Genomic DNA, 121,896 nt, shown 5'->3' on the forward strand with positions numbered 1-121,896 from the left:
CCCAACCATTATCTCTCATTTCATACATATGGCCGGCGGGGAATAGTTTGAATGATTACTATTACCTTGGGATTTGGCAGTTGGCGGGCTGCCACCGGAACTTAAGGTAGTCGGTGTCGGGTCTGCCGTACATCTGACAGTTGAATTCGGAGTCGATTACCGGACAAGAGTATTGGTAGAGTGGGTAAGTGTCGTCCCGAACCCAACTGCCCATGAAGAGAGCGCAGGAAGTCTGGTTGGTGTGCAGCATTGGGTTTCTGTGCTGCGCATTGTGGCTGTGGTGGTTCCTCAGCCCCACCAGCACCACCGACGACACTCTCTGTTCTAACCAAACAATGCATAAAGCTACGACTGTAAAGTGAAATGGAGATGGAGAAGATGACTTTGGAGAAGCCATGGAGAGAAAGGGAATACTACTACGAATACTACTAAATTATTTTGATGAGGTTCAAAAGGAAGAGAGAGAGAGAGAGAGAGAGAGAGAGAGAGATGTATGTCTGTATGTTGTGTATGGTATATATGGCATATAATGGGCAAAAGGTTTTTTGGTTTTTGGGAAGTTGTTTGTAGTTTTTGTTGCGGTGTGTGCATGTGATGAGATGGTTCACGTGTGTATCAATCCATTCTCATCTTTTGCTCTTTCTGCAAGGGACCATTTGCGTTTAGGTTTCCGAATAGATTAAAAAAGGTCCCTTTTATTCACCGTCAGAATAGGATTCTTCTATTATATAATCATCTTCTTTTCTCCCCAAAACCATACTATATACTAAACCTTCCTATTTTCTATTACACTTTATATTAATCCATCTCACATTTATATACTCAAAGCAAGGATTAATAGTCCAGAGTTACAGAAAGTGATATTTCATTGTCAAGTATATATATGTTTATACACATACATAGTAATAGAAAAGATGGTTTTAGAGGAGTGGGTATGAATGATATATAGTGCAATTCTTGGGACATATTGGGCAGCAACAACCAATGTTTGTATAGTGGTTGGGTGGGTACTACGTAGGGTCGGAAGCAATGCCATTACTGCCTTATTTGTGGATGGCTGTCTGAGATTAACATGTCCATAAACCAAGTGGGAGGACACATTGTGCAACTCCTACCTCAGCCTTTCAATACAATTGAAGTTGACATGTTTTCATTATAATATATTAGTTTTTGCTTGTACACGGTTCTCGTGAGCATATAAAGAAGAATTTTAGTGTAAAATAAGATGAAAAAAAAATTATAATAAATATGAAAAAATAAGATGAGAACAACGTGGAGTAGTGGGTGATTAAAAGAAAAAGAATATAATGTGAAATTATTAAAAAATATTAAAATTACTAATTTGACTAATTTTTTTTTAAAAAAATAAAATAAAGGATCAAATTGGGTATTCAAAAATTGGTAAGACAAAAAGTTATCTTTTATAATAATATAGATATATATACACTAAATTTATTATTATTATTTAAAAAATTCAATCTCTTTTTCTAATTAATTAAATTATTGGTCATTGGAGAAATGTGTGGCTACAAGCTAAGAAGTGGGCAGCGCATCAATCAAATAGTATAGAAAAAGAGAAGGTTAATGACAGAAAAATGAAAGTACTAATTTTTAATTATAATAATTATTTTATAAAACTTATCATTAACAAGAATAGCCACAAAAAAAAGGTTAGACGTTGTGACTAAACATATATAGTAATTATTTATATATTACTGTTCATCAAAATTAATAATTTAAAGTTAGTAATGTCACAAAAAATTAATGAGAGAAAGAATATTTTTAAAAAAAATTATAATATTCTGATTTTTACAGCAAAAAAAAAGAAAAAAAAGGAAATGGCGTGAAGAATAAAAAAATATTGTTTTGAGCACTAAAAACCAAAGTCAATGGTGGATTTGGTATTACTGACATCACATGTCTGCAACCGAACATTGTATTGGTGGTATTATGCAGATTGAGGATGTTCTCATTTTGATGGGAGTTGTGTCATATTTATTATTTCCTTGTAATAAATTAGTAGTATCTCATAATGGTTCTGCTAATTGAAACTCAAAACATCACATGCAAACTACACTCAGAGAGTGGGTAGCCCCACTCCCATCCCATGTCAGCTAATCTATAGTCTATGTCACAAGAAAGATTGCACAAGAATTACAAAAATGCCTTTCAGTGAGGCCTCATTTGTATTAAAGATCACGAGTTTCAATTTCACCTTATGTATTGAAATATTGTGTCTATTAAATAATATATATATTATTTTTATTGAATAGTAAGTATTGATTTATTGCTCTTGCTTCATAAAAATAATTACAAAAATGCCTAAGAATTAATAGTGGAGAAATTCACTACAACAAAGAAATATAATATTAATGATAGAAATTAAATGCTAGTTTTAAAAAAAAAACACTATATATATATTCAGTAACAATAATTTTATTTGTTACTATAAATATCATATTATTTTGTCAGGGGTGTCTGCGTTACCTTCTTTCATAATTTAGGGATATAAATGAGACAAAATGCATAGTATCAGGGTGCAAAGTGTATTTAACCCTTTACTTTATATAGTATAATTATGTTTCTTAATTTTCTTATTTTAAATATATTAGTTTAAAAATATGAATGTATTAAATTGGGTATATGGCTAAATAATATAACCGGCGACATACTATAAAAATATAACAGAAAATAAACATCAGTTAATGAGAGCATTCAGAAACTGCGAGCGAGTGGAGACAAATTGCTTCCTTGTTGACACAACATTCTATTTTGTGCCATAGTCGTTGGTGGTGGCTGTAGCTTGGGGGTATGGGCTGCAAGGCCCATAGTACACGACCCCAACGGGAATCCCATCTTCTGCAGGGCCATTTTTACATGAACAAGAGATTCTCGAAAATGAATACGAGGGACTAAAGTGATTATAAATTAACTTTCATTGAAAAATAGTTAGAAAAATTAAACCGAGACAAAAATTATAAATTAAAGATGTTAAAGTCAAAAAATAAATTTGAGAGACTAAAGTGATTATAAACGAAGACTTAAGGGACCAAATATAGTATTTACCCTAATAAAAATATTCAGAAACTTTGTGACGGTCAGATTGTGGATACATCTGTGGTTTAACTAAGCAATCGAAAAAGCATTAGTCACAGATATTTGGACAGCAGGCTTCGAAAAACATCCCTTTACAAAAGCAACGGGGAATTTGGGACAAGTTCCGTCAGAAAATACCATCGAAATCATCCTACCAAAATTTTACCTCCTTAACAACTACGCCTAGAAAATTCCTTACAAAAGTGGCTTGAAATCCCCAATCTCATGATTCCTGGGGACAATCTGATTTCCCACGGAATTGTCTTCTGTACTAAACTCTTGCAACTGTTTGTTCTTTCCATTGCAGTACATCAATTATTTTCTATTTTCTGTCATAAAAAAATTTAATTTCTGACGAATTTCTCCATGGAAATAGAGCATTTTTTGTAGTGAAATCCTTGCATGCAAATGTAGTTTTAATTACTTTCCGGACTCGGAGCTCAATTATAGTTGTACAATTGTTGTTATAACATACAGAAAATTGCACTTGAATTGAATAGCCTTCAAACTTGTTAAACTCATCTAAGTTAATCTTATAGCCGGAACTAAGGACACAAATTATAATTAATTTTATAATTCTAAACAAGATAATCTTATGAAATATTTGCTATTTCTAATAACCCCTCGCGAGTTCTCTCTAATTTTTCAGAAAAAAATAACCCAAATAATTGATGAGATTGAGCAATACTTGTTAAAGCCCAGTTACAGAAAAAGAAACCTCAAAAAATTGGCCCAAATAAATCTCCATGCACCCATGAATTTAATGCTCACAATTAATCAATATTATCTTAATATATATACGTAATGTTGATCGATTATTAAGGCCCAATCCCATTCACAACATCTCAGTCTGCGTCAATGATCAATGCAATGTTGTATAGAAAAAAATATTTTCAATATCTTGGTCAATGAAATGAAACTTATTACAAGATACTATTTTACCCTTCTGAAATGAAGAAATTAATTTGCTATTTTCTTCTTTTTTTTTTCTTTTGGCATATAATCGTTTTATTATTGTTACACTAATTTTGATTATTTTAAATTTCATATATATGGATTCAATTCTGGTGAATAGATTGGGAATATTGTTGGGACAGTTGTCCAAGAAAACTCCGAGCTTTTGAACAATGGTTTCCATACGCAGGTATCCAAAGCATCACATTTCCCCACCTTTTCAACTATTTGATGGAATCCAATGGCCATCGTCAACTTTGATTTTTATGATGAACAATTTGTAGAATCCTATGTCAACAAAATTGCAGATGCTACTATTCACAAATTAAACAAATGAGAAATATCACATATTTGTAGGAATTAATCAGTGTTATGTGACGACTATTATATAACTGTTGTTTTTAAAGACATAATCAAGAATTATGGTGAATGTTTTGACCATAACTATTTTCATGACAGATTTTGATTGACTATGATCAAAATCTAAGTTGGTATTAATTTTGTTTGATCGAGATAAAAAAATATTGATTTTTTGTAATTTTTAAGGTATAATTATTTGTAATGTGGGGAACAATTTATTATTTTTCGTGTTGGGGTTTGGTGGGCTGAGTCTATAGATTTCTATAAATATGTTTGGAATGTTTTATAAAAAGATAACATTTAATATATATTAAAAACACTGAAAATATGTTTTGATTGTTGTTTAACTTTAGAAGAGTGGCATTGGGATTCCTTTTGATTCTTGGTGCTGACAGCTTTAGACTTCTTCTACTCACTCTGTTTGTGGAACAGATGAAGATAAGTTGCAAAGTTACAGTGTTTGCAGATTTTATGCTGTGTAAATTGGGTGATTGCTACTTTTGTCCTCTACCATTCTTTGTTGGTATTATTCTATTGTTTCATGTTGCTTCCAAACCCCTTGAATGCAAAAAGTGATTGAGAGAGGAATTGATGGAATACAAATGAAAACCAATCCATCTCCATTTAATTATAGAGCTATATATAATATAATTAGAGATACACAATTACACACTCCTTAGACAAATCACATACTACTTTATAAGAGTAGTTAAAAACTTAAAATAAGCTGCGGGCTACAGTATTTGGTGCAGCCGCCTCAGCTTTTTCTCCTCATCTACGTACCCCCCACCCCCACCGCTTTGCTCCAATAAGTCAAAAAAGCGAAACCACCACCCCTTCATTCTCCTCTGCAAATCCCCACAAACATACAATTATACCCCCACTAACACAACAACTAGTCTCAAAAATTAAGGTGCGGTAAAATCGCTGAATGACGCGGCAAATTTTTGTTTCAAACCCTGAAGTTCTTTCCCACAAATGTTTGGCCGAATTGCCAGTTGGAGGGGGCGATGTTCCATGAGGTGGAGGTGCGGCGGTCACTGCCTGTCACCCTGAAGGAGAGTGACTGACCAACCAACACGGCGTTTGATTGCCAGTTCTGGCCCCAGTTCCGGCTCATGCTCATCCATCCAGTCCTCGAACCCTTGATGCTCACCCTCACGATGTCCCCCGCGCCCGCGACGTTGGTGATCAGAACCAGGTTGAAGTAGCGGAATCCGTTGATTGTGAACCTTATGCCTCCCTTCTTCCTGCATGGAACCCTGCACCAAAAAGCAAAATCCCACCTCAATTGTCAAAAGTCCATTTAGGCCTTGGGAATTCTCACATTCTCGAGTAACGCGGAGCGGGAATAAAGGATAAGGAGGCAGTACGGCGAGGTCTTTTCACATCTAACAATAACATACGTTGGAGACTGTGGTTACCAACACCTACGGTCTGATGTTTGACTTGTGCCTGGATGAGCGGTGCAGATGTGGCGTAATCATAGTGGCTGAAGTGAACAGGTGACTAAGTGGGCCCTGGTACTAACGAACTCTCACGTGGTATGTTTTGGTCCCAGACATCTTAAATACCCTTGGCACGACGTCGTCTGCCCGGACTTAAATAGCGTTTTGACCGTGCTGCGCTTAACCATGTGCAAGTGCAACTATAACTAATGCGGGCAGTTTTTTGGAATCGCAGTTGCGAAATGTTCACACCCCCAACTACATCTTCCTTTAAAACCCTTGAGAGGTTGAGATGAACTACTTTGACTTGTATCATATTTGAATGCATTCATATATAATTAACGCAGTTTTTCCTCTTTTATAATATAATAAAAATTAAATTATAATTTAAAAGTAAAGCTATGTACCATTTATAAATGATGGAAATTATCTATCAGACTTTAGTAACTAACTAATCTATAAATGACGTAACTATACAATATAATAATATTACACATAATGTTGCACAAGTAGTTGGCTATTTTAAGGAAAAATTCATACTCCAACCAGATTTGGGCAAATGTGTTATACTTTCTATGTAATTTCTCATTTTTTCAAATGGTATATTAATCACACAATAAGTGTATTACACTTGACATATAATTGATTCAAATTTGACCGAGTCGGATTTGGGCTAAAATTTTCGGAATTTGTATGCATTTTTCAAAGTAGAATGTGGGGGAGATATATCACAAACATTTGTGTTTCTACCACCTCAAAGATAAGGTTTCTCAACCAAGAGGACCATGCTGCTTACCAAATGTCCAAATTGTTAAGTAGTGACCACTAACTATTCTAATCAATTTTGTTAAAGACAACCTTAAAATTCTGTAAGTAGTACAAAAGAATAAACAGAGTAGTTAACTTCTTTACATCATCGCTTGTACTATTTGCAGACCTTAAATACTAGGTCCCATATTCTATACTACGAGGTTAATTTATTAATATAAGATGGGTATGGCTTCATGAATATTTTTACTACCAATTGGGTGTAATGAAATAACATAGTCTATAAGGGACAATCTAGTTTTCATAATTCAAGTTCTGTGTTTGAAAGTTTTGAGTTCGAATTGTAGGTGTGCGAGATGAGTGCTTATGTGCAAAAGAAAAACAAAGACAGAAATATAATAACATTTGTCCTATAATGAATTGTATATGATTTCAATGTGGTATGTAAGAGAAGTTTCCTACTGCATGAAGCTACGCTTAATCCTCAAAAAAGAGACGAAAATCGAGAGAAAAGCGCAATAAAGAGAGTAACAAAGCGCCTGACTCGGAGCACAGTGAGGAGAGAAGCACAAAAAAAACAGAGCAAGCGAAGGAAAAACAGAGCACATAGAATGAGGAGAGAAGCTTCACCTGCGGTAAGTAACAGGCACAATGCCAGCGCGGTACTCTGCGATCTTGAGGAACATAGGCATGGCGAGGTCGAAGTGCGGCCTGGGAGGGTTGCACCACCCACCATTGTCGTTGGGCAGAGCGTAGTTCGGCGGGCAGAAGTTGGTGGCCGTGACGAAGATGGAGGGGCTGCCGGCATGGCACCATTGCTTCTCCATAGCACATTTTATCTCAAAGCACGCGCCGCAGCTGAACCCATTGTTGAACAGAGCAGTGCTCAGCGCCGCCGTGTTGACTCCGTAGCCCTGGCTGTACAGGTTCCCGTACCCACAAGCCCCACCTGTAACCACAATGCACTTAAGATTTTCATCATTTATGTTGATTTTGTCTAGTTAATCTGAAGCTAGAGCTTTAACTGGCTACGTACCCATGGTGCCGGAGGCGTCGCTGCCACCGTAGAAGGTGGCGTGGGCGGTCTGCCAACCTCCGCCCGTGTAGACACCGGGAATCCTGGCTTCAGCCGGTGGTTGCAAAACTGAAATAAGGGAAGCAATGCAGACTATTACAGCTAAGAGAGCCATTTTTTCTCACTAGAAACAGGGGAATGGGAGTGGGTGGTGCGAGAGAGAGAGAGAGAAAGGGATGGAATGAGGAAGAATGGAGGGAAGAGGCGTACTTAAGGAGGGGGGAGTCTCAGTGGCAGCTTCCGTAATTTGAGCAGAACTCCTGTCCTCTTTCGGAAATACGCAAAAGCTTTTGGGTACATGAAGCTCTTTTTGGGAGCGTGGAGTTTACGCTCCAATGCTAGGGCAGTTTTGCAAGCGGGATACTCTGGGTTCCACATGTTGAGTAAAACTTAAATTTTCTATTGCCAGTTGGGTTGACAAAGAATTCCTATTATCTAATTTTATTTTTTCTTTTGGCAAATTTATCATCAATTTCTCCTCTTTTCCAATTTTTTTATTAAAAAAAAAAACCCTCAACAGCATACTTCAACTAAATGATTTGCATGCATAATTGCATATTAGTTTTTCAAACATCAACAAATAATTGAAGCCTCTAAGACCTCTGTTGTTCAGCAGGGAATCAGAATGACATATACTTTTGGAATTTAATTAAATAATATATTTGTTTATTTAATTATATTCAATAAATGAAATATATTCTGAAAAATTCTGAATTCTCATGGCATTTCTAATTTTCTGATCAAATTTAGATCCAATTTCCACGAAAAGGCTGCAACGGACATAAACTAAAATAATAAGGGATTTAAATTGCAACCTTCGTAATTCTAGAATTTGGGCACTACCCCTAACATGCAAGACTAAAATTTGTATACTTTATATTTTTCTTATGTATCGAATTTAAAAATATTTAGGCATTTACTTATATTGGAAAAATTATGAAAAATATATAAATTTTATACTCTGAAGTTGTTTCACAATTTTCTTCATCATAGTATTAAAAAAAAATTCCTTTTTAGATGGTTCTAGAAAAAAGGAAAAAAAAATTATACTGAAACAAGGTCTTGTCCTTATTGGAATATATTAATTGGTTATAAATCAAAATTCCAAAACCCCACATCTCTTATATATGGTGTATTACATGCAAGATACATCATTTATGTTTAGTACACTTACTAACTAATCATACTTTCCTTGTAGTGCAATACAAAAAATGTTTGATTATTTCAAAAATATCCTTCTCTTTGTTATAGTGTAAACTCAAACTATTATTATTATTATTTTTTGTTAACTAAAGTCATCTTATTGGATTTCTTGATAATTTTAGAATTACTAAAATATAAAACTTGATGATTGTTATATGTTTATATGATTATTATTTCAATAAATTGAAGAATCGATAAAAACTTAGTCTTCCAATAAGACATGCAAGTGATGGGTAATTTATAAATATTTTTTTAAACGATCCTTTTAAGTGAATTATGTTTTAGGGTATGTCTTGTCTGTTAACGGTGATTAGGGTTGAAACTATTCAAATTCTTTTTCTACCACTGTAAAATAAATTATAATATCTTAATGCTACATAGTCTCGAAACATGTATCTTTAAATTTTTAACCATCATTAGAATTAAGAGGATGCATGGGTGCGTTTATAAACTCTTGTATATATTTTATAAGATGATTGAGAGCTTATAAAATAAAAAAAGTGTCTGGTAAATTTTTTAGAAAAAAATACTTATAAAATCTAAAAATTAGATGTTATGAGTTTACGAGTTTCTTTAAACGAAGTAAAAGAGTTTCCAACTTATTCATAGCATATAATGAATTTTCTCAATTTTGAACATTGCTATTATTAACATCTTCTAAATTTTATAATTTATTTTATTCAAACACTTCAACTGCTTATATCAAAATAAAATCAAACATCTTAGAAATTCTAAAAATATATGAATTTATAAGATATTTTAAATAAATTTGATAAAAGAATCTTCTAAATCTCGTTAAATAAGAAAAGAGAATAAATTAAGGGAAGAAAGAGAGATGAGGTTAGATTGTTGTTGCTTGTGGAATCATCATTACAATTTTTTTCTTATCTTATATGTTTTACTTATCACATTAATTATAAAAACAAAAGAAAAATATTATTTCAATCAAAATTCATTTAATTTAATTTTCTCCAATTTAGAAGAGATGAAATGGGAAACAATTGGAAGGGGATGAGTAGAAGAAACAAGTTTACTTGAAACGAAAGTCTAGCCGTAACAAGCGGCTATCATTCTCTCTCACCCATTTTTTTCTTAAAAAAAGAAAAAGGGGAAAGTGGACCCGAAATGAGGGTATATTTGTTGGTGTTGTGTGGGTTATGAGAAGGATACAAACGCAACCCCACTCGGATACAAGGGGACAAATACCATAATGCACCACTCCAACCCACATCAGGTTAAGAGCCCCGACCCGGTATCCAAAGCTATATGGGCCCCATTTCATTTCCGCAATTAAAGGATACAACCGAATCAGCTTTAACTGCTGCTGGGCTCCACACCTGCACGCATTTCTCGAGCTACACGCGCTCCCCCCCCCCCCCCCATCATCTCTTTAAACCCCTACCCAATTATTGCAACTTTCCGACCCGCCTTCTTTTTCTTTCCCCAACTAATGTCTCATTTTCATTTGATGCCACGTTACATGTTAGCTTTGTTCCACTGTTTCTATAATTTTATTCAATTAAATGATTTTATCACTTTAAGTTTAAGAACAAAATTACTTAATAAAATGAACTAAGTATGGATTGACCTCAAAGAGTCACCATAGCCAACCTCACGTAGAGCACATCCAACTTGCTATTTGGGCCTGTCTTCACCATCTAAAATTCTTTTAATATTTAAATCAATTCAAACATTATATACTTAACAAGGCACAATAAACCGAAAAGTTATATATCAAAATTGTTAACGTCTATGCTAATGAACCAAACATTAACCATGCGTCGGAGCATGTATGAAATCACATGTTAGAACTGAAAATGAACTAGATATATCAGGTCGTACCTCAACTTGCTGATACTAATCATAGTTGGTTATAATATTTTGAAGGGGCAGACTTGTTATTTTGAGTTTTTTTTTTTAATGAACAACCCCCACCATATAATTTATTTAAATTAAAACAACTATATATATATATATTTAAGATATAATTATAGTTTGAGATATATTGTAGAGGGGGAGTCACGTCGTGAACGAGTCTTTGGTATTTTCAACTCTTGCATGTGCATCCCACTTCTCCTTCTCCATAAAGGAATTTAATTTCAGTTTTCTTCTTTTGCGTGGGGGGTAAAAAGGGCAATTAATTACAAGTGGTGGTTTAAATTAAAACAAGTAATTATAAAACAAAGTAGCATGTAATTATGAGATGGAGCATGTGGTTTGTTCATTGTTGTAGTCCCCCTCTTCATAATTAGGGCCTGATTTTTTTTGTTTTAACTTCTAATCATTCATTCCCCTCCCATTGCTTCCTCTTTATTTTGGATTTACTTTTTTTGTCTCTTTTCTTCTTAGAATTATTCAAAAACAAAATTTGTCTCCATCTTCAATTCACGTGCCAATCAAGTCTAGCTTATTCAATTGATCAAATTCACCGATCCATCAATGTCTGAGTATTAATATACTGTAATAATAGTTATTAAAATTTATGATATAATTGTAATCGATTCACTTCAGAAAAAAAAAAGATTTAGGTACTTTGATTACATAATTGTATAATTAATTGTATGATAATCAAATTTCAGAGAATTGATTTTAGGAAAAGTAATTATGGTATTTGGATATATAATTTCATAATTAATTATATTAGAAAGTATAGATTATAATTAAATTCCAAAACCAACCTCATTTTAAAGAAATATTATTTATTGGATGTAACGGGTATCAAATAAAAAAATATTACGGTGGATTAAAAGGAAAAGAATGTAGGTTTTTATTGAAACATGATTTATTATAAAATTTAAAACTATACGTGATTATTGAAAAATAGGTCAAACGACGCAAATATTTGCATTTGCATTCAGAATGCATATTTGATCAACTCAATTGTAGGACTAAACCATCACTCAAAATATTTCATAAAGTGAGACAAACATACTCTGTTATTTCACATATTGGTTCCATTTTTCAAATTAATATTTTTTCGCCCAATATAAAAAACAGTCCTAAGTTTTGCTTTACATAAAATTATTGTATACTTGTTATATATACATTAATTAATAATAAATGCCGACATTACCAAAATATTCAATTTAGAATAGACTTACATACGTATCATATTATTATCCTAAACACACACATTAAAAAAATAAAATAAAACAAAGAAATCAACTTCAACGCGACGTACATATATTATTCCCATCAAATGAGGAAAAAAACACAAGGAAAAGATCAGGAAAAATACAAAGACGATTAATAATCATAGACGACAAACCGTTGACATCTACCTTGTAATTAAAAAATAATAATTTTACAATAAGGTTTTCGAGATACTTAAAATATGTATATATATGGAATTAATTATTTGCTCTTTATTTATTTATTTTTCATATTTAAAAGGGTTTTGATGTACCCATTTAACTGTATATTTGGGGCGTATTCCTTTGTGGGTTTGTTCTATGGTAATTTGTACTGTGTCTTGGATTTCATTTGGCTCTTCATTTTAACTTTTGTGATATGGTATCGTTGTGGGATGGTATCTTTAGTTTCTCTAATCTTTTTTTTTTTTACCGACATTTGAAACCCATGATTTGGCATCATTTTGTCTTTAAATGCAGGAATATTCAAAACTGCATGATTTTTCTTTTATTTTTTTAGATGTGATAATTACATAATTATTTTAATATTTTAATGAATTGAACAATATATTAATTTGATTAATACCTAAATATAATAATTATTTTTTAAAAATAAAAAATAAAAAATTCAAACTCGCATAAAGTAAGATAAATACCTACACATCTGATGAGATTCGAACCCGTAGCCTTAAATTTGTTCATGAGACCTCACTCGTAACAAAGGACCATAAAATGAATGAGAATAAACTCAAATTCACATGAAGTGAAATAAATATCCATACATTTTATGAAACATTAACTCGTGACTTCGAACTAAACTATTACATTGACACGGCATCGATTTGGTTTTGTGGGATTTGATTTTGTTTGATATTCTTGTACTTCTTAATTTACTATATATTTTTATTTCATTTAATTAACTTTTATTTGTCATCTTCCAGGTTGGACATTGTGATTCTGGTACCAAATGATTAGAAACGTTTGGCCTTTAAATTTAGGGTAGTTTACATGAATCCCTTTTAAATTTAAGTTAAAATTACATAAATATCTCATATCATTTGAAAATTTACAAGCACTCCAACTAAAAGGGTGTTGATGCAAATTAACTCAATGGTGTATTTGTGAAATTTGCCGTCTCATTTACAGGAAATGTACTTGTAATTACAACTACAACATAAAAAAATATTTTTATAATTTTTAAATAATAATAATATTTGTATAACTAAATCTAATTTTAGGATATATCAATATAATTTATCTTAAACTTTATATCGAAGATTACTAACGTCGATCATGCACTAAATAAATAAAACATTCATAGTTTAGTACATATAAAATATAAAATTTCGCTGGACCTTCCAAATAATTGACTTTCCATATTCACTTAAGCAATATTTGCATGTCCTAGGGGAAAATATTTAAATTGTTATTATTATTATTATTTAATTTTTAAATAAATTACATTTACATCTTAATTTGAGGTTAACGAGGTCCAAGTATATAGACCTTCGATGCTCTTTGTAAAATTACAAATAGTCAAATACATTCATTGAAATTATAGTTGTAATTACAAGTACATATCCTATTCACTAGCAAAAGTTTACAAAATACCTCCTACGATTATTTACACTAATACCCCTCAATGGGTGTACATGTAATTTTGTAAAGGATAGGGGTTGTTTGTTTATTTTGAACATAATCTCTTGAGGTGTCAATATAATATTTTTGTATAAGTAATTAATTATCTCCGTAAATCAACTACATCGATATATTACACCCAATAGTAAAGTTATGGTTTCCTAACGCAACGCATCCTAACGGGACGAGTTAGGACCATGTTCGAGCTTAATACGAGCCCATGAACATTAATCCCGACACTTCAGTAAATCAAATTTTAAAAATGAATAATTTCAAGTAATTTAAACACCTTTTCTTCTACTATATACCAATAGCAAATTACAAAAGTAAAAAGAAAATGTAGACTATGACATGCATTCACTTTGTTTGAGTTCAAAAACAGCGACAAGTCGCCTTTATCGGCATGAAATAACGAATTTTCAGGTAGGAACACTTTCCTCTTATTATTGACTTTGAAATACAAAGAATGTAATCATACATATATGGTTTCGTGCAGCATATGACTTTGGGTACTTATAATGACTCAACTAATCATACTTTGCCCAAATTTTTGACCATACTTTTATACTTATTTCCCACCATTTACTGCTTAATCTCCGGACGTCGCAGGTTGACAACATCAGCATGCATGCACCAATTGTTGTAATGGGAATGGATTACTTTAAGGAATGTACGTAGGTACAAGTACGGATCACGCTTGTACGTCCTGCAATTATAGTTGCACCAATTTATGTTTATATCTGAACCAGCCGATTGCAGGCACATGGGGGTTCTTAATTTGTTCCCTAAAAATTAACTTTTTCATTCATTCAAAAATATTTACAGTGTACTCCAGGTATAACCGGGAAAATACAAAAAGCCCACTCTGTAGATTAAGGTACAATCAGACAGCGTGAGAAAAATGTCAAAAGGAGCTTATACATTGTGATATAAATAGATATTAGAAGACCCTTAGGACAAGGTGCTACGCCCTAAAAAATGACTTCATTACGGTGCCTCCAAAGGCTGTAGACCGTGCATGCCAAAGTGAGGAGTCGCGCTTTGCTCTGCACAGAGGAGCCAGTCTTCTCCTTTTTTAGCCATTTGACCGCACCAAGGAGGGTGGAAATACTTCGGCTGATGCCAAGCCATTACCGGATGTGAGACCAATCGTAGTCGTTGAAGGGACATTCAAAGAAAATGTGCTTGTGAGATGAAACATCTATGTGTGATATTTCTTGCTAAGAGTGCTTCATATAAAAAAAAAAAAAAATATGGAGTAAATGGTTGGTACCCTTGTCTCCATTCATGAAGAGTTTCACACACAATTACTCCACATATATATATATATATACATATCATGAGGTCAAGCAAGCAGATATAACCAGTTGAATTTGGTAAGTTTGTCAGGAACAGGAGATTGCAAGGATTGAAGCACATGTGCTGCGGCTCCACCGAACCCATTCCATATTTGTGTCCAGACCATGTGCTTCCGCTTGACTTCTTATGTGAACTGAAACTTTCCATCTCTGCAACACTCCAGATTTTTAAATTATTCTCTTGCAACAAAGTATCACAGCTAGCTAGAGCATATCTCTGCAATATCATAAATCACTTATATAAATACTTATAAATTATCTGTCAATATAATTCTAGTACCAACAAAAAAAATTGAACATACAACCATCTAAAAATTGTCCGTTCTTATTGATTGAACCAACAAACATTAACATTTCTCATCTGGTGGACTCAACCACAATATCATTGTCAATTGATGGGGATCAATAATCAAAAAATAACACTTCAAATCCACCAATATGGCCAAGTTCAATTAAATTGTTCTACCACTTCATTATTAATTATGAGTTTACCTTGATAGTAGTCGTTGATTATTTATTGACTTATGATGTTTATAGTCAATATATTGATTATTATAATTGTAAGTGACTCAAATCCCAAAATACTTATAAATCTTACTTAATTAAAAAAGAAAAAAGAAAACTATTTCAAATCCTTAATATTTACCAAGAAATAAATGTGTTGGCTTTATTGAGTGAACTTCAGAAAACGCTTTAACAACTTTAAGTTATCCAGAGTACTACTAAAGTAGTCATGTAGGTATGAACAATTGACCAAAATTTTAGTTTGACAATTGATTGATATATATGGTACAGATAAACACTGCATTTTTGTTTATGTATTTGGTTGCAAATGTGGTGTGACTGAGTGAGCAACAGTGTGTCGCTTTTGAATAAATAGAGAGCGACATAGACATGGACATGGCCCCTCTAAACACGACTTTTGACTGACATGTACTGCTTGGTTCTCACATTTATTCAAAGCTCTGTTTGTGGAAAAATTTAATATGGCCTGTGCCAGAGGAAACAGGTAAGCCCCCTCCCTATATGCCATTAATTTCCCTAAATTCATACTGTTTCCGGCAACATTTACGAAAATTATTTATTGGCAAAAGTAGTGGAGAATTTAGTGGGACCAAAATAAAACCAATTTTTTTTTTTTTTTGAGGTCTACAATGAAAAATTTTCTTATAGAATGATTCCACCAATCATACTATAAGTATTATGTTATTTATGATGTTAGTATACATCTCATATAGATTTTAGATGAGCAACTTGACTAGTTCATAAATTTTGAGGTTTTCTATTACCACTGAGACGTATTGCGGACAAAATTACGGAACTCTTAAAATTAAAATAGATAATAGCTTGCGCCATAGGCACCACTTTGAGAATTTGAGGGACTAATGATGCCGGACATGTCTAAAATTGGTTACAAACGAGGAGTGTCTTTTTCAGGATAAAATTGTTAGGCTTATGAAGCTAGAATGAGCAACCGCCCCCCCCCCCCCCAAAAAAAAAAAAACCCCCTCTGATATTGGCAAGCACCTATTTCAACCCCTAAACTTTTTCCATAATATGCCTGTTTAGGTTAAAATAGTGAAGTTTATGAAATCTGAATGGACAACGACCTCGCGGTATAGACACTAATCGCATTGCATGCCGCATCAATTAATTATCATATGACTTGATATTTTTTTCAAATTATTTATCAACCACGTAAATGTATTTTTTGGTTGTTGTATAATTGATTTTGATTTCATGCTAGAATTTTTAAACTAAAACGATATTGATTAAAGTGTTAATTACACTTAAATTTTCTCTAAACTTGTCAAATTATACTTTCCCCCAAAAAAATTAAAATTACACTTGCACCCCCTCTGCGGATTCTCCATTGACAAGTTTGGATGGAAAAAATACCAACCTCAACCAAAACAAATATATAAGTAATTTTATGCGTCATTCGACATTTCATATAAATTATTTATTGTATGGCTAATTTTTTCATTCATCAATAACTAATTTTTTTAATCAAATAATAGTAACTCCATGATAATATTTTATTATCATTATTACACTATTTTCACTTTATGTATATTATATTTACTCTTTACAAGTATAAAATTTTGAGATTCAGAGTTTATAGTATAGGCGTGTTCAAATTATAGATCTGATTTGTTTGAGTTGTCGTTCACGATTCTTGCGCATAGGTTGACAGCGTACTCAAAATAACTCACTAGAAGTAAAAGCAAAATTGTGGCACTAATATTAGTGATAACATATTAAGTGATAATTTTAAAGTTGATATTTAAAATATAAATTAAGTGATAATAATTTTATGTCTATCACTATATAATTATTAGTGTTAGATACTGTACACAAAGTTGTCACCGTAGATACTTAGAACATGTTTTTAGTGAAAGCACAATATAATGACAATAATAATTATTGTCATTAAGTTGTTGCTAAATATGTGTCACTAATTGTCTTTAGTAACAACTTATGTCAGTAGTTTTTGCTAATTACAACAATTTTTACAAAATAATAATCAATATTAAAATTATAAAATTTTGTAATTTTATAAAAGACAGAATATTTGTATATTTGAACTTAACCTCAATTGATGTTAATATAATTTACCTAAATAAAAACTAAAATCCATTATTGTGATAAAAAAAATTAACTTACTACAACAAATAATTATTTATAAGCCCCTAAGCAATAAAAACAAATTCAATAAACAAATATAAAATTATGGATTCAAAGCTCTATCTGATGTATGGATATTTCACTTTATGTAAATTTATTATAATTTATTATGTTAATGTACTAATCAACTTGATATATTATTTAACTTATTAAATTATTGATCTCATATAATTCCCATTTCTATATTTATACTATATAAAAAGAAAAAGTCTTTTTATTTCATAAACGACGGTTATAATACCGCAACACTAATTTTATTATTATGCTAATAGTATCCCTAAGTTAATTTTTTTTTCCTTCTTTGTTGCTTTCTTTCTTTCTTCTTTTTGTCTTTTCAAAAATATCATATATTAATTATATATATTTTTTATTCATAATATATTTTAAAATATAAAATATTATTTATTATATGCTCACAGGAATTACATACGACATGACTAAGATATGTAAAAAGAGTGCACAAACAACTCATAATTATGCCGCTTCTTTGGAGGTGAGGAATTTGGGAAGGGGACCATAAATTTGTTGTTGCGGGCATGCTCATGCATCTTCCACTTTAAGCAATCCATGTAACTATAAAGTTTCTACCTTTTCTTTTTCCTTTTTAATTTATTATTTAGGAATTTTTGTAATATACTAAATAAATATTTATTAATTTATTGCTAAAAACAAATTAAAAAAAAAGAATATTTTTAATTTATAGTTCTTGATTTGAATTACTTAAAATTAAATTAATTTAAATAAAAACTTATAAGCAGTCCCCATTAACTTCGGTAGTTTATGATAAATTATAAATGTTGAGTTGTTTATCCAAGCATTCTAACTTCAACTTCTTCTTTTTTTTCCTCGCTTTTTATTTTTGAATATTTCCAATTTTTGCTATTACGATATATTGAAGTGGTTAAAGTGGTGGGGTGGGGCACTCTTGTTTATCCAGATGATAATGGAAGAAACCAACTACCGCAACCACTTTAACCGACTTCCATATGTGATACAGAGACATGTATACCTCGTCTTCCTCCCCCTCCCTCCATATCTACAGTAAACATAAGGAACGAAGAATCAGAAATAGGAAGTTCTTTCCAAGAGAATGTAGGTGAAAAGAAACCAGGTACCTCACTTCTACATCACATTCTTCTTACTTGAGAATGGCTTATCCCTCACTATGACACCAACCTGTTTGGATCACACATTTACCCAAGTAAATATTTACCACATTAGTGAGTGTCAATTCCACAAGCACTACAATTATGGCTACACCAGCAATAAGTTGAAATACAAGGGAAATTAAGCTAAACTAGGAAAGTTGGAAAAAGATAGATACACTAAAATCTGCAGCAATACAAGCCCCATTACACATTATTGGTAATTGAGGGGAATGGGGTTCTGAAGAAACCAGTTCAAGACGGGCTATGGGGCTTTCGATGAACAAAGAGAACACGGTAAGACACAAATGGACCGGAAACACAAGTTCTTCGGCAACAAAGATTCCGAATTGAACCTAACCATAAATAACATTGCCAAGAGCAATAGATACCTGATCGATCAAAACAGCTGGAGACCCTCTCATGATACAGCCTCTCCTTAACCATACCATGCCTTTTTATTATCAATAGCAGGTTCTGCATCCAATGGTTCTCAGGCTGTGGACCCCCCAAGATGATCAGTCAACAACCTAGAGCCGGTACTCCCGTGCCAAGCCTGCCCGATAAGGGTATTCTGCAGAATAGATAGGTTCAGTATACAATGGGCGCTCTCGATATGAAACATATGAATCTCGGCTACCAATGTCATGGCGATCCCTTGTCTCCAAACTTAATGCATGCGAGCGGCGTTCCAATGGTTCTTCCTCCCTATAATAATCACTGTTCTCAACCCGTCTTTCCTCTCTATAAACACCACGACCGTCAGAGATTGGATCCCTCAAATCCCTTCTATAAGTGCTGTAAGGATCAGAATGTATTCCATCTCTGTATGGACCACGACGCTCCACAAACATATCCCGCGCATCTCTGTAGGAATCACGACTTTCAATATATGGATCAAGACGCTCTAAATATGAATCCCCTCGATCTTTGTAAGAATCACGACGCTCTAAATATGAATCCCTCCGATCTTTGTAAGGATCACGACGCTCTGGATATGTATCTCGGCCATCTCTATAAGGATCATAACGCTCTATATATGGATCTCGACCATCTCTGTACCGATAGTGACGGTCCAGATATGGATCACGCCCATCTCTGTAATGATCATGACGTTCTGTAGGTGGATCTCGCCCATCTCTGTAGAGATCACGACGATCTAAAAGAGGATCACGTCTATCTCTATAAGGACTGCGCCTCTCTAAATATGGATCTCTTCTATAAACATCCAAGTCAGAAGTCCTCTCATATGCATATGCATGAACATTAGATGGTGGCGGTTGACGTAGCGGTGGCACTGGGCTAATTACCTTCCTCGGGCGCTTACGAGGGCTTTCATCGTACCGGAGGAGCTCATCCCTCAATGCAAGGCGTCTACCGTCACCAGCTTTTCGCCTTCTAGTTCTCTCTCTGAGTACAGGGTGGTGCTTTTCTGCTTTGCATCTCCTGCCTAACTTTTTAGACCGCTGCCCCTTGCTTGAGGCAATAAACAGCTTACACAATTTCCTTACCTGTGGATGAATTATAGAATGTGGTCAAGATATTATGTAAGGTGCAGATATCAGCAGCATTTTTTTGGATTGAATACTATAGATTGATCCCTAAAAGTCACTATGAAGGAAAGGATCGACATACTACCTGTTCAGAATTTAGTTGGCAATCAAATTTGGTATTTGTAAAGTAGTTGTCCTTGATAACCTTCTTGAACTTCTCCTCAGCTAATGGCAAGCAATCGTCCAGAACAGTGAATCGAACCTAAAAACAGTCCCAAGTTTTCAAACATAAATACCTAGCTAATTTTTTAAATAGCTTATCCAGTTGTCCACAAACCACAGCAAATCACCTAACATCACAAATAAATTTAGCTATTCAAACATAATCATCAGACGTGGATAACAAATGTTAATTTTCATCAAATATTAACATTCAGAATCTCATTCGAAGGAAATTGTTATGAGAACAAGCACTAAATAGAGCTATGTGAAATCATTCATTAACCATGAAAGCTACTAAACCACCTTAATTCTCATTGGACAGAGTAGATGCTTTGCTACGTTGCAGCAAATTTTAGTAGCAAAGAGAATAAAACCATACAGCCAGTGAACTTAAAAATATATTATAAAGACCACCTTAAATGAAGTGATAAAAGACCTGAAAACTCATTATTCATAACATTAGAAGCACAGCTAGTTCCAATGTTAAGGCAATGAATAAAGACGTCATGATAAAAGAAGCTTGTTCAATACAAAACAAATTATATGAAACACCTTCTCTAGTGCAACAATAGAAATCACTTATCGCTTTTTTCTTATGGTAGCAGAATAAAGTATACCACAAGTCTTGCTCCATTTGTCTTGCATTGAAAAAGAAAACTCAGCCATTCAGAATTCCACCTGTTTTTGTTGACCTCATTCTCCCTCTATTGTTTCCCAAAATTTTTGCAAAGTACATAAATCCCAACTGTAAATATGCTCCTTCTGGTATTCATATAGTAAGCTCTCACATCACTTTATCCATAAGAAGAGAAAAATTGATAGGTATCAGAAAAACCTATCATCAGTATTCCACTAAGAACGACAGGAAAAAGAGAACAAAAGAAAAGCATCTATCCTGAGAGATTATAGATGGGACGTTAAATGGATAAAAGCCTCATAAAAGTGAAAGTACTAAGTGAATGTGCTTTCTTTCCCGTATACTGAAAACACCACTTTTGAATCCGATCAATCTTTTAATTCCCATTTATAAACAAAAGAACTGCAGTGTATGTACATAACAATTAGAGAACGTATAAACTGAGTTATAGTACATTAACTGATACAGAAACTATAAGCTCCACTTATGAAAGAATCGAAGAATAGTTTCATTTATTAACAGAACTTGCACGTGGAAAAACGAAGACCAGAAAAATCATGTACAAGAAACAATAGTCCCCCTATCCAGACAATGCTTTCTTTGCATCCATTGCACCGCAACACCCCATTCTCACCCAAAATACATTTAAACCATCCTTCCCTCCGGAATCCCTGCCTCCAGGATGACAGAAAATGAGGACAAAAGTTGAAACCAAAGCATAATCCCCCCCAAAAAAAAGTAATAAAAATAAGAAACAATATTTAAAAGAAAACTTAGACATACTAGACTTCTATAAAGGAAAGAAAATCACTATATAAATCCTCCCCTCATAGTGTAATTACTAACTATAACCACCCTCTTTTTAAAATTATTAAAACATTGTCCAAGTTTACAACATTGACATGCCACCCTTTCTTTTTTGGACTAGTTAATGTTCTGTTTACAGAAACATAAGTGTTTTTTAATCCAGAAGGGAGGTAATCATAAGTGTTTTTTAACAAGGAAGCTTCAGATGGAAGGTTTTTACAATCTCAAAAGGGGAAGCACTCCCAAGCGAGATCTATGTAGTTAAACCTAAATTTTAGGGTTAATGACACTTTGCCCCCCTCCAAAAATGCTAAATTACACTTTCTCCAAAACAAAACCTTTCAAAATTACGCTTAGACCCCTTCGAGAATTTTCCATTTACAACTGAACCCTTTCATTTAGTGTTTGGACGGAAAATGCTGACATCAACAAAAAAAAATTTCCTAAACAGTCAACTTTACCACTCATTCAGCATCCCTAGTAATATTTTTAAACTTGCAAGGGATAACAGTAATATATAAAATCAAAAGGGTGTAATTATAATAAATATTGTTCCCAAGTTATAGCCATTGGATGAAAAGAAGCCGTTGATGAATGAAAAAACTAGTCACTTGTTTGTGTTTGTTTTACTTCCTATATATGGTGTGAGGTTAATACCATTGTTCCATCTATTTCTTGCCAATGACTTATTCAAGTACTTTATGTAGTGTTGTAGGATTGAAATATAGAAAATGTCAACATTTTGTCACTAGTGTATTCAATATAAATTATCATATATTACTTTTTCAACATTTTAACAACTAGACATAATTTGGTAATAATATTTTATAATAATTACACCCTTTTGACTTTATATATATTACGGTTACCAACTTAAGTATAAAAATATTATTGGGGAATATTGAATGAGCGGTAAAATTGAAAGTTAAATGTAACTTTTTTTTTTTTTTGCTAACATCATAATTTCGTCCAAATCCCAACGGAATGGGTTCGGTTGTGAGAATTCTCGAAGGGAGTATGAGTGTGATATTTGAAAGTTTTTTTTGGAGAAAAGTGTAATTCCACATTTTCAGAGTGGGTCTAAATGTAGTTAACCCTAAATTTTATGAAGATATATAAATCGTCGAGAATTAACATTGCAAATGCAATTAAGTTGTTGATAATGTTAATTATTCAATCAACTAACAAATTTTTTACGCCTCCATTCTTTCCAAATACAGTCCTTTTCATTTCACCTATCTTTGCTAAGCTCAAATGGACAACATATCGTGCACCAAAACTCTTCATCAACTTGTCAAGCATATTAGTCAATAAAATCATGGAAGTGTTTGAAACATACCTGTCATTTAATTCTCTATTAACTAATATGTTGCAGTAGCTTGTTCATAAATTTCAACTTCATCTTAATTTCTAAAGATAATATAGGTGCGTCTCTTCGTTTATTGATTTATTCTAATTGAAGCTTATTTGCTAGACTTACTAAGACTCGTTTATCATTAATAATCATATCGTCCTGTCTCATGAAACTGTATCAACTGCCTTTAGTAAGTATGTCCATTCCATCCTAGCAATTCCCTTATCTTTATTTCAAGGTTCCATTAACCTACTTGGTTGCACAATTTTTATTTGACAAACCTTAAAAACAAGTTCCTGTCTGGTATTCCATAAATAATGAATAAGTAGGATATGCTTAACCTTAGTCCTCTTCTAGTGAGATATCAAACATTAATATCCATTCTGCTGAATCATTCTCAACCTTTTCTTCCTTATATACCAGTTGCTACTTAAAAGATGTGGCACTAACATAGTTGTTAAAGGCGCACACCGTATGCACGAACGATGCACGATGCACGACGTGGCGCGCGTCTTTTTAAAGCACAATGCATGTTACATAATAAATTATATATTATACATCAATATCTTTTAACATCAATAATGCACATACAATTAAATGTTGTCAGAAGATTGAGTAGGGATTTGTGAACATCTGTCTTATTTGGCAGATAAATCAATCTTATCCATAAATACTGTTAGAAAATTGATTAGGAGATTTGTGTCTATTTGTCTCATTCTTAGTTCATATTTTCACTAGATAGATCAATCATATGCATATCATATTTGTAATTTACTCTAGTACTAACACAATATATTATATATATTTATTTGTTTTAAAAAAAAAAAGGCTTGAGAAACCCTAACTCGCACCTGCTGCCTTACCCACCCAACCGTAAACAGTAAACCTGAGTAGCCATCACCCATCTCTGTCCACCGACTTCCGCCACTTTGTGCCGCTACCCTCCGCCACCTGCTGCCCGACTGTGCACGCCCAAACCTCATCATCTCTCCATGCGCCACAGTAGCATGCAGCACCAAGAGACCAATATTCTTTACACCCCCAGACACGTTTGAGCACTCTTCTCAGAGGTGCAAGCATCATTCCCAAACATTTGTCCGGAACTTGTATAAATCATGTCCAATTACATAGCAGTAAGTAAAACCTATGATTTTGTTCCAGTATGAGATTCTGGCTCATGAACATTGGTCCTTCTACCCATGACATCTTCACAATTTTTCCAATTACAATATGCAGACAGGTCAAGTTTCTTAGTACGTTGATAAGGATTCTTTATAATCCAATAAAATTTTCAGATGCCACCAAGTAAATTTGGTTAGCCAAACTTGTCCCTGGATACTCCATTGATTCGAGTTCTAATTTGGAAGTATTCATATTTAGGACATACTTCTGCAGTTTGGAAAGATCATTCAATGTCATGTTGAGGTCCCGTAGATTATTATGAGAATCATGACCATCTACTTTTCTCTTGCCAATTTTTACCTTCAGAATCATTTACACTGGCACAGGTGTAAGTGAAACAAGCTTTAAGTCGGATATGTTCTCAAGATTGTAACAGTTCTCCGGGACTAAACTTTGAAACTCACTTGGGAACAACCAGTATTTGGCAAGATGCCAAGAGCTGGAGAATTTGTAAACAGGAATGCCAAGAAAGATCCCTATGTAAAAGCAACTTTCTTGATTTGGTGAATGCTGTAGAGTTAAAGCATATTCCTTCATGACAAGGCAATATATGGCTGTGAAGGAAAAATTGCTCGAGGATTTAATCACATGCCAGCAATCTAGCTTTTTGGGAGTTGCAGTTTACATGGTTATATGAGTTGCTGTGACTAGATGTTGACCACCGAACCATTAGAATTTGAGTTTTTTTTTTCTATGTTAACTTGGGAGTTCCATACTAAAAAAGGTGTAAGTTTGTCAGTGGAAAGGTGGTGCTGTCAACACAAGTAACAAGTAGTGGTCTTAACTGAAATTTTCAGATGTAATTCTCAACGCCATTGTTATAGTGATACAAAGACTCATATTCACTTCATGCACACATCAAAGATATACAGTACTAGGAAAACTACCTATTAGCATGTCTTTTGCAGGTGTATAAGTATCAGGGAGCTGATTAGAGAAAGGGAATTCCAATGACTGAAAGGGAGCTATATTATTTACTTACTTTGCATAGAACTGCTATGAAGTTCTAGCCCATCATAAATCCTTGTGTTTGAAAACAAAATAATTACAAAGGGATTTCCAACTATGTCAAGTGCTTTTGCATTGTGTTTAAATCTCATTCAAACATCAGTCTCAACCAAAAAACACTTCCTCAGTTACTCTGAAAAACTAAACATTGAACTCAGATTTCTTAACATCAAGTCCTGTGCTATATTTGGGTTTCCTTTTCCAATAAGATTCAGATTTTTGTCATGTGCATGACGGATGGAATGCACATGAATACTCAATTATACTCTTAATCTAAAAATATAGAAATCATTGGGGTTCAGCTTATGAGGAGAGAATAACTAATGCACGGAAGTGAATCCAACTTGGTTCCACGTACTTGTGCTGCAAATTATGTCATTCAAATCTTTTCATTACTGACTATGGACATATAGTATGCATCTGTGGGTAAATCTAGCCTTCGGTCTCCAGAGCTTCTACAATGCACCAGCAATTCTGATGATATTTTATTGGATGCCTTTTCTTCATATTTACTCAAATCCTAGACCTGGACCTCAGCATCATCAACTAAATTAAAGTATAATTTGATACTGGACCTGTCTAAATCATCTCTAAGCAATATGCTATGGCTTTCATGATGGTTTGTGACTTTATAATAGGCCATGATAACAATAATACATTCATCATATGCTTTATGGTACCACCAATTCTATTCATTCCATCTCCCTGAACCAGAGACTCAACTAAACAATAATGTCTTTCAGATTACACTCATGATATCTAATCCTAAAGCAATCCCCTGACAGTACTGTTTCTTCAAGTTTGCATCAAATAACAGTACCTTCTTAAATGACTGGAAGAAGACTGCAGTTGTGACCTAAAGTAAAAACGGAGTCCGGCATCTTTTTCAAGTGCCAAACAAGCAGTTCTGATAAACGATAATAACCCTAGAAACAAAGGATGACAAGTTATCAATGAGGCCACAAGTAACCGACTAGCTCAACCTTATCATAGACAATCTATTGACAAATAAAAATTCCATTTTCACATATGAGTTCTCATATGGTAGCAAAAATTAGTGACAATGACTACAGGATGTGACTTTTCGTAGAGCAGGCAAAAGACTTGACCATTTTTCACTATGAAAATCATATTGCAGATTATAAGAAAAACTCACCGAACTCCCTGAATTAATTTTTTACCCACTCCTTATCATTGTTATCACAACAATTCAACATCTTATGTCCAATGAAAATGGTAATACTCGGAAAGGAAAACTTTTAATATCACCCTATAGTAGCCATTAAAAAGAATGGAATGCAATGATCAAGCACCTAATAGGAAAGAGAAGACAAGTTACTGGTTTAACAACAATTGTAAGGAGTTTTCTTTCCAAAAAGCAATCGTTTAGAATCTACAGGAGTACTAAATGAAGGCCTTAAAGAAGGCATGAAGACATAATTTATAAAAATAAATCCTGCCACCAAAAGATCAGAATCTCATCTCTAGTAAAGAAGAGCAGAGGATCCTGATTCATGGAAATATCACAGAATCAACAAATCAAGGTTTTTATCAGGGTCATGTTTCCAATATAGGTTAGATATGTATCATGCTGCCCAGGCAAAACTAACTCAGCTTCTCATTCCTTACTAATATATATATTTTTTTTTGGATATAATGGTACATATTTTACCAACTTGCCAGGTATTTGACTCTTCTCTCAAGAAATTTGTCTACCATTCAAAAATATGGCTAAGGATAGAAAAAGGTTATAACACATCATCCAAAAATGTTGACGAACCTGAGATGGGAACTGTGATTTGAAGGCCTTGGGTTCGATGTTGTAACCTCCCGGTCCCGCTGCTTTATAGATCCCGTACATCAATTTTCGATCAACATCATATAAAAACAGTCGCATCCCAGTATAAATTTTTTCCACAATATCTTTCTTGCTTTCTGGCAGGCCAAGAACCCTATACTGGTAGCAGTCATCCTTCGTCTTAGAACTGCACATGAAAATCATACCCATGCTGTCCACTCTCTTCTTCACCTTTCTCTTGCGTGATGATTCTGGTTTATCTCTTAATTCCACTTTCTTCAACCTCCCTGCTCTCACCTTTCTGCTTTTTTCACTGGATTTCTTGATATGCTTACTTCCTTCCACTTTCCCTGTCTTATGGCGATCAGCTTCATTTCCATTTTCTTTTGATTTGGCTTCCCTTCCATCTCCTTTTGCAATTTCTTTTTGTTCTTGAGTATTTTGTTCATTAACTTCTTGTTCTTTTGCTGCTTCTGCACTAATCTCATCCTCATCATTGTCTTCTTCTGTTGCTTCTTCTTCGCTGATGTCATCCTCACCGTCTTCTTCTTCTGTTGCTTCTTCTTCACTAACTTCATAGTCGTCAGCAACATTTTCTTCATTCTCCTCTTCAAAGTCTTCTTCATGATCTTCCCAAATTACATCTTCATCATCATCTACTTCATCATCTTCAGTAGCAATTTTTTCTAGTTCTGCCACATCATAACTATTCATTTCTGTCCATATCGTATTGTCATCATCATTGTCTACTTTCGCCACTTTTTCACTTTCTTTTCCGCCATCCATTTCTTCATCTTTTTCATTTATTGCCTCCTCAACTGTTAGTTCTACTTTATCTTCTAATTGAGCATCCATCTTGGGTTCTTCCACATCAACTGTCAGTGGACCAGCTATACCATTTTCAGCTGCGTCATTTTCCTCGAGAATTTTATTTGAGCTAGCAGTCTTTTTCTTGCCTCGCGTACTGACCATTTGCAGCCTTATAATTCCAAAGGCATGTTAGATGCATCCTCCCCTCACATATGAAGATGGAAAAAAATGAAAGACAAAATATATACATGCATGTTGGGTGCATGCACAACATACATTAATCAAATGTGGATTTTCCTTCATTCAGGACTCAATTCTACCTACGCTCAAAATACCGATCAAGTACTCCGTGTTTAGCATTTGGATCCATGGAACCAATCAGAACGATAGTATATTTAAACAAATGTTGGAACAGTCAAACTTAATTTGGATTATAAACTTGCACATAGTTAGTGGTATAAATTAGAATACATGTGCCAATCAACTACTTGCACGTGCTGCTCAAATTTTAGTAAAGACCACTCAGTTCTTCAGGTCCTCATTGATAACATAATGCAGAAACGTAAAAAAAGTTGATGAGTGTATAAATTGCATTTTTTAGCTAATGCCATTATAGAATTTCATCAGGAAAATACCAATTGCCAGGACTGGTTTCGGACGTGGATTGAAGACTTTACTTCTGGATATGCTACTTTCGACAGTAAAAAGTAATCAGATATATGTACAACAAGAATGCTCTAGAGCGAATCTCAATGACTTCAATCGACACAAGGAAGCATTAGTTTGCATGCTGAACATTCTAATATATGTCCAGGTATCCAATTGTAAATACATGTTTACATATGCCAATTGTTTAAAAGCAACACCAAAGTGTTAAAGAGCTAATATCGAATCACCTAATGCTGATCTCGAGAAAAACTCTCAAAGAAAAATTTTAAATTCAAATCACAACTTCAAAGCTAGTAAGGGAAGGTGCCTGCACTTATTTCAATTGAAATCACAAATAAATTACTAACTCCTATCCCTTCTTTCCAGGAGTTTCAACTAAATGACACTGCAGTAGAACTAAAGACCAAACTATAAAAACCTTCATTCGAACTGAATTAATCTTTTTAATTCCAGAGCCCCACCCAAGCCCATGTATTTCCTCAATTTCAGAATTACATAGAAAAAGAAACAACAGCAAAGCTTAATCAGCTCTATTCTTGTCCACAGATTAGGAGGACAGTGAATTTTTCAGTCTGATGCTCTCAAATTCCAAATAAACAATGTAATTACACCACAACTGTACAGGAAAATTGACAGAAAGACAGAAACTCAAATTCAGATTTCCCAAATACACAGTCAAATATGTGATTCCACAAGTCATGATTCGTTCAAATTAATTTTCAAAACTTTACACCAATTTCGGCCAACCCAAAACCTGAATTCCAGTTGAAAAATAAATCATAAACTTAATCGCAGTTTGAAATTGAATTGAATACGAAACCCCGAACCGTAGACCGAAAGAGGCCAACAAGGAAAGAACTTCGCCAATCCCAATCCAGAGAAACTCTTCTAAACCTCAAAACCTGATTCTCCGCAAACCCAATGCCTTCCAAATTGACATCAGATGAGGAAAAGAAGAAAAAGAAAATCTAATTAATTCCTATTTTTTATTCTTATACATCAATTAAAAGATATTTTTCTTCTCTAATTCTTGAAATCAACGAGATTCACTTACAAACCCCCAACCCCAACACCCCACCAAAAAAGGAAATGATATTTCACCTTTGATTGTGATGCCCGATTGAACGAGGCAGAAGATTCCTCCCCTCTCGCAGCAACGAAGAGCTAGAAGAATGCTAGAACCCTTGACTATTATATATTATTATCATCTAACATATCACAAATTAGAGTGAGAGACAGAACTAGAATCAAATGACATTACAAAGCAAGCACCCTGAATTTATGTAAGGACCCACAGTTGGAAACACAAAACAAATATGGAAATGCTACCCAATATTACGAAACTCCTTTGGGTTTTCCTTTTCTTTTTTTCCTTTCGATCAGAAGTTTTCAGAATTTTTACACAACAAATGGAATATGTTACAGGCAGAAAAATGAGGTTGACGACCACGTCCACGTCACAAGAGGTTCTAAGGTTGTGTTTGATGTTTTATTTGTTTCCCTCATTTTCCAAAAATATTATTTGAAGGTGATAATTATACATCTCTTTTTTTAGATTTTGTTTAATTACACCTCGATCTCATGTGATTTAAGAAATTATATCTATTACTCTTAATATTTGCTTTCAATAATAAATAGATTACTTTATTGGTCAAAATTCGTTGAATTTGTTGATATTAGTAAAAAAAATGAATGAGAATTCATATTTATTCTCAATTGATTTATTACTATTTTACTGTAAGCCAAATTAATCTTTGTTTATCCTTTTACTTATTGGCATGCTAATTCATGTGAGAGGTATATTTTATAAGAGTAGTTTGGTAAGAAAATATTCGTTTGGTCTTTAATAAATTTTTAATAAGTCAATTTGAATTAGATATGAACTTTTATCCAATTATTTTGCTAATATCAACAAATTTGATAAATTTTAATTAATATAATAATTTATTTATTAGACGAGAATAAGCATCATGAGTACCAAATATAATTTTTCAAATTATAAAATATTTAAGTTAATTATCCTTAGCCTCAGAGGGAAAACAATGTAATTCTCCCTTTAAAATAATAATTTTGGTTTTAAAACGTCTTATTAAAATCTGTTGTGTATATAAAAACTTGGGCAAAGAAAATGTGTAGAAACTCTTTACAATAGCATATGTCATTATTTTTAACATATAACAATAACACGAACAAAGTAAATTGATTTATATTTTAATGGTTTATTTTTCTAACCTTAAGATAAATTCCACTTAATTTTATTTATATAAATCTTTCGATATTCTAATCGCAAAAACTGATCATCGTGATGAAATAAATTAACACCTCTCATTTGCATAGATTATTCAACTAGTTACCCTTTGGTTGAGCAAAATTGTCCCTCGTGCAATGATAATTATATTATTCTTAATATATTTTAGTATTTATACATTCAATTCTCACCAAATTGCTTTTTAATTAATTTTTTTAATAAGAGATCAATTTAAATTAAAAGTGGAGTACAAATTAATATATATATAGTAGATACACAACAAATATGATATAATTAATAATTCATATATGCTTTTTAAATGAAATGGACAAATATATGTGCTTAATAACCAAAAGTTAAATATTTATAAAAATGAATCGATATAAATATATTATCATGTTTAAAAACAAATACTCGCAAAACCATTAAATTACTCATTTTTATCTAAAAGAATAAATAGTTAATAACTTAATTTTATTACCAAATTAACAAAATATTGAAAATGAATTTTTTTTGTGCATCTTTTATACTTATTTATTACTTAACTTTGAGTCAATAAAATATAATAAATTCAAACTATTTAATTCACAAATTACATGTTACTTTATTATAATTAAAAGATAGTTTGCTAATTAAGAAAAAATCAATTAACTTAAAATGCAAAATTAATTGACAAAGAAATTATTTGAATTATATATAATATAAGAGCAATTTTGTCCAAAATTTTAAATATATGGAGTAAGTGTTATATTTATTAGGTTAGAAAATAAATATTACATCAATAATAATTTAGGGGCTAAGGGGGGGAAACTTGACCTTTAATTCTTAAGTTTTTAAAGTCTATTTTACCCTTACAAAAATATTTTGTTAAAATATAAGTAAAATAATTTCTAAAATGTCAAAATCATCATTTGTCAAAATTTTATCTAATTCTAGTATCACTTGTCCATTGAACTTTTTTTTATTTTTATAATCCTAAAGTACTTGAGGACATTTTATTTTAGTTTCACTTGTTTATCAAACTAGGTTATAAAATAAATTTATACAGACACATAATTACCATAAATATATATGCATGTATAAATTTATTTTTAATTTAGTTCGATAATTAAGTGAAACTAAAAAGTTGTGAGTTCCAAGTACTTTAGAATTACGATAATAAAAAGAGTTTGATCAATAAGTAAAACTAGAATTAGAAAATTCTTTGACAAAGGATGATTTGGCATTTCAGAAATCCCTTTAATTTTTTTTAAAAAATAATTTTTATAAGGGTAAAATGAACTTTGAAACTGTGGATACTTTAAGGTTATTAATTGTATTTAATCCAAAATTTAACAAAAAGAATTTGTGTCACCTATGGCAAACAATAACTTATGAAACCCTCTCAACCTGTATAATCTATCACTTTATGATATATGAAACAAAAAATGGAGGTCTTGCCATTTACAATAATAAAGGGTCAATGTACTTTTTGTCTAATTAGTTATAAAATTTATATTAATAGTCTCATAAATTATAAATTTTGAGAAAAGGTCACGTGGCAGCTAACTGTTCAGCCTTTTGGATAACAACCATATGGAATTTTCTGTCAAAATACTAGTGGAATCCGCCGAAAGTTCTAAAATTAAGAATTTTTGTAAGTTATAGAATCATAACTATGAGTATCTTGTAACTAATTGAATGAAAAATATACTGAACTTAAGATACGGAATGTTACAATTTCTCTATATTTGTCACGCAAACTTGCTATACTAAAAATGTGATCATTATCATGACTTTATTGCAATTTCACTAATTGCAACTTAAGAATATAAATTAACAATGTAGCTAGTTTTGGAAATATCGTAGAAAAATTACATGAAGCCGTATATGCATGAAGGATATAGTATTAGTAAGGGACAATAACACTGCCCTCTCCGGAGGTTTTATACGTAAAATTCTCTAAGTTGAAAAAAAATTATATATAGTACCTCTAACGTTTGCTTTTGTCTAACAAATAGATCTTTTTGTTAGATAAAATTCACAAAGTTTGCTAATATTAGCAAAAAGATTGAATAAAAATTCATATTTAATCTCGACTGATTTATTATTGATCAAACAAATCTTTTCTGATCAAACTTATACACCTTCACGCACGTTAATACATGTGAGAAAGTACATTTTCACTCTTAGTTTGATTAGAAAAAATTTGTTTGACCTACAATTAATGAATTTATTTTTAGGATGCAAACAAACGTCAGAGATAATTACTAAATGTAATTTTTCAAAATAAAAAAAAATTTAGTGTAATTATACAAAATCTCACAAGAGAGTGAGATAGTTATCCCATAAGTTTATGGTAGAAATACAATTTCACCCTCATCTAGTGTTCCAGTTAACATTTAAGAAAAGGTTATGCAACTATTTCTAGAACCTCGTGCGTAAGTCCAAGCATTTTAAGTCGTTGAAAACTAATTAAGCTACAACGAAACCAGAAATAAAAAATAACTATGCATGCTATCATCATATTTGAAAGCACAAAAATAATATCTTTCCTGTTGAGTTTTCATTAAATATAGAATAATATCCAGTAATAAATTTAAAAAAAGAAATAAATAAATTCTTTTTTTTTTTTGAAATAGAATTATGATCTAAAAAACTATTCGAGACAAAGATCAGCACATAGCTTTTGAATCATCGTGGAGTTGTTGCTATTCTCCAATATGTAGGACCTGGTTTTTTGGTTTGTCAAGCACTTCAAATTTAATTGATTCTCATATTGGTGCGACTGCAGATACAAATAATATTAAAGCGTTAGGAAATCATACATCAACTTCTATGAAAAGATTATCGCTCCATTAAACTTGAAGAAATAATGTGGAAAATTTGAAATTAAGAAGGCAAAATTTGTTCACCATGGATTTCGACTTTCATTTTTTGTATAAAAGTTTAAAATAGTGGGAACACTAATAGAAAGTAGGAAAATTATGATATTAGTCATGTAAGTAATGAGACATGGCAATTTTAGTCACATACAAATTTATTTGGCAATTTTAGTCACATCCAAATAAAACAAATTTATTTGGCAATTTTAGTCACATACAAATTTATTTGGCAATTTTGTATAATAATTTGAAAATTATCGCACATTGGAGGACAAGAATGGCACAGTACACCCAATTAAGTTAGTTTATTACGTGCATATCACGTGCACTTTTCTGGCCACTTTAGCAAATTTCACACATTTATGTGTTTCAATGTGCGAATTCTTTAAAATTATAGAATAAAATTATCAAAATGAATTTGTACAAAACTAAAATTGCCACCCCACATACGTACAGTAGGACTAAAATTGCAAAAAAAATTTTAATAGAAAGTTGGTTTCATTGTTTAAAATATTTATATACCATGAAGCCAATAACATAAATTGCATGAAGTAACAAAAATAAGATAAACAATAAGAAAGCAAACATATATAGAGTGGGAAATTCTCTTACAGAGCATTTGGCATCGCAAGTCCATAGTGGTGTAGGGACACATTTGAGGTAGTGACACCAATGACAATATTTGTTTCCGTCAATCCCACTCATCAGTAAAACCAGTCCAATTGTAAATCTGCATCGAACGATATTGATCATTACATTTATGTAATACTCCACTTTTCAAATAATTAGATAACAATTTATTTGGCAGTGAAATGTTATAATTTTCTATAAAAATGCAAGAATCTTGCTAGATATTGAAACATTTTAATTGTATTACATGATTATCTAAATAATTGAGTAGGCCTGGAGTTATTTGACACTTTAGTTCTAATTTATCATGATTGCAAAATAGTCATTTATATTTTTTAATTTTCATAATTTTAGGACAAAATTGCCCGTAATTTTTAAAGTTGACCAAAACTTTTAAAATTCTGGCCAAAATTGTGAGACTATAAAAAGGTGAAGAAATATTTTACAATCATAACATGTTATATGACTACAGTGCTAAAAGAATATAATTACAGGACTAAAAATACAAATAAACCTACACAAAAGATTACAAAGACATAAATTTTCTGCAAGTGTTGCATAAAGTGCAGAAAAACTATAACTTACCCGGTTACCAAAATGATCATAGAAATAATCAACAAGATACACTGATATGCTTTGTACTTGGGTTTGGGCTTTGTGACGTAACCAGGAGGAGAATTTCGAGCATTGAACCATGCAAATTGAGGGCGAAGCAAAAGCACAAACCCTAGTAGGAATCCGGTGAAAAATCCTCCGAGATGAGCAAAGTTGTCCACATGAGGAAGGATTCCAAGGGCCATATTAATTAGAATGATGATGAGAAGACTCAACAATGATTCACACTGATCAATATACATCAATCCAAAAAAAAAAAAAAAAAAAATCTTAAAAAATATATAATATTCATGTAAAAAACATGTCGAATATAATATTAATATACGGCTTTTTATTATGCATACCTTATTCTCATATATTGTCCAATTAGCAAAGAGTTCGGAAAGCATAGCACCAAGCAAACCAAATAATGCACCAGAGGCACCGACAGAAATGGTGTCGCGTACAAACAAAGACGATATCAAACTCCCGCCAACTCCAGATATAAGATAGAGCAAACCTATCCGCACTGTATGCATATGAATAAATATGAGAAGAATATTTAAATTAATCAGAATGGTACATATTTCAAAATTATTTTGTATGCATAATACATATAAAAAAGGTAGAGGGAGTAAAGAATAGAATTGTAGAAGACATACAGAATCCAAACTCCTGCTCAAGTCGAATGCCAACAAATAGAAGACTAAACATATTGGCGAAAACATGAAATGCTCCGGCATGTAACCACATACAAGATACCAGTCGCCAGATCTCGTGCTGTTGCACCACTTTTTGTACATCCATAGCCCCAAGTGAAAGAAGCCTAAAAATTTCACACACATAATTACTTACTAACATCGCATAATTAATTATTCTTCTTAAGTATCATATAATAGCTAGAAAGATTAATTATTAGTAGAAATTCACAATTTTAAACTAAAATAGACATGTATACTAGCTAGGAAATAATCATGCATAACCTTGTCTCAACTAATATGGAGACACTATTCGAAAATCTTCGTTTCGTTTACTATCCACACCCCCATAGTTAACAGTTTGAACGGAAAAAAATATGTTCTAACAAAATATTCTGGCGTTTAATGTATAACTAAAAATATCTTAGTCAAAAATATTATCTCTGATAATCATCCAAAGAAAGCACAAGGAGGTTTAATTAATAATTTTAAATTTTAAAGAATAAGAATAGAAAATAAGCATTTTTTATTTTAAAATGATCAATTTTCTTGTGTGTAAAGCTATATATAAGACTGAGGGTTGTAGAGTACTGTCTCGGTGTACATTATGTGCATGAACTAAATTAACTTTATATAAAAAAAAGAATTAATGTTTTGCTTTTTTTTCCCTCTTTATATTGCACTGAATTTCACAATATTATTTGTAAATACATTGCTTTGAGTATAACTATCATGTTTATTTATTTAATTTTGATAGAAAATTATAATACGCATTAATGATTACACCTTGTGATATTATATACTTATAAAGTATTAAGTGAACTTTTATCAAATTTTTATGCATATACGAGATATATATGTGTAAACTCACGTGGAAGCAGAGGGGCCAAGCAGCGGATTCTCGTGGGTGCTCTGGAACGCAAACCGGCCGAGGACGGAGGTGCCGGTGCAGTTGCGGAAGCGAGCGGGGCAGTCATTGATGTACATTGAGATGACAAAGATGACAATGTTGGCGACAATGAAGGTGGGCATCAGCCACGGGAACCATCTCTTGGGGGCGTAGTAACGCGGCGGGGGGAGGTGCTGCGGCGGCAGAGGCGGAGGATAGCCATGGTACTGGCCGTGAGGGTGGGGCACAGGATAGGGACTCTCGCGGGGTTGGACTTTGATCGGAAGTGCGGACTCCGGTGGAGAGTTGTACGGAGTCCTGCCCATCGGAACCAAAAGGCTGCGCGGGGAGAGAGGGAGAGGGATGAGAGAGGAGAATCAATAATGATGGGGGGGGGAGAGAGAGAGAGAATGAATATGAGATTGAGTGGTCGATGTTGGGCGCAGCGCAAGGAATGGAGAATACTTTGAGAATGAAGCTCATGGATGGTTTATTTTTAATGCGGTTGTTTTGCATGAGGACAATGATTGTATTTCTTGTAAAACTTCCAATTCATGTTTCCCATGTTAAACTTAATTTATACAATATAATTGCCTACAACTTATAAGGATAATGCATTTTGCCCCATAATTAAGCTTTTCATTTACGCCAATCACATTCCAATTTTTGTAAAATGTCCACTGATTTTGTGTTTAGTGGAATTTTTTGTTGGAGATTATGAGATAGTTTAAATTATATATACGTTGCCTCTTCAACTTGAGAAATATATGCATTTTATTAAAATGTTATGCTTTATTCTTGAATTTTTGCCGGAGTTCAATCCCACCAGCGAGAAGGGTGAACTCCAATGAGAAAAGAACTGAAATGTGAAATTTAAAAAGATGTAGGATAAAAAATATTATCTTATAAAGTTAAAGAATAAAATATTCACAAAAATTGGTCAATAGGAACAAAAGCCCAAATTTTAAAATATCATGTGAGAGTCACATACATTTACAACAAGAATGATGAACTCCGACAAAAAATAAATAAATTCCTGAAAATTAAAAAATAAAATTAGGATCAAAATATTATTTTAAAAAGCTAAAGGACGAAAACGCCAAATAATTTCAATTATAGAATCAGAAATGCATTAATGGAATATCTCACCAAAATATTACCATGTGCTACTTTGTTACTTAATATACAAACATATTAATTATTTCACAATAATAAACTATTTTTTATAGTAATATTATTTAGTTTATGTATGTATGTTAAAAAAATTTAAGAATTGCTCCCAAATTTACTTATATTCAATAACTGTTATGATATACGAGTATATGTTTATATTTTTGTTTAGTAAATAATATATGTATATTTTGTTAAAATTCGCTTACACTATAATCTACGAATAATAAGAAATAATATACAAGTAGCATTTTTCTCAAGATTTAAATTTTACTTGCATGATATATTCCGTTAATAAAAATAATTAATACTTCTTGATATAAATAACTTTGCCATTTCAGCTACCACCACTGAATATCAACTGTCTAACTTCCAACCATTCACCCACCGTTTTTCCTCTAACAGTCTCACTCCCATCTCTATCAATCCTTACGATCGAATTCACGTTCACTGCATTATTGCAATCCAAATTTTCCTTTCGGAGCAAAGCACAAACACATCAAGTGCTGATTTTGTTCTCACTGGACCGAATACATTTCTTCCTCCCCCGTGATGAAAAATGCTGCAAGAATTTGATGAGACGGCTCCACAGAAGAATTGACATCACTCGATCATGGAAAACCATGTTCTTGCAAGGTTTCGGAACAAATTTTGGTTCCTCATCTGTGTTTTGTTCGTTCTCTGGTATTTCTTGCTCTATGGATTTGATTGGTCTTCTCTCTCCGTCGTCTCTTTCGTTTCTCAAAATGAACAAGAGAACTCCCTCCAAGCCCTGGCTTCAAATTCCATTTCCAGGTCTGGTGACACAAAGAAGCAGGAAGATTTCGATGAATCCTTGGATTCAGATCCCATTCCCGAGAGCCAAGAAAATCCCGTTTCGAATTCCTTTCCCGAGTCTAATGTTACTGTGTTTTCTGATGTGAATCATAAGCAAGAGAATGTGACAGTAACGGATCACGAGCGAAGAGCCACAGAGCATGATGGAATTGAGGATCTTGCGGCTCTGGAGAAGGAACTGGAACCGTTGTTACCAAAAGAAGAAGGAGAAGAACGAAATGTTGTTGAGAAACCAAGAGCAGCACAGAAATCATGCGACGGTAGATACATCTACGTTCACGACATCCCGAGTCGATTCAACGATGATTATATAAAGCAATGCGGGTTGATGAACAAGTGGCATGATATGTGCCAATATTTCGTCGATGGAGGATTGGGGCAACGCCTGGGGAATCCTCGAAGGCTCTTCCAGCCTACGGGTTGGTATGTGACTCACCAGTTCTCTCTGGATGTCATATTCCACAGTATTATGAAGCAGTATGAATGCCTGACGAGTGATTCATCGATGGCTAATGCGATCTACGTACCGTACTATGCGGGTCTAGACGTTTCACGATATTTATGGGATTCTTACAGCTATTCGGTGAAGGATAGTGATGCCCATGAGTTGTTCAAGTGGCTGAGAGGAAAGCCGGAGTGGAATGTGATGGGAGGAAGGGATCATTTCTTGGTTGCTGGTCGAATAACATGGGATTTCCGGAGGGCTATCAATGATGACTCGGGGTGGGGCAACAACCTCATGCTGCTGCCAGAGTCTCAGAACGTGACGATGGTCACAATTGAGTCGAGCCCTTGGGACCAGAACGACTTTGCAATTCCTTACCCGACTTATTTCCACCCATCAAGCGATGAACAAGTTTTTGCATGGCAGAATAAGATGAGGAAACAGAAACGGAAGACTCTGTTTAGCTTTGCTGGTGCTCCTCGTCCCAACATGGAGGACTCAATCCGAGGAGAGATCATGGCCCAATGCACTGCTGTGAGGCGAAAATGCCGGATGATAGAATGCAAGGACGAGAAGCATAACTGCTTAAAACCGGTTAATTTGATGAGACTCTTTGAGAACTCGGTTTTCTGCTTGCAGCCTCCGGGGGATTCGTTTACAAGGCGATCAACGTTTGATGCTATTGTAGCTGGTTGTATTCCGGTTTTCTTCAACCCTGGTTCTGCTTTTGTGCAATACCTGTGGCATCTGCCTAAGGATTACGACTCATATTCCGTTCTCATATCAGAGGAGGATGTGAAACAGAAAAAGGTGAACATCGAAGGGGTGCTGTCTCGTATCCCAAAATCCAAAGTGTCATCAATGAGAGAAGAGGTGATAAAGCTGATCCCAAGTGTGATCTACGCTGATCCAAAGTCGAGACTGAAGAAACTAGAAGACGCGTTTGATTTAGCAATAAGAGGAATTATTGGGAGGATAGAGTCATTGAAAAAAGAAATGAGAGAGGGAAGAAACTCGAGTGCTGAATTTGATCCAGAGAGCAGTTGGAAGTATTATACATTTGGAACAACAGAAGCGCATGAGTGGGATCATTACTTCAAGAGACCCAGAGGTATCCACTATTAGCATCAAAGACTTGATGTCCATGGAAACTGATTGAAAGCCAAAAGATGTAAAGGAAGCACATTTGTATAATGTATGAATGTCAAACAGAGCAACTACTTGTTGAAGTTAGAGTAATCCCGTAGATCGGCTGTTTTTACAGTTTTTTTAATCTTGTTTTGGTGGTTCAGTTAGAGTAGTGCTTTCTTTTCTTTTTTTTTGTTGGGTTTAGTTAGAGTAGAGCTCAACGAGCTAACTAGATTGACTGCCTTTACACTTTTGTAAAATGTCCCCATCAATAAATTGGACATTTTTTCATATTCCTTTTGCATTAATAGGGTGTTTCGCTAAGTTTTTTAAAATATGTTTTTATAAGATGTTAGGGTGTTAATTAGGCGAAATAAGATCTTTAATTGTAAAATGATTAAAATTGGCATAATACTATTATAATTAAATAAGTCGTTATTTCTTTCTATATTTTGCTTTAAAAAAAATTAAAATACTTTTATAAATAGTACATATTAGTTTAATTCCAAATAAAAATTTATTAGATAATCTTTTTATAATAAAAAATAATGAATTATGACCTAAATTTTGAACAAATATATATATATACATTCGTACTAGTTGAATATTAATATAGATATATAATTGATATTTTCTTTGTTCAATCAATGATTATTTCTAAATGTATAAAATATTTTGAAAAACTTATAAACTTAGCTAATACCCTCTAAATACAATTTTGATCAAGTGTTTTATACATATATCATGCATATTTATGGGGTATGGTCCAAATTAGAATTTTCCATATCTTAAATTGTCAAAGTCCAGAGGTTCTTGCACATATGATGCGATTTCACAAAGAAAATATCTTTACTTCATAAACGTTGGTGCACATGAAAACATTATTAATGCACTTGTTCATTGAATAAATACAGTTATAAGCCCCAACTGGAATTTTTTGCTCCAAAAATGTATTTCAATCCGCTATTGCAATCTATATATGAAATCTTTTAATGCCTAAGTTAAAGTTCATCAACATAATAACAAGATTCTATAACTAGATCTCAAATTAATTAATGAAACAGCTAATGCTCATAACCTATGATGCATGCATATACACGTGTCTCGAATATGATACAACATAAACACGGCGATACGAAAAATTTAAAAAAAGACGATAAGATAGAGTACTCATACAACTATATATAATATATTTTCTTATTAAATATTCTCAATTTCTCATAAAATGAAAATATGTAATAAAAAAATATTAAGATAAAACATAAAATAAGCTTGTGTACATTTAAATCTTTAACCGAATGTTGCTTAAAAACATACATAATTAGTTTAGTTTGAGAAGAATGCAATGGAAACTTTTTAGTCATCCAAAGTAGTTAATTATAATGACTATCTTCTAAATTTTTAGTAATTTCATCCTAAAATTTTCAATTTGACGAAAATAAATTAATATTTTTCTTTTTCATTGAACTTTAAGCTCTCTTTTAAAAAAAACAACTGAAAATATTTTAAAATTATTTAAAATGTCTTCAAAACATATCAAATATACAAATAGACGTGTCCAATTATCATTTTTTTAATTATTTTCGAATATATAAATTTCATATTTATGATGCATCTTATTTTATACTAAATAATTTTTTAAAGTATTCGCACGTTATAAAAATAACATCACCGGTCAATCCCAGGGCATAAGATTGTTTAAAGCTCAGGAGTCCCGACGGCATCGAATGTCGTTTTACATTCTCATACATTCAAATGATTGGCACAAAATGTGGGCCACTAACAGTCTAGCAGATATTTGAGCGGGAAATCAAAGCCCAACCTCAAAATGAGGGGCATTTCCGTCAATTCCTTGTCTCTCTCTCTTTCATCTTGTGGCCACAAACAATTCTCCCTTTCCACTCCACAAAAACGGAAACGCCAAACAGATCTTTATATCCCAACTTAAGACAGAATCGCTTGCCTAACCAGTTTTGGTAGTTCATGGCAGGCACGTGCCCCCGCGGGACGCCTCACGTGATAGGCTCCTCTGTCGGCGAGCTCGCCAGAACCGGTTGCCGAGCTGGAGCCTCGCTCTCCGTCCGTATTTCCTCAAGGAGCTACGCGGTCGCTGCCGCAGCCGCCGCTGCGCGCAACGGCTGTCGTCGTGTGGAAGGACCGTCGTGTATCTTCATCGGCCCAGTGGAAACCGCCAGTCAAGAAAACCTAGAAGCTCTTTATCGTCAAGTGAGTGTCGCCTTCGCGAATTTGGAATCAGTTTTAATCAGTTTGATCATTAACATTTCTTTCTTTGTTCTTTTGTTTCTTTTTTCTTTTAAGGCTCGGGACGCTTATTATAGCGGAGAACCGTTGATAGTTGATGACATGTTTGATAGAGTTGAGGTAAATTCTGCTTAAGCTTTAGTTGTATTTGTATTAGTTGTTAAATTTGGTCGTTGCCGATGGAGAAGATTTTATTTTTACAGTTAAAACTGCGGTGGTATGGGTCCAAATCTGTTGTGAAGTATCCGCGCTGCAGTCTCAGGCAGCAGTCCACTTATGCGGATGCTGAGGTAATTTTGCTATTAATTTGCGTCCTTTGATGTTAGCTATCTATAGTTTCGCGATGTTATTTTGTATGAAATTGTAATCCGTATTGAATAACTTGGTACTGATGGCATAGTTTAGTTCCCTGTATATACTATGGCTGTTTCAGGGTAAATTGAGTATTTCATGACAACCTAGCGCAGCTATTGCTGGTTGCATTTTCAATACTACTCTTAGAACTATGTATTTTTATATTGTGAGCATGTTGAACGGAATTTCTTCTCCTACCTGTACACTGTTCAAATTTAAAATTGACTGTTAAATACGAGGATGGATGCACCCAAAGGAAATTTAGTTGTGATATATAGGACACAAGCATGATAGCAGTGCGGTACCGCAAAGTGAAAGAATCCAGACTCTGTAGCTTTCAACAAATTATGGCATAAAACATAATTTGGAAGTGAAAGCATCACCGAAGTTATGAAAGAATATAAATTGCAGCCAGCTGGAGTGCATGGAACTTTGAAGTTAGTTGGGGGATACTTCTAGTTGGGGGAAGGGTTGAGGATGTGCAACGTTTAGGGCTAGAAATAAGAAATTAGTGCCCTTTTGCTGCTGATGACGTTATTCAGCTGTGGTGATTAAAGCAAAGTTGCAGTATGGTGCTAGGGATTTCGGAACATTGATTAGCATGACAATTTTGGATGTTGGAGATCTACTGAAATATGCTGAATGTTTAATCATCAGTGTTTAGTGGTAAAAATAAGACGAAGCTGAAAAAGAAAGAGAATTCCTAGCATCATATACCAGAAATCTATATATCATTTCAAGAATGTGATTACATAAGAAAATTAGAAGAAATGCTTTAAAGATCCTTCAACTCTACCTAATCATTTATAAAATCCGTTGCATCAAATTTCTGCTTAATCACAGTTTGGCTCATATGAATGTAATTGGACTAATATCCTTGAGGATATATTACTGGTCAACTGAGAAGAGAGAAGTTATTTGACACATTTAAATTAATTAGTAATTTTTTAGCCTTTTTCTGCATGGAGCCAAAGCAAAGTTGCAACCATCTCTTTATGGGTTACATCAAATAGAAATGTTAACCTGACCTAAGAGAAATACTTTCTGATCTTGTCATTATTTAAGCTAGATACCATTATCCATTGAAAAAGTTTAACTGTTCACCAACCCTCCTGAATTTCTCTACTTTTCTAAGTTTAAAGCACTGCAAGTATCTATATAGACTTTTCCAGAATTTTAAAGTTGTTTAACATTGAGCAAGGCTGCAAAAAGGTCCCCAAAGTCAATGAAGTTGAACAAAAATGAAGCTGTTTTATATTTTTATTGTCAGAATGTTTTATATTTTCATATTTTTATTTTCAGAATGTATAGGCTGGAAGCTTAAAAGAACTATATTTTCTATGTCTTTCTCCTAGCTCTTCGGTCCTCTGGGATACAATACAAATTTATAGGTTTAAGTTAAAATGAAATCCATTGCTGGACCCCATTTTGGATGCAACCTAAATCTGTCGTACCTGGAAATGCTTAGACTTGTATCATCAAATACTAGCTTTGCTTGTATGCTTTAACATATTGCATAGGGAAACACTTCATCCAAGAAGTCCTTGTCTGAATTTGTTTTCCACCAATTAGATTAAAGATAAAGAAACAATCAAAAGTTATTTTTCTATTACATCATTTTGCTGTTTTTCCTCTACTTTGCCAATATGAAAATTTTAAAGTTTTTTTGCTGCTTATAACAGGGAAGGAAAATAAGAAATCCGTTGGATTGTTTCTTTGTTTTTGGTTCCATATTTGATGGTTAGGATCAGGAAGGAAACAGAATAAAAAAACTCATGGGAAACAGTACATTCTGCAGTGATTAATCGTCTTCCAAAATTTAGCTCATCTGGGCAACTAATCCCATTAACAAAAGATAATTCTCAAGTACCTGATCTGTTTCTGTTTGACTTGACCTGCTGGAGAATGCGTGGATCCTACCTTTCTCATTACTTCTAAGATCAAATAGTGCATAATTATGAATTAGAATATATTAGATGTTCTATATAATGTAAATATTGTTACAGAAGTAGCGCCTTGATCCGGTAATATACTGGGCGTGAGATGTACTAACTGCAGGATAGATGTGCACTAGTTCCAAATTTGGCAATCTAGTTTTTAATGTTATATCAAGTTTAGTGGAAGAGGACTCTTAATCATGCACTGGCTTCTATGTGCAGTAAAGTAAATTTTTTATAGATTCATGTTACTTTATCTAATATAATAGTGGGTCAATCTTCTCTTTCTCTGCACTTGAATATTGAATAACATGCATGTAGGGCAGGAAGATCCTTCACAGGTGTTTGCATTGGCAAGCGTATGGCTCTTGATTCTTGGTTTTGGATCTTCAGCTTGTCTTCTGCCTGTAGCATACACTGTTTTTCAAGCTTATAAAGACGCATTCGATTCAGGAATTTCTTACACTAATCAAGCCTCTACACTAGAGTTCTTTGCTACACTTAATGGCATGCTCTTGATGTTGTTCGGGTCCATGGTTGGCTATCCAATTGCATCAGCCTCCGGTAATGAATATTAAATCTTCACCAATGTTCTCACACTTCTATTTTGGTAAAGCATTGAGTTTTTCCCTCCTGTTACAGATGGTGGTAATGAGTTGAAACTTGAAACATTTACTTCTAGCTATAGTCCTTTCATGAAGGAAGTAGCTGTGTTTCACCCCACCTAAGCTGTCTTCTCTTTGTTGGTTTATTTTCATCTGTACCCTTTGTTTCGCTTATCTGATACCTGTATGATGTAACCTGAAACAAAATCTAATTGGCCCCTATTTGGGTTTAAAGTTTGTTGGTAATTTATTCATCTGAACAATCTTTGATCTGCAAATCATTTCAGTAGCCAAAAGCTGCAGTTCATAAATATTCCATAAAATTGACCATACACATCAATTGTGTTCAGTTGCGAGCCTCATTATAATAATGTGTCTTATAATTGATTTGCAGGAACTAATAATGGAAAATTTTCAAAAAACATGTATCTGGCATTTACCATTACTGTGTTATCAGCTATTTAATTTACAGAAAATCTTAAGTTTAGTTTACTTCTAGTAATCCCGTGATGTATCTTTCTATCCAAAGATTATATCACGTTTTCATTACAAAAAATCAAATGTTCGTCATTTAGGACCAAGTTACCTTGCTTATGGGAGTTGTCAAGGATAGGTTTGGATCACTTAGTACATCAAGAAGGCAACATGAGAGTCTGAAAGTGATGCAAAATCATGAGCTCCTAATATTGGATTCACTTGGATCCCAATTTTTAGATAATTGTTCCAGTATTTGTTTCTATTTTACTTAATTGCACACTTTTCTATTACTGTGTGTTGAAAGAACAACAGGCTAAATGACTATTTCATGAAAATATTGTTAGATGTATTAATTTTAGAAATTAATAGGGACAGTTTGCGGGAATTAGGATTGTTTGGCCATATTTGAGTTATATTTAAGTTATTTGCCATTAAGTCCATTTAGGGTGAGTATAATCCACTGAGGTCTATATTTTAGTTGATGTTGCTCTTTCTCACATAGGGAACATAAAATGTGTGAATTAGGTTCAGTTTGTTTGGTCATGCATAAGACACAAAAAAGAATATTGAATCTGTCAGTCTTGTCTCTTCAATTGCTCTCTGACTGGGGACTTGCTTGTAGTTGGAGCACTTCAAGGACTCTGGAAAAATGATTTGGTGGCATTGAAAGGGGTATGCCCTAATTGTGGTGAAGAGGTAGTGTCTCCTTGAATTGTCTGCATTACTTTTATATCTAACAATGTGATTGTCTAACCTGTGCTGATTGATCCTTCTAACTTGAAAATTACATTTCCTTGCAGGTGTTTGCATTTGTTAGATCAGATCGGTCGATTCACTCCCCACATAGAGTGGAGTGTCATGTATGTGAGAGCTCCTTGGAGTTCCGCACAAAAATTGAGGTACTTGACTTGCTCCAGTTTTAATCTTAATTCGTTACTACTTGTGGTTTAGATTAAGGAACTTACCTGTTACTAATACTTGTCACAGTAGCTCATCAAAAGAATTTGCATATTTCTAGAAGCTTTTTGAGAATTTTTGTTACTTTGAGATTGTTGCATCTAAAGGTAATGTAGAACCGAGTAAGTATTCTTCAACATGGGCATTACAAGTTACTATTAAGATCTGGGAATCAAATATTTTGTACCTGAGACTTAATCAGATAATGGACAAAGTCTGTCTCGACCAATGTTTATATCCCAACTGCTGCTGGTTGTGTGAGGCAAGGGGATAGGTTTAGATGCTGTTAATAATCAAATTCCCTTTTTACCACCTGTTTTTTGCCCAAATATTCGTGATGGATACGAGGGGAAAGGGTGTCAATATGATGGAAACAGGGTGTTGATGATGACCACTATACATCCATTTTGATGAGTGTTGAACTTACTCCGCTCTTCTTCTTCTTCTTGAGCGTTTCTAATGAGTGTGCTGACGTTTAGATCATTTCAGTTGTCAAGATCAAGACACACATCGCTGTCTGCTTTATTCTTATAAAGTGCTGGTTGGAATTGGGATTTTGTACTTGATACTGAAGAAACAAAAATCATGACAAATTATTCTTGTGTTTGCTGCTATGTTCATGTGGCAAGACTGAGGAGAACGCATGTTATCCACTTATAATGTTGTTCAACCCTAAATAAATACCTCTTATTTCACCATTTAGCAGCTTCGGAAAGTTTATTCCGGAACTATTCTGCACAAGCCTTGCAATCCTATTGTATTGATATTTGATTTTGTCTGTTTGGTGATTGCAGCAATCCATCTCAAGACCAGGTAGACGATGGGTGTATGGTCGCATCTATTTAATTCGATCTAGGGGTAGATGTCAAAGATGGGCATAAGATAGAAATTCTCAGCCTTGTGCTTCATTAACTGGATTGGATCCTCTTGTATAGGAACACATTCAAGCTATTGCTTTATTCTCTGTTGGTAAGTTGTGGCAGTACTGGTGGAAGTATTTGCTACAGCATACAAACTGCAGCATGTTTTTGTTTGAAGTTTCATGCCAGGGAGAACACTGAAGAGTCTGTTTATCTGAAAAATCGTGTAGGATTTTGCAACACTTGATTTATATTTGTTGGCGCGTGGCTAATATATTTTTGCAATTGGAGTCTCGCTATTCTGCAGTCTATCGTATTATCAGATGACTTCTGAAGTTCTACTACATTAAGATCAGAATATGCATTGCTGGTGATGCAAATGGACGTTGTACTAAATCAGAAATCTATACATCAGTATCAAAATATGCATTTGCCCCCAATGCAAATGGAGATGTTGCAGGGACTAAAATATTGATTTTCATTTATGAGTAATACTCTTTTGGTACATAATGGGTCTGGCTTCGAAGATAAGTAGATGTATGTAGGAGGGAGCCTTCGAATATATATACTCAAAATAAAAAATCTCATGGTTGAATTGTAATTCACGTTTAGGGCATAACTTCAGTCAGAATATTGCCAAATGACTTCATCTGTAATCGCGTGCTGTTCGGCTGATTTTCTCTTCTTTTGACATGCGTGATGGTGTATTTGTTTTGAAGTCGAACACAGATAGAACTTGAGGTGAGACACAGAAGTGTGAAAAATATACAGAAAATCGGTTAATTAACACAACCTTCCCAAATGAATACACATGATAATTGATTCCCCATGTTTGCTAGAAGAAAAGCAGCAAACAGCTGGATCTTGGTTTTCCATGTTCATGCTAATTACGTTATAAGTCCATTAAAAATCGGACAAACGAATGAAAAGAGAGTAGAAAACTTACCAGAATATCAGCAGCATCACAGTATATCTAATCCAAATTATGATTAACAGAGGCTGATAAGTTCAATTTCCCGAGCTTTTGCAAGATAAAGCATTTACCCCTAGATTGCTAAATTAACAAAATTTTTAAATTTATATGAGTAACTCTAAATTCAATATATTTCAAATCCTTCATATCTAATTTTAAACTATATTTTGTAACATAGATAGATTTCAAATTCTAAAATAAATTCTTTTAATTTGAAATAATTTGAGATCAAACTTTCAAATCCTTAAATCCAGTCATCTAGGTAGCAACTACCCATTTTTGGCTCAAGATCTCTTGGATTCAAATATTGGATGTATGAGTGAGTGGGGATGTCTAAAAGAAAAGAATCCTTGAAACCAAATGCAACGTAAAGCATCTATGACCTTCCAAATCAACTAGTAAAGAAACAGATCTTCTAGATAACCATGACAAGTATGGAAAGGCAAAGATACCGCACACCAGAGGGAGAAAGGTTTAAATAATACAGCTAGAAAAGCCAAATCTGACTGGTTACAAGATATATACATAAAAACCAAATTCTTAACAGTGTACCCATATCAACCTTCAGCTTCCTTTTACTTGCAGAGATGATATAGAGAACTCCCAAGCTACAACATCAATGTGCAAAATTTAGGAAGACAAGGCAACAGGAAAACAATAGATAACAAAGATGACCTAATATTCAGTCATGCATACACTTCTAACAAATTAAAGATATCTTTGAAAAAGTCATCACTGTATCTCATCTTTCTGACTAGCAACATGAATATCAGCTGCAGGGGGCTTACAGTAGTTGCTTTCAAGCTCATCAACACGTGTCCGCAATTCTTGAATTGTGTTACTCAAGTTAGCAATAAGCAGGCCAGTTTTGCGCTTCTCATCAACCACCAAATCACTAATAGTTTTCAGGTCTCCGTTCTTCTGAAGATACTCACCTAAGGAACCCTTCAAATTGTAATCATCATCTCGGGCAACCCAACCGTATAATTCATCTGCCAAGTGAGGAGATGCACAATAATCCTTCTTCCCACGACGATCAACCTCAAATTCCTTCTCAAACATTATTGCCCTATAAAACCCAGACCAGTCTCTCTTAAATTCCACTACTGCATATCCGCCAGTTGACAGTAGTCGAACTCTGACTGGATCAAATCCTCTCTCAGCCAGATCATTCTTCAGTCTAGAGCTTTTCTCAGCATCAACATTTGCTAGAATTCCCATCCATGGCCACACAAACAACTCAGACACACCATTTCCAGTGGGCACCTCAAGAGCTAACCCAGCTAGTTCAGAAGATAGGTCTTCCTGCGCAAGATCATCTTTAATGTACCTGACAAGACCTAAATGCTTCCCTTTGTGCTTGATATCCCTGTTTTGAGAGCCCTTCCCAACGTCAGAGGCATGTTGTAGAAGGTCCTTAAGTGCATAGACCAACTTTTTTTTCCCAGGGCAGTATGGGCACCTATACACCTCGTCTGAAAACTTCACCTTCCGACTGCCATCCTTCAACTGTTCATAGCACCGATCAACATACTCGTCCAACTCTGAATCACTTATATCAGTTTCCTCTTCAGATGAATAAGACATCTTTCACAGAATCTGAAATCAAAATCAAACGTACAGGTTGGAGTCATTAAGTATCAGACAGTAGGAGAGAGCAGTAACTCCCCTTCTATTCTTTGTTCGGTGTGTGAAAATCATACATAGAGAAAAATAAATTAAAACATCACATTTATCTTTCCTGTATACTCGAAATGAAATAAATACTGACAACTTGCAGAACATATAAAATGAGAAAATCTTACAATACTTTAGGCCTAATAAAAATGAAATTCTTGGCATTGTGCTTTCATATATCTAGCCCTGTCAAACATAAATGTCTTTCATCCAATACATTTTTGAAAAAGCTTCATTCCTCTGATTTTCGTTTTTGTCCAGGTAATTTCCTAACCCGTATAAAATGCAAAGTACATGAATGAGCCTCAAATTTACTCAAAAGAAAAACCAACTATCTCTTCACTTCTTCTCAGAAACCTCCTATGCAATAATGTCTAAGAACTCAACTCAAATGAACAAGGAAACATCAAATGCAGAAACAACCATGCTTTCTCTGAAAAATATTGAATCAGAGAAGAATGTAGAACTTACATTAGAAGAAGACGGAAGAAACTTCCACCTCCAACTCCATGCAAGTACTAATTCTTTTAGCTGCTTAAGAATATCTTACCCATCTCAACTTTCCCAGAAAAATAACATATCCTCAGAATGTACTAAAACTTAGATTTTTTTTCAATATCTTTGTAAAACTAAAAGAAAGTAGTTGCATACGTATACATTAAGGGAAAGATTAAGAATAACTAAAGGGAACTTATATGAGAAAAAGGAGAAAGAAAAATACAGAAACCCCAACTAAACCCAAAGAAGAAGATTTCTCAGAGTTGGTGAGAAACCCATAGCGTTCACTTTCTAGAGCAGTATATCAGTTAAGGGAGAACAATAATAATTATAAAAAAAAAAAAGGAAGCAACACTACACTACCCAGACAATGAAGAAAAAAGTATAACTTCTCCTTCGTGAGAAATTCAAACACGAGAGAGAGAACATTTACCTTTGAAAGTTGAACACAGTTCTTGTGATAGATTAAGTGAAAGAAATCAGTAGCGGCCCTACATGCAGTCAGATTTAGGGTTTGTAAAATCCTTAGCAAACAGACGGAGTATTCTTTTGTACAAGAACCCTCCACCCAACGCTATTTATATATATATATTATAGAGAGAGAGAGAGGCGCACACTATTGAAGATTTCGAGAGACGGTACAAAATTGATAAAAGAAATTGTAAAAATTCAAGAAATATAAACCAACCTGGATTTGAAGTTGGCTTTTCAGTTTCATATACTACAATTCATATTATTGGCGGAAAAAATGATCTGTTAAATATGCTAAACGAAAACTTGGAAAGAATGCATTCTTCTTAGTTAAATCTTTTTTTTTTAGTTAAATCGAGCACATATTAATTGACAAAATTGCAGGTTTAACAAGGAATCTTTTCAAGATTAATTGCAATTTACGCCAAATAATGGGCAACTGAATTGCTCAATCATAAGAAACGGACACCAATTGAGCCGCCAATGATACAGTGTAAAAAATAATGTACCAACAAAAGAACAAGGGAGATTTTAGAAAGAAGTGTAGCATAGTCCCCTTCAATTATCACTTTTTGTCAGAATTTTCAACAAGCCAAAATTATTACGTCTCTTGCTGCAAATGTTTTTTGTTAGAATTGTTGATCCTCGACACTCCAAATGGAGTGAGTGCCATGCCAACAAACCCCGCCCGAGTTTCGTGCCACCATCATGAGTCCCAAAAAGATTTTCCCTTCAAGAAGTGCACCATCAAAATTGATTTGATACAATCTTTCCCTGGAGCCTGCCAACAAGGCAGATGAACTAGGCGAGGAGGTGAAAGAGCAAAGCTTTGCACTAAAGCGTTCGTGCCTTCGGCAGCTCACTCCATTTAGCTCGGTAGTTAAATACGGATTCGGCCAGTCGGCCGGACCCCGCTGCGCTCTGCCCGCTCCTCTCTTTGGGGGCTTCTCCTTCCCCTCAGCTATGCCAGCTCCCCTCACGCTTTTTGGGCTTCCGGGTAGCTGGCTAGGAGTCGGGAAAGAAGTTGCCCCCTTGTTGTATTCCGTTCCTGCCTTCCAACTAGGAAGTCAGTCACTGCCTTGGTAGCTTGAGTCTGTCGTTCGTGCCTTCGGCAGCTCTCTCGATTTTCACAAAAACAAGCATCCCGGAGGTGAATCAAAAGACATCAAGATAACTCCTAGCAAAATCCACAATGTGATGTGGGAAGAGAAACCCTTGTTAAGCATTTTTTAAATTGTGAGACCACCACAACATCCAACAGACCATGAGAGCGCAATCGATATCTCACAACGACAACTTATCTAAAATTATAAAAAACCATCCTTAATAGACGAGCCCAGAACACTCAAAATGTGCCATAGTAAATAGTAAAATGTGTTAGTCAATCCCTAAATATGTTTTTAAAATATAAAAAAAAGTATTAAAGAAAACTCTATTAATTTGGAATCGATATTCCAGCTATAGCTGCTTTAAAAGTTATCATGGTATTGCTCGTTGTTCATATTTAATTGTATCAACAATTAGAAATTGTGAATCAAAATACCCTTAGCTCGATAATTTTACAAATGAATTGTATTTAAGTATATAATCATTTAAGGTAATTTGAATTTAATTGTGACTGCAAAATATATATATATATATATATATAAACGGTAAAAATAATATAAATTTTAATTTCAAAATACTCAAAATGATTTCATCTTATTTATTAAAATATATACGAAATAATACTAAACTTAAATTTATAAAAAAAATGACAAAAAAAGATGCATACTTTTATCTGATATAATATTATTTGACATTACATTTTATTATAATATAATTTTATTAGTTTAAGTCTATTTATACTTTAAAATTAAAAAAAATATGTATATATTAATTCAATTCAGCATCGCCGGTATTATACTGGAATAATAAGTTCTTTGTTTACAGTTTACGAATTGTGTTAGATTTTATTAATCTCAAGAATTCTAACATCGAAAGCAACTTATTTTTAATGGGAATCACTTCAAATTCACTCGGACACATCGCCTGATTGATCAAAATTAGGGTTCCAAATTTTGATAGTACTGATACTTTTCTACTCTTGATTTTTGGGAGTTTAGGAAATTGGATTTGTGATTCTCTATAATTGGATTTATACTCGGCTTTTGTCCGATTTGTTTAAGCTGAATTTCCATTCTATTTTCTTGGAAGAATATGGCAAGTCCGGAGAGGATTCAAAGCAAAGGGCGTTTCTTCGCGGCCATGACGTCGGGACTGTCGTTGTTCAGCAACGCTATGCATAGATCTGTCAACGGGTGTGTATATATAACTGTGGTTCAAGTTTTTTACTGGAAAAATGAGGTCTTTTTGTGATTGGTAGTTGCCGATTTGAATTGGTAACTCTTACTAGCGGGAGTTGTTTTTTTTAGTTTGTGTTCGAACTGCTTATTGTTATTTGTTCTGGTTTTCATGATGTGATATTGAATTTGCAAAATTGCTGCTGTAACATCTGGGACTTGGAGTTCGTGATATTAGTTGACTGGATTGATTAATGTAGAGTATTCTGCAAAAAGTTGCGTTCTTCTGTGTTTAGTATCTCAAATTGTTTTTGCATACAAATCTTTGAAGGAAATATGGAATTTTGGCCTTTTCTAAGAGTAATAGATATTTAACTCAAGTGTATGTGCATAAGAGTCTAGGATGCGCATAAGCTTTCAGCAGTTTACATATTCTTTTGTTTCTAATAATAAATGATCCCGCCCTTACTCAGTTCTTCCTTTGTCGAAAATATAAGGGATGTAGAAGGAGGGTTTCCCTTGTATGTTTGTTCAGGCTTTGAGGATTTCTTGTCCTTTGTTCCTTTAGGAATCAATGTCCAGTGATGGGACTTGATGGTTATCCAGATATCAACACTAAGTAGCATATGAGATGAGGTCTTCTCTTATTTTGGTCAGATGAAGCATAACATGAGAAAATAATTTTGTATGTGGTGATCTTTTTTGTATAGGACTTGACTTAGCTCAAATCCTCATGCTCAGAATTCATTTAATTCAGTTGATCGCCTTAAACTATGAGGTAAATCATAAAAATACAGATAAATTTGGAAAAAAGGGCCAGATTTAGTTGTTTCTTTTAACCATGTGTACAAAAGCATAATTGAAAAACTGTATTCAGTAAATTACCTGTTAAAATTTGAAAGCCAAAGGTCGGTCTTGTGCTTTTCTTCTGCTTAATGAAAGATCAGAAAATTCTGTGGACTCTTGACTCCCTCTGAGAAGAGATGTTCTAATGCCAGGTTTGTCACCCTTGCTGTTTATGAGTGGCTATGTTAATTTCTGATGTAGAGATGTTATATTGACACCATAAAAGTACAAACTCCTGGCTGTGCATTATAGAGGTTTATCATACAAGTTATAGAATCTCTGTCCTAGTTATAGAGTTAGATTTTGTGAACAGCACCCGCTTTCTCTTTTATGCATTAAGAAGATACATTCAAATTATGTATCCAAGTTTCTTCATTAGTTATCTTCTCTAATATATTGGCTTTTGATGTAAGTGATTATTACCACTGAGTACACAATCAAAGAACAGAATTCTTTTGGCTTATCATATAGGAAATTCCTTGGTGATTGTGTTTTTTCTTTGAAACTCTGGGGAGATTTTCTAATTTGTACTAATAAGCAACCTGCTGATGCTCTTCTATGAGGTTCACTTAGATTGTTTAGTTTCTGTTGTTTAATTGCTTCTTTTCTCTTGATGTCACAATTTGATACATGAATTATATACTTCTTACCCTGTTTTTAGATTACTTCGCTATGAAGGGGTGGAAGTTATAAATCCAGAAGGAGAAAAAGAAAATGCCGAAGAGGAAGAGCAGAGAGCGAGATGGAAGCAGGAGGTAGGCTGTCTTTGTGATTTTATGCTCTTTTTTGGGGATTCTGATGCCATTTCTCAAATCGTGCTCTTTCCAAGTACATGAAGGGATAAAATTAAGGAATTTTCATTATGCAGCTTGAAAAAAGGCTTTATGATGTTTTTGATGAGATCTGAAACTGAGACAAGCACTGACCTCTGACTCTGAGAACTGCTTGCTTTCTCATGTATTAGGGCCGAAGAGTCTAAGTAATGTTCACATATGAAAATTGAATTTCTGACTATAGTAAACAATCACCAAATGGAGACATTATCTAGTTTGGTACTGAATTCATATTCAGGACATCAATGAAATTGTGTGTGGCTATAGAAACCAAAACAAAACTTCAGCAGAAATATCTACCCAAGTTAGTGGGGGCTTACCGGCTCAGTTAGAGTTTTGGTGTAAGAGAAATTTAAAGATAAGGCAGCAGATGCTCTATCAAAGTTAGCAAGAAATAATGGTACGGAAGAAATTGGTGATACAGTTGTAATGCAATTAAAACCATGCAACCAATTTGCTACAAATACAAAAAAAGAGGCTATTGCTCAGAGTACGCAGCAAACTATTGATGTTTCATTTTACTCTTACATGGGGGAATTTCGAGAGATATTGGCAAACTATATGCTGGTGACAACCTTAAAGAGCAATCATGAAACTAATGCATGATTCACCAGAACATTTTGGTATTTTAGGTACTCTACAATCTACTTAGCTGAACCTGACCTTTACTTGGCAAAGATTAGTATGTCAATAGCTCATTAGTTGACACATGCTAGGTCTACCAACACTGAAAAGCTTAACATGTATGGATTCCCAGATTGTTTCAACCTTTAGCTATTTCTGAGCAATCCTGGGCAACCATTGGTCAGGATCTTATCAAACAATTCTTTAGTTTCCCCCACGAAGGACACTATCTCGGTAGTTATTGACCGATTAACCAATTACAATTTCTTTGCTTTTGATGATCCATGCCAGCCTCTTAAGTAGCGCAAACCTTCTTAGATAGAGTTTGCAGATTGCGACATTTTTAGGACCAACAAGGTTTTTCTCAGTAGATTTTATAAAAATCCATGCAACAGTTTAGGGTTAAGCATACCAATAGACTACTTACCATCAGCCATATTACTTGAGACTGGTAGTTTAAATACTGTGCAAGTACTTTAGCACAACTGTACAAGTTACTATCAGCAATTTGTATCGGGACTGGAAATTTGAATAATGGAATTGTTCATAATTTTAATTGAGACTGGGAGTATATATAATATATACTGAAATTAACCATTCTTCAACGGTGACTGCTTATCTGGTTCTCATGACATATGCGATGTTTTCAAATTGAAGCTTATTTCCTATGGAGAAGCTTCTGGAGAACAAATCAAGGATCTTCTCAGGAAAAAAAGCTTCAAGGAAGCCATCACCTTAGTTGATGAGCTTGCGAATGAAGGTGCTATGACAAAGGAGATGCTATCTTTCATCCATGCCCAGGTCGGATTCCTCTTGCTCTTTGACTTGCAGTTCAAGGAAGCAGTAGATCACTTCTTGCTTTCAGAAAACATGCAGCCTTCTGAACTTTTTCCATTCATCATGCGGGACCCAAATCGCTGGACCCTGCTGGTATGTGCTAAATGCAAGCGACATATTTTTTCTGTTTAGTGCTTTTTATAGAGTGTACATGGTTTCCTTTTGTTCCTTGGCATGTGTAATCATATCAACTTGTTTAACAAATATCTTGATGCTTCTCTGTTGTGTTCCAACATGCTATGAATTCTCCTACCTCAAGCTTAGGTGCCAAACGCATTTTTTTTTTCACTTTCAGTTAGTTACTGGTGGGCCTCATAAAATGGTATTTATCCTGCAAGATTAACCACCTAATAGCATCTTTTGAGAAGTCTTATTGTTATAGTAATATTATCATATACAGTGTCTTTTGAGATGTAAATTCGGGGAGGTTTCCAGTGACGACTAGGTAAGTTTGGTTTTAGCTTCTGGAGTTTTAATGTGTGTGTTTTTGCTCGTATGGGCAACTTATGGGTCTGGGGTTTTGACATTGCAATACTTGAATAACATATCACCTCTCCACTCAGATATCTATGTAAGTATGTGTGCTTTTCATTGTGTGTAACATAGATTTAACTACAGTTCGTAATATAATGTTCGGATATTTTTGAGAAATTACAGGCACCAAGGAAACGGTATTGGGGCTTGCATCCTCCTCCAACACATCTCGAGAATGTAATAGATGATGGATTGGCAGCTATTCAAAGAGCTGTCTTTCTTAAGAAAGCAGGTGTGGACACTGCTGTCAGTGAGGAGTTTCTTCTAAATCCACCTAGTAGAGCTGATCTGTTAGAGTCCGCCATAGAAAATATGATAAGGTGTTTCTGATTTTTTCTTTTTTGGTAGTTAGCTGATATTTGTTATGTTCAACTTTTTGTTTCCAGATGAAAAAGAGAGTGGATATCTTTATGTGTACTTAAATTATTTTTAAGTAGACTATCTCAAGTATGTTGCATGACCTCCTACTCAAGTTCTAATAAAGTTCCATTTTGCAACTGTCACTAATTTGCTATAGATATTTGCAAGCATGTCGTGAAAGAGATCTGGCTGTCTCAGTGAGGGAGGGAGTTGACACCCTTCTGATGTACCTGTATAGAGCTCTCAATCGTGTTGAAGACATGGAAAGACTTGCATCTTCTGAGAATAACTGTATAGTGGTATGGATTACTTTAACTTTTCCCTAACTATGCGTGAAGGACCTGTTTATGTTGGTTGGTCTCTCTCTTTTGATTGTTCACATTTCATAGTGATGCAATTCTGTACTTCAGGAACTTGAGTTTCTTGGATGAAAATTTGTTCTCTTTAATTATAAAATAGTTAAAAAATGCACACCTGAGGGGGATGTTCCCTAGAGGGAGTGAGGGAGCAATGACCATGGAAATCTGAGTGGAAATGTTATTGGTAAAATGGAGCTTGTATGGGTGTTAATAATAGCATAGTGTGTAGTCAAGGTGACATCACCAAGCCTCTTAAACATTGACCATGGGTATTTACTGGGCAGTGCAGGAGGAGCTAGAAGCACTACTCACTGATTCTGGGCATTTACGCACACTTGCTTTGTTGTATGCTGGTAAGGGGATGAGTGCCCAGGCTCTTTCTATTTGGCGGATATTGGCGATGAATTATTTATCAAGCAGCTCTCATAAAGATCAATTTGAGGAAACTGATTTACAAGATTCCTCTAGAAAGTTTAGTTTTGGTCAAGAGACTGCTGCAATAGAGGCAACTAAAATTCTTGAAGAGTCTTCTGACCAAGAACTGGTACTTCAACACCTTGGATGGGTATGTAATAAAATCTTCTATATCTTTTTCATTTAATTATTTATTTGGGATAGCTCAAGGACCTACCTTGAGGGTTATGATTATCCACTATACAGGCATTTTCCTTGTGGTACATGCAATTACATTTACTCCTTCAGGCTGATGTCTATATAAAACCCTAATGTTTTAGATAACCTGACAAATGTATCCTCTGTCAAGAAACATACGCACCTCCGCCAACGTTTGTCCAAGACTCCAACGTATAGAACCTACCATGGAACTTGGAATATATAAATAATCCCCTTGTAGTTCATCCAGAAAAAAACAAAAGGAAAAGCGTACCTTCATTGTTCAAGACTTTTATCCTTCAATTGCTCATATCACATATAAATCTGTTTGTTTAGACTTATTTTAGGGCAGTGATGGATGCTCGAATCGAAACTCATTGAATTAATTACTCTTCTATTTTCTTTTCATTTTCACCCATGAAGGTATTATTTTTTGTTTTTTTGTTCATGAATGCAAATATTTTGTTGTTTTCTTCATTCATGGAAGAAAAATGAGAAATTAAAAGTAAAAAATTACATATATATCATGATAGAAAAAATATGTATGTGTAATTAACTTTAGATAACATAACTTGATAAGATTTTAGTAATAATATGTATTTAGAAAAACGTGAGGCTTTTACTATACTTTTGAATTATTAAAGTAAAAGTTATAAAATTAAGTGCTTTTACTAGACAATGGAGGACAGTTAATAGTTTATGATATCTACAAATATTAAACCTCAAGGAAAGATTTTATAATTTGGAAAACTTTACAAGATAGTCTGTAAATCGGATTTTCACTAATTATGTTTGTTGATGTCATCTTTATTTCATGGTGACATAACAGAAGTAGGAAATCCTAAACTAATATCAAACCTTATGGTTAGTAAATGTAATTGGACATACCACAGGGAAGGTGCTTGTATATTGGAAGAACCTCAAGAGAGGTCCTTGTAGTTGTTCCTATGTGTTTGACTTTGTATTCCCCAAGGTCCATTCATATCCATGCCAAATGATTGGGCCCTGTGAGTTTCAGCCCTTGTGTTTGCTATATCTGATTTGTGATGGTCATTCTTTTCTTTTTTCAGATTGCAGATATCAACCAGGTGCTTGCGGTCCAAATTCTGATATCAGAGAAAAGAACCAATTTACTATCACCAGGTAAGAGTTATCACATTTGTAGCATGTGTGTGCTCTTTTTATATGAGATTTCAATCCCAAAAAAACTTCTCCTGTTCTGGTATTCTATATAGTTATTATTTTCAGACAGAAGAGAAATCTTTAACCATGCCTTTTTACATGTAACTTACTAAGATAACCTATTAAAATGATTCGTTTTCAAGTTCTAGGGACAACTACACATAGCCCATTCTAGGGCCCAAGGTATTGCTCGTGGAGGATTACAAAATGATGCCTTTTTAAGTTCATCATTCTTCCTCATCTTTTCTATGTATCCTTTCACATGCATCACAAGACAAGCAAATCTTCCTGTTGCAATTTAAACTCTTTTCTGCTGAAGCTGTTGTTGCAGTTATCTTTTCAACGAAGGATATTGTTTAATAGCCCTGTGATGTTTGTTGTGTATTTTAGAAGTATGCTTGTTCGTTAAGCCTAATTATGCATACGACTTTTCCAAGGATAAAAATTGTATTTTAGCGGGTTGGCTTTGATTGAATGGAGTATTGGTACAGGTGCTAGCTGACTTGTTACATTAGCCTCCTGCCTCAAGATGTTAGGTGGTGGTCATCTTTTTTTAATAGGATGGATAGTCTGGGTCTCTGTCATCTTTTGTCTGTCTGTCGCGCATCCGTTTGCTTGATTGTATGAGAATTGTTTCAGAGGTGGTATGAGAGGAATTCTTATCTAAACTTTTCTGTGTTCTCTCATTTTGATGGATTGGTGTCTCTTTTGGTTGGTTGCGTTCTGATGTAAGTTTTCTTGTGCCAGATGAAGTAATTGCTGCCATTGATCCCAAAAAAGTGGAAATTCTTCAAAGGTATAGCTTGGCAATTCCCTTGTGGTTGAATTTTCTGAAATGATGCAACTTTCACGGTTTTGGGATGTTTTTAATCAGTTAGTACTTTTGGAGGAAGGTATAAGGACAGTAGTAGCGAATAAAAAGAGGCAGGATAACAAATTACTTTTCATTTTGGGGTGGGGTGGGGGATTTGTAATGTTTATTAAAATTGGAATTCTACTTCCCTTAGTCAATAGCATTCTCATTCTTCGCTAAGCTTCTGAAATTATTCAGTGACTTTGGTCTTTATATTCAATCAGCTGCTTCAGTTTGGAAGTGTTAACTTCGTGGTAGTGCTTAATTGGTACCTCAGATTTACTTTAGATAGATGAAATTTAACTTCTTTTTTTTTTCCTCCTCTTCTTTTGTTTTTGTGCGTGTGTCTTTTTGGACATAGGTGTATTGTTATTCTGCTAGTGGTAGTGTCCACAGTCTGCTGTCCGTTGGGGGAAAAGTTTCTCTTGGTTTATTGGGACTGCAATGTCAGCTATCATATGTATTGCCATTAATCCTACTAAAATGCTTGGATATTATAATGCAGATATCTCCAATGGTTGATTGAAGACCAAGACTCTGACGATACACAGTTCCATACAGCATACGCACTCTTGCTTGCTAAGTCAGCACTTGCAACTTCTGAGCTGGAGCTTTCAACACAAGATTCTGCGGGTGGAATGCCACAAAATGAAATTGAAGTTTCTGAACTTGGAAGGAGCTCGATTTTCGCTAGTCCTGTTAGGGAAAGATTCCAGACCTTTTTACAGTCATCAGACTTATATGATGCAGAAGAAGTCCTTGATATGATTGAAGAATCAGAGCTATGGCTAGAAAAGGTTCTCTAGCATTTCTCTAGTTGTACATTCAGATTTATGCTTCCTTTAGGACATAAGCATTCAGAAATTTTTAATTTTTAAGGAGCTGAATCTGGTATAAACCTTCCCCCCCCCCCCCCCCCCTTCCGACTATTAACTGATTAGCTCCATTGTGTTTGACAGGCTATTCTTTATAGGAGGCTTGGTCAAGAGACACTAGTGCTTCAGATTTTGGCCTTGTAGGTTTTTCAATACTTGTTAAATGCTTTTATAGCTTGACTCTCAGCGGCTCAGTATGCTTTTCACAAACTTATATATCCTTTGAGTATACTTCAAAAGATAAGTCTACACACTGCCTCTTAATCAAAAGGTCTTAGAGAAGTGTAACAGTTTGATTCCTTTTCTTCTGTCTTTCCAGAAGTTTCATCCTATATTGTTTGTGTTTCCACGAAATGCTGAATAACAGCATGCTTGGTGTCCTGATTATTATACATGAAAGCTGCAGAGAATCAGTATACATAATTGCATTTGATTTATCATGATATAGTGGCGGAATTATATGGTTAACCTTTGTACTTCATCAGGAAATTGGAGAACTTGGAGGCTGCTGAGCAATATTGTTCAGAGATTGGTAGACCAGATGCTTATATGCAGTCAGTCATTTGTCTCTCTCTTTGCTATTTCCATGAATGCTGGTGAAAGTGCTCTGCTTCAGATTATAATTATCATTCTTTTCTGCATCATATCATTAGGTTACTTGAGATGTATTTAGACCCTAAGGATGGCAGAGAGCCCATGCTTAAAGCAGCTGTCCGTCTTCTCCATAATCATGGGGAAATGCTAGATCCCTTGCAAGTGTTGCAGGTGTATTTCTATTTAGACGAATTATTCGTCTCTCTCTAGCCTTCTTGTACAGTTAGAAGTTCCTGGTCTGGGTTGCATGTATGTAATATTACCTAATATTTTCTAAAGTTTACGAACTAGTCTCAGTCTCTCTCTTCCCCCCACTTGCATGAGTTGATGTACGTTGTTGCTGTTGTATGACATTACCTTCTGTTTTGTGATTATTAATATAATGTGGTATTTTACAATATTTCATTGCTACTTTGATCTTGTTTTGCAGAAATTCTCTCCAGATACACCCCTCCAGGTTGCCTCAGACACAATATTAAGGATATTACGAGCTCGACAACATCACCACCGTAAAGGGCAAGTATGTTTGTGATGTACTCCTGTCAGTTTATTGTTTGTTATTCTTAACTTTGTGGTGGTGTAAGTATCCCTTACAAAAGTTGGTGGCAACAACTAAAATGGGATTTTGGTCCTGCTTGCTTCAGTTTTCTTTTGGCAATGCTTATCCTCATTGGTTTGGTGTTATAGTTGTTTTTTAGTATCATTAGTATTAACAATGAGCTAGTGCTTCCCTGCTTGGTCCAGCGAATATTGATCGTAAAACCATATTTTCTTGTAAAACAATTCCTTCTGCTCAAATGCATTCATGTAAATACCTTTTGCCTATCTCCTGTCAAATATTTCTGCAATTTTGGGCATGTGCTGAATTATGCCTCGGAAGCTTGCTAAGTCCTTGATTTTGACAGATTATGCATAATCTATCTCGCGCCTTGGACATTGATGCAAGCTTGGCGAGATTGGAACAAAGGTCTCGCCATGTGCAGATTAATGATGAAAGCATTTGTGATTCTTGCCATGCTCGTCTTGGTACTAAACTATTTGCAATGTACCCGGATGATGCCATTGTTTGTTACAAGGTTTGCCATTCCCTATCTATTCTTTTAGTTTGAATTTTTTCTGCACGTCTAATAGTATCTATGTGTGCTAAGGGAGATTTAAAAGATAGCACTATAAGGAGGAATGGATTTCCAATTTTTCTATGAGGTTCTTTTGGCTTCTTTTGTTAGCCCCATATCCTCAATTGAAGAGGATATGTAATGTTAGATAAATGTACTGATTCCGATACATAAGCACACAGATCACGTGAACACACATGGGGCCTCTGAGTCCTGCAGATTAGGTTAATGTAAGCTAACTGATTGATCGGGGCACCTTCCTTGCAGTGCTTTCGTCGTCAAGGTGAATCCACTTCTGTCAGCGGTCGTGATTTCAAGAAAGAAATATTAGTTAATCCTGGCTGGCTGGTTACTCGATGACAGTGCGCAACATGTATTTGAAAGTCTGGTTTTGGTTAGAATGGAAAATCTGATAATGATGATTTCAGTCCTGGAAAGTATGTGGTTGTTAAGAAGTCGAGTTCTCATCTTTGATCGAGTCAATAGATGTGTTGAATCTATTTTCCATCAGATGCATACAGATGGAATCTTGTCATGCTCCTTACCGTGCGAGCAGTTTGATGGATCTGAGACGACTCGTGAAATAGAGAATATGTTGATTGAAAACCATGGGTCCCAACCACAATATTCTGTGCCTGAGCTCACTGAAAAGAACTTCTGGCGAACTTTTAACCATGGTCTTTATGAGCATTGCAGGTGGAAGTATGGAGCACTTGTTAACAGGAGTGTGTGCATTATGAATCAAAGAATGGTAGAAAAATTAAAAACTGAAGTAGTTCATGAAAGGGAGCTGCGCATTCTTGAGATGGCGAAGCGGATTAGCCGGGGGAATGCTCTCCATGGTTTTTGCTAGGATCGGCTTACTGACCTTCTTTTTCTCTGAGTTGCTTATGATATTGACATCCATTTGTTTACTCACACTGTCCATGGACTTAACCACCACCACCCCCCCCCCCCCCTGGTCGCGTTGCTTATTTTTGACAATGCTGTCATGTTGTCATTCTTGTAATTACCAGAAGCTGTTACTTTTCACCTTGATCGTATAAATTTTGCAAGAATACTGAAGGCTGTAACTAGTTTGAGGTAATAAAAGAAGCAATATTCGGAGGCTGCAACGCTTGTGGGGTTTATTTTAATTTGCAGTTGTTTTTTGGGCTTGTTTGTCAGGAATGGCTACAAGTTAGGTCGGTTCTTGCTGTGCTTGTACAGTTGCCGGTGTGGTAGTCTTAAAGTCTATGATTGAATCTATTGCCAGGACTACTGTTTGGACTAATATTAGCGTCAGTTTAAAAGTAAATCGCGAGACCTGAATATTGAATTAGACATGGATATCAGAATATGAATTATCATAAACACACGTTTTCTACTCATCATGCATATGATGATCCATGATTCGGTTTATTTGTACTCTTATTCATAATTTTTTTTCCTTAATATAAATGATGAGAATTTACATGAAAAGAGTCATATTAAACCATCGTCAAATACAACTAAACAATAAGTTGTGTGTGTATCTCAAACCACGTGCCTGACTCAATCAAGAGTTTCACAATTCAACATGATTTCCAGACTATGTAGCATAGTATCAAAGTGCATTACTAATTTAGTTCTTTTTCGATCTTGCCTCAAAGTACATTACTAACTTAGTTCTTCCTCGACTTTTCGTGCTAACCAGCATTACCTCGATAGATAACGTCCCTACACATGTTCAAACTTTTTTTTTCCCAAACCAATTCTCATTTTCTTTTTATTTTTCAAATACATCATTGCATCAAATTATTGATTATTAATAAAATTGTCAGTAACATCATTCAAGAATTTGATAGACACCAAATATTCTTTGCTCTACCTTAAAACACATACTATACGTTTTACTTCGACATATATAACCTATCTTGTATTGAATTATAACCCACAAAAGAAAAAAGATACGAGAACACAATATTCCATGAAAAATAATATACCCAAGGATCCATAGCGCTAAATAATTTTTACCTAGAAGAGATTACTTAATATTTCATAATGCCAATAGATTTTTATTTGGCAAAACTTACGGAGTAAATAGCTTCAAATGTATATATATATATATATATATATATATGTAAGCTTCTCTTACAAAATAACGAAATCTTTAACCAACTAGCTTTATGATCAATAAACTTTCATTGATGCTCATTTAAAGTTAATCTGCTTTACTGATTTTAATTAATGATTCAATTTATTTTCTTACTTATGATTAAATAAATATAATCAAATTTAGAGTATGCATAAACAATATTTAGTGTATTTCGACCTCTAGTACGTATATATACAACATAGATAGATATATAGAGCATAGTGCTGCAGTAATTAGTAAAAAACTTAAAAATAAACGACAAACGTCAATTATCTCGAAGAAGTTATAAGGTAAACAAAACTCAGAAATTTAAAAAAAAAAAAAAGAAAAGTGAAATAGTAAAAATTCTCTATGTCAAGTAGTTAAAAAACTAAAGCTAATTAAGTTTGTATGAGGCAGCTAGCTTGATCTTCCTCAACACTTGGCTTGTTCCTCATCTTCATTTCTGAAGAACCTTCGCCAAAACCAGTGTTTCTTCCAGACTCGTTCATTCATTTCATCAATGGGAACTCCCTTTGTTTCCGGCAGCAAGAACAGAGCAAAGCTGCCCATTACGATGATCCAGGCCGCAAAGAAGAAGAAGATGCCGGATCTCATCTGGCACAGCATCGTTAGGAATGCCTGAGCTATGATGAAGGTGCATATCATGTTGGTGCTGACGGCAAAGAAGAATCCGGCCGGTCGCGTTTCCAAAGGGAATATCTCGCTCGGAATCAACCACCCTAAGGGACCCCATGACCATGCGAACCCCATAACGTATACGCAGATAAGGAACAGCGTCAAGTAGGCGAATGGCATTGGAATAGCATTTGTTGTCTTCAGATGCTTTGCAAGAATCACTCCTACAAAAACCTACGAGAACAACCACATTATAGGTCAATCCGTCTTATGAATCATATAGACTTGATCGTAAAGTTGTTAGGCGTTCGACAAAGTGCTGATATATCATTCAAATGACCAATCAAATATATATACATACATACCTGAGAAATAAGCATTTGAACAGCAGCTTGTATGAGCAACTTCCTTCTTCCAAATTTATCAACCCCAAACACCGCAACCATTGTGGAAGCAACGTTGATGGAGCCAGTGATGACCGCCGACAGCAACGACGCATCTCCTCCCAGACCCATCGTTTGAAACAGCACAGGAGCATAAAACATGATGACATTGATCCCAGTGAACTGCTGGAACACCTGCAGTATAGTCCCACAGAACAGCTGAGGCCAGCTCGATCGCTTCATGATCAGGTTCCTGAAGGGATGCTTAACCTTCTTGGCATTCTCAGTGGCTCTAACTATTTCCTCATACTCTTTCTCCACGTCCTCTACGCCCCTCGTCGTCTTCAGAGCCCTGAGGCCTTCTTCCCTCTTGCCGCGCTCTATAAGGCTGGTGGGAGTCTCGACGATGAGGAGAGACCCCAAGCCGAGGAAAATGGCCGGAAATCCAGCACCGCCGAGGGATATTCTCCAGCCGTAAGGGTGTATGTTGGAGGTGAAGTAGTTCACGACATTTGCGATCAGAATGCCGATTGTGATCAGCATCTGGAAGCAGACGTTAAGACCTCCACGGTACCTTGCCGGAGCGATTTCTGATATGAACAGCGGCACTGCCTGCAGGAATGTGATTATAATTTTTATACAGACCGGGATACTATTACATCTTCTATTCCAAATTAACATATAATTCCAATAAGATTTGAAATTAAATTAAAAATCCAATCCCAATTGTTCAAAGTTTTAATAGGTATGTAATTAACCCTAATTTCTTTTTAAAACAAGTTCTAAATACAAAATATAAAAAAAGAAAAAAAAATTAACTAATTTAATAAAATCAAATCTAACAATATAATTCCTAAATTATTAAATTTCTGATCAATGTAATTAGATTGAAAATTGGACTAATAAAATTATTTATTCGTGAACTTAAATAAGTAGTCAAATTAAGATGAGGTTGTTAACTTAACTGCATGAAACCGACGTCCCTATAATTTTGGATGGAGAAAAATTATTTCTAGCTAAGATGATGGAAATATACGTAGGTACGGACATGCAGTTACAGTTACCGAGGATTATCAACAGTACCTGATTTCCGAATCCGATGCCGGCGCCCAGACAAATCCGTCCGGCGATGAGCATGTAAATATCCACGGCGGCTGCGTTGAGAACAACTCCGACCAAGAAGAAGGCGGCCGCCATCTGCATGGTGCGCTTCCGCCCAAATCGCTTGCAGCAAAAGGAGGCGACCCAGCTGCAGACGACCGCCGACAGGTAGAGAGAGGAGGTGAACAGTTGGAGGAACTGGTTATCGTATTTGCAGTAGTTGTTCTCCTTGGCCCTGTGCTTCTTCTCGTAAACAATCGGGAAGAACTTCAACAAGAAATCATCCATGGACGTCACTCCGCCTGCACCACCCATCAATTAATCAACCACTCAAATCCCAATATTCATGCATGCATAGACGTCGTCGTCAGAGAGAGTACCTGATATGCCAATGTCGTAGCCAAACATGAGGCCGCCGAAGGCCGCGATGAGGGAACAAAGAACGACCTGTCTTGTGAGTTTGGCCGGGAAATCAGTGCCGCCGCCACCACTGCCTGCCACCGCCATGCTCGATGTATATATATGTTGCCTTGATGAGCCTGATTAGGAACGATGGTGAATGTTTGGATTTGGATATTGCTCTCTGTAGGTAATGAATCAACTGCTGGTTATATATATCTATATATATATATGAAGAGATAGAGAGAGAAGAAAGAAAGAGAGAATTGAGTTTGAGTTTGAGTTTGGGTTTGAGTTTGATGAGTAATTATGAGTGAATTATTAATAGTAGGAGTAAGAGTAGCAGTTCAGATAGGATTGGAGTTCTGTTGCATAATTGTTCCGATCCTTATTCGCCTTTTTCTTAATTCCTATTATTAACTACTAATAATTTAACTAAGGGGATAAGATTTTAAGGGATAATTACAGTTTCCTTACTGAAATCTAGTATAATTATATGTAAATCTCATATAATTTAAAAAATTACATTTAATACCCATGAGATTTGCTTTGGTCCAAAAGAGAATGGAAATATTGAATCATGGGTACATCGAGGTTTACACTCTCCTCTCCTGAAATTTGTTGTACGTTTATTCCCTTACAAATATACAAATATTACTTAAAAAATATTGAATGATGAGGTAACATTGAAAATCTATATATATATTTTTTTTGCTGATGCCAGCTTTTTTCATCCAAACTCCAAATAAATGGTTAATTATAAACGTAAAATTTTTTAATGGAGTATAAATATAATTTTATTTTATTTTTATAAAATAATTATAATATAACATTTCTAAAGGGGGCCTAACTATACCTAATCCAAAAAACTATATAAAAAAGATTTATAAAAATAAATATTCATATTTTTTAATTGGTATAAACTTTACTAAATGAATTAATATATATATGATATATTATTTTTCATATCAATCATATATACACCAAAAAAGAATATTTTATTACTTTTTCACATGTAGGTAAATGAAAATTTTACTTTATTAAGCAATTACAATTCTACAGATTAGAAGCAATTTCTTTCGTTTTTTTTTTTTGGCCCCATGTATTGCTTAGTCAATCATGCAATAAATATTCATGATAACGTTATAATTACTTTGGTAAAAGAAATACCATAATCTTTTAGTTGCTAATTTTTTCGTATATATATATGAAAATACATTAAAAAAAATTATAAATACTGATATCTTATTACAAATACTCTCTAAAATGAACTACTATATATCTAACAAATATTATCTAAAATTAACTACCATTTAACAAATACCCTCTACGATAGATTGTCACAGTGAGGTATTTATTATACGATCATTGATTTCAATAAGGTATTTTTAATTACAGCAAATTTTAAAAGAGTGATTTGTAATTTACCCTAAGAAAAATTATGTTTTTACCTGTATATAAAGAGATAATATCCATAATACATATGTTTTCATTATTCTTATATTTTCTTCTTTCATAACACGTTGAATTATAATTTTTGGTCCCTTTTATTTATATTATTTTTCTTTTCACAATATCTAATTATAAATAAATTAACACATACTTAATCTATAATATTATATAAAAAAAATACTATAAACACAAGTGATGATTTTGATACCGTTGCACTAATTTTCTATAATTCCATAAATGGCTTCAACTCATAAGATAATTAATTTATTCAACTCCTAAAATTCTACATTAATTCATAAGTTAGTTTTATTAATTAATTGCTAAGTTATTATTTTAATGGAGTGTGTTGATTTATATATTTTGCACTTATAATATATTTGAAAAATGAAGAATTATTTATACTATTATAAAAGAAAATCCTTTAATTTATTGTACCAATTTTTGAATATCCATATTTATCCTATAATTCATTTCCTCCATAGTATTTTTTTGGTCAAATAATTATTTTAATATTTTTTTAATAATCAAATAATTACATTCTTTTTATCCATGTTTCTCTCTCACATTCTTCAAGTTTTTTTCCCTCACAAACTTCCATATTTTTAAGAAACTTATAATTATAATTTACTTTTTATCTCTCATATTCTCCGTATTTTTTATTCATAAACTTTCATATTTTTAATAAATTCTCAATTATAATTTATTATTTCTTTCTCAATGCACCCCACATTTTTTAATTCCACACAGTTTTAATAATTTTTTCTTCATCTTATACAATGATTTTTTTCCGTGAAATTGCATAAAGCCCCGTTGTATTTTTAAAATTTAGCTAAAATTTCATGTGTTAAAAAAATAGGCAAAAAACTCCTGTATTTTTTCAAAATATCGCATACTCTCCCCTTCCGTTAAGTAAGCCGTAACTGTGTTAATTTTGTATTGAATTGTCTGTTACATCCTTCTTATAACAATCATTGGTCTTCAATTATAAAAAATAAATGATTTAAATTTTAAGTAGTTTAAAATATATATTTATATATATATATATATGTATTTAGATATACTATACAACACTATACATATAATATACATTAAACATAGAGATAATTACACTCTCCTTCCCTGAAAATTGGTGTAATTACATGTAGATTTCCTATGGTTTGAAAAATTACATCTAGCAAGGTTTGCTTTTGTCTAATAAATAAATTCTTTCGTTAGTCAAAATTCACTAAATTTGTTGATAGATATTAATAGAAAATTGAATGAAAATTGATATTTACCATCGATTTGCTTAATACTGATTTATTGTAGGTCAAATAATTTTTTTTTGGACTAAATTACTTTTATAACGGTGAAATATACCTCCTCACATGCATTAATGCATGAAGATGTATGAGGGTAATTTGTTTATAAGAAGATTTATTTGATATATAATAAGTCAGTAACAAGTCAATCAGGGATACATACGATTTTTTTTCAATTTTTTTATTAACATCAACAAATTTGGTGAATTTTATCTAACAGAGGGACTTATTTGTTAAGTGGAAGCAAATCTTAGGGGGCTAAATGTAATTTCTCAAACTACAAGAGGTCTACATGTAATTATACCAAACCTCAAAGGAGGAGAGTGTAATTATCCCTAAAATGTAATATGTGTATATATACATAACTGTGGGCGGCGCCAACCATCGCCCAGATTGTTCTACACGACCTCACATCGCCCCTTTCAGTCACCCACGCAGAAGGGGGCTAGGCAGCAGCCAGATTTGGGGTGACGTCGCTCCTGTAGCTTCGACCTGGGTAATGGTGGTCGCCTAGAGAAGAAGGGAGACCTCTGTCGTCCAGGCGCCGTTGTCGGCCACTACATGCCGACAATGGAGAAGAAGGAAAAAAGTAATATTGTTTTAAAAGTAAAGTAAAAATAATTTATTTTTTAAATGTTAAATATTAAATAATTTTAATATTATTTATAATAAATAATATAATTTTAAAATAATTGATATTAATTTTTTGATACTTAAAAATTTATAAATATTATTTATAAATAAATAAAATATATTTAAATTCATAATAATTTAATTAAGTTGATATTAATTTTTTGATACTTTAATATTTAATAAATATTATTTATAAATAAATAAAATATATTTAAAGTCATAATAATTTAATTGAGTTAATAACATATAATTATTATAAGTGATTTTTATATTGTAAATAAATTTTTAATTTGAAAAGTGAATTTTAGTATAATGAATTGTATTGTGTTTTTTAAATTCAAAATTTTAATTTTTAAAAATTTATAAACTCTTTTAGGTGTTTTATATTAAATTAATATATTTCATAAATAAATATAATTTATTATGATATATTTTGATTCAATAAATAATTTAAATTAATTAAATGTATTTAAATTAAATAATAATATAAATAATTAATTTAAAATATATTTACATGTAAAAGAAAGGAGAAAATGAACATTATACACTTAAAATAATTCAAAAAAAAGGCTGAAAAATGAGGCCCACTTGCACAATAAGAAAGTGTCACACCTCTCCATCAATTTCTAACGGGAGGGGATTTTTTGCTATATTTTATAAAATACAAGATTTTTTACCTATTTTTTATAAAGAGTTTTTAGCTAAAATTTAAAAATATAGGGTAGTATTATACAAATTTACCCCTTTTTCTATATATATTTATGAAAATCGCATGCAACAATAATTAAGTTATTACATGCATATAAAAATAACATACCATGACGGCTAATAATATATATAAAATTTGGCAAATATCTTTTATATGGAATGTGTCAATAATGCAAATAAAGAAATGAGAAGGACTGCTCATTTCCATCTCATTCCTCTTACTAATGAATTAATCTTTAGAGCCCCCAGTCCGTTGGCAGTGGGCTGAATAGAAAGCCCACATTCTGCATCGTTTGCGATCCACGCGCCTAAGCATTGACTTCATCCAACGCTCCGCATCGCGACATCGAAACATGGTATCAACGCTGCGCTGTCGACCGTGCACGTGGGCTCCACACTAAATATCTGGCTTAACTCATCCGGAAAGAAAAATTCGAAGGCACGAACCGCCAACTAGCTCCATTGCAACTCCTTGCTGTATATTTTATGCTTTCCACATTTACCCCCGCCTATTTATCATTATCCCGCTGCTGCCACATGACTTCTGATTTATTAATCAACCTCATCAATCGCAAATCACTTTCACTTCCCTTGGATAGATCGCCTAATTGATCGACTTAGGGTTCCAAATTTGATAGCTGATACTCTGCTGTTCTTGATTTTGGGTAGTTCAGGACGTTGGATTTGTGATCCTCTATATTTGGATTCATATTCCAATTTTTGTTCGATTTGTGTAAGTTGATTTGAATTCTGTTTTCGGGGGAGAAGATGGGAAGTCCGGACACGAATCAAAAGAAAGGGGGGTTCTTCGCGGCCATGACGTCGGGCTTGTCGATGTTCAGCAACGCCATGCATAGATCTGTCAACGGGTATGTAAATATAACTGCTATTCAAGTTTTTGACTGCAAAAGTCAGGTATTTTTCTGATTGGTAATTGCCGATTTGAAATTTGTAACTTTCGTAAGTGGGAGTTGTATTTGTCAGTTTGTTCTGGGACTGCGTTATGTCTATTTGTTCTGTTTTTAATGATGTGAGCTCGAATTTGAAAATTTGCTGCTGTAATATCAGAGAGTCGAAGTTCGTGATGTTAGTTGATTGATTTGATTGATAGAGTGTTCTGCGAAAGTTGGGGTTTTTAGCTATCTCAAAGTGTTTTTGCATACAAATCTATGAAGGAAAATGTGGAATTTTGGCCATCTCTAAGGACTAATGGATATTTAACTGTATATGCATAAGAGTGTAGGATGTACCAATAAAAGCTTTCCACATTTTACATAATCATTTATTTATGATAATGAATAATCAGCACTTGATTTCTTCCTTTGTCAAAAATATGAGGGATGTAGAAGGAGGGTTTCCCATGTACATATATTCAGGCAATTGAGAATTTATTGTCATTTGTTCCTTAAGTGAAATCAATGTCTAATGGTGGGAATTGATGGTTATCCATTTATCAATACTCAGTACCATATGAGATGAGGTCATCTGTTTTGGCTGGATGAAGCGTGACATGGGAACATAATATTGTATGTGTTAGTTATTCTTTTTTTGCATAGAAACCTCGTACTCATAAATAAAAACATTAGAAGTTGATTATTTTGGTAAAATCAGAAGTCATTTAATTGAGTTGATTACCTTAAAATGTTAGGTAAATCATAAGATAATAAATTTGGAAAAGGGCCAGATTAGTAGTACTTTTTTTTTTCTTTAAATCATGTGTAGGTAAGCATAAACAAAAAACAACATTTAGTATGTTACCTGTAAAATTTGAAAGCCAAGGTAGGTTGTGCGCTTTTCTACTATTTAATGGAAGATTGGATATTCAGTTGACACTTGACTCACATGGAGAAGAAAGATTCAAATGCCAGATTTTGTTACCCTAGCTGTTTATGAGTGGCTATGTTCATTCCAAATGTAGAGAAGTTATGATGACACCATAAAATTCCAACTCATGGCTTTGCAGTATAGAGGCTTATAATGCAAATTATAGAATCTTTGTCCTAGTTCTAGGGGTAGATTTTGAATCCTGCTTTGACTCTTATGCATTTGCGTTTTGGGGACGTATACAGTTTCCAGTTAAAAATCTTAACAAGATAATCAAATTATGTGTCCAAGTTTCCTTATTAGTCATGTTCACTAATGTTTGCTTGTGATGTAAATGATTATGACTACCGACTACACAATCAAAGATCAGAATTATTTTCTTATCACACAGCAAGTTTCTTGATGGCTGTCTTTTCTTGAAAAAATTTGGTAAATTTTAATTTGTACTAATAAACTACATGCTGATGCTATTCTATTTATCAGGTTCACTTAGACTGTTTAGTTTTCGGTTGTTAAATGAATTTTTCTCTTGATGTCACAAGTTAACCCATGTTTTGAAAAGTATGTACTTTTTACACTGTTTTTAGATTGCTTGGCTATGAAGGGGTGGAAGTTATAAATCCTGAAGGAGGGAAAGAAGATGCCGAAGAGGAAGCACAGAGAGGGAGATGGAAGCAGGAGGTGGGTTGTCTTTGTGATTTTATGCTCTTCCTGAATGGGGATTTTAATGCTATTTCCCCAAAATTCATGCTTTCCCAAGTAGGTGAAGGAATTAAGTTAAAACAATTTTCATTATGCACCATGAAAAGGATTTTTGATGTTTTTTATGAGGTTAACTTTATGATTATGTTTTTGAGGGCTGATTCAGCATCTGTAGAAAATAGGTAAGTTAATTTAATTGTTCTTTGGAAGTAGCATTATGAATTAAAGAGTTTTAGACATTTCTGCTGCAGACTTGTTTTACTGGTAACTGAGTTTTATCCCAAAAGTATGTGGAAAATTTTGGAAAAATTCACGGTAATTGTAAGTGGCATGGCAAAATTCCTCCTGTTGGGTTGAGTTAATTCACATGATTACGTTCTTTTATTAATTTTCATTTTTTATGCATATTTGATGAGTCCTTTAAATAGTATGCCTAAATGATTGTTTCTCTTATATTTTAATGCATGTTGTGTGTACTGATAGCTCTTTTTCTCACTTAAAAGGAACGAGATAGTTACTGGAAGATGATGCAAAAATATATTGGTTCTGATGTAACATCAATGGTTACTCTCCCTGTCCTCATATTTGAACCAATGACAATGCTTCAGAAAATGGCAGAGGTTTGTGCAGTTTACTTGCCTGCTCTTGCTGCAACTGTCGTATTATGAACTTCACCTCAACTGATGCTATTTATCCTATTAATATGGCAGTTAATGGAATACTCATACCTCTTAGATCAAGCAGATAAATGTGAAGATCCCTACATGCGGATGGTGTATGCTTGTAAGTATTTATTGCTGTAAAAATGATAGGAACTCAGTATTTTGCTGACTCGGAATTCTTGTGTTATCAACTAATCAACTTGTGGGAAAATTTATGATCACAATGATACATTATTTCTTCTATTTGATGCAGCATCATGGGCGGTATCAGTTTATTTTGCTTACCAACGTACTTGGAAGCCTTTCAATCCAATTCTTGGTGAGACTTATGAAATGGTTAACCATGGTGGGATTACATTCATCTCAGAGCAGGTGAGTAGCTGTGTGTATTAACTTTATGGTTGACAACCACTTTAACCATTTCATTGATGTCTTGAATTTCTTCGCTTGAATTTTCAGTAGCTAGAACGAACCTGGGGTGTTAACTGAATTTTCTCATTTATTGTAATTAAAATCTGTGGACATATAGCTAGTTGCTTCTGGATGCCTTACATTTATCAACTTGTATTTTTCTCTAACTTGTAGGTCAGCCATCATCCTCCAATGAGTGCTGGTCATGCTGAAAATGAGCATTTCACTTATGACGTGACATCTAAGTTGAGAACTAAATTTTTAGGCAACTCCCTTGATGTCTATCCTGTTGGAAGGTAAGTTTTATATCTTGTTTTATCACCTCTTATGATACTGATCTGACGTACCGTGTGTAGCTGGTGTGAATACATGAGTGTTGATCTTTTTATTTCTTGCTGTTGCAATTCATGTAATTGATCTTGAGTTTTTGGGAAAATTTATTGTACCTGTGCAGAACACGGGTCACTCTTAAAAGAGATGGCGTTGTCCTGGATTTGGTTCCTCCTCCTACCAAAGTTAACAATTTAATTTTCGGGCGAACCTGGGTGGATTCACCAGGAGAAATGATCATGACAAATATGACTACAGGGGACAAAGTTGTTCTCTATTTTCAGCCTTGTGGTTGGTTTGGGTATGTCACTTGTTTTCATTTATGTTTCCTTTTATCTGGCCAAATTAACTGTGTTATTATGTAATGCAGCCTTATAATTCTGTAATCGGTTGCTCAACAATTACTCATACGGTGAATTAAAATGTTTGATTCCATAGACCCTCTTCCTTCTTTATTATGAGTTTTCTGATTCTTGAATTTGATGATAGACTTGCCTGTTTGATTGGATTATTGTCAATTGCTATCATGTGAAAGAAAATTCAGTATGTATAATAGCTGTCATCCTTTTTTCTTTTTATTGGCTTCTTTCTCCTGGATGGATTCTTGTAACAGTACCAGACAGAAATTTTCATAAATGCATGCAGCGGTGATTGCTGTGAATTCGCAGTAAAATATAAAATATAGCCAAACAGTGGAGTTAATTCTTTAGATGATGAACTGCCTGGAGAAGCGTATGTCTAAAATTAGGATGTTTCCAAGGAGAATATGTAACATACGGTTAGTGTTTTAAAAATCTATTCGGATGGCTCCACCAAATGATTCCCTTACTTCCAGAAATATCTTGTTCCTAATCAATTCCAATATTCATATAGACTCCAATTTCAACTGAGTCAAGTAGTACCTTCTTGATTATAGATGAGGCTTTTTATATTAACATCTACTGTTATCTCTTCTATCTATATATTGGTCAATTATGCTTGAGAAAATGATTGCAACTGTTTCTGATGTGCATAAGATTATTTGGATGCAGTGCTAATAGATATGAGGTAGATGGATATGTGTATAATGCTAATGAGGAACCTAAAATATTGATGACGGGGAAATGGAGTGAAACCATGAGTTATCAACCATGTGATTTGGAAGGGGAACCTCTTCCTGGCACAGAACTGAAAGAGGTGAAATTTCTGATATTATCTCATCCTTTTCGGTCTATTAAGGATATTGCATTTTGGAATGATGACATTTCTGTTATTTTGTGTAACTCTATAAAATCATGCCTAATTCTGAGAATCTGAGATGTTGAAATATTCTCTTTAAGGGCTGAGATAAAAGGTTTGATGTATTCCTGGGATTTTCTTCATGTTATGTATCTTTTATATTCTAAGACATAACGAGGCAAACCTTGCTGGCTGAGAATTTATATTGCTGGAACATCTAGTATTGCATAGTTATCTGCTGGTTTTCCCATCAGGTCAATTATAAATTCTCAAGTTATGTTCAGCTTAATTCTTTTGTTAGCACCAACATGATCTTGTTTTCAATTGCCTTTTCTTGGATGTGATTCATTTGTATATCCTGGCCTGGCAAAGTTTCCGACAGTTTGCAGTGGGTTTTAATACCTTTTGTTTAATGTAGAGAGAGTGCGGATGAGGTTGTTGTACCATTTTAGTTAACTAGTTCTTAATTCTGGACTAATTGGTAGATAACAAACAAGAAATCTTTATGCAGGTTTGGCGTGTTGCAACGGCTCCGCCAAATGACAAATTTCAGTTCACCTACTTTGCACATAAATTAAACAGCTTTGACACTGCTCCCCAAAAGTTGTTGCCATCAGATTCTCGTTTACGTCCTGATAGATGGGCACTTGAGAAAGGTGACCTCTCCAAGGCTGGTGCTGCAAAGAGCAGGTCTCTCTCTCTCTCTCTCTCTCTCTCTCTCTCTCTATCCTATCTATCTGTGTGTGCACGCGGGTGTGAGCACTGTGTAAGTGTACATGCATCTGCTTCTGTCTGTCTGCATGTGCTTTCATGTATATACGCTTATCTCTTTTCTTAGCTCTATATGCACATGGACATGTTGACCAACGCTTGTACATTACTGTGAGAAGAATAAGCTATTGTAGTTCTGTAGTGGGAATGAGTTGTGTTTATCTTTGGACATTAAAATCGTAGTTGACTGTGTTCTTGTGGATTTAGATTTTTGTCTTAGGTTTCTGATTTTCCCTTTACTAATTTTAGTTAGTTGAGTTGCTAAATTAACAAACTGGGCGCCCTTTCATTTTTGGATAACCCTCTTATCCAAGTAAATGTTCTATAAACACAAATATGTCTTATTCATCCACTGAATGGAAATTTTGTATTTTTTTTCCTTGACATTGAGACAAACCATATTGTCATGCTACAAAGCTTAAATGTAAAATCAGTGGGGTTAAGTTGCAATGCAATTCTTATTTTCACTTACAGTTCTTTTAACTGTTTTCATTAAAAGCTTGCAAGCTGATTCGATTTTGCAAGATAGCTGCATTTATTCTTTTTGTTTGGTCTGATCTTCTAAAGAAGATAATGCATACGCCATACTTTTATCTTTATAGGATAAGAAAATGTGACAATGGATTACGGGTTAATGGGAATACAGGCATATGGTACAGTATCAAAGAGAAAGATGCTTTGAGTCTTGAGCATCTCTTTCCGAACGATCATTTTCAGATGCGATGAAAATCTTGGTTACCTATGGTTGTACAGAAGTCCTGAAAATGTCAGGGAAAACATGATTGTGTGATATTTGGTGTAAAAGGTTTCCAATTTAGTGAAGTTCTGCATGCATTTTTTAGTTAAATGGAAATTTGCTGCTGATGCATATGATCGATCTCTTCCTAGTGCTGTTTTAGCTAATTTCTTATGATTGAAAATAGAAGTATTAGAAAGCAGAATCATTTTTAAATTTTGTTTGTTCAGTACGCCTGACATGCATGTGCTCTCTATGTTGCATTATTCTAGTTTGGAGGAGAGACAGAGAGCTGAAAAGAGAAACAGAGAAGCAAAAGGTGATCAGTTCAACCCAAAATGGTTTGACCAAACCGATGAAGTTGTACCTACCCCATGGGGCGACTTGGAACTTTATCGTTACAATGGAAAGTACACGGAGCATCGGAATAGCATTGACACTTCAGATGCTGTCGACACGGGTGATGTCCAGTCAATAGAATTTTGTCCATGGCAGTATGCTAATTTGTCCGAATGAGGTATTACTTTTATACATGTTGCAAGTTGTTTCTTACTGTTGCTGGACAACATTTTGGGGTGATGTAGAATTATTAGCTGTTTGTGGGCATGTGTACGTTGTAATCCAATTTCGTGATCTTATCTATATCCATATTACTGTAGATTGAAGATGAGTGAATATTTTTAGTAATGGCCAGTGCCCAGTAGTTTTAGCCTGGCGTTGAACTATGAAAAGTTTATAAAGTGTGAAATTGCTTTCAATTTTTTCTCCCTTCCCTCCTCCCTTCCCGTGTCTCTCTTTCTTCTCCTTCAATTCCATTGATTTTTGCCGTGTTTGTGGTGCTTGCATCAAAGTGTGCTAGACCGACCATTTGGTGGATGATGTTAGTATACTTCATTTAGGAAGATTTCGTACTTGTAATATTGACCATTTTATCATCTATTATATACTAGGGGCGTTCAATGTTCTACTTGGTTAATGTGTTTCTTCATTTTGATTATTATTATTGTTTTTTTTAATGCAAAGGCTGCGAAAGCAGTGTAAGTGGTCATGCATTTCACTTTTCTGGATCGATTGTTGTTATGGTAGCCAAATATTGAGACTGGTTAATAACTCCATATACATAAATTTGCCGGGGACCATTTTTGTATAAAATAAACAATTGACATCTCCCCATTAAGGAGTGATTGGTATGTTGAAATGGAGTGGGGGTAAAATGTGCGCTCCCAAGTCCATTTCTATTTACGTGATTAGTGTGGAATAGGACCCATGGGAATTCTTATTCTCTAAGTAAGGGATTAGTCAATTCCTCCCCCAATGTTGGGAATCATTTTTCTTCTTCTCGATGAATTATCGCGCTCCATTGAACAGGTTCACAAATCTTCGGCCTATGGGTTTTTCTTCTTTCCTTTTTTTTTTTTTCTTTTTTTGGATTGAATGGTTTCTTGTCAAATCAAAATATTTTATTTTTATAGCAAAGCAAAATAGTGTATGTGATCATTGAATCAATAAATTAGTTCTGAAGTAAATAAACGAATACTTTTTTATATTGGCAATAACATATGAGATGTTCTATAAAATGCTTATAATCTCCTATAATCAAATTTTGAAAATGGTACTATTATATAATCAAATTCAACATATTCAATAAAAAATAAATAAGCAATTTTTTCATAAAGATTACCAAAAAAAAAATTGTCCTAAAAGTATTTAATTCCATTGTTAATTATCGATCATGAGAATAAAATTAATTTAAAAATGATAACACCATTATCTTCTAGTGATTTGTGCATACTAATTATAAGAATACTGTTCCTACTTAATTTTATTTCTAAATACCAGTCATCCCTTTTAGAAAGTAAACATTTTTTCCTCCGTTAATCGCATGTATTTCAAAACAAGCCAAAGCGTATTTTCTACGAGTTCCTGGATGTAGTCCGTGGAGACTGAAGAGTATGCTGGAGACGAGACTGATAATTATTGTATGAGTTAATGTGTATACTCAAGTCAGTAAAACCAATAAATTTTAATATTACCACTAATTATATATATATATATATTAGTAACAAGAATTTTTACTTTGATGTAATAATGAATCTAAACTTATTTATGTGTCTTGCAACTTGAATAAAGAGTTACTAAATAATATAATCAACAATTAATTTAAAATTCAAATATTTTTTTCTAATTCATTTCACACTCTTTTCTTCATTCTCTCTATGAGAACCGCATAATGAATTGAATAACCTAAAAAGTTATTTTATATAATAAATGAAATGGACTACGTAACTATCAAAAGAAACAAGTTGGTTGATGTTGATATAACACACTTTATGGAAAAAAGGACAAAAATGTCCCTTTTTGTGGTGCAAAATATCAAAAATACTGCAAGATTCGTGCAAATAGAGTAGGGTCAGATCGCATTATCCGACCCGCTTCTCCAATCCGTCATTCGGACCCGGCTGACGTGCGCGTTGCCTCACAATATGATCTCTGATAGTGGAAGCCTTAAGATGGAGCCACGTGGACTATTTATTAAAGTACATTTAGGCCTATAAATACCCTCATTCTAGAGCATTTATGGTAAAACACATTTAATGCTTTCTACTTAATGTTTGAGGTCACCTATTTTTTTTTTTTGAATTCGAACTGACTCGAGCATCGAAGGGTCTTAGCCGTGGTTAATCCCAGCTAGCCTAACGTATTTCTTTCTTCCTATAGACCACTTTGATATTTGAGACCAATATCGCGAGCTCGAAATCTCATATTGAGGAGTTCGCACATTTAACCCGAATCATTGGTTGAAATTGTAAATGCATAGATCCAAAATTAAAAAAAAAAAAAAAACATAAACATAAAAGCAAGAGGGGTTTTAATGGCAATAGACTCTCTCTTTCTTGGGCGCTAGGGCTTGGATTCGCCTTTACAAGAATCCATTCATCTTCCCTGAAAATTGGGTAAGGGAAATTTGATAAGCATTGGGAGGAGGTTTATTGACGAAATTGTGGGGTTTCCTTGAATATTGTAGAGGATGCTATCAAATTGAGGAATGTTGTTGCACTTGCAGCATTAATTGCAGTGAAAAAACAAATGCTTAAGCATGAGCGTTAAGGATGAAAAATTAAAATCACCACTTTCTACTTTAATCAAGAGCGTTCCAAGTTTCATCACACCAATTTCTACTGGTGTTTCATTAAAAGTTGCTAATCCTTAGCATTACAAATCAAGTGTAAGAAAAACATCTCTAATATGTGAGGGTTCATCTCAAACCCCCCATCTACCCACAAACATTTTGACTATAAAAAAGTACCAATCTCGACATCTCCTAAGATGTGAAGATCTTCGTCTCCTTTGCCTGCGTTTTCAAACTGATACATATCATCATTAACTCCTTTCCGACCAGAGAGCTCAAAGATCAAATCGACTCCAGGATGAACGGAATGAAGAATCAATAAATGTCAAAATTTCCTTCCTCTTTATACAAATGTGTAAACATTCTCGTTACAAAACATCAGTATTGTGCAAGAATGGAATGAATCTAGCATAACTACTAAGCTGGTTACAGTTGAACTCACAACAACAAACGAACTGTCCCAACACAATGAATCGAACCAATCTCCAGAAGAGAAACCTTCACATTAAGAAAATGCCGGTTTCCCAGCACAAAGAATTCTGTTAGCAAAACTTTTATTCTGTCACCCATATACAAGTGCTATCCTCCCATATCGTATTCAGAGCTATAAATATTACATCAACTAATTTACCTTTTCCTTTTTTTTACATACCAGTATATTTTTAATCACAGCAAATAGTTAAATAGAGTAACACCCCACCTAAACATGTCGCCACACTTATCTTCCGCAACTAATGCTAGAACCAAGCTCTTCAGAGAAGAAGGCTAGTATCTGGCTGGGACTTGAGCTGCTGTTTGGCTTGCTGCTGAGACCAGTAAGCATGGGCAGTCAAGACCCTGTCCAGGAGTTCCTGGGGAACGGGCTCCCCCCGTCTTTGCTGAGGGGATATTCTAGCTGTATGGACCAACGTTTTCCACTTATCCTGGAAAATAAAACTCGATTTCATAAACCGTTACATCAAGGAAACAAATCATAAAATGTGAAGGTACAATTTTTCTTTCTATGTTTACCATGGGTTAATTGCGTTTTAGTCCTGTTTTCTTCAGGGGCAACGCGTCATTGCGTGAGAGGTCATGTTGCCCTTTTTTCTTCAGTGGATTTTTTTTACTTATTAGTGTTTTTACTCCGTGTTGGGAGTCGTGTTGCCCCTTTTTTTAGTGGGGCTTTTTGTCTATTAGTCTTTTCACATGGAGGTGTGTTGCATTTAACCCTATTTTCCATGATAAGGCACTGAAAGCGGCTTCAACAAACATCAGCTATAGTTAACTACATGAAGCCATAGCATGGAGGTGAGAGGTGAGAGAAGGCAAGCATAAGCTGATTAAGGAAATAATGTTTTGACTTGAATGTATTTAATAGGAGATGATACATTGTAAACAAGAAAACCGTCTAATACAAGATACCGTGAGATGCCAAGTAGTAGGAAACATAGCGGTGGAAAGATGGGAAGCATGTTGTGTAAATACATGAACAAGGAAAATAGTTCAGTTACCTTCAAGTCCACATAAGTTCTATGTTTTGCACTATCAAAAGCTCTCAGCTTAACGTCGCGCCATCTGCAGCATTAAGAGTGTGTTGGTTACAAGATGAACAAAAAACAGACAAGGCAAACAAAGCAATACTGCTAAAAGCATATAAGTCACAACCCATTCAGCACTTTCAGCCACCAACCACACATTCAACTTCTTCTAATAAATTAATTTTGAGGTTTCACCAGATATACCTTCCCGTTCCAAGCTTCTCAACAGCCTGAACTAGAGCTTCCACTTCAGCAACAGTGAAAGGTCTACGGATTCGGCGTTGCGCAGACTCAGATCGCTTAGATTTCCGTAATGGAACTACAGCTAACGCGTCTTGTTTCGTCGAAGGTACAGGGACCAGTGCTTTTGATTCTGAAGTCGTTCTTTGTAGTGACATACCAGGAGGGGAAGGAGCCGAATCATGATCACTTTCTATGAAATTGTTAAAACTCGTTCCAGGAAGGTCTGGGGGAGTATCTAGATTCCTCTGCTGGCCACCGTTTTGAGTAATACTAGGAGTCGGTGGATACCTGGTGGCCAACCAAGGTAAACTATCAGCATGGAACAAATTTCTATCAATGTGGAAAGTGAAGCAACTATGATGAGCTATAGCTACTAAACCATGAAATTACACTAGAAAGTAGAGAAATTTAAGGAATACCTCGCCAGTGGTTGTGGACTGTCACACAGCAGTTGACCTCGACGATCTTCAGGATATAGTCGTATTGGGGCAGGAGTAGGGCTGGGCTCAAGAGTAAACCCCAAGGTATCCATCTTGTTATCTTGAGAAATTCCAGTCTGCAATAATGTTTTGTTATCATCTCTAATCTTCTTACCCTGAAGAAGTACTCCAACACGTAGCCCCCCACCAAGTACTGCATTTACTGCTTCCAAGACGGTTCTCTGCACAGTGTTAAAGCCACTAACAATGTGATATAGTGCTTAAACAAGAGAATGTAACCCATTGTCTCTAAAGCTAGAAAGACAAATTGAGGTTGGCTAGAGAGAAAGGAAAAGGACAATTTTTTTTTTTATGAAATCCGGGAAAGAGATAGAAATTGCAAGTGCGGTCTTGGATATATAAATAAGTAGAGAAAGATATATAATGAATGAAATACCTTCAGAGAACCAACAGTTGCATTTTCCGGAATCTCAATGTATAACTCTGGAACCCTAAAAGACTTGATCTTAAGCTTCACTGAGTAAGGAAAAGCATCTCACCATGAGTAACTATTTGAATATCGGGCACTGTACAAGCCATAAAAGAATAAAAATCATCCCATGAAAAGCTCCCATACCTTGAGAATTCCTGGTATGGAAGGACGCATTTCCTCCTGCTGCAGGAGTTGGATTCGGGATTGCTGCATTTGTGTCAAATTCGTCAAATGTAGTGTTGGTCCATATCCAAGACCCAGAGTCCGTATCATGATGTGTGTGACATTATGCGTGCATGAGTGTTCAAGGGGAGGTGGGATGAAGAGTTACCTCCTGGCAGCGTCGGCCCAGGACCAAGTCCACCTCCATTGGTGCCGTTCGCAGGCACCGTACATATTCCATCACTGCTAACGCCTTCTTCAGAATTAGAAACTGAGCTACAATCATAGAGCTTCCTCTTTTTGAAAGGATAATCCCTCATAGACCTTTGACGCTTGATATTGTTCTTCCTGTTAAGATAATCGCATCTTTCTGTATCTGCAGACATGATAGCTCAAAAATTAATGTGCCATTAAAATTGTATGACTATGTTCTGGCCACCATGTAAATTCAACTATTAATAGCAACTCACCGGCATTATAGCGTTCATCATCCTTCACATTTGGAGTTATTTTACAGTGCTTGGATGCTAGCAACTTCCTAAATCTACGATCTCCAACACGTGGCTGTGGCTTAAAGGCCTTATTTCTAGTGCCAGGTTCGTTGCACTCAGAAGAGTTTTCGTCATCATCTCTATTAACTAACTTTACATTATCCTGATTCCCAGGAAACGAACCACAAGGAGTGTTGTCCCTGCAAAATGGAAACTTTAAACTATCAACTGGACTAACTAATACGGAGGGTTTTCTGTCCCAAGCCTCCGAATGCCCTGAGCTGCACAGAGAAGCCTTATTACTTATTGAGAAATTCCTAGTACTTGCAGAATCCATTTTTATTGGTTTTCTACTCTCATCCTCTGATCCACAATTAGCAGGTACTCTAAAACCAGAGGACTCAACATCTACTGAAGGAGTAAAAATTCCAAGGCGGAGCTTGCAATCATCATTAACCAATTGTTCTGCAGGACCAACCTTCTCCGAGCAATCAGAAGTTGTTATTCCGGAGGCAGGCCTTGAGATAACATCATTTTGAGTGCATACAAGTTCATCTGGACGAAAGTTTGGTTTGGGAGCTTCTGAGACAAGTTCGGTAAATAGAAAGTTCCTTTCATAGCAATTCTGATCACAAGATTTTTCTTCTAATGGCTTATTTTCGTCCTTCTCTTCCTTCCCTACGGAATCCTCTAGAGCTGCAGGCTGCTCCTTTCTACAAGATGCATGCGCAGATGCTGGAGATTCACCATCCAACAGTAACTTCCCAGCTACAGTTGCCAATAAGTCAAATGCACACATTTGCTGGTCATCAGCTTTTCTCTTAAATACACATCTCCTCTAAGACAAGTAAACAAAATAAACAATTAGAGCAGGTTCTTACATAGCAACAGGCCAGAAAAGGAAATTCGACAGTGATGGAATTCCGACATAGACTATGATTACCCGGACTGATCTGGCGGCTCGGGGTGTAGGAGGCACCTGATAGCCATTAAATCCATAGTCTAATCTCTTCTGCAGTGCCATGTCTTAGAACCATGCCCAAGAAAGTTCATCAAGCACACAATACTAGATTTCTTGATCTTGTTTACAACAGAACCCCGAGGCAAGTAAAATCAGCAGACTCCTACAGACATACGATGGACCTGCCAACCAACACACATTAGCAACACAAAGAAGTTAAGGAATTTTGGGTAATTCAACTTGGAAAACTTCTACAGGGGAGACATTGTAAAATCAAAATAATGCAATCCATTGTACATAAGACCAATATCTATCTGTGATGCTTAGTGCCCATCAACAGAAGTAACAGGATATATACAAATTACACCCTCTAGTGGTAAAAAGGCCAATACAAAGTGGTTTGCATAATCAGACACAAGAAGTACTTCACATAAAGATGGTTATTAACAGCAGTCTGTTTTATAAGTCTGAGTATATAACAGAACCATCAGAGCATAAATCTAGATTTCCCTACCATAACAAAAAGGACAACCATGAAAATGGGAGCACCACATAAGACTTACTTTGTCATAAGAATCTTTCGGGAACGTGGGGAAAAGGCAGTGGCTTGTTTACCTAAACACCATATCCTTTTGTATGCATCAATACTAAGAGCAACAAAGAAAAACAAACACTGAATGCAGGAGTTAACGCCAAATAAGTTTTTCAACAACGGACGATCATCACCAGGAAAGGAGAGATGTTGCTACTTAATACATTAGCAGTCCAGAATCTACTTAGAAAAGCCAGAAATCCTTTATAGCAAAGCCAACAGTAGAAACTGTTTTAACTATTTTCCCTGCAAACCTAACAGAGTCCCTACAAAACCATCTGACAAGAAAAATGGTTGCGGCACAAGATCCCCATGCAAACTACCTACCTTTCTTAGAAACCAATAAATCGAAGACATCACACATGCAGTCTTGAAACACAAAGAGTTCTACCAGATCAGTGAGTTGCAGATAAACCTAAAGATCCATTGGGACCTCTAATAAAATAAACCAAAACAGAGTCAAGGAAAATTGGGTAGCATCACAAGATCAAACAATTCAAGTGGTGCAAACAAAAATATTCAATCCTCAAAAGTAGACAGAACTAGATAAAATGAAAGAAGAACATCATTCTTCTTTGCTAAATCAAATAAGTGACAGAACGGATTTCCTTCTGCCCACACACAATCATTTACTCTTCTCCTCTACAGGCAAATAAAGACATCATGAAGAGAGGACAACAAAATTTTCAGGAAAAAAAGAAAAAGAAGAAGAAGAAGAAGAAGAGGAAGAAAGAAAGAATCATTGAGAAGGAATAGAAAAGAATCAGAAAAAGAAAACCCCCTCTCACAATAGAACTTCAACTGCATTTGTAACAACACACACTACTATTTCATGCATCACTGAATTTTCAAAAGAATTGCAGTTGCATGCAAATGATCTAAAATCAAAGGAACACAGATAAAAGAAAAAACGACATGGATATCTCTTGCCCAGTGGATCAAAACCATCTAAAAAGTTTCAGAATCAAGAACCCAAAATTCTTTCTGAAAACCATGAGGAAAGATACTTTGCATGGCTAAATCCCAGATCAAACACAAAACATCAAAATGCCCGAAAATTTTGAAAAAAGAAGCATGTGATGAAAATCAAATAGAAAAAGTATACTTGGAAGAAAGAAAGAAAGAAAGAAAGATGAAGAAAATTAGGCCTGTTTGGTTGCCTAAAAGGATAAACTCAAAGAAAACAAGAACAAGGATTTTCAATTGACAAAACACCCTCCTTCATACAAAGAGAAGCCAACTCTCACAATATCAGAGATTCTCCCTTTAGTTTTGCTTCCATGATCTTGCTTCAACAAAAAGAAAATTGTGAACCAAAGACTCCAACTTTACCCAAACTATGAACAGAGTGACCTCAGAATTTGATCATCTCACCTTTAAACAAGCAATTTTCATTCCATGCCACCATCAATTCCCTCCAAATTCCACATCATTTCCTTGAGAAAAGCAAAATCCCTCCAGAAATCAACCACAGCTACACTGACAACAATGCAAGATCAGATTTTTTTTTCCCCTCTGAAAGAACAAATCTTGAATCTTCCACAACCCAAAATCCTCAAAACCATTTTACACTCTGAAGAACCAAATCTAAAAAACCCAATTAAAAAGGGGGGAAAAAGAAAAAGAAAAGAACCCTCAAATTCCCATAATTTGCTGGTGTTATTATCCCTTTTTTTTGTTTTTTTAATTTCTCTGGTGTGGAAAAGATAGCCAAAACCAAAACAAAAACCCTGTGAAAACCACCCCCTCCACACCATGGCTTAAACCCCAACTCTTATATGATTGACCCCTGTTACCGGACCTATCGGTAGATGCCTCAGTCCCAACCTGCTATACAAGGTCACCGCCTGAAGACCTGTTCTTTTGTGGGCCACAGCCGACGAGGATTCCGCCACGTGGAAGTGAGATGAGTATCCTGTGGTCTTTCCTCGTTTACACATCGAGAAAAACGTTGGGTCACCAAGCCACGGAATTTTCTTTCATTTTTTGGTGTTATTGTTATTAATTAATTCACTGTCCCTCATTTTTCCTTTCTCTCCCAATTAAATATATATATATATATATATTTTGTGAGGTACGATTTTCTTTGAAAAGATATTTCAAAATTCTTTAATTTTAAAAATTATTACCAAAGAAATCCGAGATATAAGGTGGTTTGTATAAATGTCCCAACCAAATTGCAACTGATTTTTGTTAGAGTTTTTGCCTTAAAACTCACCAGACTCATCCCTAACCAAACAAACACCTGTGGTTTTACTAAAACTTAGCATAAACTCTCTCTATTTCTTATATTCAAACTCCATTTCTTCTCATTTAAATCGTAGCACACACCTCTACTAAAACCCACTCCAACTATTTTTATATATCAAATTAAATAATATAATATCATAACTGTTTTAATAAAAATATCCTAATTGTTATAATATTTGTTTTTAATTATAGAAAATTGGAAGAAGGGGATGAGGATTGATTAATAAATTATGAAATTGATGAAAGTGAAGATGGGAGAAATGAATGAGTTGTTCTTTAATGGCACGTGCATCTACATCTACTTCCTTACTCTTAAAAGATTCCCTCTCTCACTCTTTAGATCTAAATTTTCACGAATACATGTATTTCACTTTTTTTTAAATTATAATTGTACATGGACTATTATTTTTTTTAAAAAAAAAATGAGATCAAAATATTATATATAAAAAAGAATATATATGTTAATTAATTAAAATTGAATTTAAATTTTTTATTAGTTTTATTGATTATTATAAATAATATTATAGAGATTTATAATATAAAAAATAATTTATTTTCTTTTAACGACGTGGAGCTATAGTAGTTTACGAGTAAATTTTAGAGTCAATCTAAATGAAATTAATATTTTAGAAGTTGGTGTGTTGGTGTAGATGAATAATTATTAAATAAAATTAATTATCGTGGCACGTCATACTTGCATCCATATAATAAATAATATTTTAAATTTAAAAATATATTATAAATAAGAAACGATATATTGATATCGCGGTTTGTGAGGAAAAAAAAACATTCTCTTTATATATTATTATAGATAAAATTTTTTTAAAAAAAAAAACTTATGATAGAGTGCCATGTCGGATGAAGGCGGAATCCTACGTGGCACTAGGACAGCCCTCTATTGGGGGCTTTTTCTCTGTAAAGTATTATCTGAAACAAAAGGGGGAAAGGGAATAATAGAAAAGGAGGAGGGAAACGGAGTGACGGCGATATGTAGGGGTGGTCTGGTGGGGGACCAAGATGATGTAACGGCGTTAGAGACCGGGGGGAGAAGGCGAAGCGGGAGAGTGGGGCCCAGCTTTTCATTCATTCATTGAAGATGTCGAAAAACTCTAAAAAAATATATATATGATAATGAAAAAAGAAAAAGACAACATATTTTGTCAAGGCGGTCAAAGTAGAGGAGTTTGTTTGACTTTTTGTCAATTAGGAACTGACACGTGTATGTTTCCAATTTCAGAATAAAAGTGCTTTAACCCGGTCCGGTCTAACATTCACTTGGATTTTTGCCATTGGTTGGGAGTAAAAGTAAAACCTCGTATTATATTTGTATTGTATTATACGAATATGTAGGGATAGTTTATTGTGAATGCTAATGCACGATATTTGTACTAGTTGTACCACGTAAAGTCATTCAATGCTTGTACTTAGTTTTTCAAAATTATAAAAGTTATATATCATTTTGTCGTCACCAATTGCATTTAGATTATTTATATTTTAAATTAATAAATATAGTATTTACTTTCCATCGTACCATGTATTTTTGTGTTTATGTCTTAAATTGATAGCAAATTATTTCTTAATTAGAACAAAAATAGTTTTAAGCAAATATGTAAAATAATAATAATTAAGAATTCAAACTGACATTTAAGTAATAAAAAATAGTATACAAAAAGTTACTTTGCTTATTTGAATTGAAAATGAAGTAAGTAAGAAGCTAATTAGATCAAATTGGACTCAACTGAAAAATGATGGAGAAATGTGTTTTTAGTAACTCAGATATACCCTTTTGAAAGAAATGGATCATATATACTTGGACAAATATTTGAACAGAATAATAATAACTTAACTTTAATACCAAATTAATAATATTTCTTTAAGTATAAGATCTTTTTGTGTATTTATTATATTCATTTTTACTTAATGTTAGATTTTAATATTTTAATAACCTAACTTCATAATTACATTTTTTTTATTATTATAATTAAAAATATAATTTTTCTGATTATGGTAATCTTTTAGAATGCAATTTTTATTTTTTTTAAGAAAAACCCTTTTGCTATGAGTCTAGATACCTCCTAGACTTTGGCTAGTGCAAAAAAGCCTATTGGCTTAACAAAGAGGTTCGAAGAAGGGAGACCCTACTGCTGGAGGCTACTCGGCCTCAGTCGTCTCTGGCCCACCTCAAAACCCAATTAAGAGTTATCAACTTAAAGGTCCCACAAGCCTAGTAAAAAGTATGAATAAAAATCATTTGTTTGAAGGCCCATAAGACCAACAAGAAGGGCGAACAAAGGTTTTTTCAAGTCACCCAACGTTGGATGCCTTTCAAGTGGTCGTGTCTAGATCAAGTTTCCATTAGGAACATTGATGGTAAAATGAGCGCATACCATTTCGTCTCCCAAAAGTGCTATATGGAGGAGGTCCGAAAGCGAGATACCCCAACCATGCACATTGATCAAGCAAAAACCTGTGATAAGGGAGAGAGACTCATGTAATACGATGTAAAAAAAAAAAATACGAGAGCAACCTCGAGTACAATCGCTTGAAGACCTCATAACCATACAATCATCCCTAAACCTAGTAAGATCGCCCGCATTAGATCTCAATTGCCTGATGCATTGAAACCTGCGCTCCTAAACTTTCTAATGAGCAATACTAACGTGTTCCCATGGATTGCTAAAGACTTGATTGGCAAAGACCCCCAAATTACCATACACAATCTAGATATAGACACATCAAATACCTAGTGGAGCAGAAGAATCACCACTTTAGCTTAAAAACAACAAAATCATTCACGCTAAAATGGATACACTTCTAGCTGTAGAACATATTTAGGAGATCTTATCCCTTAAATGGTTGTCCAACATGGTACTGGTGCCCAAACCTAGATTCAAATGGTGGAAGTGTGTGGAGTTTTACGATCTCAATAAGTCTTGTATCAAGAATTCTACCCAATATCACGCATAAATCAATTAGTAAACTCCAGTTCTGGATGCCAGCTGCTAAGCTTGATAGATACTATAGGGTATCATCAGATACTGTTGATCAATATGTGAAAATGTACAAAGGCGGTTTGATTATAAAAGATTTATTTGACTTGCAATAAATTCGTAATAAATCAATCATAAATAAATATAAATTATTATTTCAAATAACCTAATATACATGCCCACACTATTTTCAAATAATATGTGGGCATGCATGGTTTGAATGATGATTGATGGTAGGTTTTGAACCTTAGTCGTGTGTAAATGTTAGCATGATTTCATTTGCTTTTCGCAATCATTTATCTCTGTTGTCGCATCAACGTCTATCAAAAGAAAATTGAATCTTGTCGAGTGATCTTTGAGTGCACAATAGCCTTGGATTGTAAGGAAATTAATTTATTATCACATTATGGGTTAAATTACGTTTTGTATGTTACAATTATAAATATATTTAAATTAAATTAAAATTGCACCTAACGTTTGTAAAATCTTCCATACCTGTAAGGGGAAGTGCATAACTACAAAAAATACATACTAGTTCCTAGAGAAAAGAAAAACAAACAACAAACAAATAAATAAAAAAAAAACTCAATGGAACGTCAAGAATTAGAGTTCAAAGCATATTCCATCAAACTCTTGCTTTCCCAAATAAACCCTCATTCAAGTTTCTCCTTTTCTTTTTTTTTTCCCTAATCAGTTCAGTCTTGTTCAAGTCGTTATTATCGACCATCGATCATCATGTAGCTCCTCTCCATCAGTTCAGAGTCATCATTTTTGGGCCACCCTCCTTCAGTTTGGCCTCATTTTTCTTTTTAACTCTTGATCATCGTCTCAAATTGCTTAAGAACATAATTGATCACTGATAAAAAAAAAATCCTAGCAGACCTAAAATAGAATAATCCTAATTTTTCATCATTATAATTATATTTTAACTATAAGTAAATGGATCTGAAATTTGAACAGAGTTAACGAATCAGGGCGAAAACAAGCCAATGTCCCCAACATTTTCCAGGGGAAAATGAAATAATGGCATTAGCATGGTGCTCGACGCTGCCAACAGCCATTCGAAACGCGCAACAGTTTCGATTATTTCACATCACCAAGTTGGATTGTTTAAACGAAGCTGATTGTTCGTCCAGAAAAACTAGCCTTGGGAATGATCGAAATTAGTACATAAATTATACAAGTCCACAAAAACCTACTCGCAGTTTTAGTTTAATCGATTCAAAAACAGAGATCTACTCAACCTGTTTTTGGTAAAAAGACTAAGACGCACTTAATTGCCGCCCGCAGGTAGGCATTTAAGCGCCGGAAGAAGAACTGAAAGCAGAACCAGAAGCATTACGGAGACCAGCAACCCAATCTACATATTGGGACTGGTATTTTCCACTACGCAGCGAAACAGACTCAGAAACACATCAATTTGCAAACTATGTACAACACACAATTTATGGGATATCTCAGAGGGCAGATTATCAACAAGACATCAATAGCAAAGAAATAACCTGATTATCACCTTCCGAACCACCATGCAATGAAGCAGCAAAACATAACCAGAAATAGTAAGATACGACATTTAAAGAACTGTTATATTAGGCCAAGCAAGAAAATTGTTGAATTACCATACATAAACATCCCTCGGCCATACCTAAGAAACCAACTCCCCCCAACATCATCATTTGTACAGTCACTTCGCATCGTAAACTACCTCACCTTTTATATTACACCCTCAGCATTTTCGTATCTGTCGTTTTTATCTCTTCTGCACGGGCATCAGGAACATTCGGCCTCTGAGCCTCAAAGCTTACTAGACTCTATGTATAAACTTAACACTACACAAAGTACAGGTTTTTTAGTACAGGCAACAACTTTATTTGCAATCAGCTCATACCCTCGCGAAAGACACGCATGAGCATAGCACCACTTACGAGATAAAGAGAAGAAAGAGAGGTAGCCCAAACTAGCCTCAGTTAGCTGTACAACAACTTTCTTTCCTAGAGAATCTACGCAGGATGCGGGGTCTGAGCTGCGATTCTCCTTTCTGTTAACAAATGAAAGAATAATTAGTAAATGCTAGGTGAATACCGAGAAATTGCATGAAAACTGTGCTCTGTCCGTCATCCTGAAGTCATTTTCTTTGGTCTTACTTTTTAGTTTCAAAAGTTTTAAGAGTTCTAATTCTAAGAGGGTGTTTGGCTGAGCTTATACAAGATATACGAAAGCTATACGAAAGTGCTTGATAAATTTTATAGAGAATGAGCTATTAAGATAAAAGAATAAGCTGTCAAGACCTTATAAGCTCTTTCAAAAAGATCAGAAATTTCCAACTTATTTTTAAAACTCCAAAAAACTCCTCCATTTGTTATCATATTACAATATTACCATTACTAACATTTTATAAACTTCATAAATACTTCAAGAGCTTAATTGAATAAGATCCAACACGTCATAAGCTCGAAAAACATGTTATAAGATGTATGAACTAATACGATGTTAAGCTTAGTTAAAGACCTTCTAAATTGAGAGAGCAAAGATGGATATCAAAATAGAAGTCAAAAGTAAAGAACTACGTACCCCCAGCAGCAACGAGTTTTTCTACACGAGCTACTATATGCTTCCCGTAAGTGTACTTCTTCAGTGCATTCAAATGAACTTTTATTCTAGACAGGATCAGTTCACGCTGCTGATCACTACAAGTTTCAAGGACTTTCTGTACGACGTAATTTGCAAATTGATCTTTCATCATAGCCTGCTTGCAGAAAAAGATATCAGATTCGTAAGTTTGATTGCACAGACAAGCATATAGTTAACATATACTTTGATGGATGGATGGATATCTCAAAACACCTAATCCACCTGAATCTATAAATACGGGGGGGGGGGGGCAAACATACTCTCCATTTCCTAGGGTTAAATTTAAGCAACATAGTCTCGTCATATTAGTATAATAGTCAAAGTCAAAAAAAGCCCAGAACCAAGATTTTATCAGATGCTGCTTGGAAAGAAATGAGTAAGACCATACATCTGAAGCGCAAACTTATCCATTACTGCCGACAACTAGGGATTAAACTTCATTTACACCCATTGATTTGATAAGTTCCTTAGATACCATAGTACATTGAGGACTTGTTACTCTATCCAGTACATGTCTAACCAACTCTCTGCTGTTGTCAAATACTTTTATAACTGTTCAAAAGATCAACTGTAGAAAAGACAAACATGGTTTGCGATATTCATTCTATCTGTTGAACTCTTTAGCATTTACCCTCAGAAAACTTTCAACAAAAGCTGGACAAATCAAGTCCTATAAGCATTTCGTGCAAGACACCGTCCCTTGAATCTGTAATTATATATATAAGTTCATATCGAAATTCCCTGTAGTATAACAGTGGCTGAGCTGGAGAAGGCCCCGAATAATGGTTATGTCCAGATCACTTCCTTCAAACCTTCACGTGCGTGAAAGAAAATGAGGATATATTTTACTCTTCTTCTATCTCTCTACGGTTTCTTTAAACTAATCATCACTTCTAATGATAGGTTTTGAAGACAAGATTTTATCTCATATTTGTTTCTTTGCCCATCATAATCTCAAGTAAAAATCCACGCTCTACATACGAAATTGAGCTTTAAACTTCTCCCATGAAGCTCTAGGAAATATGGTATAGTCTTAGGCAAATTGCAAGGTGACGTACTTTGACATCTCCAGGAGACCGATCTTTTAGGTGTTTCCTATTTCGAATTTGAACAATGCAAAGGGTTTAAGTATATGGTGCAGAAAGTTATTACATATTCGGGGATAACACAATCCAAATCCAAGTATAAACTCCCAACATAACTGTAATTGCTGAAGTAACGCACATAATACATTAAGAATTAGTTCTATATGACACTATGCTCAGAAGTAAAAGAATGTAACAAACCTGAAGAGGCTCGTTCTCATCAGTTGTTCCAAGCATCTCATTCACCAACAGTTGGCGTTCGCTTGGATCACCAAAAGTTAAGCATTTCTCAACAACATTTGATGCAAACTTCTGCTGGCTCATCTGAACAATCTTTCCAGCTAATTCTTGAATTATTGCAGATCGTTCATCTGGCTTTCCGTGCTCCAGTACATGCTATAGCAATGATAGAAAGATAATTAGTGAAAAGCTCCCTTGTGCTTTCTGCTGATCAGCGAGGTTGCAAAGACACCTTAATGTATATAAGTAATTCAACAAAATAAGAACATTCACAAAGATGTGGCATTTTCAGCAATGCAAACTGTTGAAAAATCTCAGGACTTCCCCCCAAATCCCTCAATTACCGCAGAGAATACATGATAACATAGGATTCTGGAATTATGTCAATCAATGCAATATCTGACCATTTGTTACAAACCGCAAATTAAGTATCCATTTCTCAACCAGTGTCTTTACATGTCCACTTTTAAGCAAGCAAAGATAAAACGTCAAAAGAATCGCCCTCAACACAACACAAATAATCATTTGGTTATGGGAAAAGGATGGATAGAAGCAAGTTAAGCACTATAAGTGGCCAAGTCATTCTTCAACTGTAAAATTAAGATTGAAAATAAAGTATCAAAACCAATAAAAGGGGGCCCCTTTCCATAGAGGTAGAGCGAGACAGAAGGAATAATAATATATTAAAGCAACATGCATAAGAAAATGAACTGATGAGATATTCAAGCAAATTTGAAAAGAAACTTCAGCTTAAAACTGTGTCCACATTAGACTCTCACAATCAAAGAATACTTCCACAAGCCTACAGCTCACACAAGGCCATGATCATCATATAAAATTATTCACAAACCTGCACAACATAATTCCCATACTGATCCTGGGCCAGCATGCTTACAGACCCCAGAATCTCTTCCATCACTTTGCTCTGGGTTTTTTCTTCCTTGCAATGCTCCAGAACTCGCTGCCCAATGGAGAACATTTCATCAGAACATATATTGATGTATTTGCAAATGGTCCAAGCGAAAATGTTAAAGTAGCATTCATAAGCTTTTCTCTAACCTGTATCACACGACAACCATACGGATGAGTAGAGAGGGTTACAACTTGGTCAAAAAATGTGGACACAATAAACTGAATATGCTCCTCGGGAACACATTCAATGCACTTCTGGATGACGTGATTGCCATTTTGATCACGCACACAACGCATAACATGCCCATCTAGCTCTTCCACCATTTTGATTTTCTGATCCACATCTACAACTTCTATTGCCTGAATGATCAGACAGCATTCATTACTTTGATACCTAAAAAAACACACTTCTACATAGCTGCAGTATCTAGGATTCACTAAAACTGCAGCACAAACATAATCAGTACTTTATGTCTGAGAATTTATGCATTCTCCAGCACCAAAGGACTTTATTATATAGATTCTCAGAGGAAATGCCTGGCTAAAGTTACCTTCTGTATCACCCGACAGCCATACATTTGGAGGCTTAGGGTAAGTACGTGTCCGAAAAGCTTTCCAGCCAATTCCCTTCTTTGAGACGCCATTCCATGCTCAAAAAACTGCTAAGACATAAAATTAGCACCAGAAATAGACCAGAATAGTCTCAAAGCTCCAAGTAAATAATATAGAATGAAAGTTGATCAACTGAATGGCTGGTCACCACATATCTTGATACCTTTTGGATTACATAATTACCAAACACATCAGTCATTAATGTAAGAGCTTGAGGAAATATTTCCTGGAAAACCATGTTCTTCTCTTCCGTTGTCGCAGTTTCAAGCTTTTGTTGAATAAAACGGCTTCCATATTGATCGGCACTGTTAAAGATGTAAAGATTGGAAAGTCAGATATCAACCTTCAGAAATAAATGGCAATTGTTGATATAAAACCCCATACCTAAACTCAACAACATGACCAGCAATCTCCGAAAGTTCAAAACATTTGGTTTTATTGCTCTTGAACTCCTCCAGTAGAGAAGAGGCAAAACTATTATCAATGTTATCCAAGTGCCAGGGTCCAATGACATTCCCAGCTACATTTCTCAACCCACCAGGGAATCTCATATTGAATTCACCATGCCTCATAGGGCTACCAGGTCCACCAGCTGAATTTGGTATAACTGGACTTGCCAAGGGACTTCCTGGATATGACAATCCAATCCCAAATGTAGGATTTGCATAGTATCCATGAGGACTAGATGCACTGGTCTTGCCACCCAGGGGAACATTATACTGTGATTTTGGTGGAGATAACAAATTCCCAAGGTAGGCTTTCTGAAGTAGATCCATGTATGAATTACCCATGTAGTTCCTATCAACAGAAGGATCATTAAGTGCTGCGACTTGTGCTGCAGCATATTCAGCTGTCCTCAAATATTGCAGATACAATGGGTCAACAAAAGGTGCCTGCAGTGCACTCCCTGCTATCTGATTTCCTAATCTACCGAGGTTTTGGTCTACAGAAGCAGCTCCAAGATTTGATCCCCCCAACAGCCTAGAGTCCATTCCAGGTACAGCCATAGCAGATGCAGCAGCTGCATTCTCAAACAACGGCGGCAAATTGGGGCTTCCAAGTTGACCTGATATTGGGCTCATAGGGTATCCACCTAACCCATAATTAGAAAATGATGAATTAGGACTGTCCAAATGCTGATACTGAGAAAGTAGGCCAGCCCCACCATTAACTGCAGCATTGGAAGATCCTTTAAGATATGAGTTATTAGAAGGAACACCGTTTTTCTGCAGCTCAGCCTGAAGGGAAGTATTACTGATATCTGACCCGCTGCCATTGTTCACACCAGAATCAGAAGGAACCATTTTCCCTGGCTGAGGAACAGAAGACATGTTGAACTGCCCCTCATGTTTTTTCATGTAAGTTTGCTGTCTTGCATTATTCTGGCCTCCCTGAAGATTAAAAAGATAATTCTTATGGTCATCAGCATCTTGCTCAATACGGGACGACCGATTCTCCTCATCCATAATGCCATTTGAAAGATTCATGCCTGATAAAGCAGCAACTAGATCAGCAGATTCATTTGAGTGAGAAGATGCACCATTAAAGGAATTGGGACCGTTAATGTTTCTTTTCTCTGAATTTGCTGCTCTGCCTCCCCCAATAGGAGTTGGGCATGGACTAGGAGCTCGTGCAATCCGTTGAGGATCAGGAGTCGAGCTTCTCGACAAGGATGCACCCAAAGCAGCAGCGTAAGAATATGATACAGGTGGTCCAGCATGCTGAGCAGCAGATGAGCTCTGAATATTTGAAGGGGAGTGTACTGGATCTGAAGATGTCAAATCACGACGGAGAAGAGCCAGCTCAGCCTCAGCTGAACCAATAGCACTCGCATTCTCATCAAAAGCATTTCTGCTAGCTGGGCGTGAAGGGTGTCCAGAAACTGGTGTAGCACGGTTCAAGTCTTCCTGCACAGATAAAAAAAGATAAAAAGTGAAACAAATGACATAAAGAAAGACAACTCTGATAGGAAACAGTTGAGTAAAAAGATGATATTAGAAATTATCTGCAAATGCCAACCTTCCTCAACATGATATGATTGGGAAGTAAAACCTAGGTCACACCACAAATTGGATCATAACAAAAGAGGGTACCAAGTACCTAGTTTCTTTCCATTTATGATAAAACTTTAACTTGTCCGTGACACAAACATAAGTTAAATCATAAAAAAATCTATATCTGAAACTGCTCAGTATCATAGGAGAAAGAAATTTGGGAAACTACTCCTGCCATATTGGAAGCTGCAAACAAAACCTTATGCCTAAGCCTTTGATCATGCTAGAGATAAATTGCTTCAATCTGAGAGCAAAGAAATTTAAACATGAAATTCAAAGATTGGTGCAAAAGCAAGCCAAACAAGCAAATCGGCCAACAACACAAAGAACACAGCTATATAAAGACATAGGTGTAAGATGATCCACAGAAACAACAGCTCCAGATCCCAATCAAACCAAGAATGACATCAGCTAATTAAGCAATAGTTCACAGAAAATCACCTACAGAACAATTGAATTTGTAAAGAAGCAAAAAATAACATGAAGCGAAAATGAAAAAAAGAATAGCATGCCAAATTCAAATTGCTTGTGTCTTGGCAACATGCTAAAGATGTCCAATGGAGATCAGACCATGTTACAAAATACGGTATTGGCTTGAAGATATACTGTCAATAATGCTAGGATGTCTAACTTCTGCAGCACAGAAATAAAACAGGTCTGATTTTCAACAGTTAAAAAATGATGACCATTCAAACAAACAGGTTCCACCAATGATGCATATCCCAACCAGTGAAAATAAACGGAGAGAGGAAGGAAATTGTAGATAAATTTCCTTATAATTAAAGAAAATTATCAATCGACAAGATGGAAGATTGTTTTCAAATACTAATTTTATGAAAACCCAACAAATACATGTGAAACAAAATGTCTGTGCCACTGCAGAGTCGGACCACGCATGTTAAGGTGGACCAAGTTCAGCAACTATAAAGAGAAGATCACACAAAATTTCACAGAATTGCGTCACACCAATACCTACTAAATCTGCAAGCATGACAGAGAAATGTTAGTAGATTCAAGTATCACATGCAAAGCGTCAAATTTTATGTGGAAGAAACAACTGTACAAAAAAGAAATAGCATCTATACCAGCGAAAAGGAAGTATAATGCCATTGACTAACCTGAAATATCTCTGCAAGACTCTTCTGCTTGCTACCTAGTCCTAATCCAGGCAAACCAATAAGCCCATCGCCACCCCACTCCACAGAACCCTGTAGTTTGTCCTTCTCATTCTCAGTCTCTTGCTTCTTCGAATTGAAACCCGGAGGCATTGAGAAGAGGGATCTCCCACCATTGCCACTGTCATTCCTGTTGACCTTCCTTCTATCCCCAATTGCGGAACTCCCTCCTTGTAACCTCTGAGCAAAACGCCAATCTTCTTTCGACAAAAGAGGTGGTGGAAGCCTTGGGTTCAGATTGACATTTGAGTAGTAGTAAGACAAATATGCAGGATCAGACCTAAGTTCCTCCTCAGACAAGAACCCATTGCCGCTCTTATTTCTTGCAAACTCAGCAAAAGCAGAGCTAACGCTGCCTCCAGCGCCAGTGACTCCATGGTTGAACAACCCACCAACTGCACTCAGCGAACCCTCCACAGTGGGCGGGGCTGATCCACTCCTATACAAATTGAGCTCCTTCTCAAGATCATCAGTATCTTGCCTCCTCTGCTCACGGAGCAACAGCCCTATCTCCTTCTCAAACTCATCTCCAAACGAATTCTCATTATTTCCAATCATCGGTCTCCTACCCATTTCAGATAACATGATTCTTCACAAAATTTACAACCCAGCTATTCACTGTTCAGTCCACAAAGAAAGAAATGTTAAATTAACAGCAGCAGCAAGCACTAATCTAGAAACCCTAGAAAGCTATCAAGACAAAAACAAAAACTTAATTAATCCAACTCTAAAACCAAACAAAAGCCATAAATACAAATTGGAAAGAGAGGTCTGAGCTGATAAAAATCCAACCTTTGACCATCAAGTTCCAAGAAAGCTCAGTCCTTGAAGACGGGCAAAACCATCGAAACGATTTGATCAACCAAAAAGGAAGTCACACTCACCACAGGTTGAGTAACCGTAAACCAAAAAATTTAAGTCTTGGCAAAAGGGTTATGTTCCTTCACATTGAATTTCAAGAAAAACAAACAATTAGAAGTGCTTGTACAAATTAAGACAACAACCCAAAAAAAAAAATAAAAGGAGAAGAATCAAGCAGAGTTCACAAGTGGGGTGGGTTGAGAGCATGTGTAAGAAAGAAGAAGAAGACTGTGTGAGACAAAGGGTCACAAGTTATATAAGAGAAAAGATCAATCTGGCGGCGAATTGTTCTTGCAAAGAACCCCTTTTAGGGTTTTGTTTTCTCAACTAGTACTACAGAAAAAAAATAAAAGAGAGGAGAGATGAGGTGATTAAATACAGTGAGACTGGATTTACTTAACCTACTATATATATACATATATATACTTTCTTTCTAAAAATACTCTTTTGTTTTTCTTTTTTAATTTTTTCACTTCTGGGCAGTGTTTAATTTTGTCATAAACAAATTCCCCCAATTATAGGAGCCCTAATTGACTTAGTGATGGATAACCGACTGTGTTTTTTTTATTTATCTATACTTTTATATAATTAAAAAATCAATTTTGATCCTTCATTTTAATTTAATAATTAAAATTAATTATACATACATATTTAAGTGTGCGAGACCGACTAAATTGTTGAATTAGAATATAGAATAAAAAAATTATAGTGAAAATCTCAAAGACGGTACATTCATATATATATATATATACACAGAGAGAGAGAGAGAGAGAGAGAGAGAGAGAGGGAGAAAGTGGGAAGTAAATGGAAAATGGTGAGAGAAGAATGTGTAGGTGACACGTTTAGTCTTTACATTCGGAGAGTGGAACTTGAAACTGGTGTTGTGTGGTTAAGCTAAGCTAAGGCAAGGCTGAAGGCACTACGCTACCTAAAAGCGGGCAGGGTCCTTTGCTCTTTACTGTTTAACTTTCCTCACCAAATCCCCAAACTGCCCCTGGTCAACATTCTATCCTTCTTTTCCTCACCAAAATATCATTTCATCTTTGCCCAAAATATCATCTATGCTCTTTTTTTTTTTTGGTACTTAATTAGATTATATTAGACTTCATTAGATCCTTTCTTCTTCACTTTTTCACATTTTACTAGTCTAATTTGGTTATTTTAAGACTTAATTTGTGCTTCAGTAAAGAACTAGCGGACAAAACACACTCGATGTGTATGCATAATTTAAAATTTTTTTATATTTAGTTAATTAAATAAGAATATTTTAACTTTTAAATGTGCGTAATAGAACTATTGATCAAATCAAATGACTAAAGAGGTTAACATTTTATGTAAAAAAAAAAAAAATAGTTATTTAAGGGTATTTTTGTCTAAAAATATATTGACAACCAAAAATAGATATCTTAAGGTACTCATATTTAATAAATAGTATAGATATAAATTATAGTAAAATTATCTGCTCTAACTGCTCGGACTTTTTAATTTATCATAATTCCTAAATTTAAGTTAATTTTTATAATCATAATTAGAAATTCAATACCAAGCAAATTAATTAAAAAAATCTTATGTATATTAATGAAAATATCACATGTCTATCGGATTTAGTCTATAAGCATTATAATGATCATATCCAGGATTTAGGTCAAAAAAATGGTTATTTTCATTTTATGTTTATTTTAAAAATTTGGGTAATTATATGATATTGATAAACAAATTTGAGGGTTATTTCTCATTCTTTACAAAGTCATGATTAGTGTTTTTGCTGTTGTATGCACGAAAAAAATTTAACATTTATTCATGATTAATTATTATAGTTAAAAATAAAAAATAGTAGTAAATCGTAATTGATCATACTCACGCAACATTGGTTGGATGTAAGTTTCACTAATATGGCTAAAACATTTATCGTAATTAAAAGTCAAAGTAAAAATAATTCACATAATTAATAATCTAAGTTTTTGTATTGATTTTTTTATTATAATTAATAATAATTATTTACCATAATTTTAGTACATAACCAATAAAAATTGTAAATAATAATATTTTTTTTTCTAATGATATTAACAATATCACCCATAATGTACATCATTTCATATCTGTTTCAGAAAAATTCTATAGTTTATGTGTACATATAAATATGTGTGTGTCTATTGTGGAGAGGGATATAGTTTAATAAATGGATAATTACGCACCCTTTTTGTGAAGTTTGGTCTAATTACACGTAAATCTCCTGTGATTTGAGAAATTATATCTAGCACCCTTGAGATTTGCTTCTGTCTAACAAATAAGTCCCTCATTTGATCAAAATTAATTGAATTTGCTAATATTAACAAAAAAATTAAATAAAAATTGATATTTACCCTCGATTGACTTATTAGTAACTTATTGTAGGTCAAATAATTTTTTTTTGAACTAAACTACCCTTATAATGGTGAAGATATGCCTCATCACATGCATTAATGCGTGAAGATGTATGAGGGTAATTTGATAATAAAAAAATTTATTTGACCTGCAATAAATTAGTAATAAGTCAATCGGGGTTAAATATATTTTTTTTTAATTTTTTTGTTAATACCAACAAATTTTGTTAATTTTGACTAATAGACAAACTTATTTATTAACGAAAGCAAACCTTCAAGATGTTGGATAGCAATATGAGCTTATTCTAAATATTTTCGTGTTATTGTAGTTCACTCTCGGTAAAACTATTAAATAAGCGTAAAAATCCCCAAGAATGAATAATATAGACATACAACAACACGTCTGATGACATTTTAAAGGAAGATATGTTATATTTGATCTTTGTTTTATTAAAATAAACATTAAAATTTGGATTCGGTATTCATGACTCTACAAATATTAGCAAAAAGATGAAAGGATTATATGTTAAAGTAGAAGATTTAACTGAGAAAAAAAAAAAACTTATTTCCAGGTCAAAAAAGTTAATCCAGAACTTAAAAAAAGAATGAGTATTTAACAACATTTGAAGATTAAAAAGCCCATAAATACTTGAGAATTTAATTATATAGAGTCAGCTAAGCATCCATAGGATCATTAATATTATAGTCTTGTTGTTGAAGTTCCTTATTGCTAAAAATCCAGGAATGCACCTATTGCATTCTAACCAATGTTTTAAAACTCGAGTTGTTGTTCATTGTTTCAACCATTCGATGAGTTATAGTCGAATTAGTGACGTCATAATAAAAATTAATATGTAAAAATATATAAAAATAATAAAAAAATTCCAAAATATAGATACAAAAGTTTTTAAGTTACTACTGTAGGAATTAAAAGTTTCCCAATTTTTGATATAAGATCAATATGTTAAAGTTTTCTGTTCAAAAATAAGAATAGCGAGCTATTTACTATTAGAATTAAATTATATTCAAAATTTATTGTCAATAAGGAGTTAGCATCTCATATTCTTAAAAATAATATATAAGTCTTATTCTATTAATTATGAATTTAATAGAGACTTAGGTAATCATCAGAGATAGAGATAGAAATATTAGTTAGATTGTGGGCGTAATGAGTGTGTTCTCTTATAAATTCAAATAATTATAATAATTCAGTGTGTTGGTTTATGGTATTTCTCTCAATATAAAATGTTTCGGGTTGAATATCAAATTGTATCAATTTTTAAAAATTGTTAAAAAGTTAATGAACAGGTAAGTTGACATGATTCAGAACCAGGTCAATTAAGATAGCCGTTCAGAGCAATTTTCAGGAAACAAAATGGTTTTGAGTCTTGTCCAAATTTATGGGTCTGATCGGACCATTTTATTGTCCGAGTGGATGTTGCTCTCAGACATACACACACAACTGCACTTACGTCCGAAGCAGAGCCGGGAAAAATGTTGAAAGTGATTCAGGTTGCAAATTTACTTCAATATCAGGGGAACAAATGGAAACTTCCTACGTCTCTTACATTAGTGGCACAAATGCGGCCGGGAAGAGTTCACTCGCGAAATCACAAGATAAACCTTCAGTTGTTAGTACACGGGTGGAGTCTGCGTCACAGTCCCGTCGGCGTCGGGTGCTATGCATAGTGTGGAACTGTCGAGAGCTGGGAGTTCCTTGACGGTCCTTCATCATCTTTGTGAGTTAATAAAGACTCACAACCCCTCAATATTCTTCCTTTGTGAGACCAAATGCAGATTGAAAAGGGTGGAGATGATTAAACATCTGACAAACATGCGTGGAATCCATGTTGAACCGAGAGGAAAAAGCTGCGAGCTCGGCCATTTAGATTTGAGGCTTATTGTATTCGGGGCAGAGGAATGCGAAGGTTTGGTGCCGAGGCTTAGAAGAATGAATCGGATATGAGGGCGTCGGAAGAAAAAGAACCAGATGACTACCCCTTGTTGTTTTTTATCAAAATCATGGGAGTACCCTGGTTTGTGAAGTATCTCGTTGTGTTCTTTGTATTATGACATATCATGTTTTACTCATCCTTGATTTAAATTTTACTCATATTGTGTTAATTCCGATAATTAAATCTCTTGAGTTGGTTTTGCACTTTAGACCGATTAATTTGTGCAACGTTATATACAAAATAGCTTATAGACTTAAAGAGTGCTTATGTTAATTTATTTCGCGTTCCTAGTCGCTTTTGTCAGCGGGCATTTCATAACTGGTAATGTTTTGGTCACTTGGAAGGTTAACATTTCTTGAAAAATAAAAGGGATCGATTACCTTGAAACTTTATACGAGTGAGGCATGCGTTATGACTGGATCGTAATTTCTTGATGTACTTTAGGCTGTTGAGCTTTCTAGAGAAAATTATATCACCCATAGTGCTTTGTGTTTCTACTATAACATTTTCATTCATTCCTAAAGGTGAACAGTTTGAATTCCAGCAGTCTCAGCGTGGTCTTTGTCAAGGAGACCTAATTTCGCCGTATCTTTTCATCATATGTGCAAAAATGTTTAGCATGTTAATCCAATTGGCTGAAAGCCGAGGCGAGAGGGTGGTGGCGGCTAGGAATGCATAGAGGATGTCTCATTTGTTTTTTGCATAATGATTCCCTAATCTTTGGCTAGGCCAGAACCAAAGCAACGCAATCCATGAAGGAGATTTTAGGGAGTATCGAGATGGTGTCGAGACGAATGATTAACCTACATAAGCCTGAGATTGTATTCAATACAAATACTCCATTGAGTGGGAGGATCGGCTACCTCAAATACTGAATGTTAGGATTTTGGATAAGTTTGATAAGTATGTGGGCTTGTCGGCAATAGTGGGGCGCACAGAGACGGAGATTCTTGGTGGAATTCGAAAGAGAATTTGGAATAAGGTATTGGGATGGAAAGAAAAGCTTGTCTCGCAGGCAGGTAAGGAGATGCTTACTAAGTCGGTTCTCCAGGCTATCCCTTCATACCAATGAGTTGCTTCCACCTGCCGGATACGCTCATTAAAGACAGTCGTAGCAGAATTTTGGTGGAGCAGTCCCACTCAGGAATTTGAAGCATTTCATCTTAGCAGTTCAGGTAAAACAGGGCTGGCGCTTGCTGATTAGACCGGATAGCTTGTCGAGTCATGTGCTAAAGGCCGAATACTTGCTAAATTCGGATTTATTCGGGGCAAAAATTAGATCCAATCTGACGTTTTCATGTCTGCGAAGTCCCTCCTAGAAGCAGGCTGTAGATGGCATGTGGGAGATAACAAAGTAATTCAAATTTGGGAGGATAAATGGCTGCCCTGCTTATATGATTGACATTCCTTCTTTAGACCAAATTTGCTTGGTAATGATGCTAAAATCAGCGAGCTCTTCCACTTATAGCACAACATCACTGTGAGGTTAAGCTCATCTGGCACTTCTCCAAAAATTGGCAGTTCGCAGTGCTGCTTCAGGACAATCAGGCTCAGCCCAGGATAGATTCCTGACAATTTCTTTGGCATAACCACGAAGAACCTAATAAAGGGGAACTGGCTATTAGCAGAAGCTGTCTGCTATGCAATTTTAAAGATGAGGATGACCATCACATAAGACTCGAATGTGCCTTGTCTATACAGGCTTGGGCACTTATTTATGTTTCTTGGAGGTTTGTGTCGGAATGGTGAAATGCAGCGGAGAAATGGCTTGGGGGCTTAAGGGAGAAGCTAGATACATAGTTTGTAATACAGACCAATTTCAGCTGTGTAGTATTTTTGCTTGGGCTTTGTGGACTATAACCGAGACAAGAAGGTGATGGGAAGTGCTAGGCAGTCACCCATGAACGTTGCCAACTTTCTTTTATTCAAAAGTGCCTCATAATCCCTGTATTCTTCTACTTGTTCGATGGGGAGACGAGAGGACTGGTATTATTGTACGAAATGCATTGGGAGATGCATTCGCAATGTGCACTAGGCAGAGCAAGCTGAGGCGTTGGTGGCTAGAGCTGCAGCAGAAATGGGTCAGAGGTTTGCCGGGTTTGCACTGGATATTGAAGCTGATTGCTGGAACATCATCCGTAGCATCAACAGACGAGATTATGACCTCTCACCTGTTGGCCCAATCCTCAGGGATTTCCGTCTTCTTTAACAATCAGGCGATAATGCAGGCTCTCGTTCCTACGTAGATCAGGGAATTGGATTATTCATACTATAGCTACGAATGCTATGATGAATTCGGAAGGTGTACTCCCTCGATACATTTCAGAAGCCTTGTCGGTTTATGCTACTGAACTTTACTAGATTACAAGAAATAAAATCTTAGTCTAATTTTTTGGAAGTAATTGATCATGATACTAGTTGAGAACAAGAAGTGATAATGATATACCAACAAGACGAGGTTGACTCCAACGTCTTGAGTTGGTCCTAGTTTTTCAATCCAAATTGCGTATCAACTATTTAAGGTGGCTCACTAAAGCACAGTCGAGTAAGAGAAGTCCTAAAAACATTACTTTTATGTGGTGTGTTCCTATTGATTTTCTCAATTTTTGAAGAATATAATCTTGTCCTTAGTAGGTATCATGGAATTTTAGGTGTTTTCTATGAATGAAATGAAGATTGGAAGAAAACAAAACATTTTGTTGATAAAAAGTAAAAAAAAAAGAGGGTTGGAGCAAATGTCGGGAATTAATGAATCACCGCAAACTTAACTCATGCCCAAGGATTATCTTAAGCTGTGGTCGGTCTCAAATTTTGAATTGTGATAAATTTCTTTAAAATCCATCATAAAAGGCCTCGTAAAATGCAACATAAATATAAAAGACTAAAAACTCTATATTAAACAGAATTTATCGAAAAATAAACTCTTTATCCCAACATGAAGTTTTGAAAGACTACAAACTTAAACATTGATTGCATCGTATATCCATAAACTTGACCCAGTGTCCAACACATTCAGTTCTTTCGATACTGCAAGCAACTAATATCTTAGCAAAATTGACTAAAACCAACTTATATGCCATCTATATATGCATATACAGTCTTCGGACAATAGCTTTCAAGACTTCCCATTATCATCCTAGTTTGTCAAATTAGAACCAACGGTCTGAAAAAATGAACATTTGTGGCACGGAATGATAAGTAAAATATTGAAGTTTATTATGTGAATGGGAAATTGATGGAGGAGGAGCACTATATATTACTTCCAAAACATTTGCTTTGGCTACACCTTTTGTGGCAAAAAGCAACTCAATGTTAAAGAAGAAGAAAAGCAGAAAGGCTAAAAAGTGCTTTTACATATATGCAGGGAAGAAGTCGTGAATATTTTAAAGCAATCCAAGTCCTCACTGACTCACAACTCAAACAAAAAGAAGAACAAGAAAGGAAACTTTATGCATTGGAGTGTATATATGTATATAGTAGTCAATTATTAGGTTGGGGTTTTCTCCTTTTCCTTTTTTGTATATGGAGGAAAAAAAATTAGGTCAAGACTAAGCATTTCTAGAGAGTTCTCAAAAACACTACTTCCTGCTTTTTAGGTTACATTCTCTATAGATATTCTTATTTACAATCTTGTAATTTTTACATCAGTTTGGTATGTATACGTGTGTGGTTGTGGTTGAATCATCCACTGTTTTATTTTTTTGGAATTGGAGTAAATATTCTTGAATTTCTTTTCGAAATTTGGATTGAGATGAACCTGTTATGATTATTCCAACTAAAAGATCGATGTGGGGATTAAAATACAACATATTCTTAGAGTGAAAAAAAGTGAGTTGTTTGAGACATGCACAGAGCATGGCTAAATGACCTAAGAAATATACGAGCTCCGAAAGAGAGGACGATGTCTATAAAAATCTCTTAAGAGGGTAATGTCTTTAGGAACTCCCAAGAGAGGACAAACGTTGGCAAGAAAATTACTATAAAGATATCTTTAAGAGGCAAGATTTTCTTCAAGTTAAGAGCTCTTCCGTGTAAGTTACAAGGATGCCCTTATGAGATAAGATTCTTTATGATGAGCTCGTAAAAGCAGTCAATAACAAATTTTAAGGAATATTTTTTTTTTTCCGAGATTTGTTACAAGGGGTATTTGAAGAAAAGCCTTTAAATACTTAAGCTAGAAAAAATACAAAAAAAGAAAAGACAACCCTAAGTAAAATCATCACGCATCAGTTTACCATTGAGTTTCACGAATAATACAACATCAAAAGTGTAATCAACACAAAATATTTTATTTGCCAAAATTCGTTAAGATATAGCCAACTTGATCATTGAAAACTCGTTAATACACCAATAAGACAAATCCAAGCTTTACTAAATTAATTTATGGCCGATCACCATCACATTATAGTAAGCTACTAGTAATGCAAAGATGGACTCTATCTGATCAGGGTCATCTCATACTAGATTCATATACAACGACGAGCTTTACATTTTAAGTAAGAGTCGAACTCGTAATATTCAAATAAAAAAGTAAAATATTCACCGACAAATCACTACATTGGTAGAATATATGATCTTATTTAAGAAAAAAGATTTAAAAATACAAGTGTAAATAAAGTTTTATGATTTTAACTTAATTAGAAGGGCCAATACTTTGTGAAGAAAGAAATTGATATTCAATGTGTTATTAATTCTCAAAACTCATTTAGGTGTCCTACTTCAACAAATTACATCCCTTCATAGTCACCATCGAATCACATCATTGACATAGTGGGATCCATATTTCTTTCGGTCATGCAAGACCAAGTAAAAAAAGGTATCCTATAAAGATATGAAAAATCAAATTAGAAGTAAACGTCTTCACAGTTCCACGATAAATTAATGGCAATCAAAATAAAATTAAAAATGCAGAACATATTTGAAATGAATAGATAATTCGGTGTGCGTTTTTCATTTTTCTGAAAGCTCAATATTCAATTTGAAAGAATTTCGAACCAAATCACAAAAAAATTGACAACTATCGGAACTAAATCAATTGGGTTTGATATTTAGGATACCATTTTAACATAGACAAAAATTGGATTCGATTTTAGGAAATGAAGAGCCGTGTCCGAATACCAATTGGTAATTAAATAGAAATGACAAAGTTGGATTACAAATTTCAAGAATGTAATTGTGACTTCATTTACAGAGGGAGTGGAATGAACATCAAGCTCTAGTGCAGTGCCTTACTTTTTACAATGCTGACTAACAAAACTGAATTCAATCCCTTTGAAATTTGAACTAATTCACCAACTTTTACTGCTCCATGGGAACCGAATCCCTGCTCCTATTTCTCCTCAACACGTACCTACGGAAAACCGAACCACCCGTACCCGTACCCGTACCCGTACCCGAAAGACTCCCGCTCCTTGTGACTGGAGGAGCCCCATAGGAAGAGCCCGAACGAACCCTTCTGAATATAGAACTCAAGTTACCGAAAAACCTACGTACGCCACCACCTCTCCGCCGCCTGATCCAAGGCCCCCACTCAATTCCCCTTGATACGCCGCCGTTTAAACTCAAACTTCCATCCAATTCCGAGTAAACCGCCGGCATCTCACCATCCCCTCCACCAACAAACCTCCCAACTGCAAAACCACCGCCGGGCAACCTCCATATCGTTAGCCCCACCGCCTCGGGGCGACCCGGAGTTCCATCTGGTTCATCGCTCGGCAGCTCGTGCCGACAGACCGGGCACGAGTTGTGGAGATTCAGCCACGGGAAAATGCAATCGGAATGATATATGTGCTTGCAGGGCATTTCGCGAGCTTCGGATCCCAGGGTAAAGGCGTCCGTGCACACGGCGCAGTGCGCGTCCGAGTCCACGTGGCTGGGCAGGATTTCCACTGTCGGTAACGAGGCGACGGCTTGTTTGCTGGCCGGCGGATTTTCGGGCCGGGCCCAGAGGCTGAACCCGATCTGTGAGAGGCGGTCGAGCATCAGTTCAAATCCAGACCCCAGTAAGGCTTCCGACATGGTAGAAGGCAGCGGACGGAGTCCCAACCCGGATCCGTCATCGTAGTACAGCTCGTAGCTCCTCTGGCCGGCGCCGGCGGCAGGTTGGGGCTCCGACTCCGGCGGGCTGCGGAGGACTATAAGAGGGTTGAACGAAGAACCATTACGGCGGCGGCGACTGAAACCACTAGGCGGCGAGACAAAACGCCGGGGTGGCTCCGGGGAGAAATCTGTGGGGTCGACGACCTGTATGAACCCGCCGTGGCAGTGTGGACAGAGGATGGCGTCGTGGGCGGGGGCGACGGTGACGATTCTGGTGCACTGGTAACACCAATAGGAAGGCGGGGAAAGAGGTGAAGGCATGGGAGTTGACTGAATGAGATCCATGGAAGAAGAAAATGGTAAGGGGAGGAACAATTGATCGGGGTTTGAGGGTGGGCAAATAGAAATGGGTGTGGGTATGTTTATATATTTTTATACGTATGTGAATTGTGATTGTGAAGTGTGTGAGCTGTGAAGACAGAGAGAAAAAACGATGAATCAGAAAATTTCACACGTTATGTCCAAATATGAGAATATTATATTATACTAAACAAATTGTCATAAATTATGACGCGTTCTGATGGGAGTGTTAACGGCTGTTGCCCAGTTAACGACGCGTTGCCTTTTATATATATGTTTTCTTTTATAAATTATAATTGGAGGAAATCAGTCAAACTAAGTTTTTTCTTTTTTTTTTTTAAAGTTTTGTTGTATTTTCCGTTTTATTTAATATACACATGATGCGTGAATAATTTATTTTTCTTAAATAAAATAAATAAAGTGAGTCTTATTTACTTTGTGCGATAGAATTAATATGTAATAGTCATTTTATTTTATATTTTTTTTCCATAAAATATCAAGAAAAAAAACAGTAATTTTCCACAAAAAATTTGAGGACAAACCATAGCTGCGGAAAATAAACATGAGCTTATGGGCTTTGGGAGATACGTAATACTATTTCATAGTGATGGTTACCATCAACTTTTTATTCATTATAAAATCGAATTTGAATATATTGTCTTAGATTGATTTTAAAAGTAAAGGAGCCATTAAATGGAATTAGGATGGATAACCCGGCTTAGTAACGAGGCCATAGTGTATTTATAAATGAACCCAACATATAGTAAAGTTCAAAGTAAAAACTTCGCTCTAGAACATTAGGTGGTGGCTTTGAATTGAAGTTGAGGGCAATCTTCTCCAAGGTCATTATATTTGCATATTGGGTTGAATAAAGTTGGACTGTGTCTCTAATCCATCCTTCTCAAGCTTTTACTTTTTTTTTTTTTTTCTTTTTTTATGAAAGTTGGATTGATTAGTATTGGCTCAGAACAAAATCAAGAAATGATTGAATAATGTATCTTGCTTTTAAAGGTGGGATTGGGAATCTAACATAATATCTTATGATGTTTCGAAAGCAAAATATCCATTGTGCCCATGGATGAAAATAGAAATTATAGTCCAAGTTGAGACTTCAAGAGAGAGCAGAGGGTTGCTGGGAAGGTGCGTTTCCTTCCCACAACATGTGAACCATCTCGACAAGCTTGGAGAAGAGGCCAAATCCATCTACGCCTAGCTCCAAGCAATTGATGGAGTCGCTAGAGGTACGAGATTCAAGAATCAAGATCTTGATGGTAAAATGAATCTGTCTCGAAGATCATAAGATGGAGGAAACCGACAATTGACTCATTGTGATTGCAATAATTCATCTGATTGAAAAGTTGTATTTGATTTTTGGGTCTTTACTTGACTTGTTGTTCTGACTTATTATTTGTGAAATTGTTGAAAAAAATACCTTTGTATATAGTTATGACTAACATCTATACATTTGTTGAATTTATACCATTTCACGTGAACCATATATTTAAAAATTATCAGATGGTCATCACAATCTACACATACTCAGATTCAAATACGACCATAATCAAATCAGTATGATCCAAATATAAAAGATATGGATATTGACCTATTTAATTATAATGAGAAAAGTCAGGTAGATTATAAATTTTAAAAAAGGACTTTTGATTTAAAAATGAAATAATGTGAAATGGAACATAGATATTGCTAATAAAGTATGCAATAAGTACATAAATTTAAATCTTGAAATTGACCAGTGATCACATAATTAGAGATGTTGGTTGGAACTCATATCAATTTGACACCTTTGGCAGTGGAATCAATATACTCATAGTCTCATACTATTCCATATCTATCAAAACAACGTATTTATATTTGTTATTTATATGCTGCAAAATATAATATTACATATAAGTTTGAGAAACCGACTACATATATTTCTTTCCTTTGTCTGGAAAATTATTTCTTACTAAAAACGTGCAGGAGAAGAAAGAAATAACGCCGTTAAATGTGGAGCGGTCAGAATGTTAAATCTACATATATATATATATATATACATACAATTGCAAGTTGGAAGTTGATTTTCATTAAACAAAGTAATGAGGTGCAGTCAATCGCGCGGTTGTTTGAAACGCCGGCTGGGGGAAAATCGCGTTGACTAGAATGCCGAGTTTGACGTATTTCCTGGAAAATAATCGCCCAACTGGATTCTTAATGCCAAGAGTTAGGATGCGCAGCGAATCGAATTGAGCTAGCTTATAAATTAGATTAATCACAGGTTAGTTAACCTTAAGTTTGATTGGGATTAGGCTGGTCTTGATAAATTTTAAATATTAATATATGGGACCCACCTAACTCAATGGTCCATGATCGCTTGATCCAAGCTACTGAGTGGATTCAATTGGGCCAATTATTTTTAATAATGCATGACATATAGTTTTGTATTTTATTCTTCTAAGTTAATTATATTAGTAGGTTTTTGAATTTTTTGAAACTCTAAAACTTAAACCTTTATTGTTTTATTCCTAAATTTTTAGTATATGAATTTATTAATACTTTTTGTTTATGTTTCTTCAAAATTTATTTTAAGTCTTTTTTGGCTTTCTAAGTTTATTATTATAAAGCTTATAAGTCAAATTATTATTTAAGTTATGTAGGTTTACTACACATTTTTCTAGTTACAATTTTTTGTTTGATTTATTTTATTATTTATAAAATAATTATAAATTTAAGTAATTATTCAAAAGATACCTTAATTTTATAAAAAGTAATTGGGTCTGATCCTGGCATGGTCTGGGTCTCAATCAAGCTGGTTTATGGGCGGGGCCTGAATTTAAAGAGGGTTAAGTCTGTGTAATCGGCAGTGTTTTTAAATTGGACCAATCAGTTGATTTATTCACAATAATTTAAAAATTGATTCAGATCTCGGTCCAATTTTTATTAAAAGAATGAAAATAGGGGAATTGGTGAGATTTAAAATAAATAAATGATTCTTCTAACCGGATTCACAACAGAAGATTTAAAAAAAATAAAAAAGTTGAATTTTACAAAATTCATCTTAATGTTTGTTAATTCATAGCTTTAATTTGAAAAGCTAATTACTTTTATTCAATAATTTATTCAATTCGATTTTGGGTCAAATTTTTAGAATTTGAATAATGGTCTCTCTACAATATATATATATATATATATATCAATTTGTCGTGAAAAAAAGTCTTTAAGTAAATCATTAATATAATATTAATGAGTTGGACATGAATTCAAGAATATGATGCAATGAAAGAAAAGAGAAAAGAAGGATATGATGTTATGTTATGACCATATTATAAATGTTCAAGAAAAATTCTTACCTACTTTCAGACCAAGATAAAGATGAAATATGGTACTAAAAAAATAAAATAGAAGACGAAATAATACATAATTATCAATATTTGATAGTTTTCTTTACAGGTGTCAATATCTAATATTGAACATTAGTATCTGTAAATATTTTAGAGATATATTGGGAAAATATTTGCATTTAATTTAGGAACAAATACACTTTTCATCTCTTAACTCTTTCGAAATATAAAAGATTAAAAAACTCTTGATGATAATATTAATCTAAATTTGAGATGAAAATACCGTTATCATTGATCTCATTAAAACATCTCTATTAAAATCATTTTCCTTCGAAATTATTATAAATTTTTTATTAAAATAAATCTTATTCGAAATATACATTTTTTATAATTAATATAGAAACTTATAGAATGTCCTTTAATTTCAGGTTGGAAGAATTTTCCAGAGGCAAAAGTTGCCATGTGCAGAGGATGCAAGCTGCCAAAGAAAAATGCATTTCTTTTTTTTTAAAAAAAAATCTGTAGTTATATCATTAAATTAATATCTCAATAAATTGAACAATAATTAATTTAATTAATATATCGATATAATTAAAAATAATGAAATAAATTATAATAAATTTAGAAATAATTATTCACGCTTCTGATGAAATTTAAACCTATAACTTTTTATTAACAAAAACTCAATATTAACTACTAATTTAAAATACAATTTTTATAATTTTAAAATACAAAAACACTGTAATTTCAAAGTGCGAAGTGCGAACTAAAAATTTCATTGGCAACAATGCATCATGGTTTAAAGTGGGAAGGGGCGGCTATTGATTGTTGAACTCCAAAGTCAAGTAGTCAAGTCAATTAACCCACAAAAAATGGCTCACTTCCTTGACTTTGCATTCTCGAAGTAGATATCATCTGCTTCTCCTTTCCAAGCATAGAATTTTGTTCTCATATCTCTTGTTTATGGATCATCATTCTGGTGCTATTAGCCAAGATTTGCCATGGCTGCTGCTCATGTTGCTGCTGCCAGTGACGGCCATCTTTCCCATGGTTTACTGTCAGCAAACTGAAATTGATTGCTTGAGATCAATAAAGGAGTCTCTGGAAGATCCCCTCGACAAACTGTCGGCATGGGAATTCAATGTCATTTCAGGCAAGCACGATGTGTATTTATGCCATTTTCCGGGGATTGAGTGCTGGGGCGGGAACAAGATCATGAGCATCACGCTCAGCGGCATGGGCCTTAGGGGTGAATTTCCCCGCGGCATCGCCAACTGTTCTTCTTTAACCACCCTGGACCTTTCGAATAATCACCTTTATGGACCCATCCCTTCAGATATAGGCAGATTGGTCAGCTTCTTAACTTACTTAAATCTTTCCAACAACACATTTTCAGGTGAAATTCCTCCTGGGATCGCGGATTGTTCATACCTCAATGTTTTGCAGCTCAACAGCAACCTTCTCACAGGCGTTATTCCTGCAGTACTAGGGGGTCTCAAACGTCTGGTTTCTTTCACAGTTGCTAATAATCTTTTGTCCGGCCCTTTGCCCGAGTTCCCGTATTTGTTTCCTCCTGAAAGCTATGCAAATAATGCAGGACTTTGTGGTGAACCTTTGGACCCTTGTACAGCACATGATTCTCACAAAACTCTATTTATGAGTGGATTCGTCGTCGGCTGGCCAGTCCTTTTTGCGCTGTTTTTGGTTATTGGATTGTTTACGTCTTTCGAGAAGCTTGTGATCAAATTCATAAGGAGAAAAGGGATGAAATCTCCAAGACTTGAATCCAATCCTTCAAGCAAGAGAACGGAGAGTACTATGGTAACATAACTTTCATTTAATTTATGAGATTCCAGGCTGTATCGTTCTTTTACTGATATACGTGTAATATGTCCACAGATATCAATGCTGGAGAAATTTGCCACTAGAATGAGTGTTCTTGAACTCTGCAAAGCAACTGACGGCTTCAGCCAGAACAACGTCATTGCAATTGATGAAGTGGGAACAACATACAAGGCAATGCTCTCAAATGGTTGGTGCCTGGCAATCAAGAGGCTCATCTCCGCGCCTCATATCGGGCAAGAATTCCAGACAGAAATTCTCACGCTCGGCAGATTGAGACATAAGAATTTGGTGCCCCTGGTGGGCTTTTGCTATGAGTTGAATGAAAGATTTCTAGTTTACAAATTCATGCCCAATGGGAGTCTCCACGATTGCTTTTTCTCGGCTCCAGGCGAAGCCAAGATTATGGAATGGCCTGTGAGGGTCAGGATTGCAGTTGGAATAGCAAAGGGATTAGCATGGCTGCATCAGAACAGAGTTGTTCATCGTGGGATAAGTTCGAAATGTATCCTATTGGATGAAAATTTCAATCCCAGAATATCAGATTTTGGAAAGGCGATGATTCTGGAAGACACTTGTTTGAGTAGGGAACCACTGAGTAGAGAACTTCCAGGATTAGGTTCTTACAAGAGGGATGTTCACTGCTTTGGGATGGTGCTTTTTGAGTTGATCATGGCTATAAAATATAGTGAGATTTTTAGCTCTTCAGATGTTAACGTTCATATGTCCGAACACATATCTCATTTGTTAAGTGAGCCACAGCTTCTCGGAATTTCTGTTCAGTGTATGGTAGAACAAGGATTTTATGACCAGATCTCTCATTACTTAAGGATTGCAGGCAAATGTTTAGACTATGATCAAGGTAACCGGCCAGACATGCAGGAAGTGTACCAAATGCTAAGTGGTATAAGCAGATGTGGGTCTATGGATGCCTCTGATACCTCAATGGAATAAGATAGAATTTGCTAAGATAAAATAAGAGTTAAGAGCTGCTGACCGCCTGACCGAGATCCTAATTGTTAATCTTGGTGTCACCAACAGAAAATTATATTTGCAAAGTTGGTAAATTAGGAAAAACTAGAGGTTTGGAAACTTTGAACTCTGTTATTCTTCCTCCATAAATTTTCTGCAGTGTACTTCTTAGTTTCAGCAGTATATTTTCCACAGTATGTTTCTTTCCTTCTTCTTTGGTTTCTGCTTTTTCATTGATGTTGAGAAAAGAGTTTTGCATAAATAACCGAAAGCCTAGCAGATCACCCGCAGTCAGTTATTTCATCGATATGTCTAGGCAGGTGCAACTTGAACTCTAAATGACTCTGCCATCTCTCCAGACTTTCGAAAGGGGAGAGAGAGAGTTCAGAGAGAGAGAGAGAGAGAGAGAGAGAGAGAGAGAGAGGAATTCCATTACTAACTGCATTAAATGGATAAGGAAAATGACAAGATCAACGTTTGCAATATGTTAGTGCAGAAGTTGCTCAAACAGGATTTCTTTTTCACAAGAATTTGCTCGCATATCACGTCATTGCCTCCATCATCATTCGTGCTTATTTGCCAGGGAATGATTATTAGGGATATGGTCAAAATGTGCAGATATTATTAGTTAACTAATGCATCAAAGGGAACTACATAGCAGGTTGTATATGTATATATATGTAGCATATCGTGATTACTACATTTCTCCTTGTCGAATTCCCCAAATCACCCAAAAACCATATATTCTAATATCATTTTCCTTTCTTTAACGAATTTTCTTGATGTTGTGTCCATGGCCACCACACTGCCTATTATATTTCTATTGACATTTTTTCCAAAGAGCTTTCATATGAACAGCTAATACTTAATCGGCCAGTCAGCCATAATTTATTGTTCGGGTTGTGTAGTACAATCTTGTAAAAGTCAAATCTGTACTGCAAAAACATATGATGCAAATATAACTAGTTCTGGTACATATCAGCTTGTATATATCTCAAATTTCTAGTACATATCAACTAACACAGAACCAAGTTCCAATCTATAGCTAGTTTTCATGGCTTCACTCAAGTCAACTTTCTTGATCACATTCCTTGTTTTTCTCCTCCAGTTTTCTGAGATCAGGAGCCATGGAGGCAACGATGATGGCGACACACCAGCTACCAGTACCGGGAGTCCACGCTCGAAAGGGCTGATTTTGGTGAAAATTTGGTGTCTGTTGATCATGTTTTTTAGCACATTTGCCGGGGGAGTTTCCCCATATTTCTACAGATGGAATGAGAGTTTTCTTCTGTTGGGCACTCAGTTCGCCGGCGGTGTGTTCTTGGGAACAGCTCTCATGCATTTCTTGAGTGATTCAACCTCCACGTTCGGCGACCTTACCACCAAAAGTTATCCCTTTTCATTCATGTTGGCATCGGCGGGTTATCTTCTGACTATGTTGGCAGACAGTGTGATTGCGTATGTTTTGGGAAGCCATGACAAGGAGGCTAGAGTGGACGTGGAAGTGGAGAGTGGCGCCGGCAAAGAGGCTGCCCCAAACCCATTTCTTGCGAAGACTACTTCAGTTGGTGACACCTTGCTTCTCATACTTGCTTTGTGCTTCCACTCAGTTTTCGAGGGCATTGCTGTTGGAGTAGCAGGTAAGCTTCTTATGCATAGAGAAGTTGATATTTGATTGACAACCAAGAAACTTACACGTAATCCGTCCCTAGCTTGAATGTGATTGTTTATATTTTGATGTCGCATCGTTGATGCACTGCAAACTAGAGCATAAAAGAAATAGATTCTTGTCATATGCCCAAAATAATCCAAGAATGAGCATATGTTCCGAATTAGCTAGGTGAGTGGACTATGTTGCATTGACATATAGCAAGAATGCTTGTTTTACTGCAGTTTTCAATTCTCATATATATATATATGTGCTGATAGATTAATTACATCAATTAACTTAAGGAATTAAACCCTCATTTGGGAGATGTCCATTTATTTTTTCAGATACAAAAGCCGATGCATGGAGAAATATGTGGACGATTTCGCTTCACAAGATATTCGCAGCTGTTGCAATGGGTATTGCACTTCTAAAGTTGATACCTAAGAGGCCATTTCTGGCAACTTTGGCTTACTCATTTGCCTTTGCTATTTCAAGCCCCGTCGGAGTAGGCATAGGCATTGCTCTTGATGCCACGACTCAAGGCCGTCGGGCTGATTGGACTTACGCTATCTCAATGGGACTCGCTTGTGGAGTTTTCGTCTATGTAGCTATCAATCATTTAATAGCTAAAGGCTTTAGACCACAGAACAAATGTCACTTCGACACTCCATTTTTCAAATTCTTTGCTGTGCTCTTTGGTGTGGGAGTAATAGCAGTTGTTATGATATGGGACTAAGTCTTTTTCTGCTTAACTAATGCTGTGGAACCATTCCAAAATTGAGTCTGTTAAACAAATTATACAATTTTCTTCCCTATTTGATCTGGAATCTACATTTGTATATGACCTTTATCCACTCTCTTAAGTAGATTGTGAAGAAATTAAGTTCTTGTGCACTGAATTATTTAAGTATAAATGAAGATGTTTCTTACTAACTGAGAAGACTTATTTCATGCTTGGTGATTCAATACTCACTCGTCTCTAGTGCTTCATGTAGATGATATTGTTAGAAAGGAGTTTCAGTAATAAAGGGAAGAATGCAATTTTAGTCTTTAGTCCCATAAGTTCGAGGTTGACAATTTTGGTCCTATTTAAATAAAAATTTGTAATTTGATCTTGTAACTTTAAAAATTATGACAATTTTAGTCTTTTTCAATTTGGCTGGAAAATTCCACATCATCAGCCATGTCAACACCTAAATTGGGGCTTTCGACGAATTCGATGACATGACAGTCGAACATGATTTTTTTTGTTTTTTATGGCAAAAAGAAAATTACAGATTAAAAAACACTTGCCACATCAGCAAGTGGAAAAACTTTTATAATAGTATAATACAACGTATATGACAATGTAGTATAGATATAGTTATAGATAGAAGGAAAAAATGCATGCTTTATGTAATGTTAATTATAATGTACTATAGTGGATGGTCTACCATTGCTTTGAGTACTCTACACATAGCTAATTGTAGAAGCAAAAATGAGAACAAACAAATGTGATGGATAAATATCAAGTGCTTAGTGTCTGCCACAAGATCCATAGTTGGTGCAACTGCAAACTCACCCTAATTAAAAATTGACTGATACTTAGTATGTGACGATGCATAATATCAACTTCCGACCTTAAAATACTAATTTAATTCCCATTTTGTGTTCTACTCAAGATCGTAAAAGTCTTTATTCACAGTATAACTGGAACCATATAGAATACTATCATTCTTGTCTTCCTTAAAAGAAAGGTAGATCAGAGGTCAGTTTCAATGCCCTCAATCTCAAGCCACTGCTCCTACACTAAAATGATCACACCATGGTTATGGGGTTGGCTTTGAAATTAAAAAGATTGATGATTTTGCTGTTAGCGCCTTATTCAGG

At 34.7% G+C, this 121,896-nt stretch overlaps 15 protein-coding genes across 22 annotated transcripts in view; 6 read left to right on the forward strand and 9 right to left on the reverse strand.

Moving 5' to 3' along the window:
• PMR5 (Pmr5/Cas1p GDSL/SGNH-like acyl-esterase family protein (DUF828)) overlaps window positions 1-538 on the reverse strand; it is a 3,642-nt gene extending 3,104 nt beyond the window's left edge. Inside the window, exon 1 of the mRNA XM_011091175.3 lies at window positions 66-538. Coding sequence (XP_011089477.1) covers window positions 66-397 — 332 coding nt within the window. The 5' untranslated portion in view covers window positions 398-538. The remainder of the gene's footprint in view (window positions 1-65) is intronic.
• A 4,475-nt stretch (window positions 539-5,013) lies between these two features.
• Window positions 5,014-7,887, reverse strand: LOC105170419 (expansin-A6). Its single transcript, XM_011091176.3, has 3 exons — window positions 7,663-7,887; window positions 7,257-7,575; window positions 5,014-5,672 (listed from the first exon to the last, which is right to left on the reverse strand). Exons 1-3 carry the CDS (start codon window positions 7,814-7,816, stop codon window positions 5,363-5,365), a joined length of 783 nt encoding a protein of 260 aa, XP_011089478.1. The 5' UTR covers window positions 7,817-7,887; the 3' UTR covers window positions 5,014-5,362.
• Window positions 7,888-18,483: 10,596 nt separating this feature from the next.
• Window positions 18,484-30,276, reverse strand: LOC105170420 (uncharacterized). Of its 3 annotated transcripts, none has more exons than XR_016067340.1 (6): window positions 29,946-30,276; window positions 27,348-28,344; window positions 20,503-20,619; window positions 19,257-20,375; window positions 18,840-18,895; window positions 18,484-18,755 (listed from the first exon to the last, which is right to left on the reverse strand). XR_016067340.1 is itself a non-coding variant. In XM_011091177.3 (4 exons), exons 2-4 carry the CDS (start codon window positions 28,335-28,337, stop codon window positions 19,395-19,397), a joined length of 2,088 nt encoding a protein of 695 aa, XP_011089479.1. In that variant the 5' UTR covers window positions 28,338-28,344; window positions 29,946-30,276; the 3' UTR covers window positions 18,941-19,394. The 3 variants fall into 3 exon arrangements, 1 of the variants encoding a protein (XP_011089479.1); XR_016067339.1 differs by having other exon boundaries at window positions 18,835-18,895; XM_011091177.3 differs by lacking the exons at window positions 18,484-18,755; window positions 18,840-18,895 and having other exon boundaries at window positions 18,941-20,375.
• Window positions 30,277-33,631: 3,355 nt separating this feature from the next.
• On the reverse strand, window positions 33,632-37,123 carry LOC105170837 (RHOMBOID-like protein 2). Of its 2 annotated transcripts, XM_011091758.3 has the most exons (6): window positions 36,750-37,122; window positions 35,843-36,006; window positions 35,546-35,709; window positions 35,172-35,428; window positions 34,569-34,686; window positions 33,632-33,859 (listed from the first exon to the last, which is right to left on the reverse strand). In XM_011091758.3, the coding sequence occupies exons 1-6, from the start codon at window positions 37,091-37,093 to the stop codon at window positions 33,731-33,733; spliced, it is 1,176 nt and encodes a 391-aa protein (XP_011090060.1). In that variant the 5' UTR covers window positions 37,094-37,122; the 3' UTR covers window positions 33,632-33,730. The 2 variants fall into 2 exon arrangements, with proteins under 2 accessions (XP_011090060.1, XP_088741492.1); XM_088885366.1 differs by lacking the exons at window positions 33,632-33,859; window positions 34,569-34,686 and having other exon boundaries at window positions 35,168-35,428; window positions 36,750-37,123.
• Window positions 37,124-38,388: 1,265 nt separating this feature from the next.
• Window positions 38,389-40,640, forward strand: LOC105170421 (putative xyloglucan galactosyltransferase GT12). The gene has a single exon (XM_011091178.3). The coding sequence runs from the start codon at window positions 38,551-38,553 to the stop codon at window positions 40,342-40,344; it is 1,794 nt and encodes a 597-aa protein (XP_011089480.1). The 5' UTR covers window positions 38,389-38,550; the 3' UTR covers window positions 40,345-40,640.
• A 1,622-nt stretch (window positions 40,641-42,262) lies between these two features.
• Window positions 42,263-48,098, forward strand: LOC105170422 (PGR5-like A protein). The gene is made up of 7 exons (XM_011091179.3): window positions 42,263-42,573; window positions 42,667-42,729; window positions 42,813-42,899; window positions 45,227-45,464; window positions 46,605-46,678; window positions 46,783-46,881; window positions 47,734-48,098. Exons 1-7 carry the CDS (start codon window positions 42,331-42,333, stop codon window positions 47,818-47,820), a joined length of 891 nt encoding a protein of 296 aa, XP_011089481.1. The 5' UTR covers window positions 42,263-42,330; the 3' UTR covers window positions 47,821-48,098.
• Window positions 48,099-49,239: 1,141 nt separating this feature from the next.
• Window positions 49,240-51,544, reverse strand: LOC105170424 (protein INVOLVED IN DE NOVO 2). Of its 2 annotated transcripts, XM_088885367.1 has the most exons (3): window positions 51,381-51,544; window positions 50,921-50,980; window positions 49,240-50,371 (listed from the first exon to the last, which is right to left on the reverse strand). In XM_088885367.1, the coding sequence occupies exon 3, from the start codon at window positions 50,357-50,359 to the stop codon at window positions 49,505-49,507; it is 855 nt and encodes a 284-aa protein (XP_088741493.1). In that variant the 5' UTR covers window positions 50,360-50,371; window positions 50,921-50,980; window positions 51,381-51,544; the 3' UTR covers window positions 49,240-49,504. The 2 variants fall into 2 exon arrangements, with proteins under 2 accessions (XP_088741493.1, XP_011089483.1); XM_011091181.3 differs by lacking the exon at window positions 50,921-50,980 and having other exon boundaries at window positions 51,381-51,541.
• Window positions 51,545-53,316: 1,772 nt separating this feature from the next.
• Window positions 53,317-64,439, forward strand: LOC105170838 (Vacuolar sorting protein 39). Its single transcript, XM_088885368.1, has 15 exons — window positions 53,317-53,718; window positions 55,208-55,301; window positions 56,661-56,933; window positions 57,498-57,694; window positions 57,892-58,033; window positions 58,383-58,658; window positions 59,776-59,848; window positions 60,635-60,683; window positions 61,246-61,537; window positions 61,700-61,755; window positions 62,101-62,169; window positions 62,269-62,380; window positions 62,640-62,729; window positions 63,115-63,285; window positions 63,592-64,439. Exons 1-15 carry the CDS (start codon window positions 53,618-53,620, stop codon window positions 63,682-63,684), a joined length of 2,088 nt encoding a protein of 695 aa, XP_088741494.1. The 5' UTR covers window positions 53,317-53,617; the 3' UTR covers window positions 63,685-64,439.
• A 1,415-nt stretch (window positions 64,440-65,854) lies between these two features.
• Window positions 65,855-68,116, reverse strand: LOC105170839 (sugar transport protein 8-like). Its single transcript, XM_011091760.3, has 4 exons — window positions 67,923-68,116; window positions 67,525-67,844; window positions 66,424-67,053; window positions 65,855-66,292 (listed from the first exon to the last, which is right to left on the reverse strand). The coding sequence occupies exons 1-4, from the start codon at window positions 68,047-68,049 to the stop codon at window positions 65,855-65,857; spliced, it is 1,515 nt and encodes a 504-aa protein (XP_011090062.1). The 5' UTR covers window positions 68,050-68,116.
• Window positions 68,117-72,558: 4,442 nt separating this feature from the next.
• On the forward strand, window positions 72,559-79,447 carry ORP3C (OSBP(oxysterol binding protein)-related protein 3C). The gene is made up of 10 exons (XM_011091183.3): window positions 72,559-72,904; window positions 74,447-74,540; window positions 75,065-75,181; window positions 75,272-75,344; window positions 75,477-75,595; window positions 75,809-75,930; window positions 76,089-76,265; window positions 76,996-77,140; window positions 77,694-77,872; window positions 78,962-79,447. Exons 1-10 carry the CDS (start codon window positions 72,804-72,806, stop codon window positions 79,203-79,205), a joined length of 1,371 nt encoding a protein of 456 aa, XP_011089485.1. The 5' UTR covers window positions 72,559-72,803; the 3' UTR covers window positions 79,206-79,447.
• A 2,680-nt stretch (window positions 79,448-82,127) lies between these two features.
• Window positions 82,128-88,461, reverse strand: TRP1 (telomeric repeat binding protein 1). The gene is made up of 10 exons (XM_011091184.3): window positions 88,075-88,461; window positions 86,091-86,290; window positions 85,127-85,985; window positions 84,826-85,032; window positions 84,639-84,701; window positions 84,459-84,538; window positions 84,002-84,243; window positions 83,544-83,870; window positions 83,313-83,376; window positions 82,128-82,742 (listed from the first exon to the last, which is right to left on the reverse strand). Exons 2-10 carry the CDS (start codon window positions 86,169-86,171, stop codon window positions 82,572-82,574), a joined length of 2,094 nt encoding a protein of 697 aa, XP_011089486.1. The 5' UTR covers window positions 86,172-86,290; window positions 88,075-88,461; the 3' UTR covers window positions 82,128-82,571.
• A 5,051-nt stretch (window positions 88,462-93,512) lies between these two features.
• LOC105170427 (pumilio homolog 2) lies at window positions 93,513-101,887 on the reverse strand. The gene is made up of 10 exons (XM_011091187.3): window positions 101,442-101,887; window positions 100,593-101,267; window positions 97,805-99,327; window positions 97,584-97,725; window positions 97,360-97,467; window positions 96,956-97,168; window positions 96,747-96,857; window positions 95,858-96,052; window positions 94,512-94,686; window positions 93,513-93,978 (listed from the first exon to the last, which is right to left on the reverse strand). Exons 2-10 carry the CDS (start codon window positions 101,232-101,234, stop codon window positions 93,941-93,943), a joined length of 3,147 nt encoding a protein of 1,048 aa, XP_011089489.1. The 5' UTR covers window positions 101,235-101,267; window positions 101,442-101,887; the 3' UTR covers window positions 93,513-93,940.
• A 9,050-nt stretch (window positions 101,888-110,937) lies between these two features.
• Window positions 110,938-112,352, reverse strand: RDUF2 (zinc finger (C3HC4-type RING finger) family protein). Its single transcript, XM_011091188.3, has one exon. The coding sequence runs from the start codon at window positions 112,210-112,212 to the stop codon at window positions 111,127-111,129; it is 1,086 nt and encodes a 361-aa protein (XP_011089490.2). The 5' UTR covers window positions 112,213-112,352; the 3' UTR covers window positions 110,938-111,126.
• Window positions 112,353-116,383: 4,031 nt separating this feature from the next.
• LOC105170840 (probably inactive leucine-rich repeat receptor-like protein kinase At5g48380) lies at window positions 116,384-118,383 on the forward strand. Of its 4 annotated transcripts, XM_020696849.2 has the most exons (4): window positions 116,384-116,715; window positions 116,959-117,063; window positions 117,160-117,383; window positions 117,462-118,383. In XM_020696849.2, the coding sequence occupies exons 1-4, from the start codon at window positions 116,526-116,528 to the stop codon at window positions 118,356-118,358; spliced, it is 1,416 nt and encodes a 471-aa protein (XP_020552508.1). In that variant the 5' UTR covers window positions 116,384-116,525; the 3' UTR covers window positions 118,359-118,383. The 4 variants fall into 4 exon arrangements, with proteins under 4 accessions (XP_020552508.1, XP_020552505.1, XP_020552507.1 ...); XM_020696846.2 differs by having other exon boundaries at window positions 116,385-117,063; XM_020696848.2 differs by having other exon boundaries at window positions 116,385-116,715; window positions 116,959-117,383.
• Window positions 118,384-119,370: 987 nt separating this feature from the next.
• On the forward strand, window positions 119,371-120,960 carry ZIP2 (ZRT/IRT-like protein 2). Its single transcript, XM_011091189.3, has 2 exons — window positions 119,371-120,016; window positions 120,372-120,960. Exons 1-2 carry the CDS (start codon window positions 119,431-119,433, stop codon window positions 120,761-120,763), a joined length of 978 nt encoding a protein of 325 aa, XP_011089491.1. The 5' UTR covers window positions 119,371-119,430; the 3' UTR covers window positions 120,764-120,960.
• Window positions 120,961-121,896: the final 936 nt, after the last annotated feature.

Source organism: Sesamum indicum, linkage group LG9 (genome assembly GCF_026168435.1).
Source record: "Sesamum indicum cultivar Baizhima isolate 11 linkage group LG9, ASM2616843v1, whole genome shotgun sequence".
Classification (NCBI taxonomy): Eukaryota; Viridiplantae; Streptophyta; class Magnoliopsida; order Lamiales; family Pedaliaceae; genus Sesamum; species Sesamum indicum.

Bases quoted from the DNA above. Each gene is read 5' to 3' on its own strand.
- LOC105170427 (XM_011091187.3), bottom strand. From the start codon at position 101,234: ATGTTATCTGAAATGGGTAGGAGACCGATGATTGGAAATAATGAGAAT. The intron at 97,726-97,804 runs GTATGGGGTTTT...CATCTTTAACAG, and splicing joins GGTCATGTTGTTGAGTTTAG to TGCCGATCAATATGGAAGCC. The intron at 97,468-97,583 runs GTATCAAGATAT...ATGTCTTAGCAG, and splicing joins GTAATTATGTAATCCAAAAG to TTTTTTGAGCATGGAATGGC.
- LOC105170838 (XM_088885368.1), top strand. From the start codon at position 53,618: ATGGCAAGTCCGGAGAGGATTCAAAGCAAAGGGCGTTTCTTCGCGGCC. The intron at 58,034-58,382 runs GTATGGATTACT...TGGGCAGTGCAG, and splicing joins CTGAGAATAACTGTATAGTG to GAGGAGCTAGAAGCACTACT. The intron at 62,170-62,268 runs GTCAGTCATTTG...TCATATCATTAG, and splicing joins AGACCAGATGCTTATATGCA to GTTACTTGAGATGTATTTAG.
- LOC105170420 (XM_011091177.3), bottom strand. From the start codon at position 28,337: ATGGTCAGTACGCGAGGCAAGAAAAAGACTGCTAGCTCAAATAAAATT. The intron at 20,620-27,347 runs GTTCGTCAACAT...GACTGTTTTTAG, and splicing joins AATCACAGTTCCCATCTCAG to GTTCGATTCACTGTTCTGGA. The intron at 20,376-20,502 runs GTAGTATGTCGA...ATTCATCCACAG, and splicing joins GCCAACTAAATTCTGAACAG to GTAAGGAAATTGTGTAAGCT.
- TRP1 (XM_011091184.3), bottom strand. From the start codon at position 86,171: ATGGCACTGCAGAAGAGATTAGACTATGGATTTAATGGCTATCAGGTG. The intron at 83,377-83,543 runs GTATATCTGGTG...TTAATGCTGCAG, and splicing joins GAGAAGCTTGGAACGGGAAG to ATGGCGCGACGTTAAGCTGA. The intron at 82,743-83,312 runs GTAACTGAACTA...TTTATTTTCCAG, and splicing joins GAACTTATGTGGACTTGAAG to GATAAGTGGAAAACGTTGGT.
- RDUF2 (XM_011091188.3), bottom strand. From the start codon at position 112,212: ATGGATCTCATTCAGTCAACTCCCATGCCTTCACCTCTTTCCCCGCCT.
- ORP3C (XM_011091183.3), top strand. From the start codon at position 72,804: ATGGGAAGTCCGGACACGAATCAAAAGAAAGGGGGGTTCTTCGCGGCC. The intron at 75,596-75,808 runs GTGAGTAGCTGT...TCTAACTTGTAG, and splicing joins TTACATTCATCTCAGAGCAG to GTCAGCCATCATCCTCCAAT. The intron at 77,873-78,961 runs GTCTCTCTCTCT...GCATTATTCTAG, and splicing joins GCTGGTGCTGCAAAGAGCAG to TTTGGAGGAGAGACAGAGAG.
- ZIP2 (XM_011091189.3), top strand. From the start codon at position 119,431: ATGGCTTCACTCAAGTCAACTTTCTTGATCACATTCCTTGTTTTTCTC. The intron at 120,017-120,371 runs GTAAGCTTCTTA...TTATTTTTTCAG, and splicing joins CATTGCTGTTGGAGTAGCAG to ATACAAAAGCCGATGCATGG.
- LOC105170424 (XM_088885367.1), bottom strand. From the start codon at position 50,359: ATGTCTTATTCATCTGAAGAGGAAACTGATATAAGTGATTCAGAGTTG.
- LOC105170840 (XM_020696845.2), top strand. From the start codon at position 116,526: ATGGATCATCATTCTGGTGCTATTAGCCAAGATTTGCCATGGCTGCTG. The intron at 117,384-117,461 runs GTAACATAACTT...ATATGTCCACAG, and splicing joins AGAGAACGGAGAGTACTATG to ATATCAATGCTGGAGAAATT.
- LOC105170839 (XM_011091760.3), bottom strand. From the start codon at position 68,049: ATGGCGGTGGCAGGCAGTGGTGGCGGCGGCACTGATTTCCCGGCCAAA. The intron at 67,054-67,524 runs GTACTGTTGATA...ACATTCCTGCAG, and splicing joins GCATCGGATTCGGAAATCAG to GCAGTGCCGCTGTTCATATC. The intron at 66,293-66,423 runs GTATGTATGTAT...TTGTTCTCGTAG, and splicing joins TTCAAATGCTTATTTCTCAG to GTTTTTGTAGGAGTGATTCT.
- LOC105170419 (XM_011091176.3), bottom strand. From the start codon at position 7,816: ATGGCTCTCTTAGCTGTAATAGTCTGCATTGCTTCCCTTATTTCAGTT. The intron at 7,576-7,662 runs GTACGTAGCCAG...TTGTGGTTACAG, and splicing joins CGACGCCTCCGGCACCATGG to GTGGGGCTTGTGGGTACGGG. The intron at 5,673-7,256 runs GTGAAGCTTCTC...TTTTTGGTGCAG, and splicing joins GTGCCTGTTACTTACCGCAG to GGTTCCATGCAGGAAGAAGG.
- LOC105170421 (XM_011091178.3), top strand. From the start codon at position 38,551: ATGGAAAACCATGTTCTTGCAAGGTTTCGGAACAAATTTTGGTTCCTC.
- LOC105170837 (XM_011091758.3), bottom strand. From the start codon at position 37,093: ATGGGCAGGACTCCGTACAACTCTCCACCGGAGTCCGCACTTCCGATC. The intron at 36,007-36,749 runs GTGAGTTTACAC...TGAAATTTTTAG, and splicing joins CTTGGCCCCTCTGCTTCCAC to GCTTCTTTCACTTGGGGCTA. The intron at 34,687-35,171 runs GTAAGTTATAGT...CGTTCGATGCAG, and splicing joins ATGATCATTTTGGTAACCGG to ATTTACAATTGGACTGGTTT.
- LOC105170422 (XM_011091179.3), top strand. From the start codon at position 42,331: ATGGCAGGCACGTGCCCCCGCGGGACGCCTCACGTGATAGGCTCCTCT. The intron at 42,574-42,666 runs GTGAGTGTCGCC...TTTTCTTTTAAG, and splicing joins TAGAAGCTCTTTATCGTCAA to GCTCGGGACGCTTATTATAG. The intron at 42,730-42,812 runs GTAAATTCTGCT...TTATTTTTACAG, and splicing joins ACATGTTTGATAGAGTTGAG to TTAAAACTGCGGTGGTATGG.